At 43.1% G+C, this 121,896-nt stretch overlaps 2 protein-coding genes across 4 annotated transcripts; both read left to right on the forward strand.

The window, feature by feature from the left end:
• Positions 1 to 47,507: 47,507 nt before the first annotated feature.
• ATRIP (ATR interacting protein) lies at positions 47,508 to 106,615 on the forward strand. Of its 2 annotated transcripts, XM_030206319.1 has the most exons (16): positions 47,508 to 47,658; positions 48,739 to 48,908; positions 52,395 to 52,836; positions 56,279 to 56,377; positions 63,255 to 63,337; positions 63,510 to 63,680; positions 64,915 to 65,033; positions 69,228 to 69,391; positions 71,216 to 71,311; positions 74,804 to 74,930; positions 86,384 to 87,088; positions 96,235 to 96,377; positions 100,855 to 100,946; positions 101,279 to 101,365; positions 104,431 to 104,680; positions 106,276 to 106,615. In XM_030206319.1, the coding sequence occupies exons 3-16, from the start codon at positions 52,413 to 52,415 to the stop codon at positions 106,347 to 106,349; spliced, it is 2,634 nt and encodes an 877-aa protein (XP_030062179.1). In that variant the 5' UTR covers positions 47,508 to 47,658; positions 48,739 to 48,908; positions 52,395 to 52,412; the 3' UTR covers positions 106,350 to 106,615. The 2 variants fall into 2 exon arrangements, with proteins under 2 accessions (XP_030062179.1, XP_030062180.1); XM_030206320.1 differs by lacking the exon at positions 56,279 to 56,377.
• Positions 106,616 to 109,526: 2,911 nt separating this feature from the next.
• TREX1 (three prime repair exonuclease 1) lies at positions 109,527 to 114,390 on the forward strand. 2 transcript variants are annotated; one of them, XM_030206183.1, is made up of 2 exons: positions 109,527 to 109,778; positions 112,381 to 114,390. In XM_030206183.1, the coding sequence occupies exon 2, from the start codon at positions 112,392 to 112,394 to the stop codon at positions 113,391 to 113,393; it is 1,002 nt and encodes a 333-aa protein (XP_030062043.1). In that variant the 5' UTR covers positions 109,527 to 109,778; positions 112,381 to 112,391; the 3' UTR covers positions 113,394 to 114,390. The 2 variants fall into 2 exon arrangements, with proteins under 2 accessions (XP_030062043.1, XP_030062045.1); XM_030206185.1 differs by having other exon boundaries at positions 109,527 to 109,685.
• Positions 114,391 to 121,896: the final 7,506 nt, after the last annotated feature.

Here is a 121,896-nt window from a genome sequence, read left to right on the forward strand (position 1 = left end):
AAGGAAAGATATTCAACATAAAGGAATCTTTCACTTGCTCATCTTCCAATGTGGTATATATCACTCAGTGTAAAAAATGTAACGAAGGATGCTATATTGGAGAAACAGGCCAGATGCTTAAGACAAGATTCAATTTACATAGACATGAACAATACTGGTGCCAGTAGGGCTCCCACCCCTGTTGGTCAGCATTTTACAGAACCAGGACACTGTACCAGTGACTTCACAGTGAGAATCCTGAAAGGTAACTTTAAAACCATACAAGAACGTAAGACCTTTGAAGTCAGAATGATTGAATATTTTAACACCCAACAGAAAGGACTTAACAAGGATCTGGGGTTCCTAGCCTATTATAAACCATAAAGCTGTATTTCTCTGTTGATCACCCCACCCCTCACCTATCCACACCCATCCTGTTAGAATATCAATGATATGCTTTGATGTCCCCATGCATACCTCCTACTCACCCCCCACCCTGTCAGACTGTCATAGTAATGCTTGAATGTTTTCACTTATATATACTGTCAGCTAGCACATTTGCTTATTTCCGATCTGACGAAGAAGGGCAACCTTCAAAAGCTAATCAAGAAATGTATTAAGTTATGTACAATAAAAAAGGTATCGTCTTATTTTCTTTCCCATGCTTTATTTTGTTTGATTTCTATTGATAACACATGGAGTAGAACATCTTTTTCGTTGTGTTTTTCACGTGGGCATCAAGAGTGAGGTTTCGATCAATGGTGACTCCAAGAATTTTCAAGTTTTGTGAGACAGGAAGAGAACAGTATTGTGTGATTATTGTGGAGAAGTTTTTTGTGTTATTTTGTGAGGTGAGTACAAGACTGTGTTTTTTCTGCATTAAGTTTTAGTTGGAATGCATCTGCCCAGGTGTGCATTATTTGGAGGCTTTGGTTGATCTCGTTGGTGATTTCATTTAGATCGTGTTTGAACGGGATGTAAATTGTGACGTCATCTGCATATATGTAGGGGTTGAGGTTTTGATTGGCTACAATTTAGCCCACACCGGCCAGCAAAATAGGCTTCAAGAGAGTACAGTAGCTGCAGTGGCTCTAATTTATAAAGGTTTAACTTTATTAACAAGAGGAGTAACAGTTAGTTGTCCTTTTTCTTATTTTGTGAGGGTTAGGAAAAGATTGCTGCTGAGTTTGCTGTGGCTGTCCAGAGAACAGAACAAAGATTCTCTTTTGGTAGTAGAACATGGTACAATAATGAGTTGTGCTCTCATCTACAGCATGGGTTCTCAAGCAATCCTTGGGACACACCTAGTCAATCAGGTTTTCAGGATATCCACAATGAATACGAACAACATAAATTGCAGCACTTCAATTTTATACAAACCTATCTCATGCATATGCATTATAGGTTACCCTGAAAACCTGACTGGCTAGGTGTGGGACTGGGCTGAGAAGACATTGCTAAAAGGCACTGCAATACTGAGATAATGAAAGTGAATCCCAATGGTAAATTTAATTTGCTGTATGTTTTATTGTAATAGTAATATAGTAATTTTTGTATAATTTGTTGAGCAACGAAACAATTTTTATTGTTTTGTCCTTTTATATTTTGTATGTGGCTTGATCCCCACTTAGACTTGTATAGATATGGGTTATAAATAAAGCTTTATTATTATAGTTTTTAATGAAACCTTTACCCATCAAACAGAACAGATATGAATGACTGTACCTGCAGCAAAGATAAAAGTATGGGCTGGATTCAAGTAAATGGTGCTGAAAAATGGGCACAAAGGGCCTTCGAGAACAGGTAAGCGTTGAACTCTTGAAGGCTCTTTGTGCTTTTTTTCCACTAGTTAGTATGCTTTGTTGTGCTTTAACCTTCAAGTGCTTTAACCTATTGACCTTCAAGTGCACTCAATCTGCAGCCCCCCACTACCTCTCTGCCCTCCTCTCCCCGTATGTTCCCACTCGTAACCTCCGCTCTCGGGACAAATCACTCCTATCTGTACCCTTCTCTACCACCGCTAACTCCAGACTCCGCCCCTTCTGCCTCGCATCACCTTATGCCTGGAACAGACTTCCCGAGCCCATACGCCATGCGCCCTCCCTGCCCATCTTCAAGTCCTTACTCAAAGCCCATCTCTTCTCCCTTGCCTTTGGCACCTAACCACCTTCCCCATTCATATTACCTACACTGATTACATAGTTTGTAACCTCTAGATTGTAAGCTACTTAGTGTATAACCTTTAGATTGTAAGCTACCTACACTGACTACATAGTTTGTAACCTTTAGATTGTAAGCTCTCCTGAGCAGGGACTGTCCTTCTCCATGTTAAACTTGTACAGCGCTGCGTAACCCTGGCAGCGCTATAGAAATGCTAAGTAGTAGTAGTAGTAACTCCCTCTCTTTTGCTTGCTGAAAAATGGGTGCCAGGAAAAATCCCCCGGTAGACACTATTCTATAAGGGGACGCTCTGGGATAGTGCCTAAAAGGGATTTCTGCGCCCAACTTTGGGTGCGAGGACTTATGCAAACTGGTGTAAATCCTAAAGTGCAAGTTGGGTGTGGATCCCTGGAATTTTATATCACTGTGTGCATCTTTTGAGATGGTCTATGACCCACCCATGCCCCTTCCCCCCTTTGGGTTATACGCTATGGAATTTGGGCACCCAGACAGAATAGTGTGCGGCCAGATGCGCATGCAACCCTTAATTGGTGCCAATTAACATCAATAATTGATAGCATTCAATTACTGCTGGCTTGTTAATCAATTGGGCTGTGCATGCATCTCTGGATCATAACCAAAACTGGGTGCGGATATCTAGGCCCCCTTTATTGAAACTGGGGGTATATATGTATTTTTGCTTTGAGAATTGAAGCAAAGCCTATACATAAAAAGAACCTGCAATGTTTATCTCAATGTGGACAATGAACACTGATCTCAAAATTACTAATAAGGGCTAGGATTTATGAACCTACATTACAGTATTTAACGCAGGTCCCCTTATGGTCACTGAGGCCTATGTACTACTAATATATGTTAAAATGAAACAAAAGTGTATTAATGCATCAAACCCCAATGCCATCAAGCACACCCACACATATACTCATGCTGTGCAATATAGTTATCATTTACAGATTATGGAGGTCATTATATAGAAAGTTTTTTTTTCACAAGTAAAGCCTCACATTTATTTATTGCATTTATATCCCACATTATCCCACCTATTTGCAGGCTCAATGTGGCTTATAGAGACCTGTTATGGCGTCACCATTTCAGGATATCAAATACAATTGGTAATACAAAAAGATATAGGATGTGAAAAGAGAAATAAGCAGATAGTTATAGAGAGATGGTTATGTGTGGATAAGGGGCTTTTCTTAAACTGTGTGCTGATAAAGTATGCTGGGCATTGGATTTCCAGGGATGGAGTTGCAATCCACATGTTTGGTTTGTAAATATGGGTGTACATACACAGAGTTTGAAAACATGGACTTACAATCTGTCCAGGGGCAGATGTAAATTTATGTGCGTGCAAGTGCATGATTAAGGCTGCTTCTGGGTACTTATAAAAGGCACACAGGTGTCTATGTTGCATTTATAGAAGGAACGAAACAGTATGAATTCTATGGCTGTCGAGGAGAGTGAGAGAACGAGAAAATTCGTGTGATTTGAAGACGGATAAGCTTAAAAAAAGGAGAGAGAGAGAGCGAGATAATCTGTGGGATTTAAGATGGATAAGCTTATTTTCTTCGTATGTGGAGGCGCCTCCCGTTGATTTTTCTCTGGGATTTGAAGCTAAGTACTCCAATTATTATCGAAGTGACTTATTGCTACTGGCTTTTCCCGTTTTTGGTTTTTTGTTTTCTCCTTTCTGTTCTATAGTTGTCATTTCCATGTCTCTATATTGTTGACTATATTATGAATTTGGTCCAACATATGAATACTTTTTGAACACAATTTCTGTTTTTTACTACAGATTGTCTGTTGTATTTCATTCTGTAGGTTTTTCCAGAGAATTGTTGGCCTGTGATAAAAGCCATATCGGGTGTGTCCACTGAGTTGGTACCCTGGGCTATGCTCATTAAAAAAAAAAAAAGTTTTTAACCAAAACAAACCCACCCAATATGAGCTCCCACACTAAACAAAGTATACAAAACTTCTAACAGAAAAGAAGAAAAAGAACCGTAGATTCTATCAACGGTCAGTAGAGAGATGTAGTAGCTGTGTTAGTCCACTCTTACCTAACCCACTCTCATCCTGTTAGACTGTCACTGAAATACTTTGATGTTTCACTGATATATACTGTCATCTATCAACATTTGCTTATTTCCGATCTGATGAAGGGTTACCTCCGAAAGCTAATCAAAAAATGTATTAAGTTATGTCCAATTAAAAAGGTCCATGTTTTGTTCTATTTCTACTGATTATCATTGGTCAAAAAGCATTCTTACAATTCACATTTCTAAAATACACATTTTTATCTTTAATTTTCTTTCATACAAAACATTGAAACCTATTACTAATAATACTAATAATATTACTTTAAGCAGGGAACTTAATCTTACCAAGGGCTCAATGGAGCCGCCTGTTTTGCTATGTCAAGCTTTTTCAGGAACAAGTTTGCAACGTGTACTGCCTACTTAATGTGGAAGACATTTATTGCACAGAATTAAGAACAGAACAGCAGGGTGTAAATCTATATTCTATATAGCGCAACTTAAGTTGCATGTGCAAATCATTGTATTCTGAATTTGTGCATGTAACTTAATTAGTTAAGCAAATCAGTGCCAATAATTGCCACTTAAGCAATTACTGACACTAATTGGAATTAGAATTTATGCACAGAACTGTAAGTATATTTTGTAACGGGATGCGTGAAAATTCTAAGTCGAACAGTTGAAAAGGGGACGTGGAATGGGCGTTAATAAAATCTGTGTGTGTTGTAGAATACATCTAGCCTGCACATAATTTAGGGGTCGGCATTTACACCAAGTTTTACTTGGTGTAACTGCCCATGACTAAATTTAGTCACACTGATGGGCGCGCGTGACATATTCTATAAACCAAGCAGAAATTTAGGTTTATTTAGGACTCAAGATCAAAAATCCTTTGGCTACTACTTACAATTCTGACTATGTAAACTCTGCAAACGCACTAGTCATAAACTAAGAAATGAACTTATATATCGACTCTACAAAAAAAATGATAAGAACCCAAAAAGAAGAACTAAGGAACATGCAGGAGTTAAATTCCTACCATATTAGCCAACTGAAGAAGGACCTGTAAAAAATCCAAGAAAAAAACAATGCATTGCTATCCCTAAGAAAGAAAAAAAAGCCGACTTTTCTCTTGCAGAATCAGAGAGAACATCTCATTTCAGATCATCAGGGACACTATAACTGAGCAGACCCAAACAACTTGGATACACTCTCCAATCCACCCAAGGTATGTGAGAATCAGAATGCAAACAAATTAGGAGGTCATGAAAGTCAGCAGATGCCCTGCAGGCAAACCTCCACTGACCATACTGATGTAAGAGCAAATCAAATGGGGATAGTAAACTACCAATTATCACAGCATGAGATCTCTGTACTTTTCAAAGGACTCTCATTTTGTCCCTCTAACAAACTAGATGAAATTCAATTATACCCAAAACTGTCATATTATAAGTACATAAGTATTGCCACACTGAGACAGACCAAAGGTCCATCAAGCCCAGCATCCTGTTTCCAACAGTGGCCAATCCAGGTCACAAATACCTGGCAAGATACATTTCATGCTGCTTATCCCAGAAATAAGCAGCGGATTTTCCCAATTCACTTTAATAATGGTCTATGGACTTTTCCTTTAGAAAGCTGCCCAAACCTTTTTTAAACTCTGCTAAGCTAACCACCTTCGCCACATTCTCTGGCAATGAATTCCAGAGTTTAATTACACGTTGAGTGAAGAAATATTTTCTCCAATTTGTTTTAAATTTACTACTTTGTAGTTTAATTGCATGCCCCCTAGTCCTAGTATTTTTGCAAACAAAGTAAACAAACGATTCACGTCTACCCGTTCCACTCCACTCATTATTTTATAGACCTCTATCATATTGCCCCTCAGCTGTCTTTTCTCCAGCCTGAAGAGACCTAGCTCTTTTCTCATATTATTGATTACATTTTTAAAAGGTAATGTTAGTTTCTTCTCTCTCTTCTCCTTTTTAACCCTCTTTTTTGAGGCTTCCAAGCTCCCATCTGCCTTGACCAGCAGTCCAGTCTCATTAGACAACCACTAGCCCCAATACAGGCTGTATGTTAAAACCTATCAAGTTTTTGATACAGCACGAGTTTTAGGTCATTTTGGTCTCCAGACTGGCAGCCTGACTGGCTGGTTTTTGGCCGTTGTTTTTAAATTGTGTAATAAGTAGAACCAGTGTTAGACAGGCAGGAGCCCAGGGCAGAACCTGGGGAGAGGACCCAAAGTCCACATGCAGGCTATGCCCCCATACTGTCACCCCCTCCATCTGTCGCATCCTTAACCTCTCTCTCTCCTCTGCAACTGTCCCTGACACCTTCAAGCACGCCGTAGTCACACCTCTCCTAAAAAAACCATCACTTGACCCTACCTGCCCCTCCAACTACCGCCCCATCTCTCTGCTACCCTTCCTCTCCAAAATACTTGAGTGTGCCGTTCACAGTCGCTGTCTTAATTTTCTCTCCTCTCATGCCATCCTCGAGCCACTTCAATCCGGTTTTTGCCCTCTACACTCGACAGAAACAGCACTCTCTAAAGTCTGCAACGACCTGCTCCTCGCCAAATCCAGAGGCCGCTATTCCATCCTCATCCTCCTCGATCTATCCGCGGCGTTTGACACTGTCAATCATGATTTACTTCTTGCCACACTGTCCTCTTTTGGGTTCCAAGGTTCTGTCCTCTCCTGGTTCTCCTCTTATCTCTCCCACCGCACCTTCAGGGTACACTCTCATGGATCTTCCTCCACTCCCATCCCACTATCTGTTGGAGTTCCTCAGGGATCTGTCCTTGGACCCCTTCTCTTCTCCATCTACACCTCTTCCCTAGGCTCACTGATCTCATCTCATCGTTTTCAGTATCATCTTTATGCTGATGACACCCAGCTATATCTCTCCACACCAGACATCACCACGGAGACCCAGGCCAAGGTATCGGCCTGCTTATCCGACATTGCTGTCTGGATGTCCAACCGCCACCTGAAGCTGAACATGTCCAAAACCGAGCTCCTCGTCTTTCCACCTAAACCCACTTCTCCTCTTCCTCCACTCTCTATCTCAGTTGATAACACCCTCATCCTCCCTGTCCCATCTGCCCGCAACCTCGGAGTCATCTTCGACTCCTCCCTCTCCTTCTCTGCACATATCCAACAGACTGCCAAAACCTGTCGCTTCTTCCTCTTCAACATCAGCAAAATTCGCCCTTTCCTTTCTGAGCACACCACACAAACTCTCGTCCACGCTCTCATTACCTCTCGCCTTGACTACTGCAACTTACTCCTCACCGGCCTCCCACTTAGCCATATATCCCCCCTTCAATCCGTTCAGAACGCTGCCGCACGTCTTATATTCCGCCAGAACCGATACACTCACATCACCCCTCTCCTCAAGTCACTTCACTGGCTTCCGATCAGATACCGCATACAATTCAAGATTCTCCTCCTTACCTACAAATGCACCCGGTCTGCGGCTCCTCACTACCTCTCTAGCCTCATCTCCCCCTATGTTCCCGCCCGTAACCTCCGATCACAGGACAAATCACTCCTTTCAGTTCCCTTCTCCACCACTGCCAACTCCAGGCTCCGCTCATTCTGCCTTGCCTCGCCCTATGCCTGGAACAATCTTCCTCAACCCCTACGCCAAGCCCCCTCCCTACCCATCTTCAAATCTCTGCTTAAAACTCACCTCTTCAATGCTGCTTTCGGCACCTAACCTTTCGAGAAATATAGTATGCCCCATCAGATCGACTCTACACTTGTCTTTTAGATTGTACACTTGTCTCTAGATTTACACCTGTCTTTTAGATTGTACACTTGTCTTTAGATTGTACACCTGTCTTTTAGATTGTACGCTCCTTGAGCAGGGACTGTCCTTCCATGTTAAATTGTACAGTGCTGCGTAACCCTAGTAGCGCTTTAGAAATGTTAAGTAGTAGTAGTAGTAACTAGAGGCAGGCTTGGACCTCCTTGTGGCATGTGGGACCAGGATAATTGCCCTGATTGCTACTCTCTAACATTGTTCCTGGTAATATATACTGGAGTTGAATGGTTAGATGTGAAGCGTCTGTTTACGCTTTCCAAAAATACTAGGACTAGGGGGCATGCGATAAAGCTACAATGTAGTAAATTTAAAACGAAACGGAGAAAATTTTTTTTTCACTCAACGTGTTATTAAACTCTGGAATTCGTTGCCAGAGAATATGGTAAAGGCGGTTAGCTTAGCGGAGTTTAAAAAAGGTTTGGACGGCTTCCTAAAGGAAAAGCCCATAGATTGTTATTAAATGGACTTGGGGAAAATCCACTATTTCTGGGATAAGCAGTATAAAATGTTTTGTACTTTTTTGGGATCTTGCCAGGTATTAAACTTGAATTCTCAACCAGGTCACCTCCACCTCTCCTTCCCTTAGTCCATTCTCTCAACCTTCCAATCCCTGGCTCCTTTTCTGAAATCACTGAAGAGGAAACTACACACCTTATTTCCTCCTCGAAACCAACTACCTATTCCCACTCATCTACTTAACACTATTATAGGCATATTTTCAAAGCACTTAGCCTTCCAAAGTTCCATAGAAACCTATGGAACTTTGGAAGGCTAAGTGCTTTGAAAATATGCCTCATATCTCTCCTACTGTCATCCCTTTTATCTGTCATATCCTCAATCTTTCACTGTCCACTGCGACTGTTCCTGATGCCTTCAAACATGGCGTAGTCACACCACTCCTTAAAAAAAACCTTCATTGGACCCTACCTGTCCTTCCAACTATCGCCCCATCTCCCTCCTCCCTTTCCTATCCAAGATACTTGAACGTGCTGTTCACCGCCATTGCCTTGACTTTCTTTCATCTCAAGCTATTCTTGGTCCACTTCAATCTGGCTTTCGCTCCCTTCATTCAACTAAAACAGCGCTTGCTAAAGTCTCCAATGATCTGTTCCTGGCCAGATCCAAAGGTCTCTATTCTATACTCATCCTTCTCGATCTAACTGCTGCTTTTGACACTGTTGATCACAGCCTACTCCTTGATACTTTCCTCACTTGGATTTCAGGGCTCTGTTCTTTTCTGGTTTTCTTCTTATCTCTCCCAGCGTATCTTTAGTGTATACTCTAGTGGATTCTCCTCTACTTCTATCCCACTGTCAGTTGGTGTACCTCAGGGATCTGTCCTGGGACCTCTTCTTTTCTCAATCTATACTTCTTCCCTTGGTACTCTGATCTCATCCCATGGTTTTCAGTATCATCTTTACGCTGATGACTCCCAGATCTACCTCTCCACACCAGAAATCTCAGCAGGAATCTAGGCCCAAGTATCACCCTGCCTGTCTGACATTGCTGCCTGGATGTCTCAGCGCCATCTGAAACTAAACATGACCAAGACTGAGCTTCTCATCTTTCCCCCTAAACCAACCTCTCCTCCTCCCCCATTCTCTTTTTCTGTGGATAACACTCTCATCCTTCCCGTCTCATCAGCTCGTAACCTTGGGGTCATCTTCGACTCCTCCCTCTCCTCCGCACATATTCAGCAGACTGCTAAAACCTGTCGTTTCTTTCTCTATGATATCAGCAAAATTCACCCTTTCCTTTCTGAGCACACTACCAGAACCCTCATCCACACTCTTATCACCTCTCGGTTAGACTATTGCAACTTGCTTCTCACAGGTCTCTCACTTAGCCATCTCTCTCCTCTTCAATCTGTTCAAAATTCTGCTGCACAACTAATATTCCACCAGTGTCGTTATGCTCATATTAGCCCTCTCCTCAAGTCACTTCACTGGCTTCCTATCCGTTTCCACATACAGTTCAAATTCCTCTTATTGACCTATAAGTGCATCCACTCTGCAGCTCCTCAGTACCTCTCCACTCTCATCTCTCCCTACATTCCTCCCCGGGAACTCCGTTCACTGGGTAAATCTCTCTTTTCTGCACCCTTCTCCTCCACTGCTAACTCCAGACTCCGTTCCTTTTATCTTGCTGCACCATATGCCTGGAATAGACTTCCTGAGCCGGTACGTCAAGCTCCATCTCTGGCCGTCTTCAAATCAAAGCTAAAAGCCCACCTTTTTGATGCTGCTTTTAACTCCTAACTCTTATTCACTTTGTTCAGAACCCTATTTTATCATCCTCACTTTAATATTCCCTTATCCCTTATTTGTCCTGTTTGTCTGTCCTAATTAGATTGTAAGCTGTGTCGAGCAGGGACTGTCTCTTCATGTTCAAGTGTACAGTGCTGTGTACGTCTAGTAGCGCTTTAGAAATGATAAGTAGTAGTAGTAGTATTTGTGACTTGGATTGGCCACTGCTGGAAACAGGATGCTGGGCTTGATGGACCTTTGGTCTTTCCCAGTATGGCAATACTTATGTACTTATGAACTATGAAAATCTCCGGTAAACGGGATACATAGAGGAATTTCACCTACATAAATAAAAGGGCAACAGCCCATTTTGGAGAGTTTATAACCTAAGGTGTCTAGAAGAATATTAAACAGGATTGGCGATATTGGTGAATCTTGGGGAACTCCACAAGGACCCAGGAAAGAAAACAAACTTTATTCATTTTAACCTGATAAGAACGATTCATCAGGAAACCCTGGAACCACTCTCTTCCTAAATCATGTATACCATAATGACTTAAACTCAACAGGACTCGACATATCAAATTGCATTAAAAGAACCCTTTTACCATGACTAATCTCTCCTCTAAACTCTGATAGCAAGGTCCTCAGAACTGTTTCCATACTATAACCACGTCTAAATCTGGAATGAGATTAATGTAGGGTATTACAATGTTCCAAATATTCCTTCTGTCACCATAGTTAATAGAGGTATACATGTCACCTGACTGTATTTTCTTACATCATTGGTCTTTAAAGAAGAATTCTTACTGACAAGTGTTAGTATAATTTCAACTTGTCAACTAATATATCTCTACTATAATAAAAAGCACCTCCAACGTTCTGAAGCTGACTCCGTGGCTTCAATGAAGTAAAGGGTTCGTAAGGTTCGTCAGATTCGTCAGTCTGTTACTATCTCTCTCGGCCCCGCCCTCACGTCAAAACTTGATGACGTCGAGGGCGGCGCACCTATAAGAGGTGCGAGGGCGGGGCCGAGAGAGATAGTGACAGACTGATGAATCTTACGAACCCTTCACTTCAGTGAAGCCACGGTGTCAGATTCACAACGTTGCAGGTGCGTTTTATTACACTACACAGCTCCCTAATTTTGCAGTTAAACATCGCAGGGTGGCTGGAGGGGGGGGGGGGGGGGGGGGGGGGCAATGACTCTGGAACTGGGGGGGGGGGGGAGAGGACCCTGGAACTTGGAGGGGGGCTAACAGACCCAAGAACTGGGAGGGGGGGTGACCCTGAAACTGGGAGGGAGGGGGAGAGGGCCGACCCTGCAACTGGGAGGGAGGGGGGACCCCTGGCACACACTCTCATTCTCACACTCTCACACCCAGTCTCACTCTCTCTGTCACACACACACACTCTGTAAAACACACACACACCGAGGAAAACCTTGCTAGCGCCTGTTTCATTTGTGTCAGAAATGGGCCTTTTTTCCTAGTTATACTATAAGATGTAAATTGATAATACTTTCTGGTGTAGGGCAGATCATAGTTTAGAACAAGAAGTTGATTTGTTATTACCAAACTGGAATGATCTCAGCAGAAGAATCTTAGATGAAACAGCAACACTGGTTAAGAAGTGACCTGACAAAGTGAGGCAAAATTGGTTTAGCAAAGAGCTTTTGAAAATTAAGATTTTGTAGGAATTTGAAAGAAAATGGACAAAGGCTTAGACAAGAGAACACTGCAATGGAGGGCAGTAGTAAATAATTATAAATCTATGGTTAAGTAAGCTAAGTTATCTTACATATTATCTTTCATCAGGAGGTAAGGTTTTGATGTAAAAAATTATCACATTAAATAACTTAATCAACTCATCAAAGTTATTATCCACTGATAACTCTTCCCCCTCGGTTCACGATCGTGTCCTATTCTTTAAGGGTAAAACTGATAAAATTAAACAAGCCCTTATTCCTTGTCCATTTGATTTAACAGATTTAGATGATCTCTTCTGAAAATAATAAAGACAGAAGGGCATTTTCGAAACGGACGTCCAAGTTTTGATGAGGACGTCCTCGCAAAATGTCCCGATACAGGGGCGGGGAAACCCCTATTTTCGAAACAAGATGGACGTCCATCTTTCATTTCGATAATACGGTTGGGGACGTCCAAATCCTGAAATTTGGTCATCCCTAGACTTGGTCGTTTCTGATTTTCGGCGATAATCGAAACGAAGGACATCTATGTCAGAAACGACCAAATGCAAGCCATCTGGTCGTGGAAGGAGCCAACATTTGTAGTGCACTGGTCCCCCTGACATGCCAGGACACCAACCTGGTACCCTAGGAGGCACTGCAGTGGACTTCATAAATTGCTCCCAGGTACATAGCTCCCTTACCTTGTGTGCTTAGCCTCCAAAACCCACTACCCACAACTGTACACCACTACCATAGCTCTTACTGGTGAAGGGGGGGCACCTAGATGTGGGTACAGTGGGTTTGTGGTGGGTTTTGGAGGGCTCGCTGTTTTCTCCACAAACGTAACGGGGGGGGGGGGGGTGTGGGCCTGGGTCCGCCTGCGTGAAGTGCACTGCACCCACTAAAACTGCTCCAGGGACCTGCATATTAAGTACATAAGTATTGCCATACTGGGAAAGACCAAAGGTCCATCGAGCCCAGCATCCTGTTTCCAACAGTGGCCAATCCAGGTCACAAATACCTGGCAGAAACCTAAACAATAGCAACATTCCATGTAGAACCCCAAAGAGTAGCAACATTCCATTCAGAATCTCAAATAGTAGCATAAGTACTTAAGTACTGCCATACTGGGAAAGACCAAAGGTCCATCAAGCCCAGCATCCTGTTTCCAACAGTGGCCAATCCAGGTCACAAATACCTGGCAAGATCCCAAAAATGTAGAAAACATTTTATACTGCTTATCCCAAAAATAGTGGATTTCCCCCATGTTCATTTAATAATGGTCTATGGACTTTTCCTTTAGGAAGCCATCCAAACCTTTTTAAAACTCCGCCTTTACCACATTCTCTGGCCACAAATTCCAGAGTTTAATTACACGTTGAGGGAAGAAAAATGTTCTCCGATTCGTTTTAAATTTACTACATTGCTGTTATCAATGCTGATTAGCTTCTTAAGCCATTTAAGTTACGTGTGTTGTTATAGAATACGCCTGCGTTTCAGCATGGATCTCTAGGCGCACTATACAGAATCAGGGGATGAGGGATGAATTCTCTAAATGCTGCCAAAAATTAGGTGCTGATAAAAATCGTCACTCAACGTTATTCTATGAAGGTCACTATGGGATAAGCACGCTTTTAGAATAGCATTGAGCCTCGCTTGCAGCTGCTGTGCAATGCCATGCGGCAACCACTAAAGCTGCTTAGTAAACAGGGGGTAAGTGCTAATACATGTTTAATATGGGAAAAAGGAAGTATTTTACGGTAATTTGCCTGTCGACACGTGCCTATCGTGCACTATTTAAAAAAGAAATTTCAGGAGGAAATGTGCCATGGGTATGGAAGCTTTATCCGGCTAGTGTGATCACATTAGCACCTCCTTAATAAGAAACAGTATTAATTTATTTAGATTTTGCTCACAGCTTTTTCAGTGGTAGCTCAAGGTGAGTTACATTCAGGTACACGGGATATTTCTCTGTCCCAGGAGGAGGGCTCTCAATCTAAGTTTGTACCTGAGCTGAGTATGACATCTAAGGCTGGCACGACATATTTTTAAAGATGTTTTTTGAGGGTGGGAGGGGGTTAGTGACCACTGGGGGAGTAAAGGGAGGTCATCCCCGATTCTCTCCAGTGGCCATCTGGTCATTTTGGGCACCTTTTTGTGCCTTGGTCATAAGAAAAACATGACCAGGTAAAGTCGTCCAAGTGTTCGTCAGGGACATAAGTACATAATAAGTACATAAGTAATGCCATATTGGGAAAAGACCAAGGGTCCATCGAGCCCAGCATCCTGTCCACGACAGCAGCCAATCCAGGCCAAGGGCACCTGGCAAGCTTCCCAAACGTACAAACATTCTATACATGTTATTCCTGGAATTGTGGATTTTTCCCAAGTCCATTTAGTAACGGTTTATGGACTTGTCCTTTAGGAAACCGTCCAACCCCTTTTTAAACTCTGCTAAGCTAACCGCCTTCACCACTTTCTCCGGCAACGAATTCCAGAGTTTAATTACACGTTGGGTGAAGAAAACTTTTCTCCGATTTGTTTTAAATTTACTACACTGTAGTTTCATCGCATGCCCCCTAGTCCTAGTATTTTTGGAAAGCGTGAACAGACGCTTCACATCCACCTATTCCACTCCACTCATTATTTTATATACCTCTATCATGTCTCCCCTCAGCCGTCTCTTCTCCAAGCTGAACAGCCCTAGCCTCCTTAATCTTTCTTCATAGGGAAGTCGTCCCATCCCCGCTATCATTTTAGTCGCCCTTCTCTGCACCTTTTCCAATTCTACTATATCTTTCTTGAGATGCGGCGACCAGAATTGAACACAATACTCAAGGTGCGGTCGCACCATGGAGCGATACAACGGCATTATAACATCTTCACACCTGTTTTCCATACCTTTCCTAATAATACCCAAAATTCTATTCGCTTTCCTAGCCGCAGCAGCACACTGAGCAGAAGGTTTCAGTGTATTATCGACGACGACACCCAGATCCCTTTCTTGGTCCGTAACTCCTAACGTGGAACCTTGCACGTTAGGGACGTCCTTGTTTCTTTCGATTATGGGTTGAGGATATCCAAGTGTTAGGCATGCCTCCCACCTTCGTTACGCCTCCGATTCGCCCCCTTGAACTTTGGCCATCCCTGTGACGGAAAGTAGTTGGGGATATCCAAAATCGCTTTTGATTATACCAATTTGGACGACCCTGTGAGAAGGACGCCCATCTTCCGATTTATGTCGAAAAATGGACGTCCTTCTCTTTCGAAAATGAGCCCAAAGGTGTCAGAAACTGGATCCCTTTTATCCCTCCTTCCCAAACTTTAGTTACCATGTATTTAAAAAAAAAAATACTCCTCTACTGTTCCTTGGACAACTGCCCAGTACATCTAATGAGAAATGTCTCAGGAAATGTTATTAAACAGCTAACCCGCTGTCTGGTACACATGCTTAATACTGATTCTTTTCCTTGCAATATTCATCATATTTTCCTTCCGTTAACTTCTAAAATGTAGTCTATAATGATCAGACCAACTGACTGAGTCCCAATGTTGTCCTGATACCAAAAACTTATCAAGTGTTGGTTTTATATGCAAAGAGATCTAACTGATACCCCTTGAATGTGTGATAGTGGATAAAGGTAATATATTTAATCTCAGAAAGGAATTTACTTTGTTCTAAATATAGATTCAAGTCCCCTAGTAAGATAATATTGGCATATTCCATATTAACTGCTGATATAAAATCCATAAAGTTCTCATAAGTAATTTTCCATTTTACTGGTGGACAATACACTATGATACAGCACAATGAATCTTCTGAACAGCCATCCTGAATAGTACAGGATAACATCTCTAATGAAGATGACATAAAAGTGAGCTGCTTCTGAATATTGAAGAATAACTATAGATTAATGCTATGGCCCCTCCCTTCCTTATTTCCCTGGGTTGGTGATTCATATCCATTTGCAGGATCATCAGAAAGTTGTAGCCACGTTTCTGAAATTAACACCAGGCCTGGTTGTTCTTCTGCTATCCAGTTCTTAATTGTACTTGTTTTGTTTACTACGGATCTGGTGTAAATATAATAAACCAGTATAGGCACATAAGTTAGCACATAAGCACCGCCATACTGGGAGAAAACCAAGGGTCCATCAAGCCCAGCATCCTGTCTCCGACAGCAGCCAATCCAGGCTTCAAGACCCCAGCAACCCCCCCCCCCCCCCCCAAAAAAAAAAAAAATTAATAATGTTCAATGGACTTTTCCTTCAGGAATCTGACACCCCTTAAACTCCGTAAGGCCAGCTGCTGTCACTACATTAGATACCGACCTCCCATCCTTCTCTTCTCCATCTCTCCTTACCCCTTTTTCTCCCAATTCATACTATCCTATTCTGTCTACCCTCTCTTATCCTACTCATACATTGTCAAGCTCAACTTTACAATGTTTCACTACTGTTTTTGAAATTTCTATTATATAACTTTGTATTTTAAATTACTATGTAAGCCGCATTGAGCCTGCATTGTGTGGGAAAGCGCAGGGCACAAATGTAATAAATAAATAAATTGTCCGGCAACGAGTTCCAGAGTCCAACTACACGCTGAGTAAAGAAAAATTTTCTCCTGTTTTAAATCTACCATATTCTAGCTTCATCTTGTGTCCCTTGGTTCTATTATTGTTTGAAAGTGTAAACAAACGCTTCACATCTGTCCGCTCATTATCTTGTAGACTTCTATCGTATCACCCCTCAGCCGCCTTTTCTCCAAGCTGAAGAGCCCTAACCATCTTAGCCTTTCCTCATAGGGAAGTCGTTCCATCCCTTTTATCATTTTCGTCGCCATTCTCTGCACCTTCTCCAATTCCTTTATATCTTTTTTGAGATGCGGCGACCAGAATTGGACACAATATTTGAGGTGCAGTCGCACCATGGAGCGATACAACGGCATTATAACATCCTCGTGTTTGTTTTCCATCCCTTTCCTAATAATACTCAACATTCTGTGCACTTTCTTAGCCGCCGCAGCACACTGAGCAGAAGTTTTCAACGTCTTATCAACGATGACTCCCAGATCCCTTTCTAGGTCTGTGACTCCTAAAGCGGAACCTTGCATGACGTAGCTGTAATTTGGGTTCCTCTTACCCACATGCATCACTTTGCACTTGTCAACACTGAACTTCATCTGCCACTTGCAAGCCCAATCCCCCAGTCTTACGAGGTCCTTCTGTAATCTTTCACACTCTTCCTGCGACTTGACGACCCTGAATAACTTTGTGTCATCTGCGAATTTAATTACCTCACTAGTTAACTCCCATCTCTAGGTCATTTATAAATATGTTAAAAAGCAGCGGTCCCAGCACAGACCCCTGAGGGACCCCACTAACTACCCTTCTCCATTGAGAATACTGACCATTCAATCCTACTCTCTGCTTTCTATCCTTCAACCAGCTCTTAATCCACAGTAATACCCTCCCTCCAATCCCATGACTCTCCAGATTCCTTTGGAGTCTTTCATGAGGCACTTTGTCAAACGCCTTCTGAAAATCCAGATGTAGAATATCCACCGGCTCCCCATTGTCCACGTTTGTTCACCCCCTCAAAAAAATGCAGTAGATTGGTGAGGCAAGACTTCCCTTCACTAAATCCGTGCTTTGTCTCATCAGTCTATGTTTTTGTATGTGCTCTGTAATTTTATTCTCAACAATAGCTTCTACCATTTTGCCCGGTACTGACGTCAGACTCACCGGTCTATAATTTCCCGGATCTCCTCTGGAACCTTTTTTAAAAATCGGCGTAACATTGGCTACCCTCCAGTCTTCCGGTACCACACCTGATTTAAGGGATAGATTGCATATTACTAACAGTAGCTCTACAAGTTCATTTTTCAGTTCTATTAATACTCTGGGATGAATACCATCTGGTCCTGGTGATTTACTACTCTTCAGTTTGCAGAACTGACCCATTACATCCTCCAGGTTTACAGAGAATTTGTTTAGTTTCTCTGACTCGCCCACTTCAAATACCCTTTCCGGCACCGGTGTCCCTCCCAAATCCTCCTCAGTGAAGACCGAGGCAAAGAAGCCATTTAATTTCTCCGCTATGGCTTTGTCTTCCCTGATCGCCACTTTAACACTACTTTCGTCCAGCGGCTCAACTGATTCTTTAGCCGGCTTCCTGCTTTTAATGTATTAAAAAAAAGTTTTACTATGTATTTTCGCTTCTAATGCTAACTTTTTTTCAAAGTCCTTTTTGCCCTCCTTATCTCCGCTTTGCATTTGGCTTGGCATTCCTTATGTTTTATCTTATTATTATCAGCTGGTTCTCTTCTCCATTTTCTGAAGGATTGTTTTTTGGCTCTAATGGCTTCCTTTACCTTACTGTTTAGCCACGTCGGCTGACGTTTGGTCTTTTTTCCCTCGTTTTCTAATACGTGGAATATATTTGTCCTGTACCTCTAGGATGATGTTTTTGAACAGCATCCACACCGGATGCAAGTTTTTTACCCTGTGAGCTGCTCCTTTCAGTCTTTTTTTTCACCATTTTTCTCATCTTATCATAATCTCCTTTTCTAAAGTTAAATGCTAGTGTATCCGATTTCCTAAGTTCACTTACTTCAATGCCAATATCAAAACTGATCATATTATGATCACTGTTATGGCCCTCGCACCGTTACCCCCGCACCAGATCATGAGCTCCACTAAGGACTAAGTCTAGTATTTTTCCTTCTCTTGTTGGCTCCTGAACCAGCTGTTCCATGAAGCTGTCCTTGATTTCATCAAGACATTTTATCTCCTTGGCGTGTACCAATGGTTGAACTAACCTCTTGTATATGTCCTACTCTGGTCAACTGGTGTGCAAAAGAGCCAAGTTTCAAGTTTGTAAATCTGATGTGTTGATTCTTCTGTGTCAAATGGTGATATTACTTCAAGTCATAATTACTTCAAATAAAGCATTATGACTGAGATACATGATGTATTTTTGTTCGACGTGAGGTAAAAACAGTTAGTATATGCCAACCAAGACCATAGATGATATCACTGTTTCCCAGAAAACATGCCAACTATCTATGCTTCACGGCCATGATAAAGTCACAAAATTATCTCACTACAATAAAAAGGTAAAATAAAAGGACCTACTGGCCTGCATACTTCAGTGACGTGCCCACAATAAAACATCTGGTTAATACAGTCCTACATAACATTACTAAAACATATTCCAAAAGAAAAAGCAAACATAAAAATTGCACACAAAGTTTGGAAGCAGCTTCTAGAGTTGGATAGCGAGGCTTCTTTTAACAGGAAAGATTATCTTTCAACCAATTTGTTCCAATAAGGGGCCCAGTTTCTGAAAAAATGCTACCATCTGACAAAATTACCCCCAAACGGGCATGTAATGCCCTCGATGGCATGCCTGCTTCATTCTTGGCGTGCTTTTCAGTTTGAACAGGTAGGAAGTGATGAAACAGAGCGGGTGGGTCCAAGCTGCACTGCCGGAGATGCTGCCGTGCACAGTGAAAGATGTTTAGATAATAGAATTGCTGACATAAGATGTTACCAACAATCGGGATGAAAAGCACAGTTCAGAGGGATAGAAGACAGTAAAAAGCCTTCCTCAGTCTTGGCACACTTTTCAGCTTGAAGAAGCAGGAAGTGATAGAGTGGGTGGGGCCAAGCCACACTACTGGAAACGATACTGTGCACAGTGAAAGATGGTAAGATAAAAGCGCTGTTTTCTTCAAACATCTGAAGCTAGTAACTCCTGGGAACTGGTTTTCTTAGTGCAAAGCGCCACAAAGCTCTTAAATAATATAACATAAGAGTAGTCATACTGGGTCAGACCAATGGTCCATCTAGCTCAGTAACCTGTTTTCCAAACAGTGGCCAAGCCAGGTCACAAGTACCTGGCAGAAACCCAAATCGTGGCAACACTCCATACCACATATCCCAGGGCAAGCAGTTGCTTCCCATGTCTGTCTCAATAGCAGACTATGGACTTTTCCTCCAGGAATTTGTCCAAACCTTTTTAAAACCCAGATACACTAACCGCTGTTACCACATTCTCCGGAAAAAGAGTTCCAGAGCTTAACTATTCGTTGAGTGAAAAAATATTTCCTCCAATTTGTTTTAAAAGCATTTCCATGCAACTTCCTTGAGTGTCTCCTAGTCATTTTTTTTTTCACTTGTGCCAAAAAGTACAAAATCGATTGACTTCTACTCGTTCTACACCACTCAGGATTTTGTAGACCTCAATCATAGCTCCCCTCATCCGTCTCTTTTCCAAGCTGAAAAGCCCTAACCTCTTTAGCCTTTCCTCATACGAGAGGAGTTTCATCCTCTTTATCATTTTGGTTGCTCTTCTTTGAACCTTTTCTAATTCTACTGTATTTTTTTGAGATACGGCGACCAGAATTGAATGCAATACTCAAAGTGTGGACACACCATAGAGCGATACAAAGGCATTATAGTATTTTTGGTCTTATTCACCATCCCTTTCCTAATAATTCCTAGCATCCTGTTGGCTTTTTTGGCCGCCGCAGCACACTGAACAGAAGATTTCAGCATATTATCTACAACGACACCCAGATCTTTTTCTTGAGTGCTGATCCCCAAGGTGGACCCTAGCATCAGGTAACTATGATTTGGATTATTCTTTCCAATGTGCATCACCTTGCATTTGTCCACATTAAATTTCATCTGCTATTTGGAAGCCCAGTCTTCCAGTTTTCTAAGGTCTTCCTGCAATATTTCACAATCCGCATGTGTTTTGACAACCTTGAATACTTTTGTATCATCTGCAAATTTAATCACCTCACTCGTCGTTCCAATTTCCATATCATTTATAAATATGTTAAATAGTACCAGTCCCAGTACAGGTCACTGCGGCACGCCACAGAAAAAATAAGGTAGGTGGAGATGCCAGACTTTGCTTAAAGGAATGAGGGGTTCTGAACCAAAAAGATCCAAGTAAGGAATTTACAAACTTAAAATATCACATCCTGTCAGGCAGGCAGGTGCTCTGTCTCATTTCAGCTGGCTACACAGAGCCCGTGTTAGTTACATCAGCTACAGCAAACTGAGGCTAACTATAAAAGCTTTCTACAAGCCGGTAAAGCTGCATGGTGAGTGGCTTTAGCTGGAAAGCCAGCATGTCCTTGCTCAGTCTCCTTACTGTAGTGGTGACAGATGTACCATGTGAAACTGTAACTTGGTAGGAGATTTTGTACAAGTAAGGCTGAAACCTCTGTCAAGTGTATAGTCCAATATGGTTCTGTTAAATATATTTTTCAAACCTCTAGATAACTTTATTAATAGCAAGAGGGAACGTCAAGTGTAGACCTTGTTTAAGATTTGTATCTGTTGTAAATCTAAATGCTTCTGGAACACAGTACTTTTTTCCTGTTTGTTTTATTGCTGACTTATTTATTTCTTCTCAATTTTCTGTCCTAATCTTCCTCCTAGTGTGGGCTTGACAGATGCCATTGAGATTTTTTTATTATATGTAATTTCATTTATAATAGTTTGTAACTTTAGCATTTTCTGTACAAACATATGCTGTAATATGTAAATTGCATTTAAAAAAAAAAAAAAAAAAACATTGTCCACCTCTGACTGTGTTGGCATCTGTGGCAGGTATTCATGCATGTTCATCACTTTTATAATGTTGATCTTTTCACCGCATTTCTTCCCCACCTTTTGCCAGCATATCTGCTGTTGCTGCTCATCGGTCAAGTTCACATTGACCATGAGTGCATCACTTGGGTGGTGTGGACCATCATCTGAGAAAAGCCAATTTTTTTTTTTTTTTTGTAGAACTCCAGAGATATCTGTCCTAGTCCATCACTTCCATCTTCTATAGTGTACCCTAGAAAAGAAAGAAAAATGAATATTAAATTCAGACAGCAAAAACATAACAGAAATATATCAACAGTACTTATACATTTTTTTAAAAGATATCAACTTTATTGTTCATTACTTAGTCATCATATAAAACCTTCAACAACCAAACAACATCCTGAGGTTGCTCAAATAAAAAGAGTTTTAATCTTTTTCTGAAATACTAAATAGCTCATTGCTGGATTTCTAATTCATGGCTACTAAATACCCAATTCATCTTCCTTCTAAATGTGTGGCTAATGAATTTAAGCCAACCATTATAGCTTGTCTATATAAAGGCTGAAAATTGCTTCTGCTACATTATTATTATATTTTGATAAATGTTGAAGACATGTTGCATGAAAAAAAAACTCTTCAGTGCTTCTATGGCCCTTTCCAATTTCTATTAATTTACACTACTACGACTAGTACTACTAATGATTTCTATAGTGCTACTAGATGTACACAGCACTGTACACACATGCAGGCACTTTCTCTGTCCCTAGAGGGATCACAATCTAAGTTTTTATACCTGGGGCAACGGAGGGTTAAGTGACTTGCCCAAGGTCACAAGGAGCTGCAGTGGGAATCGAACCCAGGTTGCCAGGATCAAAGCCTGCTGCACTAACCATTAGACGACTACTCCACTCCATTCTGTTTTGGATTTACTTAGGGGGTCTTTCAGTAAGCTGTGCTAGTGTTTTTAGCGCGCACTAAATGCTAGAGACGCCCATAAGAATATATGGGCATCTCTGGCATTTAGATCACGCTTATTTTTAGCACATGCCAAAAATGCTAACATGGTTTAGTAAAAGACCCCCTTAGTAAGCATGTTTGCAGATGAAGTGTTATAATGGGTTCCATGACCTGTTTGCACAGATGGGAAACTCTACTTTACCTTCAAATCTCCCATAGCATTTCTTAGTGCTGTCAAGTCCATCAGATGACTCTCACATAAGTAAACTCAAAGTCAAAATCTATGTCTTGTGTTCCCACTGTTCCAATGGAATAGGTCCCTTCCTTCTTGTAATGTAATTTCCCAATGCTCTGGAAAAGGAGGATGGTGGGTAAAGCAAATTCAGCATTGATTCCTCAATCTGGTGAGCTTATACTGACACCTCCAGCACTTCTGATTGACAGTTCATCTTGATAACGTGTACTGTAGGAATCTACTTACACTCAGGGAACCTTCCCTTTTGACAAAACCTGTTCTGAAAATAAGAAAGAGTAAGAAACTGTATCTGAATTCAAGAAAGCTTGGGCCAGGTACATAGGATCTCCAAGGAAGAATTAATAGCAAGGATGGGCAGACTGGATAGGCCATATGGTCTTTATCTGCTTTCATTCTATTTTTTTCTATGTTAGTTAGATCCACTGCAATGAACTGAACAGCAGCAAATTTAAGAACACAACAATAAGGAGAAAAAGCCAAAAGAGATTTAAGACCCAACCGCTATCCTAAAATGAGAGAGAGAGAGAGAGAAAAAAAAAGCTTTAGTAAACCAAAACCACCGAAGAACCTAAGAGTAAAACAAATGGTGAAATTTACTGATACCTATTAATTTCATTTCCTTGAGTCCTACTAAAGCATCCATACCAATGGGTTAAGTCCCTTCCTGACTAGCAGGTGGAGGTTGAGAAATTTGAACCTTTCTAATAAGATCACTAGCGTTAATGTCTGGTGCCTCCTGGAACCCATCAGCATTTGCTTTGCTCAAACAGCATAGTATCCAGACCACAAAACTTTCCCTGTAGGGATAACCCCTGAAGAATATTATAATTAATAACCATAATTCTCTGCTTCATGCAAAGAAGGAACAGAATGAAAACCCTGAACAATTCCTAATACAGTAGTCTTCCAGGACAGGCCCCAGACTGTTTAATAGGACTCAAGGAAAGGAAATTAAAATGTCACCTTCCTTATTGTCCCATTAGACCAATTCACACCAAAGAAATGTAAAAGTGCAGTCCCTTAAGGGTTAAGACAAGGCCCCCTAACTGAGTGCCCTGCCAAAGGCCACAATCTCATTTGGCCAAGATGCTTTATGAAGGAATGCAGCAAGTTGTCGCTCAGCAGATATATTCTTGTAGAATGGCCTGAGTTTCTCTCCAGGATGCTGCCTGGGTTCAAGACAAGTGAGCCTGCAGCCCCACCGCAACTTTGCATCTTACTATGTAGGCTACTTCAATGACCTGTTTAATCCAGTATGCTATGGAGGCCTTGGATGCTGCCTCCCCCTGGTGCAGCCCCTGAAATAGAGCACAGAGCTTGTCTGACTTTTGAAAGGGATTAGTCACCTTCAAATAGCTTAACACCTCTGTCCACACATCCAGCCTATAGACCTTGTTGAAAGAGTCAACCATCGTTCTCCTTGAATGCTGGCAGAACCACCATCTGACAGATGAAAAGAAGAGATCAACTTGAAAGGATGGAATAGTCTGTATTGAAATAGTGTGCTCCAAAAAGACAGGTATGGATCCTTACAGAAGGCCAATCTGGCCGAACATAGTGCCTCTAGTAACACCATCTTCAGAGTAAGATCCTTCAGGGTAGAATGCTTGAAAAGCTCAAGGGGGGGGGGGGGGGCGGTGGGGGTTCCACCCAGAACACGGAGGATAAAATAGGTCCCACTGACGAGGGCTGAAATGTCTGATCCCCTGCAAGAACCTCACCACATCAGCCCTGGACTCTGACCTAGAAGCAAGAGATGTCTATGGCGTCAGGCGTCCCACAAGGCTCTTCATTATCTGCTCTTTTATTTACTTTGTCTATGGTTCCAGTATGTAAACTGTTGAGGGGGTTGGGTGTTAGTTATCTTTTATATGCTGATGACCTTCAGTTTTATTTTCTTGTTTCATCACAAATTGGGGAAGGGATCAAACTGATTGAATTTTATCTTAGACTGATATCGATCTGGATGAATTTGCTCTCTTTGAACACTGGCAAGACTCAAATTTTGTGGTTATCCCATTCTGGTGAAAAATGCCCGGTTTCCACTTTTCAGTTTGAAAACATATCCCTGCCTATATTAGGCTCGTGAAAACATATCCCTGCCTATATTAGGCTCAGTGAAAAGCTTAGGAGTGATTTTGGATACTGCTTTGTCATTTAAGCAACAAATTTCTGCTGTTATTAAAGTTGTGTTTTTTGAAATATGGTTGGTAGCGAGACAAAGGTTTGCTTTTTGTGGGAAATTTTCGGTCAATAATGCAGAATTATGTTCTGCCCCATTTGGCCTACTGCAATTTGGCCTACTGCAATGCCCCATTTGGACCTTCACAAAAATCTTTGAGGGCACTGCAGGTAGACCAAAACTCTGCTGCTCGGTTAATTGGGGTTATTAATGGGGTTGAACATGTGACTCTCCAATTGCAAAAGCTTCACTGGTTGCCTATTTTTTGGCACACCAATTTTAAAAATGTGTTGATGGTTTTTCAAGACCAACAGGATGAAGCTCCTTTAATCATGGCTCAGTGCCTTAAGGTTTATCAGCCTTCAAGGGAATTGAGATCAGAGATATCTTTTGGGTGTGCCTTCTGTTCATCAAATTCGTCTTGCTGAAAATCATGCTTGTATATTTTGGGTAGTAGGACTGGTTATGTGAAATATACAGTACTTCCATTAGAAATGTTTCAGATTTTTTTTTTAACATTGGTAATGAAACAGAGTAAAGATTTGCTGATTATGCAAGTAATTTTATACTGTATTTTGTTGTCAATTTTGGGGATGCTGTTTGTTCTCTGCTGTCTGTCTTATTGTATAGTATGTTTTAGATTTGATTTTTGCTTTATTTTTATGAGTATATATTTTTTATGTGTATGTTGTAACACACTTAGATGTATTGGATAGGCAGGATGTAAATTTGATAAATAAGAGAACTGCCACCTGGACAAGGAGTCATCATCCTTAATACCTGAAGATTGGATGGTGGCCAATATAACGTTAATTATTACAAAGGGTTCCAGGAGTGATGTCAGTGCTGGGCAGAATGATAGAAATTATAAAGAATAAAATTACTAAACACATGGAGGGGCATAATCGAACGCAAAAGCCCATCTCCATGGGCGCCTATCTCAGAGGACAAGTACGCGAAGGGGTGGGACAGACCGTATTTTTGAAAAAGATGGGCGTCCATCTTTTGTTTCGATAATACGGTTTGTGCTGGGCAAATGCATTGCTTGTTCCAGCCCGCCTTGTTCCAATCCATCTGTTCCAGCCTGCTCCAGCTTGTTCCAGCTTGCCCCAGTCCTGCTGCTCCGCTCTCTTCTGCTCCAAATTAATCCAGCTTGTTCTGGTCCTGCTGCTGAGCTCTCCACTCCAGTCACATCGCATCAGCCTCCACCGCACTCACCTGTTCCTGCCTGCCTGCCTGCTTGCCAATCAACCAACCTCTAAATTGTTCCAGCTTGTTCTAGTCCTGCTGCTGAGCTCTCCACCGCACTCACCTGTTCCTGCCTGCCTGCCTGCCAGCCAATCAACCAACCTGCCTGCTTGTCTGCCCATCAACAACCTGCCTGCCTCCTAGCCTGCACAACTACCTGCCTTCCCGCCTGCTGATTTGCCAGCCCATCACTCTCCTGACTGACTGCTCACCCTCAGTCACTACTTATGGCCCCCATAAACACTCTCTTCCTTGCCCTGTCCCTCCCTAATCTTTTCCCCCTCCCACCACTGCTGTATACTGCACAAACTCACTGCCCATGTCCTCTCCCGTCCTGCTCACTACTGCAACACCCACCACCTCACCATCTCTACTGTCCTCCTCCTCCTTCCTAGCTCTCAACCTTCAACACCTTCCTGCCATGAACCCTTCCCCGTTCCTCCTAAGCGCATCCCGTCTTCATCGCCCTACCTCCCCCACCCTCCTCCAAACTCTCTTGCCCCTTCTCCTGCTATCTGCGGGAGACATCAATCCCAACCCAGGTCCCCCACACCTGTCCTCGTCTCATCCATGCAAACGTTTCCGCAATGTCTCCAATCTCATCTCTATTCCCCTCCTCCCTCCCCTTCTCGTGTGCCCTGTGGAATGCCCGCTCGGTCTGCAACAAACTTTCCTTCACCCATGAACTCTTCATCTCCCGTTCCCTTCAACTGCTCGCCCCAACTGAAACCTGGCTCACCCCTGATGACTCTGCCTCAGTCGCAGCCCTATGCCATGGAGGTTATGTTATCTTTTCTCCCATTCTCCCCGCCCAGCTGGCAGCGGCGTTGGGTTACTACTCTCGCCCTCCTGCCGTTTTCAACCTCTCCTCCTACCACAGTCACACTGCTTCTCATCCTTTGAAGTTCACTCCATCCGTCTATTCTACCCGCTGCCACTCAGAGTTGCAGTCATTTACCGCCCCCCTGATAAGTCCCTCTCTTCCTTCCTTACCGACTTCGATGCCTGGCTCTCCGTTTTTCTTGAGCCCTCATCCCCATCCCTCATTCTTGGAGACTTTAACATACACACTGATAACCCATCCGACTCATACGCTTCTCAGTTCCTCACTCTAACCTCCTCCTTCAACCTCCAACTGAGCTCCACCACCCCCACTCACCAATCTGGCCACTGTCTTGACCTCGTCCTCTCCTCTACCTGCTCACCCTCCAATTTCTGCGCCTCAGCTCTTCCTCTCTCTGACCATCACCTGATCACCTTTACACTTCATCACCCTCCTCCTCAATCCCGCCCAACACTAACCACTACTTCCTGGAATCTCCAGGCTGTCGACCCTCCCACCTTATCCTCTAGTATCTCTAATCTCCTCCCTTCCATCATGTCCTCTGAGTCTGTTGACAAGGCTGTCTCCACTTACAATGCCACTCTCTCCTCTGCTCTGGACACCCTTGCACCATCTATCTCCCGTCCAACAAGGCATACTAATCCCCAGCCCTGGCTGACCCCTTCCACCCGATACCTTCGCTCCTGCGCCCAATCAGCTGAACGCCTCTGGAGGAAATCTCGCACCCATACTTCATTCATTACAAATTCATGCTATCCTACTTCCAGTCCTCCCTATTCCTCGCCAAACAGGACTATTACACCCAACTGACTAATTCCCTCAGCTCTAACCCTCGTCGTCTCTTCGCCACCCTCAACTCCCTCCTCAAAGTGCCCTCTGCTCCCACCCCCCCTTCACTCTCTCCTCAATCACTGGCTGACTACTTCTGCGACAAGGTGCAGAAGATCAACCTTGAATTCACCACCAAACCTTCTCCTCCTCTTCATCCTATAACCCACTCCCTCAACCAACCAACCCAGGTCTCCTTCTCCTCTTTTCCTGAGATCACCGAAGAGGAAACCGCCCATCTTCTTTCCTCCTCGAAATGCACCACCTGTTCCTCAGACCCCATCCCCACCAACTTATTTAACACCATCTCTCCTACTGTCACCCCCCCATCTGTCGTATCCTCAACCTCTCTCTCTCTCCACTGCAACTGTCCCTGACACCTTCAAGCAAGCTGTTGTCACACCACTCCTCAAAAAACCATCACTTGACCCTACTTGTCCCTCCAACTACCGCCCCATTTCCCTCCTACCCTTCCTCTCCAAGTTACTTGAACGCGCCGTTCACAGCCGTTGTCTCGATTTTCTCTCCTCTCATGCCATCTTCGATCCGCTTCAATCCGGCTTTCGCCCCTACACTCGACAGAAACGGCATTAACTAAAGTCTGCAATGACCTGTTCTTTGCCAAATCCAAAGGCCACTAACTCCATCCTCATCCTCCTCGACCTATCCGCCGCTTTTGACACTGTCAATCACAATTTACTTCTTGCCACACTGTTCTCATTTGGGTTCCAGGGCTCTGTCCTCTCCTGGTTCTCCTCTTATCTCTCTCACCGCACCTTCAGAGTACATTCTCATGGTTCTTCCTCCACCTCCATCCCGCTCTCTGTTGGAGTTCCTCAGGGATCTGTCCTTGGACCCCTTCTCTTTTCAATCTACACCTCTTCCCTGGGCTCCCTGATCTCATCTCATGGTTTCCAATATCATCTTTATGCTGACGACACCCAGCTTTATCTCTCCACACCAGACATCACTGCGGAAACCCAGGCCAAAGTATCGGCCTGCTTATCTGACATTGCTGCCTGGATGTCCAACCGCCACCTGAAACTGAACATGGCCAAGACAGAGCTTATTGTCTTCCCACCCAAACCCACTTCTCCTCTCCCTCCACTCTCTATCTCAGTTGATAACACCCTCATCGTCCCCGTCTCATCTGCCCTCTCCTTCTCTGTGCATATCCAGCAGATAGCAAAGACCTGCCGCTTCTTCCTATATAACATTAGCAAAATTCGCCCTTTCCTCTCTGAGCACACCACCCGAACTCTCATCCACTCTCTCATTACCTCTCGCCTTGACTACTGCAACCTTCTCCTCACTGGCCTCCCACTTAGCCATCTATCCCCCCTTCAGTCCATTCAGAACTCTGCTGCACGTCTTATCTTCCGCCTGGACCGATATACTCATATCACCCCTCTCCTCAAGTCACTTCACTGGCTTCCGATCAGGTACCGCATACAGTTCAAGCTTCTCCTACTAACCTACAAATGCACGCGATCTGAAGCCCCTCCTTACCTCTCTACCCTCATCTCCCCTTACGTTCCTACAAGGACCTCCGCTCTCAAGACAAATCCCTCCTTTCAGTACCCTTCTCCACCACCACCAACTCCAGGCTCCGCCCTTTCTGTCTCGCCTCACCCCATGCTTGGAATAAACTCCCTGAGCCCATACGCCAGGCCCCCTCCCTGCCCATCTTCAAATCCTTACTCAAAGCCCACCTCTTCAATGTCGCCTTCGGCACCTAACCACTTTATCTCTATTCAGGAAATCTAGACTGCCTCAACTTGACATTTCGTCCTTTAGATTGTAAGCTCCTTCGAGCAGGGACTGTCCTTCTTTGTTAAACTGTACAGCGCTGCGTAACCCTAGTAGCGCTCTAGAAATGTTAAGTAGTAGTAGTATTTGGGCGGATTTGAGCTGGGCGGGATCAGTTTTCAGCGATAATGGAAACTGAAGGCGCCCAGCTCAAAAATGAACAAATCCAAGGCATTTGGTCGTGGGAGGGGCCAGGATTCGTAGTGCACTGGTCCCCCTCACATGCCAGGACACCAACCAGGCACCCTAGAGGGCATTTGTAACAATTTAAAAATTAAAATAGCTCCCAAGTCCATAGCTCCCTTCCCTTGGGTGCTGAGCCCCCCAACCCCCCCCCCCCCAAACCCACTGTCCACATCTCTACACCATTACCATAGCACTTATGGCTGAAGGGGGGCACCTAGATGTGGGTACAGTGGGTTTTGGGGGCGGTTTGGAGCGCTCCCATTTAGCAGAACAAGTGTGACAGGTGGGTGGGTGGGGGGGTGGGCCTGGGTCCACTGCACCTACTAACAACTGCTCCAGGGACCTGCATACTGTTGTGATGGAGCTGGGTATGACATTTGAGGCTGGCATACAGGCTGGAAAAAAAAGTTTTGACAGTTCTTTTTTTTTGGTGGGAGGGTGTTAGTGACCACTGGGGGAGTCAGGGGAAGTCATCCCCGATTCCCTCCGGTGGTCATCTGGGCAGTTGGGGCACTTTTTTGGGAAAAAGGATCCAAAAAAGTGACCCAAATTCTGGCTTCTGGCACCCTTTTTTTTCCCATTATCGGCCAAGCGCGCCCATCTCTCCTCGGCCGATAAACACGCCCCAGTCCCACCTTCACCACGCCTCTGACACGCCCCCGTCAACTTTGTTCGTTTCCGCGACAGAGTGCAGTTGGAGGCGCCCAAAATCGGTTTTCGATTACCGTATTTTTCGGACTATAAGACGCACTTTTTCCCCCCAAAATTTGGGAGGAAAATGGGGGGTGCGTCTTATAGTCCGAAGGTAGCGAGTTCGGGATCGCCCTCCCGTACTTACGTCACGCGATGTTCCCTGGTGGTCTAGTGACGTCGGGGCAGGAAAGAGCCCCCTCTTTCCTGCCCAGCGCGCTGCTCTCCGTCCTCCTGACTGCTTCCTGACGGTCTCTGCGAGATTCAAAATGGCCGCCGAGAATCTCTGCGGCCATTTTTAATCTCGCCGAGACTGTCAGGAAGCAGTCAGGAGGACGGAGAGCAGCGCGCTGGGCAGGAAAGAGGGGGCTCTTTCCTGCCCCGACGTCACTAGACCACCAGGGAACATCGCGTGACGTAAGTACGGGAGGGCGATCCCGAACTCGGACAAGACGCACCGGAGCACCTAGGTTTTAGAGGAGGGAAAAAGGAACATTTTTTTTTCCTATTTCCCTCCTCTAAAACCTAGGTGCGTCTTATGGTCCGGTGCATCTTATAGTCCGAAAAATACGGTATACCGATTTGGGAGCCCATGAGAGAAAGGCGCCCATCTCCCGATTTGGGTCGAAATATGGGTGTCTTTCTCTTTCGAAAATAAGCTGGATAGACAATCATGGTTTAATGGGACAAAGTAAACATGGGTTGAGCAAAGGGAAATCTTGTCTCACCAATTTGCTACATTTTTTTGAAGGTGTGAACAAACATGTGGGTAACGGTGAGCAGGTTGATGTAGTGTATCTAGATTTTCAGAAAGCTTTTGACAAAGCTCCTCATGAGAGACTCCTGAGAAAATTAAAAAGTCATGGGATAGGAGGCAATTTTATGAAGTGGATTGGGAAGTGGTTAAAAGATAGAAAACAAAGGGTAGTGTTAAATAGCCAATGGAGGAAAGTGAACAGTAGAATACCCCAGGGATCTGTACTGGGACTGGTGCTTTTTAATATATTATAAATAGCCTGGAAATAGGAATAACGACTGAGGTGATCAAATTTACTGATGACACAGTTATTCATAGTTAAATCACCATAGTAACGTACTAAATGACGGGAGATAAAGACCTGTATGGTCCATCCAGTCTGCCCAACAAGCTAAACTCATTTTACATGGTATACAATACTTTATATGTATACCCAAGTTTTGATTTGTCCTTGCCATTCTCAGGGCAAGAACAGTAGAAGTCTGCCCAAAACTGTTCTTGTACTAAAAGTTCTGAAGCTAACATCAAAGCCCCTTAAAATTTACACTCCAGCTCATCATATCTCTTCAATCATGAGGGCACGGTAAAATGATGTCTTACCTGATAATTTTCTTTCCTTTAACACAGCAGATGAATCCAGGAACTGGTGGGTTAAGTCCGCTTACCAGCAGGTGGAGATAGAGATAAACAAACTAAAGGCAGTGATGCCAGAAGCCCAGCCCAGCCCCTTCCTCAGTTAGTATGTCATTCGTAAGCAGTAACCAAGGCCAAAAATATGAAACCGACAACAAGAAACCATCCTCACTATTAAAAACAGAGAACCAAATAAGAACCTTGAAATAACTGCAACTTGTTCCACAAACGGAATCCTTTTCGTGTTCCCATATCTGTCGGCAAAAGAGAACCCGGAAGGAAAAAACATTCACTCTGCGCGGAAAACGAAAAAGAGTAGGCTGAACTAGGGAGGGATCCTGGATTCATCTGCTGCATTAAAGGAAAGAAAATTATCAGGTAAGACATAAATTTACCTTCCTTGTCACCTGCAGCAGATGAATTCAGGAACTGGTGGGATGTACCAAAGCATTCCTTACGTAGAGTGGGAAGCCGACGCTGCCCACGCCAACACTCACATCCTCCCAAGCAGACACGTCTAGCCTGTAATGCTTCGCAAAAGTATGACGGGACGCCCAAATAGCTGCCCGACAAATCTCTTCCAGAGATAAGGCCTCCGCCCAAGAAGCCACCTGCGCCCAAGTAGAATGAGCCTTCAGAGCCACTGGAGACATCCGCCCTTGTAGCAGATATGCCGCCCCAATGGCCTCCTTAATTCAGTGAGCAATGGAAGCCTTAGAAGCCGCCTCACCTCTTTTCGATCCCGACAAGAGCACAAAGAGATGATCAGAGTGTCGAAACTCATTAGAGATCTGCAGGTACCAAAACAAAGCTGTCCGCACATCCAGGAAACGTAGCAACGCAAACTCCCCCGGATAATCCTCTCTTTGAAAAGAAGGAAGATAAACTGCCTGATTGACATGGAAAGCTGAAACCACTTTCGGTAGAAATGATGGCACCGTCCGAATCGACACACCTGCTTCAGAAAACTGCAAGAAAGAATCTCTGCAAGAGAAAGCCTGAATTTCAGAAATCCTCCTAGCCGAAGCGATGGCCACCAAAAACACTGTCTTAAGTGTAAGATCCTTCTCAGAAACCTTGTTCAATGGCTGAAAGGGTGGGCCCTGGAGGGCTCGCAGCACCACATTCAAAAGCCACAACGGGCACAGCTGTCGCAATGGAAGTCGAAGACGAAGAGCCCCGCGCAGGAACCGGAGCACATCAGAGTGAGCTGCTAAAGAGGAACCGTCCAGTTTGCCTCGAAAACAAGCTAGTGCAGCCATCTGAACTCTAAGGGAATTATATGCCAATCCCTTTTGAAGACTGTCCTGAAGGAACTCCAGAATAACTGGAATGTCTGCCCGAAAAGGTGACTCAGCACGCAGAGCACATCACGCTGAGAAAGCTTTCCACACTTACGCGTATGTTTCTGAAGTAGACTGCTTCCGTGCCCCCAAAAGAGTGGCAATGACTGGTCCTGAAAATCCCTTCTTCCTCAGCTGCCGCCTCTCAATAGCCAGGCCATAAGCAGGAGGGATTTTCCATCTGAACTGGCCCTTGATGCAGAAGATCCGGAGTCACCGGAAGTCGCAACGGTGGCTCTGAGAGCGCCCCGAATGAGATACGCATACCATGGACGCCGTGGCCAGTCTGGGGCCACTAGAACGACCGGCCCTTGATGCCACCCTATGCGGCAAAGAACTCTCCCTATCAGAGGCCATGGAGGAAAAACATATAGTAGCTGCTGTTCCGGTCAAGGCTGTAGAAGAGCGTCCAATCCTGCGGTTCTTGGCTGCCTTTTGCGGCTGAAGAACTGGGGAACTTTGGCATTACAAGTCATTGCCATGAGATCCATCACCAGCCTTCCCCAACGCTGACAGATCAGCCAAAACGCAGAGTCCGACAGCGTCCATTCAGCTTCATCCAACAGAGTCCTGCTGAGAAAATCCGCTTGAACATTGTCTTGACCCGCAATGTGCGCTGCCAACAGACACTGAACATGCGCTTCCGCCCACATTAGAAGACGAGATGCTTCTACTGCCAGGGGAAGACTGAGAGTACCCCCCTGCCGATTGATGTAGGCTACCGTCGTGGTGTTGACCGAGAATACACGAACTGCCTGCCCTTGCAGAAGGTCCTGAAAACTCCGCAGCGCATTCACGACTGCTTGCAACTCCAGATGATTTAATCGGCCAAGTCACTTCGAGTGGGGTTCACGATCCCTGGGCTACTCGATGTAGACAATGGGCCCCCCAGCCCGCAAGACTGGCATCCATCACGACTACCACCCAATTAGGAGACGCCAGGGGAACACCTTTCTGTAAATTGGCCGGCTGGAGTCACCACGCAAGACTGTCCCTGGCCTGGCTCGACCAAGGAAGGCGCCGTTGATAATCCAGCGACATTGGTGACCATTTGCGCAAAAGGAAGATCTGAAAAGGCCGCATGTGAGCCCTTGCCCACAGAATGACCTCCAAAGTCGCTGTCATGGAACCGAGGAGCTGAACATAGTCCCACACTCTGGAAGTGTGACGACTCAACAAAGTCCAGACTTGAGAAAGCAATTTGATCCTTCGCCCTTCGGGGAGAAACACCTTCCCCTGCTTCGTATCAAATTGCACTCCCAGATACTCCAGACTCTGAGTAGGAACCAGATGACTCTTGTCCATATTGACCACCCAACCTAAGGATTGCAAAACTGCAATCACTCGGTCGGTGACCACTCAACTCTCCTCGCCCAAATCAGCCAGTTGTCAAGATATGGATGCACCCGAATCCCCTCCTTCCGCAGGAACGCTGCCACCACCACCATGACCTTGGAAAAAGTGCGTGGGGCAGTGACCATTCCGAAAGGAAGGGCCCGAAACTGGAAGTGTTGACCCAGCACTGCAAATCGGAGAAAGCGCTGATGGGACTGCCAAATGGGAATGTATAGATAAGCTTCCCTGAAGTCGAGAGCAGTCAAAAACTCGCCTGGTTGAACAGCAGCAAAAACTGCCCTCAACGTCTCCATGCGAAAGTGACAAACCCGCAAAAACTGGTTTACTTTTCTGAGATCGAGAATAGGCCGAAAACCCCTCCTTTCTTTGGAACCACAAAGAAGATGGAGTACCGACCTGTGCGCCTTTCGAGAGGAGGAACAGGCACGATAGCCCCTATCCTTAGCAGGTCTCGCAAACACTGTAGAATCGCTGTCCTCTTGGCCCGCGAAATACAGTGGGACTCCAGAAAAAAGTCTGTGACGGGAGAGAAGAATTCTAGCTCGTAAACTTCTCGCACCACATCGAGGACCCACTGTTCCGAAGTAATTCTGGCCCACTCTGGAAAAAATAGAGAAAGCCGACCACCTTTCTGCTCTCCTCCTGAGTGGACCTGCGCCCCATCATTGGGAGGCTCAAGAAGGAGCCCCCTGATGAGAGGGGGGTCCAGCCGGACGCTACTCGTTGCGAAAGGAAGAACGCTGAGGATCAATGCCCAAAGCTGCAGTAGCAGTGTGGAGGAGGTAAGGCCCTCCTCAGCAAAAAAGCGTGATGGAGCAGCAAAATAAACTGAGGTGAAAACCCCTCCCCCAAAACGGAGGAGGTCGCAGCCACGGCCCCTGCACTACAGCTAACAGTGCCTGATGACCCCCCCCCCCCCGACTCCCCTACCAGCGGAGAAGAAACTTTACCTAAAACTGCTACCGGAGCCAACTCCACGGCCGATCGCAAAATGGCGTGAGAATCGCCAGGCTCTGAGCAGGAAAGCACGCTCTTGGGGGGGGGGGGCCACTGCTCCATCGAGTCCCGCCAAATCAGCGCACCCTGCGCTGCAAAGGCCCACCGCCGAACGCCATTTCCCGCATCGGGAACAGCATTTTACAGCCTCAGCTGCCATTGCCCGCCAAAGAAAAGGAACCCTGCAGCACTTACCCCGGACCGGGAAAGCACGGGAACTGTCAGCTGAGCCGAAGAAACAAAACTCTCCGACTCTAACCACAGGCAGGCTCAGACAAGCAGGCAACAGAAAGCAGGACTCAGACGGCAGGAACACAAGCCTGCTCTCAGAAGAACACACTTCCCCTCTGCTTCACTGTTTTTTTTGTTTTCAAATAAATCTTATGGTTCTCTTTTTTTTTTTTTAGTGAGGAGGCAGAAACAAACAGAGAAGGAAAAGAACAGCAAAAGCCTGTTCAGAGGGAATCTGAGGTGTAGCAGGGACCCAGCAGCTGAGTATGCTGCCAAAGGGGACACCACCAGTCCGCCACCCCCGGCTCAAACTGGCCACCAGCCCAGGAGCACCCTCAGAAGCCTTGGATCCAGGAGTTGGAGAAAAAGCCGTCCAACACCTGCTGGAGATAAGAGCCATACTAACTGAGGAAGGGGCTGGCCGTGTGGCATCACTGCCTTTAGTTTGTTTATCTCTATCTCCACCTGCTGGTAGGCGGACTTAACCCACCAGTTCCTGGATTCATCTGCTGCAGGTGACGAGGAAAGAAGAGATATGGATGGGCTGGAGTGTGAATTTTAAGGGGCTTTGAAGTTAGCTTCAGAACTTTTAGTACAAGAAAAGTGCTGGGCAGACTTCTACTGTCTGTGCCTTGAGAATGGCAAGAACAAATCAAACTTGGGTACATCACATACCATGTAAAATGAGTTTATCTTGTTGGGCAGACTGGATCATCTCAGTCATTATTCTTATTTCCAGACCATTTATAAATATGTTAAAAAGCACCAGTCCCAGTACAGATCCCTGGGGTATTCCACTGTTTACCTTCCTCCATTGAGAGAAATGGCCATTTAACACTACTCTGTTTTCTATCTTTTAACCAGTTCCCAAACCACAACAGAAAATTGCCTCCTATCCCATGACTTTTTAATTTTCTCAGGAGTCTCTCATGAGGGGCTTTGTCAAAAGCTTTCTGAAGATCTAGATACACTACATCAACCTGCTCACCAAACTGCAAGACCTTATAAAACTGGGCATTCAAATGGCAGATGAAATTTAATGTGGACAACTGCAAAGCGATGCACATTGGGAAGAATAATCCAAATCATAGTTACTTGATGCTAGGGTCCACCTTAGGAATTACCACCCAAGAAAGAGATCTAGGTGTCCTTGTGCACAATATATTGAAATCTCCTGCTCAATGTGCGGCGGTGGCCAGGAAAAGAAATGCTAGGAATTTTTTTAGGAAAGGGGATAGAAAACAAGAAAAGAAATATTATAATGCCTTTGTATTGCTCCATGGTGCAGTACTGTGAGCAATTCTAGTCACCCTATCTCAAAAAAGACATAGCGGAATTAGAAAAGGTTCAAAGGACAACCAAAATTATTAAGGGGGCTAGAACTCATCTCATATGAGAAATGCTCTTCAACTTGGAGCGGAGATAGCTGAAGGGAGGATATGATAAGAGGTCCACAAAATCCTTAGTGGAGCAGAACAAGTAAACATGAATCAATTGTTTACTCTTTCAAAAAGTTAAGACAACAAGAAGACACTCCATGAAGTTACATGGTTAATAGTTTTAAACAAATAGGAGAAGATATTTTTTACACTCAATGAACAGTTAAGCTCTGGAACTTGTTACTGGATGATGTGGTAGAAGTAATTAGCATATCTGCATTAAAAAAAAGTTTTGGACAAGTTCTTGGAGGAAAGGTCCATACACTGCTATTAAGGTAGTCATGGGGAAAACTACTATTTATCCTTGGGGTTGGTAGCATAGAAACTTGCTACTCTAAGATTCTGTCAGATACTTGTGACAAAGTTGGCCACTACTGGAAGCAGGCTAGTGGGCTAGATGGACTATCAGTCTGACCTAGAATGGCAATTCTTATGTTCTTAAGGACTAAACAATGCTCCAAACCCTGCTGCAGGAAGGCCAACTAGCAGGCACAGTGCTTTCCATGGTGAAAAACACGCCACTCAGAGCACCAGCTCTCAAACAGTCTCCACATGTGAGCATAAGCCACAGAGGTGGAAGAGGAACTGTAACAAGGTCTCAACAACCAATGCCAAATAACCTTTATTCTTCAGTTGATGCCACTGAAGGGCAAAAAGGGAGATAAAAGGGACCCTGCCAGAGGATTTCCGAGGTCCTTGTTAAAGGAAGAAGGGGGACCTCCAGAAGGCACTGGATGTCCATGTACCATGGGCATTGCGGCCAATCTGATGCCACTAAATCACCAACAAGGGATACCTTACCACCCTCCACAGCACTCTGATCAGATGCCAATGGGGGGGGGGGGGGACAGAAGTGGGATCCCTGTGGGGCCACAGTTGTACCAGCGTGTCTATGCCTGCGACTACAGCCTCCTTCAAGACCATCAGATCTCAACAAGGGAACACCCAATGAGCCACAATGAGACCAAAAATTCTTCTAGAAGCAGCTAACACTCCCCTGGATCTTGATGCGCGTTCTCTGATCCATGTGAGTTGCTGAGAGGGCTAACAACTTGCTCTCCACTCAATGACACAGCAACACCCTCCAGAGTGTGTTGGTCCCTCCCTGCTTGCTGATTTAAGCCACCATGGTGGCATGGTCTGACAGCACCCAGAGAGCCTCCCCTGCTAGGCTTCTGCAGAAAAATCTGGAGAGTCAAGAGGATGGCTCGGGTCTCCAGAAGACTGATAGGCCAAAGTACCTTCCTCAAAGACCACTTGCCCTACACTACCTTGTAGGCAACCATGCTGGCATCTGTTGTGACCACTATCCTGTGGTCCAACAGAACTCTCTCCTCCCCCTCCCCCGCCAAATAAGCCGAATTGTTCCACTAGGCTAACACTTCCAGAAAGGTAGGGGAAAGTGGCAGGCGGACTTTGAAATCCTAGGAACAGGAAGCCCACCTGGACAGCAAGGCTCTCTGGCCCTAGGCACCATTTCTATAGTCCCTACCATCAATCTCAGAAGCTGCAGTCAATCCCATGCTGTGGCAGCCACTTGCGCACAGAAATTCATGTTCTGGGCCTGAAGCTTGCAGATCTTCTCTGGGAGGAAGACGAGGCCTTTGTATGTGTCAATGTAAACCCTCAAGTACTCCATCACCTTGGAAGGATTCAACTGGCTCCTGGCATAATTTACCATCCATCCGTTCCAGCAGTGCAATGACCAAAGCTGTCATTTCCTTGGAATCCTGTTCTGAACTTTCTTATATGAGCTAGTTGTACAGAAAGGGGTGAATCCAAACCTACTGACTGCAAAGAAAGGCTGACATCATCACCATAACCTTAGAGATGATCCAAAGTATTGTGACCAGCCCAAAGGGCAACGCTCTGAATAGAAAGCAGCTACCCAATATGCAGAACCAGAGAAAATGCTTGTGTGATTCTGGAATGGGAATATGAGGCAAGGCTCTGCAAGGTCCAAGGAGGTAAGAATTTGCCTTAACTGTGATGACAGATTGCATAGATTCCATGTGAAAATAAGGGACCTGTGGGACAACAGTGACTCCCTTGAAGTCTAGAATAGGGCAGGAACAGCACCTGGACTATGAAGTAAACGGATCAGCCCAGCCCCTTCCCCAGGAGGTAAACTAGCTCCACAGCACCTTGGTCCAATAAGCATGAAAGTGTGGCCTGGACTACCTCCATCTTTGAAGGCATTGAGAAGAAGTCTTGCAAATCCTCAGAAGCTTAACCGAGATTGGGTGGCAGAGCCGGTGGTGGGAGGCGGGGCTGGTGGTGGGCAGACTTCTACGGTCTATGCCCTGAAAATGGCAGATACAAATCAAGGTAAGGTATACACAAAAAGTAGCACATATGAGTTTATCTTGTTGGGCAGACTGGATGGACCGTGCAGGTCTTTTTCTGCCGTCATCTACTATGTTACTAAGGTATAATCCTGACTTAACATCTCTAGGTGTCCTCTTGTGTTTGAAGAGACACAGCCTGCCACCCCCCCCCCCCCCCCCAACATCAACACTGAGGGGCTGGCTTAAACAATGCTGGGAACATGCTGCCTTTTTGTAGACAATACTAAGATTTGTAACAGAGTGGACACCCGGGAGGGAGCAGAAAACATGAAAAATGATCTGCGGAAGCTAGAGGAATGGTCTAAGGTTTGGCAATTAAAATTCAATGAGAAGAAATGCAAAGTGATGCACTTAGGGAGTAGAAATCCATGGGAGACGTATGTGTTAGGCGATGAGAGTCTGATATGAACGGACGGGGAGAGGGATCTTGGGGTGATAGTAGCTGAGGATCTGAAGGTGACGAAACAGTGCGACAAGGCGGTGGCCGTAGCTAGAAGGTTGCTAGGCTGTATAGAGAGCGGTGTGACCAGCAGAAGAAAGGATGCCCCTGTATAAGTCGCTGGTGAGGCCCCACCTGGAGTATTGTGTTCAGTTTTGGAGGCCGTATCTTGCTATGGATGTAAAAAGAATTAAAGCGGTGCAAAGAAAAGCTACGAGAATGGTATGGGATTTGCGTTACAAGACGTATGAGGAGAGACTTGCTGACCTGAACATGTATACCCTGGAGGAAAAGGAGAAACAGGGTTGATATGATATTAATCCGCAAACGAACCTTTTCCGGAGATGGGAAGACGGTAGAACTAGAGGACATGAAATGAGATTGAAGGGGGGCAGACTCAAGAAAAATGTCAGGAAGTACTTTTTCACGGAGAGAGTGGTGGATGCTTGGAACGCCCTCGCGGGAGGTGGTGGAGATGAAAACTGTAATGGAATTAAAAAATGCGTGGCATAAACGTAAGTACATAAGTAATGCCACACTGGGAAAAGACCAAGGATCCATCAAGCCCAGTATCCTGTCCACGACAGCGGCCAATCCAGGCCAAGGGCACCTGGCAAGCTTCCCAAATGTACAAACATTCTATACATGTTATTCCTGGAATTGTGGATTTTTCCCAAGTCCATTTAATAGTGGTTTATGGACTTGTCCTTTAGGAAACCGTCTAACCCCTTTTTAAACTCTGCCAAGCTAACTGCCTTCACCACGTTCTCCGGCAACGAATTCCAGAGTTTAATTATGTGTTGGGTGAAGAAACATTTTCTCCAATTTGTTTTAAATTTACTACACTGTAGTTTCATCGCATGCCCCCTAGTCCTAGTATTTTTGGAAAGCGTGAACAGACGCTTCACATCCACCTCTTCCACTCCACTCATCATTTTATATACCTCTATCAGGTCTCCCCTCAGCCGTCTCTTCTCCAAGCTGAAAAGCCCTAGCCTCCTTAGTCTTTCTTCATAGGGAAGTCGTCCCATCCCCGCTATCATTTTAGTTGCCCTTTGCTGCACCTTTTCCAATTCTACTATATCTTTCTTGAGATGTGGCGACCAGAATTGAATACAATACTAAAGGTGCGGTCGCACCATGGAGCGATACAACAGCATTATAACATCCTCACACCTGTTTTCCATACCTTTCCTAATAATACCCAACATTCTATTCATTTTCCTAACTGCAGCAGCACACTGAGCAGAAGGTTTCAGTGTATTATCGACGACGACACCCAGATCCCTTTCTTGGTCCGTAACTCCTAACGTGGAACCTTGCATGACGTAGCTATAATTCGGGTTCTTTTTCCCCCACATGCATCACCTCGCACTTGCTCACATTAAACGTCATCTGCCATTTAGCCGCCCAGTCTCCCAGTCTCGTAAGGTCCTTCTATAATTTTTCACAATCCTGTCGTGAGTTAACGACTTTGAATAACTTTGTGTCATCGGCAAATTTAATTACCTCGCTAGTTACTCCCATCTCTAAATCATTTATAAATATATTAAAAAGCAGCGGTCCTAGCACAGACCTCTGAGGAACCCCACTAACTACCCTTCTCCATTGTGAATACTGCCCATTTAACCCCACTCTCTGTTTCCTATCCTTCAACCAGTTTTTAATCCACAATAGGACATTTCCTGCTATCCCATGACCCTCCAATTTCCTCCGTAGCCTTTCATGAGGTACCTTGTCAAACACCTTTTGAAAATCCAGATACACAATATCAACCGGCTCCCCCTTGTCCACATGTTTGTTTACTCCTTCAAAGAATTGAAGTAAATTGGTCAGGCAAGATTTCCCCACAGAAAAGCAGTGCTAACTTGGCCTCAGTCATCCATATCCTTGGATGTGCTCTGTAATTTTGTTTTTAATAATAGCCTCTACCATTTTCCCCGGCACCGACGTCAGACTCACCGGTCTATAATTTGCCGGATCTCCCCTGGAACCTTTTTTTAAAATCGGCGTTACATTGGCCACCCTCCAATCTTCCGGTACCACGCTCGATTTTAAGGATAAAGGAATCCTGTTCAGAAGGAAGGGATCCTCAGAAGTTTAGCAGAGATTGGTTGGCAGAGCTGATGGTTGGGGGCGGGGCTAGTGCTGGGCAGACTTCTACGGTCTGTGCCGTGAGGATGGCAGATACTAATCAGATCAGGTATACACAAAAGTAGCACATATGAGTTTATCTTGTTGGGCAGACTGGATGGACCGTGCAGGTATTTCTCTGCCGTCATCTACTATGTTACTATTGAGCTTATTTTCGAAAGAGATCGCCAGTCATCTTTCGACACAAATCGGGAGATGGCCGGCGATCTCCTGATCCTGGCCAAATCGCTATAATCGAAAGCCAATTTTGGCCGGCACCAACTGCTTTTCATCGCGGAGCCGGCCAACCTTCAAGGGAGGGTACAGAAGGTGGGACGGAGGGCGGGGTGGGACGGGGGCGTGGTTACGAGATGGCCGGCTTCGCCCAATAATGGAAAAAAGATGGCCGGCTCGGACGATCATTTCACCGGCTGGACTTGGTCCATTTATTTTTAGGACCAAGTCACAAAAAAGTGCCCCAATTGACCAGATGACCACCGGAGGGAATCGGGGATCACCTCCCCTTACTCCCCCAGTGGTCACCAACCCCCTCCCACCCCTCCAAAAAATAAAACTTTTTTGCCAGCCTCTATGCCAGCCTGAAATGTCATACCCAGTTCCCTGACAGCAGTATGCAGGTCCCTGGAGCAGTATTTAGTGGATGCAGTGCACTTCAGGCAGGTGGACCCAGGCCCACCCCCCCTACCTGTTCCATTTGTGGTGGTTAATGTTGAGCCCTCCAACCCCCCCCCCCAAACACACTGTACCCACATGTAGGTGCCCCCCTTCACCCCTTAGGGCTATGGTAATGGTGTAGAGTTGTGGGGAGTGGGTTTTGGGGGGGATTTGGGGGCTCAGCACCCCAGGTAAGGGAGCTATGCACCTGGCAGCTATTTTTGTTTATTTGTTTAATTTTTAGAAGTGCCTTCTAGGGTGCCCGGTTGATGTCCTGGCATGTCAGGGGGGGCCAGTGCACTACAAATGCTGGCTCCTCCCACGACCAAATGCCTTGCATTTCGCCGGGTTTGAGATGGCCGGGCCCGTTTCCATTATGGCTGAAAACCGAAGCCGGCCATCTGCTCTAAACCCGGCAATCGATTTAGCCGGCCCCAACCATATTTCGAAAATACGGTTGGCTCCGCCCCTTTGCAGAGCCGGCCCCGAAGATGGCCGGCCATCTATTTGGCCGGCGCCGTTCTATTATGCCCCTCCATGTTACTATGAACACCTGAAGAGTGTAGTCCCTGAATCCTTGGGTCTTCTCGCACCTGGAAAAGGACTGCCCCTTAACACCCTTGGGGATAGCAGAGCCACAGCCCAGCTACTACCCAGATGAAATCTCTCCCAGTCTCAAGGTCATGACTTGCCAGCCCAGGATAAGCCAATACCTTCTGCTGGTCCTCTGGTAGCTTAGGCTTCACCTTGCCCAGACCCTTCACCAGCACCTCCAAGCCTTCCTCGAAGAAAAGGCATCCCCAAAAGGAAATTTTACTACAGAGGCTATATGCCCCACCAAGTTACGAAGGCACAGCCTCCTCTGGAATACTATCACCAATGCAACCAACTTGATGAATCCCTATTCCACACTGGCCAAGACCCTGCAGGGACCCTCGCCAGCTATCCCAGCAAGCTGGAGCCTGTGGGCTGAAGCGAGGGGCAGGGGACTGAGCCGCACTCTTGGTTCTGCTGGGCTAAGGGCCTTGAAACGAAACTCTAGGAGCAAAAGGCCAACAGACCATTACCAGGGGGTCAGGCCTACCTCACCTACCTACAGCAACAACCCAACCTTACCATCTGCTGGAGGTAGAGAAATACTAAAGGATTCCAGCAAGCATCAGCTCTCATACTGGTGATGTCACTTAGATTAGTCTAACCAGATGATGAGAAATGCTTGTTTACAAAACAAAAATGTTTCATTAAAATATATCTCTGTGTTCAGTTATTTAAGGCTCAGAGACATTTCACCTAGATTTATTAAATAAATGCAGAACTTTCCATTTCAAAGACTTTGCCTAGTTCACCATGACACTTCACCCACTAGACTAGGTCACCTGTTAATACAGTCATGGAGTTCCTCTCTCATTAAGGTGGGAAGAGCATCCTTTACAGATCCAGATAACTTTTACTGGCCTAATATGTGTTGCCAAATTCATACATGTGGGAAGGAATTTTACAACAAAGGGTTAATTAAAAAAAAAAAGAAAATCAACCTACACTTGTATTTTATAACGATAAGTTACGCATTTAACTGCCTTTAACCAAAAGGCTCCTACAATAATCCCCAAAAGTGCATAAATGCTCTCAAAGTTCAAGAAAAGCGCAACTATGTGTGTGAACTCTAATGCGGGCACATACCTATTTTATAAAATACAATAGCTCCACCTCGGAACACCTACAGGCAAACCTCTTAAAAGTATACATGCTCCTGCTGGCATGTGTACCAATGTCCCCTCTAAGGACTGAGTTGACATGAGCAAAACTTTTCTGTTACAGAATAGTAACTGTTATATTCTGGAAATATATGCAGGTCCTTTAACACTTGGCTGTCAGTCAGCACTGGCTCCCCAGTCCAGAATCTTCCTGCTGGCCATGTGAGCAGTGATTTTCACCAGCACTGTAACAAAAATCCTGAGGTCAGTGGCATCCATAAAATAACGCAAAGAAACCGAGGAGGAAAAAAACTCACGAAAACCTCAGTGTTTGTATGCCATCAAGATCCCATTTACCAAGACCCCTGAGGCAGGCCTTCGGGCCTAAACACGGCCGTGTCGGGTCAGTTTTTAAGTATCTCAATAAAGACTTCTTTGTTATCCTCCTTGGATTTCCCTCACTGTTTCTTTCTTATATCCATAAAATAAGAACATACTGGGACAAATGAGGCCCATATTATCTATCAATGTTTTTGTTTGTCAAAGGGCCACCAGGCTTCAGCTCTGCTAGCCTGAGTTACCAAACATTAGGCACAGAATATGTATTTCATGGTTAGAGCAGCAAGCTGAAAACCACGAAAGCCAGAATTCAAACCCCACTGCTGCTCTTTGAGATCTTTGACAAATCACTTAATCCTCCATTGCCTCAGGTACAAAACTTAAATTGTAAGCCCTCCAAAGGATAGGAAAATAGCTACTATAACTACGTATAACTTGTTTTGAGCTATTATTGAGAAAGGTGTGATCCAAATCCAGGCATATTGTGAAGTAACAGGAAAACAAGTGGGCAAACAGTGTGCAAAATCCAAAATGGACAGCAAAACAGCAGATTGATGAAAATCAAAGTCCAACTTTATTCCCCACATAAAATCATAAATCCATTTAGGGCTAATGCGGGGTATAAATGTCATGGATAAATAAATATTTAAAAGCCCGAAACCATCCTTTCCTTTCAGCATCTGTGCCCTCTCCCCCTTTCCTTCCAGAATCTGTCCCTTCTCTCTGACCTTTCCTTCTAGCGTCTGAGCTCACCCTACCACTGCTACTGCTCCAGACCAGCAACACCAAAACAAAGAACAGATACTGCAAGGCCACACTGCGCACATTTGCAGCTGCGGGATCTGCCCCAGAGCAGGAAGCGATGTCGGAGGGGCAAGGACCAGCAACCATGAACAGTGCGGCCCAGCGGAGACTGTCCTTTGTTTTGCTGTAGTCTGTAGCAGCAGCAACAGCAGCCAAAGTAACAGCAGGAGGGAGGTGGGGCAGGTTCCAGTGCAACTGCTGTGCAGCAGGCCAGGAATAGTACATGGCTTCTACAGAGAAGGTGCACAGCTTAGAAAAAACATTGATATGTACTTACACATACATATATATCCACATACATATATATCCACAATTTTTTTTTTATAAATGCCATTTCCATGTGTAGACTCACACACATAAAAAGCTTTAAGAAATTACATAAGTACATAAGTATTGCCATACTGGGACAGCCTGTTGGTCCATCAAGCCCAGTATCCTGTTTCCAACAGTTGCCAATCCAGGTCATAAGTACCTGGCAAGATCCCAAAAAAGTGCAATACTGCTTAATGCTTTATGCTGCTTAAATAAGCCGTGCATTTTCCCCCCCGAGTCCATTTTAATAATGGTCTATGCAAAATGGAAGAAAAATTAAGTCATTGCATAATACAACTGCTTAAGAACATACCTGTACCACAATGAACCACCAGAAAACTAAGGGGGGAAATTCAAGAAGCTGTATGGCCTTAAACACATTATGGGGTTTTAGTGTGCATCTTGCGATTGGCGGTCTCCTGGAGGGGGACACCAGGCGCTAACAGTGCAGAGTAAGCACCGGTTCTGATTCCTCTAATGTCTGGCAGTTGGGAAAGAAATAACCGGGTGAGTGTTTTAGCGTACAATTAAACAACTGGGCTTATTTTTGAACTGATATCACTTGATTTGGGTTTGCGTCCCTTGGTCATAAGTCTCTTTACTACTACTTATCACTTCTATAGCGCTACAAGGCATACGCAGCGCTATACACCATACACATAAAGACAGTACCTGCTCTAAGAGCTCACAATCTAAATAAGACAGGTAACAGACAGAACTACTAAGAGGTAAGGGGAATTAAAGAGGAGGGGGTAAAAGGTACAGGCAAGTGAGCAGTGGTTAGGACTCAAAAGCAGCGTCAAAGAGGTGGGCTTTTAGCTTGGACTTGAAAACGGCCAAAGACGGGGCTAGACGTACATGCTCGGGAAGTCTCTTTAGTATAAGCCTCGCTGCATCAGACCCGGCAGAAAGCAAGTTCGACAGATCACATGGAAAAAGCTCTGTTTGATTACAATCACATCAGCATGCCGTATTGGTGAGATTGTAGCTCTGTAACATTATGAGCCATATAGTCAAATATTGCATTAAGGTACTCCTTCGCCCACACACAAAATTTCTTCCTAAGGCAATGTCTCCATTTCATTTAAAATCAATAATACTTGCATACTTTAGATTGTGCGCGAGCACTTACCACTTATTTAACTCTCACAGCATCCTCAGGCCGCTCATCTCAGGTTATTTCTTTCTGTATGGGAGCGGCATCAACCTCAATCACAAAACGTTCTATGTGGCAATGGATAGCAGCTTTTATCGGCTATGGCTAGTACAAAAGCGCATCTTCACAGAATTTCCCCCAAAGAGATTTGTAAAGCAGCTACACACTGGCATGATCCTTGCATGCTTTTACGAAGCACTACTACTTCCATGCTCTCCCTGTCTGCCTACTACTAGTCAGCTCAGCCGGCCGGCGCAGCACGGACCCACCTGGTGCTCTGCGTTCGCCTGTGACGCAACTTCCTGTTTCCGGCAAGCCAAGGAAGGCGGGAGGAGGAAGGATGCTTGAGAGGGAGAAAAGATGTGACTTCGAGGAGGACGGGGTACCGGGGAAGGAACGCTGTGGGATTGCTAGTGGGCAACTTCAGGTATGAGCTTGCCCCCCCCCCCCCCCGGGGGGAGAGGGAAGTGTGTGTTTGAGGCAGAGAGCGGAAGATAGATAGATGGCAGATCGTGGGGAGGAAGACTGGTCCTGCGTTTGAGGAAAGGTGCTCGGTGTGTGAGAGTGTGAGCACAGTCGAATGGCAGATCTGCGGGATCCCCGGGACTAATCTCCTCAGCTTTAACTACATCAGCTGTCTTCTTCTAAAAACATTTATTTTGGAAGATATATGTAAAATGTTAAACGTCTGGGCAAAGAAAAAAAATGAACTTTTAAAGGTTTTTAAATCGAATCCGGGAGGATCCCGCTGTATCCGTTTTTTTTTTACCTTTTGCCCAGTCGAATTGCGTGTGACTTGGTATCTTTGCACTTTATCCAAGGAGTGGTAATTTATGATGACCTTAACACCCCCCAACCATTCTGAAAAGTTAGCTCCTATGGGTTGCGGCTCATCTGTGGCGTGGAGGGAGCGGGCGAAATTCTGTGTTGGTTAAAGGCCTTTTATTCTCTCAGCTACAAAAGCAATATATCACAGCACCCGGAGTGGGAGAGACATTCCTCTTACCTAGTGCCCTTCAGAACGGTGCTTGAAAGGAACTAGTTACCTATTGTCTGTACAATAACGTAAGCACTGTACAGTTATAATATTATTACAAATTTGACCAGAGGGAGAAACTCTTGTGGATTTAATCGAGTTTAATTCCTGGCAGGTGTTTGATGCGAGTTTTTGTACTGAGCATTTTAGTGCTGCGTTCTCATTATAGCGGTGGTATCATATTTTTCTTTGTCACTGAAATTCTTAGCTTGCAAACATTGGGAGACATGCAGGACTATGGTGAAAATGATTTTGTCTAAATTTAGTAATGTTTTCATTTATTTTTTGTAATTCTCGAGTATTTTGAGTATTAAAAATGAAATATGCACTCTACATTTCCACCCTCTGTTTTTAAGCTTTATACATTTCTCTATAGAAGCAAATTTACTCTTAGCTAGGTTTTTCTGAGTTGTACTTTGTAGATGCAGTCCTGAATATATTCCATTCTATTTGACCTGTCTTTCTTTTCAGAAACTTCAGGAACATCACTGAAGCTGTCCTGCAAATCGTTAACAAATCTTCTAAGATGTTCCACTTTCATCCACAGCCTTTTACCAATTCAGATCTTAGTTTTGTGGACATATTGATGAGCTTAATCGCTATGTTTGTTGGTTTCAGAGGAGGCTGTGCACTGTAAGAGGGTAAGTCTTTTTGGCTGTATCACTGTCATCATCCTGTTAAAATACCAGAAGTCTCATATCAGTGTATGAGCAGTGTAGAAAGTTCATCAGTTCTTCATTACATCTCAGTGGCATCACACAAATTTTCATAGCTTACTATCTGGCATCAATACATTTTTCTTTTGTGAAGCAAGGTGCTACCCATAAAGTCAAGCAAGAGAGAGCATTTGTTTAGTCTCAAAAAGAAGTGTATGTAGAGTTTTTTTGAGACTAATGATTAAAGAGGTCCCCTCTCTATCTAAGGCGTGTCCTTTAAACAGAGGTGTGTCTGGTTTCACTGAGGTCTTTTTTTTCTCCACCAACTTTCATGTTTACAAATTTATTATCACCCTTGAAACACTAGCAGATTGTAGAATTTTTGAAAACAGTATTGATTGTATTCTTCATATTCCGCACATTGCAGTTATACTGGTAATTGAAATCACCCATTATTACAGTGTTGCCTAAAACAACCAACTTTCTAACTACTGGTCTCCTAACTGTGGGGTCCCACAGGGATCTCCCCTCTCGTCTATCCTGTTCAACCTCTTTATGTCATCCCATGCCTCAGTACACCTGGGTCTTAATGAACTACTATTATCCTACGTGGATGACATCCTGCTTCTCTTACCAGTGACAGCATCAAACAAGGGTACAACTCAGTCTGTAGCGAATGGCATGACTGCTGTTAGCACCTGAGCTCTGACCAATAAGTTGAAATTGAATGCGCAAAAAAACAAGGTCCTGTGATTCCAAAATCAGGGAGTTGAGGTCCCATCATCAATAACTTCCATCAATATCCTTGTCCAATGGTCAAAGCTTTGCAGTTGAGTCTGAAACCAGAGTACTAGAGGTCTTGCTTGATTTTTCACGCACCATCTCTTCCCATATTAACCAGCTATGGAAGAAAACACTATTCAAAATTAGACAGCTCCGTCTAGTCAGATCATTTTTCAACCAAAAAGCCTTTGGACTACTAGTCCAAATGTTAGTCCTACCTCACTTGTATTACTGTAACGTTCTATTTCTTGGTATTAAGTGTCAATATCAGAAAAAGCTACAAATCATACAGAATACAGCTACTAGACTAATATACAGAGTGAATAGATTATACTAGTGTTTCAACTCATCTTAATAAACTGCACTCGCTGGCTTCCCATAGCAGAAAGACTCAGGTTCAAAGCTACTTGTTTAGTTTTTCAAATCTTACAGGGTTTCACCTCTGAACTGCTGACTAAGACTGCTTCATTACATTTGATCCAGTCTAACAGACTGAAAGAACAGCTGGTGCTAGCATCACCATTTCAAAAGACAGTTGGAAATCAGAAGATTTTCAGCTGTCTATTCCCTGTACTTGGAGTTAAAATATGGAACTCTCTACCTATTGCCATCAGAACAGAAAACAGCTACCTTTAGCTTCAGGAAGAGGCTAAAACCTTTCTCTTTCCAAAGACTTCTTCATAACAATCCATTGACTTCTACCTCCTAGTATCATCCATTAACCTTTCCTATAATGTTTTTGGTCTCATGCATTACACCAGTGGTCTCTAATTGTGCCCATACCTCACACTAACATCTGATTTTGTCACACTTAGAATGTAAACCACAGTGAACTCTGGAAAGGGGATATTAGCAGTATACAAGAATTGATTTGATGAGAAAACTTTGACCACTGTAGTTCAGTCCCTCTTAATGAGCCCTTTTGACTATTGTAATATACACTATGTTGGCCTGCCAGTCAAAAATAGTAAGAAAGTATAGGTTATACAGAATACAATTACATGTAAGAGTATGTGAATGTCTGAAGAGAGTGTGAGTTTGTGTGCACATGTGTCTGGTAAGGACAGTGCCATATAGTTTTACTATATGAGCTGGAGTGGATAAGTCCACTGGTACAAATATACACATTCACATACTAAGTGAAGGGAAATTTTCAGTGTGGAGAATTTACCCAGCTATTAAATTACCTGGCAAATTCCTTTGAATACTGTCCTAATACTGTCTGTACTCCATTTATATCCCTTCAGAAGCATCAAAGAGCTAAATATTATTTTCTTTTGCTTCTTACATTTGTGAAGCTTTTTTTCACACATAAAACTTTGTAAATTTATACCTCAGACACATTGTCCATAAATCTCTCTTTGGGGCAATCCACTGGTGGCACCTCTGGTTTGTACCAGAGGCTTTGAAGGGTAAAAATGACTTTTTGGCAGTTCGGGAGCAGTGGGCTGAGAACCAGAGAAACTGGGCAAGTTACCCAGTTCCAGGAAGGAGACTTCTTGGTCAGTCCTGGTTTTGAGTTTACATCCCAATTCAGTGTGCTATTTGTAGTCTCTGATTCTACCCATTGAAATAGGTACTGCAGGTCCCATAATGATGTAATCCAAGACTGGCTTAAAATCTCTGTCCTGGAACTGAGTAACTTGACAGTTCTCCAGTTATATTCATTAAGCCACTCCATTCGGGTTCGAATTCAATTCAGGTATTTTCTGCTCCTTGGTCCTGCTGGAGATGCTACAAAAGAAAGCACAGCAATCCCTGGATGGGTGGAGGAAGTACCATATAATGGCAAAATCAAGTGACTGGATTTAAGTTCCATGGTTGCTGCTTGTCTGGAAGGATCCCCAGTGCATGTTCCATTGCTAGGATATTTTATATGTAATTAGTGGGCTAAATGAGTTGCTAGGGGTAGATCAATTAAATATATTGGCCATTCTGGAAGCTTCACTATCTGAGGAGTCTGAAAGGGTTACCTTGATAGTATTGTTTGCATTTGAACAGGATTTATACAGGATTATTCTTTTGGAATTTGGATACATCCAGATGTAACTAAACAGACACAAGATTGGAGGAAAGCTGTTCTTGCATTGAGAAAAGAAACTCTGAACTTGGGAGCATCTTTTTTATTGGGTTATCCATGTAACTGTATGATTAAATAGGGTGGGACAAAATGTTTTGGGGTTTTGTTTTCCTACCAGAACAGTTGAAAGCCTTTTTGAATTTGAAGATGATCTCCACCAGAAGCATCTAAGAGTTGTGGATGGATGGGAATAATTTCACTCCATAGCCTTTCCTCTGTATTTTTTCTTCTGTTAGATCTCCTTATCATGCACCATCCTCCTTCCTATTGTGGCCTAAGAAGGAGGATTTTTTTTTTTTTTTTTTGCTTTTTTGTAATTTTTCTTTAATTATTGCTTTTATATTAATATGCTCTGTTTGTGTTTAGCAAGTTTGTACTGTGATATTGTCATAAAAATAAGTGAAAAATTCCCTACATAGTTACAAATGAAAGCTTATGTTGCTGGATCTCAGTCTTGGTGCTGAGTAAGCTAAAGCCACAGGCGAGGATACTGCTGGGTACAAAACAAAAAAATATGTAAACACTTTTTTTTTCTTTAACAGTTCTTTTTTTTTTATCTCAAAGAGCTGTATGATTAATATTTCTGAATTGTTCTCTTTTTATGCTAGTGCTAATACTTGTACAGAATGTTTGGGAACAAGAAGAGAAGCAGTTTCATATTATATGATGGCCATCAGGGCCAAGGGGCCATGCCATCTCCTGCTTTTCGGGGCTCTTGCAGTCGAGGAATTAGTGGAGGCCGTGGAGATAATTTTCCACCAAATAAGCGCTACCGGAGTATTGAAGTAACTGAACTGAAATCAGTAGAAGATCCCTTTGGGGACAATCAAGATTTTACAGCTGATGACCTAGAGGAAATAGATATTCTTGCATCACAGGCATTAACACAGATTACAGATATTGCGATGGACTGTAGTGGAAATGAACAGAATAAAATTCTACAGAGTACTCAACATCCCCTCTCACCGAGCTATGCTAGTTGGAAGACTGTGGATACCAATTCTGGGACTGATGCCTGCAGTGCAGCAAAGACAGCAAAAAAGTCTTTAGGTAAGTGAAGTGTATGCTTGTGTATGATAAGATTGATGTAGGAATAGGTTTAAAACAAACCACTTATCTCAGTCTGACTACTAAAAAAGGTTTTTGTATTTCTGATCCTAATGGTTCTATATTGAATTATATTTCTTTCATGTTTTTGTGAGAAGTCAAACTTTTGTTGTTAGGCTTGAGGTTAACAGCAAGCAATTCTTCAAATTCTAATTTGGATTCAAAATGATTTTTGGTGTATAGTTTGACACAATCAGAGAAACTAATAATTCAGTATAACCATGTTTTAAAATAGTGCTTTATTACATGTGTTTATGAGCTTTCCTTTTAAGTTATATAGGGCCGTTTAATAGTGATATATACCATTAAAATATAAAAATAACTTTGAAAAAACTATTTCCTCTTCATAATGGAGGAGGGATAGTGTAGGGCAGAAATTCTTTTTGTCTGGTTTACAGGAAAGGTTGTAAATTATAATTTGAAAAAGTTACTAGTCAAATGACAAACTGCCCCAAGGGGCACACATATTTACAGTAGGACAGACCCCGTAGCTCCAACCACCACTGCAAGCTAGTGACGTACCCGGTGGCAAGGGGCAGATAGTCTCGCAACCTACTGTGGGGGTGGAACATCCCTGAAAACTCCCCAGCACTTGCTTCACCTCAGTCCAACATTTACTCAAGGCATCCAAAAAAGTATGCGAAACAAGTGGATACCTCCCCACCCTAACTCTGCTTACTGCCTTCTCCACACATACTCATGAATGGAGTAGGGGGCTGTGTTGTCCTGTTCAAGGGAGACCCACAGCTTTTCTGCTGGACAATCCTGGTGATCCTTTAGAGCTTGGAGAACTGCAGCTTTATAGTAGAGCCATAAATTTGGGAAGCTTAAAACCTCCAGTCTCCCGTGTACGAGTCAGTCTGGGTAAGCTGATCTTAGACCTCCTTCCACCCCAAACAAAACAACGTAGCATGCTCTCCCATTTCCGAAATAAGACGGTAGGCAATAACAAGGGAAGGTGGTAGAACAAAAATAAAAATCTAGGAGAGGAAGTGACAACCCTGGAGATGGCTGCTTAATCTGTAAGCTCTGCTAACTCTGGAGCAATTTTGAATCTTACCTCACGTCAAATTGTAGACTTTACTCCCTAAATTACAAGAATCTGAGAGGCTACAATGGCAGCAAAGAAAAAAACTTGCTAAATTTAAATTTGTGACGGAAACAGCGAGTGCATGCAAAGGAGCGGGTCTTCGGCCACGCGGGATAAAGATGGCTGCCGCTGAAAGTGATTCGGACCCGGACCCCGAGGAGCAATTGGAGAGTGAGTCTGAGCTCAGTAAACGGGACTTCGCCCGCTGGTTTAAAGAACTCAAAACCGAAATGGTGTCTACTCGACGCAGCATACAAACTGCTATAGCGGAGTTGCATGAGGAAATTAAAGAGATCGGTAATCGGCTAGCGGAGAATGAGGAAAAGACAGAGGTTCTAACAACAGAGCTGCGGGAAATCCGGGGGGGGGGTCCCTTAAAACTGAGCAACAATCTCGGGCGGACTTGGAATTAATGCTGGAAGATCTGGAGAACCGTACACGACGGTGCAATTTAAGATTCCGAGGCATACCGGAGGAGGAGAAATATAAAAACCCTGAGCAGGTGGTGAAAGAGATATGTGACTTTTTACTCCAACAAGACATTTCTGTGGGGGATGGCCAGCGGAAAGATTCTGTAGAGTTGGACCGGGCGCATAGAAGTCTCGGGTCGCCAAGGGGCGGATTGCCCAGAGATATAGTGGCCTGTTTTCATCAGTTTACAGTCAAAGAGTGTGGAAGAGAGCACGAGAACTGGGCGAGATCACTTGGAAATCACTTAAAATCAAGATTTTTCAAGATCTAGCGCGGAAAAATAAAAATCTAGAGACTATCATTATTTTTACTGTTTCAACAATTTTTATTGATGAACCAACATAGTATACAGACCCAATCCATTCAATATACAACAAAGTGAGTCAGTATATTTAAATGAATATGAAATAATAAATGCCATCATCAAAACCAAAAATTTTTTAAAACAATTTTCTCCCCATCCTTCCCCCCCCCCTCCCTCGGAATTTTGCATACTCTTTGATTATGAACACAAAAACAGGATGCGATGATAAACATGTTATTGTTTCAGTCTGTACTAAAATAGCCCAAACCTGTATTCCAACCTCCCCCCAACCCATCAGACCACAACAATTGGCTCATAGAAGCAACTTTGCAGATGAGAAGGAGACGTTGCTGTTGTGACTCCCTCTCTGATGATCAACTGTCCAAACCCCCGCACATCCCCCCCCATCCCCCACTCCCCTCTCCATGGTTTGGTATCCAAAAACTGTGTGTATGATATGAGAGTTCCAGGCCCCCTCTCTGATCAGAGACCGAGTCAATAGCATGAGCCTGAGATAACACTAAGTTGGTTGAGGATTTGGCTACGCACTCGATGTGCTAAACTATGAATGTACTGTCCCCGAGTTAAGTAAAGGTGACATTGTTTGTTTTTTTGTGACAATATCTTTATTGAATCAAGGGATCAATAACATCAGGTACATAAAATATCGTTCCAATGGCATTGCAATGCAATATTCAGGATTACACAAATAAACTAAACAATGGAGCGAAACTATAGGAACTTATTCCTGACCCAAAACTTTATTTTTTTAAGACAGTACTAGAACCATATAACCCCCCTACCCACCCCGTCCCTCTATTTTCGACCTAGAATGAACAGTCACATGGAAGCATTCTTAGTAGGATCCACTGTTGTGTACAAAGAAACACATCTTGTCCATAGACCTCGGTATTGACGTCCTGGGGAGGCTGAAAATTTGAGGAAGGCTAATAACCAGTCTGCCATTTCACGCAGAAGATTATGCCAAGTAACTAAAGATGGAAGTACAGAGTCAACCCAAGATTGTAAAATGCATTTTTTTTAGCAAGGAGGGTGGCTAACAAGGTGAAAATGCATTTCATATCCCCCAGCCCCTCCTGCCGCAGTGGGGCTGTGCTCCCCAGCAGCACCACTGAGTAAGAACAGTCGAAGGAGGACTGCAGAGTAGATTTGATGACCCTCAGGGCCCTAGACCAAAAAGTAGATAGGGTAGAGCATTCCATGAAGGAATGTAGAAAGGTTCCCGGGAATGCATTGCACTTCACACAGGTTTCATCCTCCCATAAACCCATAACTTTCCCCTTTTGTCTAGTGATCTGTACCCTGTGCAAAATCTTATACTGAATGTCCTGCAAGGCTGCGTTAGGAGTCATTGTGTAAAGGTCTTCAAACGCAGCCCCCAGTTGAGCCTCTGAAATGTCCTCTACGATGTCTGAACTCCAATCCTTTGCCAATTGTACTAAATGAGGGGCTTTCCTAGTATCCCTGATTAACTGACACCACTGGGATAATTTATTTAGGGTGGCTGGAAGGCACAAAAAAATCTGATCAGACTGTGAAAAGACCACCTGGGCTCCCTGTCGGCGTTCTGCAACCAAAACATAATCCCGTGCTTGAAGGTAAGCAAAAAATTGGGAATTAGGTATGGTCCATGCATGTTGAACCTGATTGAAAGATGGAAAATTCTCCCCCCCCCCCCCCCCCCAAGAAGACGCACCAGCTGACCCAAAAATCAGTAGGGGCAAAGAAATTGGCCTTTGAATGCATCTCGTGGATCCAGCAGAGCAGCACAGCAACATTCTAGGCTCTCAGATCGGGCAAGCAAACCCTTCCCCCCTCGAACCCTGTTATGAGTAAGCTTCCTAAAAGCAATTCTTGGTCACTTGGTGTGCCAAATGAAAGAACCAACAATACTGCAAAACAAATTGTCATCTCGCCTATGCACCCACAACCGGAGCATCTGCATGGGATACAACAATTTGGGCAAAATAACCATCTTGATCAGAGCCACTTGTCCCAGAAAGTTAATTGGCAGATCCTTCCAGCGGGTGCATAACTGTTTTATGGCATTCAATCTTTCAGTAATATTTTTCTTATAGACCCAAGCCTGATCTGCACTTTGATATACCCCCAGGTATTAAATGCCCATTCCAGCCCAAGATAATGGAAAATTTGATAGAGTAGCGCAAGGCCTCCTATTTCCCAAAGTTGATACTAAAAGAGAGCCCCAAAATCCCGAATGATAGTCATTACCTTCGCTAGGCCAGAGGACACCTTATCTAGCAACTAAAGCATGTCATCTGCAAACAGATTTATGCAGTACTCTTGCGCCCCCACAAAAACCCCACTCAGAGACGGGTCCTGTCGTACCCGTGCAGCAAGAGGTTCTAGCGTAAGAACAAATAAAAGGGGGAATAAAGGGCAGCCCTGTCTGGTCCCTCCCCTCAGGGACAGCTCTGTGGTAAGAGTACCATTAATAAGAATTTGAGCCGTGGGGTTGCTATACAATGTCCATACCCAATCTAGGAACTCACCTTGGATGCCAAAACGCGGTAAAACCCAAAACAAGTATTCCCATACAACTTTATCAAAAGCTTTCTTTGCATCCAGATAAGCCAGAATAGCATCCCCTGGGTGCTGACTCCCCTCAAGCAAAATGCGGCTCACCTTTAAGATATTAGGTGAAACGAATCTGCCCGGGACAAAGCCCACCTGATCTCGGTGGACCAGGTGAGGAAGGTACCCATTCAACCTGGCTGCCAGTACTTCCACCAGTATCTTGACATCTTGGTTAAGAAGTGAAATAGGTCTATACAAACCCACCAATTCCCCATCCTTCCCTGGCTTAGGAAGGACTGTGATATGTACATTGTTTAGAGATGATCCCATCTCCTGGGACTCCCTCAATTCATCGCACATAGTCACGAAAGAGGGAACCAGCAAGTCATGTAAAAGTTTATAAAACTCAAGGCCCAGCCTGTCCGGCCTCGGCGCTTTGGCCAATTTTAGTTGTTTGATAACGTGCTGAACTTCCTGTCCCTGCAAGGGCTCGTTAAGGTACGTCAGCTGGTCTGATGACAAAGAGGGCAGTTTTAAGTAAGCAAAAAACCGCTCACACTCCTCCCTGGAAAAAGATCCCTTACTATAAAGGGCCGAGTAAAAATGAATGAACTCCCGTTGCATGGCTTCCAGTTTAGTGTGGGAGACCCCGGACACATCGTTAATTCTGCTGATGTAACTTTTTGTGGACTTTTGTTTCACCAAGGAGGCTAGTAACTTCCCAGTTTTATTACCTCACTGAAGTCTGATAAACAGCCAGGCATAAACCTAAAGGGTTATACAAAGTGAACATACAACAATGAAAAAGTAGGAAATACCCTCAGAAACCAAGGTATTTACCAAGGTCTGACCAACGGGGCATTAGTATCTATGTGAGATTTATATATCTGTGATCTAGTCTCTTTCATAGGGTTGATTTCTCCCACCTTCTCTTAGTCGAAAATGCCCATAATAAAGCTTAAAGAAAGAAAAAGAGCAGTTGAAATGTGGGGTTACCAAGCCAACTATGTTACAAGCTAAGTCATTCTATGCTTTGTTATGGCTTGTGATAAGTCTGTCTACTACTCAGTATTGATTTGAAAATTAAGCTTTATTATGGGCATTTTCGACTAAGAGAAGGTAGGAGAAATCAACCCTATGAAAGAGACTAGATCACGGACATATAAATCTCACATAGATACTAATGTCCTGTTGGTCAGACCTTGGTAAATACCTTGGTTTCTGAGGGTATTTCCCACTTTTTCATTGTTGTATGTTCACTTTGTATAACCCTTTATGTTTATGCTTGGCTGTTTATCAGTCTGTTTAGTATTAGGTTACGCAATTGGGATTAACAGCCCATACTGTTCAGTTTGATATTATTTATTTATTTATTTTTGTTACATTTGTACCCCGCGCTTTCCCACTCATGGCAGGCTCAATGCAGCAGGCAATGGAGGGTTAAGTGACTTGCCCAGAGTCACAAGGAGCTGCCTGTGCTGGGAATCGAACTCAGTTCCTCAGTTCCCCAGGACCAAAGTCCACCACCCTAACTACTAGGCCACTCCTCCACTAAGTCACCAAACGGGCTGCTAGAAGGGTAAAAAATTTATGCGTGTAGATATTGGGTGCATAAATACTACATAGGGCTACCTTAACTCCCTGCAAGAGCCCCACTGCAATCACAAATCGGCCCTCTGGGTCTTGATATAATTTGTGCATATCAAACAAAATATTTTTCTTTATTAATATGGCTACTCCCCGCTGCCTACCATTGTACGCAGCGTAGTAGAGGTCACCCACCCAATCCCTTCATCTATCCTCCCATGTTTCAAACCTCCTCTCTACTGTGGCACCATCCACGTCTGTCAATGAGGCTGTTTCTTCTTACAACAATACTCTATCCTCTGCCTTAGACACTCTTGCACCTTTGATGACCCGCCCTGTAAGGCGTACAAAACCCCAACCTTGGCTGACTTCTAATATCCGCTACCTACGTTCCTGTACCCGCTCCGCCGAACGCCTCTGGCGGAAATCTTGGGCCCTTGCTGATTTCTTACACTTTAAGTTCATGCTGACCTCCTTCTAATCTGCTCTTTTACGTGCCAAACAGGATTATTATATCCAACTGACCAACTCTCTTGGCTCTAATCCTCGACTTCTCTTCACCACATTGAACTCTCTCCTCAAGGTGCCCCCTCCCCCAACTCCCCCTTCATTATCTCCTCAGACCCTTGCTGAATTCTTTCACAGTAAGGTTCAAAAGATAAACCTTGCTTTCTCTACCTCACCACCTCTCCCTCCACTAGTCCGTTCCCCTCTCTCTCCTTCCCCTCATTCCCTTTCCTCCTTTCCTGAAGCTACTATTGAGGAAACTACACTTCTCCTTTCTTCCTCAAAATGTACCACCTGTTCCTCTGATCCCATTCCCACCCACCTTCTTAATGCCATCTCTCCTGCTCTTATTCCTTTTATCTGTCACATTCTCAACCTCTCACTTTCCACTGCGACTGTCCCTGCTGCCTTTAAACATGCTGTGGTCACACCTCTCCTTAAGAAGCCTTCACTCGACCCTACTTGTCCCTCTAATTACCGACCCATCTCCCTCCTTCCTTTTCTCTCCAAATTACTTGAGCGTGCTGTTCACCGCCGCTGCCTTGATTTTCTTTCCTCACATGCTATTCTTGACCCACTACAATCTGGTTTTCGCCCTCTCCACTCAACCGAAACTGCGCTTACTAAAGTCTCCAATGACCTATTACTGGCTAAATCCAGAGGTCAATATTCCATCCTCATTCTTCTTGATCTTTCCGCTGCTTTTGACACTGTCGATCACAGCATACTTCTCGATACCCTGTCCTCACTTGGATTCCAGGGCTCTGTCCTTTCCTGGTTCTCTTCCTACCTCTCCCTCCGCACCTTTAGTGTTCACTCTGGTGGATCCTCTTCTACTTCTATCCCTCTGCCTGTCGGCGTACCTCAGGGTTCTGTTCTTGGTCCCCTCCTCTTTTCTATCTACACTTCTTCCCTTGGTTCATTAATCTCATCCCATGGCTTTTCCTACCATCTCTATGCTGATGACTCCCAAATCTACCTTTCTACCCCTGATATCTCACCTTGCATCCAAACCAAAGTTTCAGCGTGCTTGTCTGACATTGCTGTCTGGATGTCTCAACGCCACCTGAAATTAAATATGACCAAAACCGAGCTTCTCATTTTCCCCCCCAAACCCACCTCCCCGCTCCCCCCGTTTTCTATTTCTGTTGATGGCTCTATCATTCTCCCTGTCTCCTCAGCTCGAAACCTTGGGGTCATCTTTGACTCTTCTCTCTCCTTCTCTGCTCATATCCAGCAGATTGCCAAGTCCTGTCGTTTCTTTCTTTACAACATCCGTAAAATCCGCCCCTTTCTTTCCGAGCACTCTACCAAAACCCTCATCCACACCCTTGTCACCTCTCGTTTAGACTACTGCAATCTGCTTTTTGCTGGCCTCCCACTTAGTCACCTCTCCCCTCTCCAGTCGGTTCAAAATTCTGCTGCCCGTCTCATCTTCCGCCAGGGTCGCTTTACTCATACTACCCCTCTCCTCAAGACCCTTCACTGGCTCCCTATCCGTTTTCGCATCCTGTTCAAACTTCTTCTACTAACCTATAAATGTACTCACTCTGCTGCTCCCCAGTATCTCTCCACACTCGTCCTTCCCTACACCCCTTCCCGTGCACTCCGCTCCATGGATAAATCCTTCTTATCTGTTCCCTTCTCCACTACTGCCAACTCCAGACTTCGCGCCTTCTGTCTCGCTGCACCCTACGCCTGGAATAAACTTCCTGAGCCCCTACGTCTTGCCCCATCCTTGGCCACCTTTAAATCTAGACTGAAAGCCCACCTCTTCAACATTGCTTTTGACTCGTAACCACTTGTAACCATTCGACTCCACCTACCCTCCTCTCTTCCTTCCCATCCACATTAATTGATTTGATTTGCTTACATTATTTATTTTTTTGTCTATTAGATTGTAAGCTCTTTGAGCAGGGACTGTCTTTCTTCTATGTTTGTGCAGTGCTGCGTATGGCTTGTAGCGCTATAGAAATGCTAAATAGTAGTAGTAGTAAGATGCTCAGATTTCCCTAGGTGAGTTTGCTGCAAGAGAGCTACATCAGCACACTGCCTTTTGAGCGTTTGTAGGATCTTAGTGCACTTTATCGGTGAGTGGATACCATCCATGTGGTCTTTTGGGACCTTGGCAGCTTTCTCTGCATACTAGTCTTTTTAATCAAGGTAGGCACTTTAGACTTAAATTGTTTTGGCATATCGTTAACTGTTGGTTATCCCGATCTTCCACTCTGACCTTGAGGAATATTACAGGACTCTATATTCCAGATCTCTGAGGGGAATTTAAGACGGGTGTAGTGGAGCTCCCTCAAGCATGTTTGATCCCCATGCGTGCCAACCGGAAGTCCCTGTGTACTGGTTTTTCACTTTGAGGAAGGTGGTGTCAGGGTGTCCATTCTACTAGCTTTGGTAATCTATGTTCAGCTGCCATCTGGGTTTTTTTTTTCCATCTTAGAAACCTTTAGAAGCATTTCATCAATGTTGTTCTTGTTGTCACAGATTTTTCTTAGCCTTGCCACCTACTTTCACACTGAACTGGGTCCTTACTATGGACCAGGATATCCTTCTGGAAGTAGTAACAATGATGACGAATACAATGGCACAATTATTCCAAGACATCCTTCTGCTATTAGCAGCTTTGGTGCCTTTTGAAAGAAATGAAATGGTTCGACCAAAGTCCCTACCTTTTTCCTTCAGCTGCCCTGCATGTAACAATCAGCTCGCTTATTTTCTGTGAAATCAGACACCTCTTCACTATGATGTTGTTTGTGTATGGCGTATAGAAAGGAATTTCGGATTGGGCTTTTTTTTTTATTGAGAGGGTGGTAGAAACCTGAAGCAAATTTAAATTGTATGGTATGAATTAGAATAGTGGCAGAATTCAAATATGCATAGGAAAAACACAAAGGTCTTTAGCTGTGGTAGGAGGAAGGGAGAAGACTACAGATTTGTTAAAACAAATGATAACAGTAAGCCAACATAGACGAACAGACAGGGTGGACAAAACAGTTCTTATCTGTAATATATGCTGTTTTGCAACATATGAAAACAAATTTTGGCCAATCCTAGCTTATTTAGCTTTTTAAGTGGTGCTTTTAAGCTAGTTTTCCTGAAATTGTTAAATGTTTGTCCCTGGTTTTGGGAATACCCATTCACAAATTCTGGTAAAAGTACCATAAAAGTTGCCAAAAACTGTGTGTGCAAATTTGGGTGCATACCCAAGCTGAATGTGCAATTTAGTTGAATAACGAGCCATTTCGTGCCAGTTGGCTTTTTAACAATCAATGATTTGCACTAATTGAAAACAATGTGCGCACGCAAATTTAGGCATGTGATTCACACCTAGATTTTACATGCATCCTGGAAAAGGGGATGTGGAAATTGGAGGGTTTGGGGTGTTTTAAGGTGGAGCATGGTTCTGGATTTGAGTTACATGTGCAATTATAGAATATAGGGCTTATGCGCATAAATTTAGGTGGGGCATTTGCACTATGTTTTCGTTAGTGCAAATGGACATGCCTAGGTTTACACACAACCCCTGTGCCCCAAGCACTATTCTATAAACTGTGACTTAACTTTAGATTTCTAGAATAGTGCTTAAGCAAGTTTTTTTTTTCATGCTGATTTTTTTAGGTGCAATTTATAGAATTCACACCCCTCTGTGTATACTTTAGCCATGTACAGAGTGGGCATTTTTCAAATGGCTAATTTACATTGGTAAAATACTTTGCAGACTCTGAGGGCAATTTTCAGATAAATTGAGCCGTCTTATAGTTTATTGATGATCAGTGTCATTCATAAGGATACACGAGTATCCTTATTCACTATTTGTATTTCTCTGGGCAGGAAACAGCACAGAAAATGTGAATGAGAAAGATGTTTTGGGGTTTGAAGTACTCCAAACTCAGTGTGAAAAACTGAATCAAAAGGTGTGTATGTATCACTTTTTTTTTTTTCAGAATTGTTTTTCTGCCAACTTACAGACTTCAGAGTTCTTTTTTCTCCTTGTTTCAGATATAGTAATGTACTAACAGTAGTACCAGTCTCTTTTTTATGCAGGTATAATTTTCTTTCTTTGTGATGTATGTCCTTGGTTTGCAGTTGAATGAATTACAGAAGGAGATAATGATTAAAAATGGAGAAATTAAAGTTTTGCGAGACTGTTTACGACAAAATGAATCCAACCTAGATCAAGAGAAAAAATCTTATTTATTGCTTGAAAAGGAGAGAGCCCAAGTCCAAGGAGAAAAGGAGAAAGAACTCTCAAAAAAGGTATTTTTAAAAAATGTACACTGTTTTGCCAAAATAACTTTCTCTGGCATAATGTTAGTCTTTTGACCAAAATAATGCAGTCATTTACATTGTGTTCTCCTAGATTGTATTCTCTATTCAAGCATCAAAAAACAGGAGTAGGCTATAAAGTCTTCAAGCCAAATTGCAAAATATAAGAACATAAGAATAGCCATACTGGGTCAGACTAATGGTCCATCTAACCCAGTATCCTGCTTCCAAAAGTGGCCAATCCAGGTCACAAGTACCTGGCAGAATCCCATAGTAACAACATTCTATGCTACCAATCCCAGGGCAAGCAGTGGCTTCCCCCATGTCCATCTCAATAACAGACTATGGACTTTTCCTCCAGATATTTTTTAAACCTAGATATGCTAACTTCTGTTGCCACATCCTCCTGCAGTGAGTTCCAGAGCTTAATTATTCTTTGAATGAAGAAAAAAAATATTTCCTCCTATTTGTTTTAAAAGTATTTCCATATAATTTCATTGAGTGTCCCCTGGTCTTTGTACTTTTTGAAAGAGTGAAAAATCTATTCACTTTTATCTGTTCTACTCCACTCAGGATTTTGTAGATCTCAATCATATTCCTCCTCAGCCATCTCTTTTCCAAGCTGAAGAGTCCTAACCTCTTTAGACTTTCCTCATATGAGAGGAGTTTCATCCCCGTTATCATTATGGTTGCTCTTCTTTGAACCTTTTATTATTATTATTTGTTGCATTTGTATCCCACATTTTCCCACCTGTTTGCAGGCTCAATGTGGCTTACATAGTACTCCATTATATGTTTTTTTGAGATACGATGACCAGTATGTTAGTGACCAGTGTACCCAGGCTGGAAAAATATTGCCAGCTCTGAGCTGGTGTGTTGTCCTGGAATAGCACAGCTTGCAAAGTTTAATGAAAAGCTAGATTATTTGATTTACATAATAAGGTGTTTTGCATGCTTTGCATCTCATTATTTTGTAGTCCACAGTACCTTAAACTAATGTGTGTTATGGTAAAATGATGCATGATTTTGCTATTTACTTGCAGTAAAGGGCAAAACTCATGCATTCTTCTACTTCCCTTCCCCCCTTTAGTTTTCATTTATATATATTTTTTGCCAATATCTTAATAAATATGAGTTTTGTATGTGACAAACCATGATTCTATTAAATGTATTCCTGCTTCTGATGTATCGAATGATTGATTATTCCACTTGGTTTTCCTTTAAGTTGAAATCACTGCAATCTGAGCTGCATTTTAAAGATGCTGAGATGAATGAGTTAAGGACAAAACTCCAAAACTGTGAAAGAATGAACAAGCTAGTTCCAGCACTTGTTCCATACGTCAGGTATATGCCGGAAATATAGTAATTGAATAGATAATGCCTTAAAATAAGCAGCAGTGCTACGTTATTTTGAAACAATCTAGAGAGGGGTTTGGTTTTGGGGGTGAAAGAGGGAAATGAGGAGATGCTATTGTAGTCGTATTGGTTATTCGATTGTACTGTTTATCAATGTAAAAATTTAATTAAAATGTTTAAACATAAGTAATCCAGAGGAAATTTTAGATGCAGTATTTACACAAGTTTCCTGAGGTGAGGTGAAATAGCTGTTCTAAGTTCTTGGAAATTTCTAGGGAAGTGCAGAGTTTGTCCCTAGCCTAGCTCCAGCCTAGGAGTACTAGGTAGGCAGTGGTTACTCAAATATTTCTGTAGTTTAAATAAAACTAGCTCTGCTACGAATGCATTACACATACCAGTGGTTGAATATGTGGGATGTTTATGAAGGTCATTGTAAAAGTCTGAGTTTCTGGCAATTGTTCTTTGTTCACTCTGAGTATTAAGTGCAGGGCCTGTGCCTAAATACAGCAGTACATTATCTCTTTATCTTCTGAGGGTAGTGTCTTCACGTACCATAACAGGAGTGAACTTGGCTCATAACGGGGTATGTTGGTTAAAACCTGTCACTTAGATTTATTGCTAACACTGTTCTTAATACTTGAATTCCAAGTAGAGCTTCCTTCTGGAGTGCATGTGGTGTAATATGTTCAAGCCACATTTCAAGGTGTGCTTGATAGTAGGGCAGTATTAACCCTTTTGCTGGGCCCTAGGCAAACAAATGCATTGCCCCCCCCCAATCATTAAATACATCTTATAACTCCCATAAACAGGGCCCTGCAGGGTTCTGACTGCAGAAGAAGCAGCAGCAGGTGGGCAACACTGCTCACCAGTTCTTGTCAATGGGAGGATAATACACAGAGGATGGGTTGAAATATATCCTGTGGGCCAGTAGCTGATTTACCACATCTGAGAAGGCACTTCTTAAATGACTGGTCCCTAGGCATATGCCTCGTTTGCCTATGCTTTAATCCTGCTCTACTTGGGAGCTCTTTTTGTCCAGCTGAGATTGGGTTTTGTTCTTACTATGTGTATGGATTGTTTATACAGGATGTAAGGCTTGCCATGAATAAACATTTCAAAACAATACATTTCAAATAATACATTTGAAAGTACTGTATTTCATAAAAAATACATTTCATAAAACAAAATTATAATCACTGAAATACCATATTGTACAGCTGGGACTTGACATACACAGGCCATCAGTGTACATACGAAAAGCAGAGCTCCTGGTCTTCTGCAATGCCACAGGAAGAGCTACAAAATCTGCCCCATTCTGCATGTTTTGCTGCCTCTCTGAACTTCTGTGGCAGACTAGAAGGCTAAATCAGGTCTTGAGGCGCAAGTTGTCCATGGTGACAGTACATTCCCATTCTTCCCTCTCAGGAGGAGGAGAATTGCTGCATGTTGGATGTGTTATGCAGATAGCCATGATAACATACCAGACATTTCTGAAGTTTAAAAAAGATCTGAACCCCCCCCCCCCCGTACCCCAAAACTAGAAATCATGTATTTAGGATTAGTAATAAGCAGGGGAAGGAGTTAGAGGAGTGGGAACATTAGGGACAAGTTTGTAGAAGTTTTTACAAAGAGCTGTCTAGAATAAAAGAATTAAAACAAAGTTTAAAGCAAATGCCCTTAATATGTAATACTGTTGGCAATAATGAAACAGTGATGGAATATTCACATAGCAAACAGCTTGAGCCAACAGATTTATTTTCCAATGAACATAATTAACTTTGTATGAACCTACAGTGTGCTGAACTGGAAAATGTTGCCACATTTAGACTGCCTCTCTGAACTTCTGCATAAAGGAAGCCCTTCCCTCATTATTTCTCTGTGAAATAGTAGAAATAAAAAAAGGCAAGTGCATTTTTACAATATACCACTACATTGCACAAAACAAAAAGAGCAAGTTCCCACATGCCATCTTTTTCTTTTGATGTAGGAACAGGAAAAGATGTTAAATACTCCCAGGTCTCAACCTAATTAATGATTTTTTTTAAAAAATTATAAATAGTAAGTCTGATTGTTGATCACCTGATACTCATAATATTATGTCTGTATTGGTGGCCCTTTTACTAGGTGAAAACACCTCTGCAAGAATACAGGGAGTCTCTATTACCAGCCCCTCCAAATAAACTAATTACTACTCTAACTGATGAAACCAATAATACTTCCTATGTGTACATCCATATGCTGCACAAGCTGGCATGCTGGGGGGTGGGCACCGTACTGTGGTCTTCCCAATGTCTGATAGTGTACCATGTTCCTCCTGGACTCGCGCACGCTAACTCTTCGCTGAGTCCTCCTGCCTGAGTGAGTCCTCTCCTCTACTGCTGTGATTCCCGTGGTCTCTATTCTCTCTCTTTAGTCTTAGTAGTAAGTACGACGATGCCACTACCACCACCACCACCACACTGAAAAATACCTTGCAAAATGGTGTGCTGTGATGGCATGCTGTTTAACAGTGTAGTGATAGAAGTGCGAAATGAAAGTTGAAGAGGCAAGTAGGGTTCTCTTTTCAGGTAATGTCATGCATGATGGGTAGGGAGGGGACTACTGACGTGCCGCCGTTCAGGAAGGACTACTGTGTGCATACAATCCTGCACACATGCACTACTGCAGGCAGGGAGGAGCAGAACGGAGAGGAGGAGGCCAGATTACGGAAGTCACTCTCTCGCAGTAAAACAGTGGTAAAAAGTAGGCATCCATTTTACCGCAGATACAGGGATTACTCCTCCTGTGGGGAAATAATTGCAGTTTGCATCCGCAGTAAAACATGGAAAAACTTTTGCCCTTCCTGCGGATTACCATGGTTTACTGCTGCTACCCACTCCCATGGCATTCTCTACTAATATACACTTGAAGAACCCTCTACTGAGGAAGAGAGAGCATTTTCTCCAAGGGGTAGCTTTTCCTGGCCGCACATAGGAGGATTGGGCACAAATTGATAGTCCCATCTGGCCTGGAAAAAGCCTCAGGACAGTCAAAGATCTTAAAGTGAGGAAAGCTCCAGGAGTGCATAGCTTCATGGCAAAGTTCTATAAAAAATTTAAGGAATATTTGTTTAACTCTGGACCTGAAGGGGGGGGGGGTTTCCAGGGTCCTTAAGACTAGGTGGGATCATGATTATCCCAAATGAGGGTGCTACTGACCTATTTCCCTTCTAGCAATAGACTTTAAGCTCTTTAGAAATGTATTTGGATAGTATTAGAGTAGAACTGAACGATCTTTGTTTTTGTTAGAAGATGTAGCATAGGGTATGTTTCTGGTTGGGTTTTTGGCAGAGTTAAGCAGTGTTTACTGAAAAGGGAAATGGGACTTGATATACCGCCTTTCTGAGGTTTTTGCAACTACATCAAAGCGGTTTACATATATTCAGGTACTTATTTTGTACCAGGGGCAATGGAGGGTTAAGTGACTTGCCCAGAGTCACAAGGAGAAAGGGAAGGTATAAGTGTTTTTATGAGTATTATTGACTTCTAGTGATTCAGCAGGAGGGAGAAGGCTGATGATTTGCTTGGTAGTATTGAGAGATTGGGCTTGTTAATTTGTGGTGGTGGTTGTGTTTTACTGCTGGCTGTGCTGTGTGCACTGCTTTGGGCAGTTGATGGTTCACTGGCAAAGGAGTCAAGTAAAAAAAAAAAAAAAAAAGAGTAATACCATCCCACTGGCACTGACAGTTTCTTAGAGTGCTGGAAAAGCCATTCTGGGTTTTTCTGAGCATGCCTGGAATTTGCTGCACACACACTATCACATCTTGCTGTGTCAGGGCAATTGGATTCTTCAGAGATTTTTATGCTTTAGGCCTGCTCTGAAAAATTTTCTTCCTTCTCCTACATCTGATATTTAATGTTTGGTCTTTTTGACATGATTTGTTACTTGACTTGAGTTTTTCTTTATCCATGTGGACTTTGTCACAGTGAGGAGAATTTGCATATTGTTAATGATCCCATTGTTTATCATATTGTTGCTTGTGACTAATGACAAAATATCTTTACCATTTAATATAATTGTGCCCAGAAATGTTGAATTCAAAAGTGTATAAGTGCATGAATTTACAGTCATTTTATCTATAGATATTTTGAAATGTGTGCAGAAGAACTATTACTTTGTCCAAACATATCAATTTTTGTTTAGTCCTAAGAAGAGCCCTTTAGGAATTGTAAAAACAGAAGGCTGTTCTTCCCCTCAGACTGAAAAAACCTGTTTTCCTACTAAGGAGTCCTTCATCGGTGATGTGTCTCCCAAGGCAACTGTTTCAACAATACAACTGCTCAATCAAACTCCTTTAAAAAAGGAAGGTAAGAGGTTATTGCACCTGCTTCAGTATTCAGAGTATTGAACACTGAAAGCTGTAAAATTTTCTATTTGTTGCTCTTTCTTTTCTTATCTAAGTTTAGAGCATTTTAAATTACAGGTTGCAAAGTTTGACTATAACTTGTCTTTGACCTGTATGCCAGATGAGGGGGTATATCAGATTTTTTTTTTTTTTGAGGGATGTGCAGACAGAAAATTTATTTCATTTCATCTTGATGTTGTGTTTGTATCATTCCATTTTGTTTGGTAATTGTACACAATGCTTATAGTGCACTAATTGAGATAACCATGAACTATCCTATATAATAATTCTCACCTCCAACGTTCTGTGCCTGGGACCGTGGCTCCCTAGGCTGGAGGTGGTCTGCTAGGCAGACACGCACTGACGTCACTGACGTCATGACAGCTGATTCCAAGGCAAGGGGCGCGTGTTTCCCTACTCCTCCCCCTGCCTCGGAATCAGCTGCCCCCCCCCCCCTCCGCGAACCCATCGCCCCCCCCCCGGACCACCGAAAACGCCCCCCGTCTGACGTCAGACGCACACAGAGGAACTTCCAGAGAAGATGAGGAAGGAATGCGAAGGGTACAACAACACTTCGGCTGTCGGGGGTTTGGGTCCCCCGTCAGCACAGGTAGTACACAACGGCGGCGGGGGGGGGGGGGGGGGGGGGGGGGGGGCGGTTTTCGGCGGTCTGGGGGGGCGACAGGTTCGCGGAAGGGGGGGCCAGGGGGCCGTAGCGCGGGGGGGGGGGGGGGAATTGCCTGCCTAGGGCCCGTTTCCTTGCCTACAGAAACGGGCCTTTTTTACTAGTTACAAAATATAATACAAAAAATGCATATCCTGGTATTTTCTAACTCCTCTTACTCTTACCTATCTATATGTTAACCATTTCTCTGACCTCATGAGCAACCTTCTTTAAATGAATCACTATTTTCTAACTCCTCTTACCCTCTTAGGTACCTATACGTTCCATCTTTGCTTATACCCTACACTTTCAATTGAAATATTCTATTATGTATTGTGTTGACATTGTAAGTAGTATACTATGCTATACTTTGTATTGTTGTTTGAATATTTTTAGTGCTCATGTTTGATTTATTCTTATTGTACACCACCTTCAGTGAATTCCTTCAAAAAGGTGGTAAATAAATCCTAATAAATAAATATATTTTAAAATAAAATATTTTGCCCTTGCTTGGTGACTGTGGCAAGACCATGTGCTCTTCTGTAGAAAATTTGCTTAAAACTCAGATGTTGGGAGAAGAGCCAAAGATGACCAGCCACTAGCAATGCTCAGTCAAACTCATGAGTTTTTCATTTTCTTTTAAAATTTTTCCTATGGGAAACACAAGGCAAAAAAACATGGGTTTGCCTGTAGGCATCATTGCTTGCTTTTCCCCGTTACTGGTCTTATGGCAGTGCTTTGGAAGAGTCCCAGACTGGTTCAGGTGGGGGGCAGGAGGAGGTGAGCTACTTTCACCCTTTGAAGCTTGATATCTCATTGAACCCCAAGCAGTGTGTCCCTCCCTCGGAGACCACTGTGCAAAGACATGGCAAGGCGGTTTGGTGCAAGTGGTGGCTCCGATTGATCAGATCAGCAGGAGTGCAGCTGGAGAGGTTAGAGTCTCACTAGCTGAGGCCTGGCAACAGCAGTGGCCGTTCTACTTAGTCCATTGGCACAAGCTCCATGTTAAAGCTGATACAGGTCATTCAGGCATTTATGATACCCATTTAACTGTACTTACAATATTATTGGATCTGGGTTGACTATATGTATAAATTAAGTTTCTTTGTGCTGTGTTTGTAGATGGCAAAGTTCAGTGCCTTGAAACTAAACAGGTAAAATTAGAGATGATACAGACAGACATTTCTTACAGTCCATTTCGACGGCAAAATACTCAAGGTAAATAAAATAAAATGTTTTTTATTTTATTTTTGCCACACAACAATATATAACCTTTTATTACACCCAACTCATACGTGTTTACTGTTTTAGGTAATGAAAAAGTGTAATTTCAGATTCACAGTATATTCTCCTGTTGGTTTATGTGCTTGTAGGTCTTTCATAAGTACTTGTTTAAATATCAACAAGCTGACTTACCTACCAAAACCAAGAAAGTTCTGATTTAGATACTTTTTGTCATTCATAGGTTATAGTCCTGTGTTCCTGGGACCTCTGACCAAATGCATGACATTGTGTAATATGGAATGCATGATACTTAGCTGCTACAGAACTTGTTTTGCTTTTTTTTTTTAAGAGGGCGGGAGTAATTATTAAGGTGTAATAAGTCAGATTTTTACCATACCTTAATTTACCACAGGAGTGACTAACTTGCAGTAGCTCAGTACTGCAGGTTAGTACGTTTATGAGTGACACTGCTTACAATCAAACTCGCAAGCAGCGTCACTCTACCATCCCAGGAATACTGAGTGGCACCATCAAATCCTGTTGGTAGTTTTGCAGTACTGCCGCCAGGGGTCAAGCTTGCCTGTATAAGGGCAAGACACTACAATAGCTTGACCCCTAGCAATAGTAGTGTGAGACTACTGCTAGGTGACACCAGTGCCATTTTTAACCTGGTGTTGGCTGGACCCCACTAAACCCCAGGGATTTTTCAGGGTAGGCCTGCTGTCTGAGGTGAGGGATGAGATGGTGGAAGCAGAATGCTAGGGGCGCCAACTCCCTCCTCAGAGCTACAATCAGGGAGTAAGGTGGTTGGGAGTGATTAGAAAACTACAACTAACAGAAGCCAAGCAATTAAGTTTATTACAAAATCATGAAAATACGTGAAACGTATGTATTTATATGTTATACATAAACCACAGACAAAAGAAAAATCTCGCTCATTCCACCAGGGCTGAGCCCTCTGGTGCTGGCAGCCGCCGTGACCTAGCTGCACACCTCTGAGGCCTGGGTTGAAGAGCACAAAGTACTCACAGAGAATATTATAGAGTATAAGTATTAATTCACGTAGCATTCCCAGATCAATAAAACTCTCCCAACAAGAGATACAGAACAGAAGTAGAATGTTTCACTTTACAACTCAACACACAAACTCTAGTGTCAGATCAGTGATAGCAACACAAACTCCCTCCACTATCAGACATCTCCCACCTACCCCCTTGTTAGCCCCCAGCTCCCTTTATCCAGCCCCAGCATCACAATGGTCTCCTCAGTTCCCTTTGTCCTATCTGTCCAGCACCACTAAATCCACTGCAGAGAAGGGAACACCTTTCTTAGCTCAAGCCACTCTAACCGCTGGCACCATGCAGAGAACAAATACTTACTGTACCACAGATGAAACAGAAAGAAAGAAAATTCTCTTAGATGTTAGTAGCTGTGCGGTGCCAGCAGGCAGAGCAGCTAGAGGAGTTCCCCCCTCTATGGCTGATTTATAGGGCCAGACCAAGCAAGTAGTAGAAATGGAGAGCTGGCACAAGTTTTTGGTGGAACCAAAAGAGGCTGGTGCACCACAACAATATGAAAAGAGTGGACCATCCCAAAGAGTGACATTCACCACCACATGACTATTTACCATATTTTTCGGACTATAAGACGCACTTTTTCCCCACAAATTTGGGAGGAAATTGGGGGGTGCGTCTTATAGTCCGAAGGTAGATTTGGCTGGCTGGCAGGCCGCCCGCCCTCCGAGTTCCGGATCGCCGTCAGGGTTACCTCCCCCCCCCCCCCTTCCCCCCGGCCCTGTCACCACTTCTCCCTACTCACGCAATCTTCCCTGGTGGTCTAGTTACGTCGGAGCAGGAAAGAGCCCCCTCTTTCCTGCCCAGCGCGCTGCTCTCCATCCTCCTGTATGCAGCCTGATGGTCTCGGCGAGATTCAAAATGGCCACCGAGACTTCAATTCTCGGCGGCCATTTTGAATCTCGCCGAAACCGTCAGGCAGCAATGCATACAGGAGGATGGAGAGCAGCGCGCTGGGCAGGAAAGAGGGGGCTCTTTCCTGCCCCGACGTCACTAGACCACCAGGGAAGATCGCGTGAGTAGGGAGAAGTGGTGACAGGGCCGGGGGGAGGGCGATCCCGAACTCTGAGGGAGGGATTCGGACAAGACGCACCAGAGCACCTAGGTTTTAGAGGAGGGAAAAAGGAAAAAAAATTTTTTCCTATTTCCCTCCTCTAAAACCTAGGTGCGTCTTATGGTCCGGTGCGTCTTATAGTCCGAAAAATACGGTAAGTGAGATTTTATACTGATGCATCTGGGGTATAAGTTTGGAAAGATCTGCATGTTTTGCTTTCTAAATGCTGCAGAGACTCTGGCAATGATTCTCAACCTTTTTTTTCAGTTAGGACACACCAGGTAGATGCTTCTCCCATTTGTGACACAACTGCATATATGACCTTCATGGACCTGTGGTCTGACACAATATAGCTGTTCTTATGCGTTAAATGTTACCATGTTCTGCATCCATAAAAGTCTGACCTCCTTCCTCCAGCAAATGCAGATCATAACTACGACATTTCTCTATGGAAGTCACTATACAATTATTCTGATTCTTATATCTTTGGAGTAATAGCAACATAAGTCTCTCTACCAGGCACATTGTGAAATGCAAAACCTAAATAAAATTCAAACTCGAGATACATTTAGCAAACATGTCATGTAACAATACACTAATGCTATGATTTAAACAGCAAGAACCCTACCTATTACTCCTGGGGGAATCTAGCACAAAATGAAAAATTTGCATCTTTATTTGTAATGTTTGAGTGCAGAATTTCTCTAGTCATAAGGCCTAACTAGTCCCCTAGCGCCTTCCTTCACCAGTAATATCGCTTTCCAGGTTCTAGCTTGCCCAGCTCTCACTGCAGTTGAGCTTCAGGTTACACTTGCCCCATCCTGATTTAGCTTGAACCCTTCCCTACCCCCTGGTTTCTTTTTTCACCTCTTAGCCCTTGAAATAATGTGGCTTGTGGTGTTCACTGTAAGCTGTGTTAAATTTACATACTAATGAGCTGTTTTACATACATTTGCATGTTTTGTACCACATTAGTTTGTATCCTGCAGTATCTTAAATCGGAGTTTCTCAACCCAGTTCTCGGGGAACTCCCAGCCAGAGATTTGCATACCATGGAGACAGTGCATGGAAATCTGTCTCATGCTTATTCATTGTGGATATCCTGTAAGCCTGACTGGTTGAGTGTACCCCAAGGACTCGGTTGATTTAAATTACCTTTTGCACTGACTTAAATTACCTTTTGTGTTACAGTAATATAACTTTCATTGGTGCCCTTTCAAATGTCTTAATTAGCAAATAACATGTGTTGTAGCTGTAATGCAGCTTAATAATTACTCCCCCCTTTAATGTCATATTTTCACCTAGAATTTGTAAATTGGAGTTGGCACATCTTTTATCATTAATTCTATGCCTCCACAGGTTCCATTTTATTGAATGCTTTGATGAAACCACCGAAAGCTCCAGGGTCATTAGGTCTATACCATCTTCTTAGTAGCAGTCCTGCCCATTTACCTGGTTTCATGTTGCGACAAACTGTTTTTAATTCGTAAGTATACAAGTAGATTAATGAATGGTACTATACTTACTTTATTTGACCATGATTCACCATGAAGCCATCACATGTATCTTTCATATCATACTAAGAAGTGAATAGCATCAGTACCTCTTAGAAGACTCTATCAGCAATATTGATGTGTTCTGTTATCGCCAAAAGTGTTTGTGTTTTCTTTGAACATCTTTACCATTTAGAACTAGTGAAATAGAAAAAAAATCCCAAAGTAGTCCCCCCTATAATTAACTTGATTTCTCTGTTGCTGTTTGCTGTTTTATATATGTGTCAGTATTTAATTGTAGAGCAGTTGTCCAAATCTAAGCTTTGCATGGGTCTTTGAAACTTGAAGCTGCGTGGTATTCTTAATCATATGCTGTTCTTGTTTCCCAGTCAGCAGCTGAGCTTATTTTTCCCACAACTATGCATGATCGTGACCTTCTGTTGTGCAAAACAGGAATGTATTGATAACACTTTCTAACTTTTTAATGGGCGCAGATATTTAAAATGCCAATAGAGAATATCACAATCCATGGCATCATCCTTTGGAGAATTGTCAGTTAATAATGAATCTCAGACATTGCAATAAGCTTGATCCAAAAATTTTTATTTGAAAACTAATAATTGTAATACAAAGTCTTACCTTGAAGAACAAATACGCTACAATCTAAAAGAAACTATGGATGAAAACAGTCATTCTTCAAAGGAATAATGAGCTGATTGGCTGGTGTTTTTATGAAGAAGATAGCTACCATCTTTAATACCAAGAAAATGGGGTTATTGCAAGGTTTATCAGTTTGATGATATATCAGCCTAGAGCAGGACGTTTATAAAACAGCTGTTAAAAAATAGAGAATAGAAATAAGAGTGAGCAGAAATAGGATGCAGAGAGAAAGATAGGAACTACATTTGGTATAGGACAGAAAAGAGCAGTATTTCCTTTCCTCTCCTCGGCTGAGAGGTGCCCAGCTCTACCACCGGCTGCCTTTCAGTTGCTGAGGAGGACTTGCAGCTCATCTGCATATCCTTTACAGCCTTCTCCGGGGTGACTCCCAGGTCCACTCCGATCCACTCAGGGCCTCCGCTGTAGGTGCGGCGCGTGGGGCATTTTTCTCTTTACATTTATTTTTCTCCCAGTTACTACTTATGGCTCCAGTACACTTTTTCTTCTTGGTACTGTCCCTTCCTAATCTGTTTCTCCATCTGAAACCACTGTACACTGCAGGAACACATTGTCCACCCTCTATTTTTTTTTTTTGTTACATTTGTACCCCGCGCTTTTCCACTCATGGCAGGCTCAATGCGGCTTACATGTATTCATCATCTCACCATCTCTTTTTTCCTCTTCCTTTTTCTCAGCCCTCAACCTTCAACATTTCCTTCCTTCCATTCATCCATCTCCTTTCTATCTGAATACATTTCGCCTTCATCGCTGTCGTAATACCTCTCCTACTCTTCTCCATACTATCTTGCTCCTTCTCCTGCTCTCCACTGGGGACATTAATCCCAATCCTGGTCCTCCACATCAGCTCTCATCTTATTTGTGCAGGTCACACCGTGTTATCTCCAATCTAATTTCTGTTCCTCTCCTCCCCCCTTCTTCCCTGCCTTTCTCTTGCGCTCTGTGGAATGCCCCCTCTGTCTGTAACAAACTTTCCCACATCCATGACCTTTATCTCTCGTACTCTCCATCTGCTTGCCCTAATTGAAACTTGGCTTTACCCTGAAGACTCTGCTTCAGTCGCAGCCCTATGCCATGGAGGTTATCTTTTCTCCCATACTCCTCGCCCGGTTGGCCACGGAGGTGGTGTCGGGCTACTACTTTCACCTTCTTGTAGATTTCGACCCTTTTTCCACCTCAGTCTCACTGTTTTTCTTCCTTCAAAGTCCACTCCATCTGTTTATTTGCTCCTCTGCCTCTCTGAGTAGCAGTCATTTATCGACCCCCCCCCCCACTGGGCTCAAGTGTTTCGGTTTAAACTAAACAAGGATAAAACTCAGTGTCTCATACTCTCGTCCCTCCATAACAAAATCACCAATACAACGCTTCCCTTTAAGGATTATGTTCTTCCAATCTCCAACAATCTGCGACTTTTAAGAGTGAATCTGGACATGCACCTACAGTTAGATAACCATGTGCAATTGGTCTCTAAAAGAATGTTTAATGCTATGTGGAGGCTCCTTCGCATAAGATATTTCCTTACCAGAGAGCTGTTCCATACCCTTGTGCATTGGTTAGTCCTATCCCACCTAGATTATTGCAGCGGGATTTATGCGGGCTGCAAGGTCTCTTTATTGAGAAAGTTCCAGACAGTCCAGAATACAGCCGCGAGACTGTTTCTGGGTAAACACCGATTTGCACATGCTCAGCCTCTGCGCTACAACTTGCATTGGCTACCTGTAAAGGAGCATATTATTTTTAAAATCTGCTCTTTAACCTACAAAATCATCTATGGCCATGCTCCAGACTATATGCTCAACCTGATTGATCTTCCGCCAAGGAATGCCACGCCTGCAGCACGGTTATATCTCCAACTACACTTCCCGAACTGCAGGGGTGTCAAATATAAGCTGATTTTCACCTCTTCTTTTCGCTACTGGAGCCCCAAATACTGGAATGCTCTTCCGCAGCACCTCAAAATGCAAATGGACCTCATCCTCTTCAAACAATTGCTAGATACTTCTTTGTTAAAATGTACGCCCCTAGTTACTCTGCTGATTAATATACCCTTCATACTCCCCTACCCTGCTTAGTTCCCCATTGTTAGCTGCTGCTTCCCTGGTCTTTCCTTTGTCAACTTTAACTATATTTTCTTAATTTGTGATTTTCCTAATTTTCTGTAAGCCACATTGTGCCTGCATGTGTGGGAAAATGTGGGATACAAATGAACCATAAATAAATAAGTCCCTTTCTTCCTTTCTCACTGACTTTGATGCCTGGCTTTCCTTCTTTCTTGAACCTTCATCTCCTTCCCTCATTCTTGGGGATTTTAACATTCATGCTAATGATCCCTCTGACTCTTATGCTTCTCAGTTTCTTGCTTTAACATCCTCTTTCAGTCTTCAACTGTGCTCCACTGCCCCCACTAACCAGAATGGCCACTGTCTTGATCTTATCCTCTTCTCAAACTGCTCGCTCTCCAGTTTCTGTGCCTCAACTCTTCCCCTCTCTGACCATCATCTGATAACTTTCACACTTAAACACCCTCCTCCCCAGTCCCGTCCAATCTTAACCAATACATTTAGTAGAGAGGTGTGGTAGCTGTGTTAGTCCACTCTTAAAGGTTATCAATAGAAATCAAACAAAATAAAACATGGAAAAGAAAATAAGATGATACCTTTTTTTATTGGACATAACTTAATACAAGAAATGTATTAATCAAGAAATGTATTAAGAAATGTATTAAGTTATGTCCAATAAAAAAGGTATCATCTTATTTTCTTTTCCATGTTTTATTTTGTTTGATTTCTATTGATAACCAATACATTTAGGAATCTTAAGGCTATTGACCCTTCTACTTTGTCCTCCAGTTTTTCAAATCTCTTCTCTACCACTATGTTATCCAAGTCTGTCAATGAGGCTGTCTCTTCCTATAATACTATTCTCTCCTCTGCCCTGGATACTCTCGCTCCTCCCATTCCCCGTTCTGTAAAACGTACCAAACCCCAGCCTTGGCTGACCTCTGGAATCCGCTACCTACGTTCCTGTGCCCGCTCTGCCGAACGCCTTTGGCTGAAATCGCGTGCCCATGCTGACTTCATACATTTCAAATTCTTGCTGACCTTCTTCCAGTCTGCTCTTTTACTTGCCAAACAGGACTATTACATCCAGTTGACAAATTCTCTTGGCTCAAACCCTCGACGTCTCTTTGCAACACTGAACTCTCTCCTCAAAGTGCCTTCACCTCCAACCCCCCCACCTTCACTTTCCCTCTAGACTCTGGCTGAGTTCTTTCATGATAAGGTTCACAAGATTAAACTTGAATTCTCAACCAGGACACCGCCACCTCTCCTTCCCTTAGTCCATTCTTTCAACCCTCCAACCCCTGCCTCCTTTTCTTCCTTTTCTGAAATCACTGAAGAGGAAACTACACATTTTATTTCCTCCTCGAAACTAACTACCTGTTCCTCTGATCCTATTCCCACCCATCTACTTAACACTCTGTCTCCTACTGTCATCCCTTTTATTTGTCATATCCTCAATCTTTCATTTTCCACTGCGACTGTTCCTGATGCCTTCAAACATGCCGTAGTCACACCACTCCTTAAAAAACCTTCATTGGACCCTACCTGTCCTTCCAACTATCGCCCCATCTCCCTTCTCCCTTTCCTATCCAAGATACTTGAACGTGCTGTTCACCGCCGTTGCCTTGAATTTCTTTTATCTCAAGCTATTCTTGATCCACTTCAATCTGGCTTTCGCCCCCTTCATTCAACTGAAACCGCGCTTACTAAAGTCTCCAATGATCTGTTCCTGGCCAGATCCAAAGGTCTCTATTCTATCCTTATCCTTCTCTATCTGCTGCTTTTGACACTGTTGATCACAGCCTACTCCTTGATACTTTCCTCACTTGGATTTCGGGGCTCTGTTCTTTCCTGGTTTTCTTCTTATCTCTCCCAGGGTACCTTTAGTGTATACTCTAGTGGATCCTTCTCTACTTCTATCCCACTGTCAGTTGGTGTACCTCAGGGATCTGTCCTGGGACCTCTTTTTTTCTCCATCTATACTTCTTCCCTTGGTACTCTGATCTCATCCCAAGGTTTTCAGTATCATCTTTACGCTGATGACTCCTAACCCTTATTCACTTGTTCAATACCCTTATTTTATCATCCTCACTTTAATATTCCCTTATCTCTTGTTTGTCCTGTTTGTCTTAATTAGATTGTAAGCTCTGTCAAGCAGGGACTGTTTCTTCATGTTCAAGTGTACAGCGCTGCGTACGTCTAGTAGCGCTTTAGAAATGATAAGTAGTAGTAGTAAGTACTATTAACAGAGTGCCGATATATTAAGTCTTGCAGTATACAATGGCTGACATCCTATGTTCCTCAAGGCTCGTAGCTAAGAGTAGACTATGAGAGTTAAGCATTATAGGCATCTCTGAAGAGGAAAGTTTTAAGGGGAGAGTAGAAGTCAGTGTGAGAAGTCATTAATCTTAACTGGAGAAGTAGGGCATTCGAAAGAGTAGGGCCTATACCAATAAAAGCTTTAGTGGTTATGAAATCATAACATATTTTCCAAAGAAAGGGGACATGTAATGAATTAGATTGAGATAATCATAAAGTCCTAGAGGGAATATAAGAAATTGGATATCAAGAAATGTATTAAGTTATGTCCAATAAAAAAGGTGTGCCTGAGTAGTGAATTTTTATGAATCAAGATAATGGTTTTGAAAGTAATTCGCTGTGAAACAGAAGCCAGTGCTCCTCTTTGAGTAGGGGCGTAACATGGTCATATTTGTTTGAGCCTGTCAGTAGTTTTATAGCCGTATTCTATACTAATTAGAGTCTGCGTTGTTCAGAGAGATTTATCCCATGTAAAAAGACTATTGAACTAATCAAAGGTTTGTGATAACAAGGGAATGATACTTAAAGTGCTTGTTTCGTGAAAGATGGCATATGGAAGAAATCATTTTCAGTTTATAGAAAATAGCCTTGTACTATAGTTCAAATAGGAGTATAATAGGAAAGAGTCTAATGCAATGCCTAGACTTTTTAGAGTGGGTTGAAATAGTACTAGGGATCCTGCTAAGTTAATAGAAAGATTTAAGTTAGGAGAGCCTGTGTTTTTTTCAGGACTGAGTTTTAGTTTTGCAGAAGAGAGCGAATTAGCTATTGTAAGTAGTTTTTGCATTCAAGGCAGTAGTAGAGGAGTAATCTAAATTGTTTAAGGTTGCAATTATTTGTATATCGTCAGCATATATGTAAGCAGTTAAGCCAAGAGTTTGAATGATGCTTAAGAGTGGAGCCATAAAAATGTTGAAAAAATTAGGGGCTGGAAGTGAGCCTTGAGGGATTCTACAAGTTATCTTAAGTGAATCTGAGGAGGAGTTTTTCCATTGAATATAGTAGTGTCTGTTGTAGAGAGAGTCTTGAAACCAATGAAGAACTGTTCCAGTGATACCGAGATCAGAGAGATGCTGAAGAAGAATGAAGTAACATAGTAGATGACGGCAGAAAAAGACCTGCACGGTCCATCTAGTCTGCCCACGATAAACTCATATGTGTATACCTTACCTTGATTTGTACCTGTCTTTTTCAGGGCACAGACCGTATAAGTCTGTCCAGCAGTATTTCCCGCCTCCCAACCACCAGTCCCGCCTCCCATCACTGGCTCCGGCACAGACCCCGTATAAGTCTGCCCTCCCCCATCCTAGCCTCTCAACCACCAACCCCTCTTCCCCCCGCCACCCAATTTCAGCTAAGCTTCTGTGGATCCATTCCTTCTGCACAGGATTCCTTTATGCCTGTCCCACGCATGTTTGAATTCCGTTACTGTTTTCATCTCCACCACCTCCCGCGGGAGGGCATTCCAAGCGTTCACCACCCTCTCTGTGAAGAAATACTTCCTGACATCTTTCCTGAGTCTGCCCCCCTTCAATCTCATTTCATGTCCTCTCGTTCTACCGCCTTCCCATCTCCAGAAAAGATTCGTTTGCGGATTAATACCTTTCAAATATTTGAACGTCTGTATCATATCACCCCTGTTCCTCCTTTCCTCCAGAGTATACATGTTCAGGTCAGCAAGTCTCTCTTCATATGTCTTGGAACGCAACTCCCATACCATCCTCGTAGCTTTTCTTTGCACCGCTTCCATTTTTTTAACATCCTTCGCAAGGTACGGCCTCCAAAACTGAACATAATACTCCAGGTGGGGCCTCACCAACGTCTTATACAGGGGCATTAAAACCTCCTTTCTTCTGCTGGTCACACCTCTCTCTATACAGCCTAGCAGCCTTCTCGCTACAGCCACCGCCTTGTCGCACTCTTTCATCGCCTTCAGGTCCTCAGATACTATCACCCCAAGATCCCTCTCCCCGTCCGTGTCTATCAGGCTCTCCCCACCTAACACATACGCCTCCCTTGGATTTCTACTCCCTAAGTGCATCACTTTGCATTTCTTCGCATTGAATTTTAATTGCCAAACGTTAGACCATTTTTTCAGCTTCTTCAGATCTTTTTTCATGTTTTCCACTCCCTCCGGGGTGTCCACTCTGTTGCAAATCTTGGTGTCATCCGCAAAAAGGCAAACTTTACCTTGTAACCCTTCGGCAATGTCACAAATATATTGAACAGAATGGGCCCCAGCACCGATCCCTGAGGCACTCCACTACTCACCTTTCCCTCCGAGCGAACTCCATTCACTACCACCCTCTGGCGTCTGCCCGTCAACCAGTTCCTAATCCAGTTCACCACTTCGGGTCCTATCTTCAGCCCTTCTGGTTTATTCAAGAGCCTCCTGTGGGGAACCGTGTCAAAAGCCTTGCTGAAATCTAAGTAGATGACATCCATAGCACGTCCTTGATTTAATTCTCCTGTCACCCAGTCAAAGAATTCAATGAGATTCGTTTGGCACGATTTCCCTTTGGTGAAACCATGTTGTCTCGGATCTTGCAACTTATTGGCTTCCAGGAAATTCACTATCTTTTCCTTCAGCATGGCTTCCATTACTTTTCCAATAACCGAAGTGAGGCTTACCGGCCTGTAGTTTCCAGCTTCTTCCCTATCCCCACTTTTGTGAAGAGGGACCACCTCCGCCATTCTCCAATCCCTCGGAACCTCTCCCATCTCCAAGGATTTATTAAACAAATCTTTAAGAGGACCCGCCAGAACCTCTCTGAGTTCCCTCAGTATTCTGGGGTGGATCCCGTCCGGCCCCATGGCTTTGTCCACCTTTAGCTTTCCAAGTTGTTCATACACACTCTGTTCCGTGAACGGTGCTCTATCCACTTCATTTTCAGGTGTACTTTTGCCAGTCCCTCTCGGTCCTTCCCCAGGATTTTCTTCAATAAAAACAGAACAAAAGTATCTACCAGATTGAAAGCAGCAGACAGGTCTAGTGTTAGAATAGTAATTTTACCTTGATCTAAATAATGAAAAAAAATAGTTGTTAAATCATGAAGAGTAGATGGTGGTGTGGTGGGGGATGTAAGGCATTGGTTTTCTCTAGGTAGTCGCTGAGTTGTTGAAGGACTATGTATTCTGTTATCTTTGAAATAAAAGGTAATTGTATATTATTAGATGATAGTTTAGGACATAACATTGTTGATCTTTTTGCTTTGGAAAGATACGAATGGTTTTCCACATTGCAGGGACAGAGCCATATTTAAGACTTTTGTGACTCAAGAGTGGAGAGGTAGAGATAGGGAATTAGTGAATTTTTAAACCAAATGAGAAGGAAGTGGATCCATGGGAGAGGTAGCTGTCTTGACTTTCTGGAGTGTTGCTCTAATATCAGCCAATGACAGGAGATTAAAGGATGTCAAGCCTACAGTTAAAGCTTGAAGGGGAGTGTAGAAGGGGATGGGGAAAGGGAAGGAAACATAGATCTGAGCATATTAATCTTATTGTAGAAATATGTGGCAAGATTTGAGGCAGAAGGGTAGCTGGAAGAAATTTGCCATTGGAGCTGACGCATCATCAGACTGCTGTGCCATCTTAAGAGCTGGACTGGAGCGGCTGTTAAATCAGGCTTTCCTTTTCGCCCTGCCATGCGTTCCTTGCAATCAGCTGCACTTCCCACTTACACAGATCGTTGATGACACAGAATCAACCTGTTAAAGATAGCTGATGGCGGTGGGGTTCAGCAGCCATCTCTAATGGTGACATCACTTCCTCTCTGCAATCTTTTCTCTATAACGTGCGTAAATTTAATCATAACATCTGGTCTTATATCCTGCTTACACCTTGCAGTTCAAAGTAGGTAACAATAGCATCAGGAGCCAGAAAAATCCTCTGGAAGGACAGTTTAAAAAGGGTGACAATTAAGCTTAAATTATGGTTAATCTTTCTGTAGCACAAATTTCTGAAAGAACAAGGTCTTAATATTCTTCCTAAATGACAGACAGGAATGAGGTAACCGAAATGCCACAGCACAATCCTTTATTAAAGCTAGAGCACTGGTTGCCTGTTTCGGCATGTATACAATACAAGCTCCTGATTTTTTTTTTTTTTAACAGTTTGCAAAAAAGCAATAACACAAACCAATAAAAAAAACAATATCACAACTGTTATACTGTTATTGTTCCTTACAATGCACATTACCATCAAACAAGTTCCTGACTTTAGTCCATAGGGGTTTACAATCTTCAGCTCCTGATATTTATCATTAATGTATTTCTACTATATCGGCCTTCTCACTCTCTGGGAACCCCCAGCAATTCAGATTTTCTGGATATTCATAATAATAATGTTTGAGAGATTTGTATGCACTGCCTCCATTATGTGCAAATTTAGTTCATCTACATTTGTTGTGGATGTCCTGTAAGTTTATCTGGCTGGGGTCTCTCAGAATGTGTTTTGGAACTCTTACTGTAGCATATTGTTTACTATCGGATATTGTGGGTGTGGGGAATATGTTATTTTCCATCAGCAAGCAGGCTGTAATCAGGCAAACAAGTGGGTGATGTCATTGCATAGCACCACAGCTGTCCCAGAGCTCAAAACTAGTGTAAAAGCTCTGAGATGTGTGGCACTTCAGTCCCTTTAGTTATGTTTTTTTTTTGTAATCTGCTAAATTGATGAAAAATCTCTTGTATCATCTAGTTTTTGGACACATTTCCAAAATTAAAAAAAAAAAAAAAAAAAGAGGCAAAGTGAAATGTATGCTTATTTTAAATTTGTCTTATCGTCTTAAGTGTTCACAAAAAGGCCCAGACTATGTTGGGCTTCACACACATCAATACAGGGTGTGTTTACAAAAAAAATCCAGGATTTCAACACACATAACAGATGCCTAATATATTTGACCTCTGTGCTCAACCAGGCCAAATGAAACCACTGCACAAGAGGAGAGGTGTCTGCTTGCACAGAAAGACTAAATGTCTTCTATTCAGAATCTGGTGACTTCTAATTATTCAAGGAAAAGCTGAAAGGGAATAAGGGACATTGATGATGTCTGGAAGCACAGATATTTGCTGCAGCTAGGATAAATTGGAATGTCTGTATAATCATCTCAGAGGTCCTTCAAGCATTGTATATTGACTTTAAAAGTTCAGCACAGTTTCATATGGATTCTTCTTAACCTAAAATGCATTCATCTTGGACACATTCATGCAGTTCTGAGCATAAATCACCTTCTAAGCCTCCCTCTAAACTGCCTGAGAAACACCATTACCTGAGTGCTGAGACGTTATGTACAAGCCACAGCGCTCTGCTTTTGTGCGTCTGGACCCAGTAAGAAACATTTCCCTACATACAGTTCTGAGGTCTGTCCATCCTTGTTCTCCCGTATCAAGTACTACTGTACACATAACTGCAGACTACATTCAGCCTCTCTTTGTGCACTGAGCTCTCTCCAGAGCAGAGCCTTCACAAATGTCATTCTGCTCACCTATTCAACTTTGAGAATTGGTGTTCCCACCTGCGCAGTAACAGTTTGAGGTTGTAGACTCAAGTCAGTTTTATTCTAATACTTGTGATGGTGGCTGATTCTTCCCTCCCAGCTTCATGCCCTCTGCCTCAACACCTCTGTTCCTTTTTGCAAAAGCTGCATAATGACTTTATTGCAAGAGCCTGCCAAGAATTCAATACCAATAAACGTATACAGCTCAGACCTCTCAATCCACAGGGGTTATGTCTGAGCAGAGAGATACATGCACCTCACAAGATCTAATAGGTACCTGGCTCTCTTCTGATTCAATACTGCAAGGAGGGCATTTTTACCTCCTTTCCCAGTTTGGAGGCTTCCTAAAGTGCTTTTGAGGAATTTCCAGACCCAGATCTGGATTTCATTCTAGATTCTGAAGAGGAAGAATTTTCAACAAGAACTCCATCTAACCCTTCACCTCCTCCACCTAGCAATGACTCCTTTGTGAGAACATTTCATACCCCAGCTTTGTTCAACACATGTCCCAAAATGTTCCCTTTCCTCTGCAACAGGAGATAGAACCTTGATCTCTCAAATTTTATAGATGTGCCCAAAGCACTATCTATGACTTTTTGCATGAGCAACATTTCACTTGTAGGTGTCAGCTAGTTTCAAAAAAATTGGATATGAAGAACTGGGCCAATGGGCTAAGCTACAGATATGCTGGAAGAGCCACACATACTCAGAACTTTTTATACTAGTTATAAGTTCTCAGAGCTGTTGTGTGCCTAATTAATTTTGCTGTCTACGGAAAGCAACAGCTACTATTACAGGTAGGCAGTTTATCTGTTTAAAGTATAATAATGCAGATCATTGCAGTTTTTTAATATGTGTTTTGTTTTTTTTTTATTGTTTTTGCAACTAGTGAATCTAAAGGAACATCCTGCCTCAGGGCAAAATTTTCCAAGAGTGAAACTCCTCTTTCATCCCTGAGAGAAGCTCAGAAGCTTGCAATAACTGGACTAAACCTGATTGCGATGGACGAAGGATTGTCACAAAAGAATGTGGCAGAAGACTGCAGAAGCTTATTCCGAATGAGCAAACTCTGTAAACTGCCGGGTGCTGTACACTTGTTGCCTCTGGTGGAGCACCACATCAGTATATACTGTCATGCTTTGCAGGCTGTGGAGAAGTCCAGGACTAGTCCTGAAAACCAGTCCCTGTCATCTTTGAGAAGCATAGCTTCCAGTACAGATGATCTTTTGTCTAGTTTGGAAAAAACTGCCCTTGCTTCACTAAGTGTCCTTTATTATTTAGTGTCTTACAGTCAAGACGTTGTTTGTACATTGCTTTCTTCTGATATAAGAAGGGACAACATTGCTGGGGATATTTTGACTCTGAAAAGGGAAAAGTCCTATGCATACAGTAATCGATGTGTTAATGAACCAAGTACTTCCAGACCACAAGAAGCAACTGAAGCCCAAACTCAGCATCCTTTGTTTAAAAGAATACTTCAACTATTGGATTTCTCCGTTGCTGTCGTGGGTTGCCAGCGAATACATACTGTGAACCAAAGTCTTAGAGTCTTGGTGGAACTGGCTGGAAATGCTACTGACAAATTATTATTCAGGTAAAATACACAGGCTTTTCAGTGATGGTTCAGTATTTCTAACATGATTTCATTTATAATTGCTATACTGGTCCTAGGAAAAACTGGGTTTTTATTGGATATTTAAAATATATCACAGTTTTGTTTTTTAGTGCATAAGTTTTCAGGATCACTCAGGTCTTGTGTTACATGTTGGTTTCAGCATGTATTTGTATACAGAAACCTCCCAGCAATGTAACAGAATGACATTATGCAGAAATACAATGTTAGGCATTGATTTCTCTAAATCATAATTTTATGCATATTTTAAAATGAGTTTTGATGCAGTTAGCTCATTCTGTAGAATCTGTGGTACCATCATATTGTTTCCTTTCATACAGTATCACATCTCATGATACATGAAAAATGAAATATGCAATGATACCCTGACAGAACCTTGTTTAGGAATCAGTTGGAAGAGGCAACACAATGGGCCTTATACAAATTGTAATGGAAAAGACGAGTAATAACAACATAAGGGAAGACATAAGTGATAAATGGAAACAAACGTTAGATTTTGGGGAAGTGAAAAGGTGAAAGTAAACATAAGAAGTAAATATTGCAGATTGGTCATGATTGATCCTAGATAAGACTGGGAAGGAAAAAAGGAGGAAGAACCTTTTACTGGAACACATGACAGCAGACAAAGTGCGTTTGGTCCATCCAGTTTGCCTAGTTAATCTGGTATATAATTCTAATGATATATGCCAGCTTCTGGCTGTAGAAGTGTGATTGCTTATTCCTTATCTAGGTCAGTTTTATTGTCTTCCTCTTTATTTCTGTACCATCCTGAGGAAATGAGCATACAGATCACCGTAGTTAAGTGCAAGACCCAGCAACCTACCCAAACTGGTCACCCATAGGAACCAACTTTTCAAAATGATTGAGGGTGCTAAAATTTTTTTTTTTACAGGTGGTGCATTCCCCCTTCGAGTTCCAGGCCTCCCTCCCTCTGAGTTCCAGGCTCTCCTCCCTCCCTCCGAGTTTCAGGCCCTCCCTCCCGAGTTCCGAATTTTAAAAGTCATCATACCTCTGGGTCCTGGCGGCAGCTGCAGCGGTGAAAGGTGTGCAGGCTCGGCGCTTCAGCCTTCCCTTCTCTCCTCTCTCAGCTCTGGTCCCGCCCTCATTTCCTGTTTCCGCAAGGGCGGGACCAGAGCTGAGAGAGAGAGAAGGGAAGGCTGAAGCGCTGAGCCTGCATGCCTTTCACTGCTGCTGCTGAGACCCCGAGGTAAGATGACTTTTAAAATTCTGGGCGGCATGCAGGAAGGCGAGGGCAGGCACCGGGCAGGTCGGGCTGGCGAAGGGAACTTGCGGTTCCGGTGGGTGAAATATTGGGGGTGCTCAAGCACCCACAGCATCGGCGCCTATGTCTTGCCCTGCCCTTTCCTTCCAGTCTTATCACTAAGCTTTAATTGTCTGAACAGCTATGAAAACTAGTTAGGCTTTTGCCTTGCTAAATGGTTCTGGCCACCACCAATCTACCAGTGTTAGTCCAGTTGATTTCTGAAGAATTTTAGCCTGTTGGTGCCAGCTTTTCACCCTGTGTCCTACAGTGCTGCTTGATCATGCTCCCTTTATCTGCACCTTGTTATCTTACCACTTTGCTGGATGGTACTCAGATATTGCCAGCATTGACCAGTTTGGTTTATAGGAACCTGTAACCTCCTGATCCCAGGCTGAAACTTTGCAGGTACATATTTTTGTTATCTCCTGCTTATTTTCCATTGTCACTGCTCTTAAGTGAATGAAGAGTGGATTGTTTGTAGCACTGTAACAATTCAACCCTGTTTTTAAGTACATAAGTAATGCCACACTGGGAAAAGACCAAGGGTCCATATAGCCCAGCAGGCCAAGGGCACCTGGCAAGCTTCCCAAACGTACAAACATTCTATACATGTTATTCCTGGAATTGTGGATTTTTCCCAAAGTCCATTTAGTAGCGGTTTATGGATTTGTCCTTTAGGAAACCGTCGAACCCCCTTTTTAAACTCTGCCAAGTTAACCGCCTTCACCATGTTCTCCGGCAACGAATTCCAGAGTTTAATTACGCGTTGGGTGAAGAAACATTTTCTCCGATTTGTTTTAAATCTACTACACTGTAGTTTCATCGCGTGCCCCCTAGTCCTAGTATTTTTGGAAAGCTTCACATCCACCTGTTCCACTCCACTCATTATTTTATATACCTCTATCATGTCTCCCCTCAGCCATCTCTTCTCCAAGCTGAAAAGCCCTAGCCTACTTAATCTTTCTTCATAGGGAAGTCGTCCCATCCCCGCTATCATTTTCGTCGCCCTTCGCTGTACCTTTTCCAATTCCACTATATCTTTCTTGAGATGCGGCGACCAGAATTGAACACAATACTCAAGGTGCGGTCAAACCATGGAGTGATATAATGGCATTATAACATCCTCACACTTGTTTTCCATACCTTTCCTAATAATACCCAACATTCTGTTCGCTCTCCGAGCCGCAGCAGCACACTGAGCAGAAGGTTTCAGTGCATTATCGACGACATCCAGATCCCTTTCTTGGTCCGTAACTCCTAACGTGGAACCTTGCATGACGTAGCTATAATTCGGGTTCTTTTTTCCCATATGCATCACCTTGCACTTGCTCACATTAAATGTCATCTGCCATCTAGCCGCCCAGTCTCCCAGTCTCGTAAGGTCCTTCTGTAATTTTTCACAATCCTGTCGAGAGTTAACGACTTTAAATTTGCTGATGACACAAAGAGGCTCATTTTCAAAGCACTTAGCCTCCCAAAGTTCCATAGAAACCTATGGAACTTAGCCTCCCAAAGTGCTTTGAAAATATGCCTCATAGTTATTCAATTACCTTGCTAGTTACTCCCATCTGTAAATCATTTATAAATATATTAAAAAGCAGCGGTCCTAGCACAGACCCCTGAGGAACCCCACTAACTACCCTTCTCCATTGTGAATACTGCCCATTTAACCCCATTCTCTGTTTCCTATCCTTCAACCAGTTTTTAATCCACAATAGGACTTTTCTTCCTATCCCATGACCCTCCAATTTCCTCTGTATCCTTTCATGAGGTACCTTGTCAAACGCCTTTTGAAAATCCAGATATACAATATCAACCAGTTCCCTTTGTCCACATGTTTGTTTACTCCTTCAAAGAATTGAAGTAAATTGGTCAGGCAAGATTTCCCCACACAAAAGCCGTGCTGACTCAGTCTCAGTAATCCATGTCCTTGGATGTGCTCTGTAATTTTGTTTTTAATAATAGCCTCTACCATTTTCCCCGGCACCGACGTCAGACTCACCGGTCTATAATTTCCCGGATCTCCCCTGGAACCTTTTTTAAAAATCAGCGTTACATTGGCCACCCTCCAATATTCTGGTACCACACTCGATTTTAAGGATAAATTGCATATCACTAACAGTAGCTCTGCAAGCTCATTTTTCAGTTCTATCAGTACTCTAGGATGAATACCATCTGGTCCAGGATGTTCTTTATATGTCTTTAATATGTTTGAATTATGTCACATGAGGTCAGAAAAGTCTAGGGTGCCTAAAAATTTTGGCTTTTTTTTTTCTTTTTAAAGCTCTTACCCTGGCTTCTTGAAACTTTTTTCTGTTGCCTAAAATTTGTTAAATATTTGTATATCCCTGCTGTCACACTGATTTTTGCCACTTCTAATAGTAGGCTATTCCAATCATCTATCATTCTCTCAGAACTATTTTCTCATGTTTTAATGAACCTTCTCCGAGGACAAGCAGGCTGCTTGTTCTCACATATGGGTGCTCGAGCTGTTTTCATTTTCTTTAAAAAAAAAAAAAAAAAAAGTTTTTTTCCCTTAGTTTTGTTAGTTTTTGCCCTCACGTTTCCTTTCGTCGTTGTGTGCGGCCATTTTGCCCGCCCGTACGGGTTTTCTTTCTTTTTTGTGTCCTTCCTTTGGCACCATCGCGAATTTTGATTTCGCCGCCGCTATTTTTCCGTCAATGACATCGAGGCTCACCAGCGGCTTCAAGAAGTGCACTTGGTGCAACTGGGCAATCTCAGGCACTGCCCCTCACTCGTGGTGTATCCAGTGCCTGGGGTCCGACCATCGCCCAGACGCATGTAAGTTGTGTCTTAGCCTTAAAAAGCGGACACAAGGGTCGAAACAAGGTCAACGGGAACGCCTGTTTGGAGCTTTGCCCGGTACTTCGACGTCGACAGCGGTACCGAGGTCAGCAGCGACGGTGTCGATGTTGGCACCGGAGAGTGCATCGACCTCGGGAGCGCAGGTAATGGCTGTCCAGAGACAATCACATGCTGGCAGCAGTGAACCATCGAGTGGATCTCCACCTGCCTCGAGGGTTCCTGCGATACAGGCCCATCGGGACCGACCCCTTTCGGACCCGACCCTGAGGAGGCGTGTGGATTCCATGTCCTCCTCGTCAGTACCGAGGGGTACCGGTGACATGCCTCAAGCAAAGGCAAAGAAGCACCGTCATCGGTCCCCTTCTCGTCATGGTACCAAGAGCTCCGGGGCGTCGAGGGAATTGGCACCCGTGAAGCATCGACGCCGGGAGGACCGCTCACTCTCCATACAAGAGGTGTTGATGCACCAGTCTCCGGACAGCCCGGTACTGCCTCCTCCTCCTTGGCAGATTCTGGCCTTGACTCCTGTACCGATGCCACAGCTTTTCTCGACAGACACTCTTGACGAGCGCCTCCATGCCATTCTTCCAGGGATCCTGGAAAGGCTGCTGCGACCGTCTGTTCCGGTACCGGAGGTGCTTGTGCCGACGGTACCATCGATAGATGCGGCGACTGGCTCCCCGCCTGCGGTGAGGCCCTCGACATCGGTGCCGCCTGCGGCATCAGCTGCTCCCCGAGTTAACTCCCTGTCAACGTCGATGGAGGGAGCTTCATTGCCGCCAGCACGGGAGTCAACTTCTCGGCATCGCCATTGAGGACATAGCTCCTTGGCGTCGAGATGGGCTCGGCTTCGGACTGCATTCAGAGAACTCCTGTCCGATACCGAAGGAGAGGCCTCGTGGGAAGCAGAGGAAGACCCAAGATATTTCTCTTCTGAGGAGTCTTGTGGCCTTCCCTCTGATCCGACTCCTTCGCCAGAGAGAAAGCTTTCTCCCCCGGAGAGTTTGTCTTTCTCGTCCTTTGTCCGGGAGATGTCTACGGCCATTCCCTTCCCGGTGGTAACTGAGGATGAGCCCAGGGCTGAGATGTTCGAGGTTTTGGACTATCCTTCCCCACTTAAGAAGTCATCCACTGTTCCTCTACATAATGTCCTTAAGCAGACACTGTTGAGGAACTGGATGAAACCACTATCTAACCCCACCATTCCTAAGAAGGTTGAGTCCCAGTATAGGATTCACGGGGACCCTCAGTTGGTGAAGGCCCAGTTGCCTCATGACTCGGAGGTTGTGGATTCTGCTCTCAAGAGAGCCAAAAGTACGAGAGATTTCGCCTCGGCGCCCCCAGGGTGGGAGGCTCGGACTTTGGACTCTTTTGGGAGGAAGGCCTACCAGTCAGCTATGCTCATCTCTAAATTCCAGTCCTACCAGCGGCTAAGGTGGTATTGCGAGGAGAGATAATGGCCTATTATTCTTTTAAGCATAAGGCGAGAGATAGAGAAATACTGCGCCTAAGAAAACAATTGGTGCAGGTGCGGCATCAGTATGCAGAAACATCGACTAAGGGGTTAAAAAATTCGCTCATCACGCTTCAATCCTCTCTCCAGGAGCTCCTTCATGAAAGGAAAACTTATGTCACATCTGATTAAGCAGTCTTGGGGGTTCACGACCCATAGTTCAGATAGGGGAGATGGTACTAAAGTACGAACAGATCGAGAAATCGCTGAAGTGTTTCAGAGGTACTATCAGAAGTTATATGCCCAACCGGAAGATACAGTGTTAGATGGGGAGATATATTGGAATAGCTTGGCTCTACCTCGATGGGGAGCGCGGGTGTTAGCTTGGCTTAATGCTCCAATTGGAGAGGATGAAGTTGCCTTGGTGGTCCAGCAGAGTGTCTTAGCAAAGACACCAGGACCTGATGGGTTCCGAGCTGAATTCTATAAACTATTATCTCCTTCAATTGTCCGAACCTTACAGTTTTTTTTTCTCAGTTTGTGTCTTCAGGGGAACTCCCACAGTCCCTGCAATTGGCTCAAATTATTTTGTTGCTGAAACCAGGTCAGGACCCTGCACCAACCTTCCTCTTACAGACGGATATCCTTGTTGAACACGGAAACAAAATTTTTTGCAAAAATACTGGCAAATAGATTAACACAGGTATTGCCGGAAGTAATTGCGGGGCCGCAAGTGGGCTTTGTCTGTGGCAGGACTATAACTCAAAATATGCGAAAGCTTCTCTCAATGGAATGTGTAGAATGGACGGGCCAGCCTTCTCTGCTAGTTAGTTTCGATGCAGAGAAGGCATTTGATCGTGTGATCTGGGGATTTCTTTTTGCGGTACTGCAATGTTATGGGATAACAGGGTTTTTTTTGGAAGCGATTCAAGTTCTCTATAAGTCACCTAAGGCACGACTCCAAGTTATTGCAGTGTTTTCCTCTGAATTTAAGATTTGTCGGGGCACGCGTCAAGGCTGCCCATTCTCTCCCCTGCTCTTTGCTTTATTGTTGGATCTGTTGATTAAAGAAATTGGTAATAATCCGGGTATTAAAGGGGTTAGTATAGGTGCTCAGGAGTTTAAGCTTTCTGCATTTGCTGGTACATATTGTGGATTCGCAGATGTCCCTGGAGGCGCTGATGTAGAGCTTCAGTGAATATGGTGATTTTGCGGGTTTTAAATTGAATTTAGACAAATCGTTGGCGATGCCCACTAAGTTGGAAACTAAGGATGAATGGGTGGGAGCCTTTCCCTTGCAGTGGGAGGTTGCTTCTTTCCGATACCTGGGTATTCACTTACCAAAAACTACGGCGTCGCTATACAAGATTAATATTTCCGTGCTATTGGACTATACACGCTTGATGCTGACTAAATGGGCCCATTTTCCTTTGATGATTCATGGTAGGATCCAACTTTTTAATATGGTATTGTTTCCCAAGTGGCTATATGTTCTCCAGCTCTTGCCGCTTAAGTTACTGCAATGAGATTTGGGGGTCTTACAGAGAATCTAGGTGGGGAAAAAAACGAACTTGTCTTTTAAATATTTAATTGGACCTTGGAGACATGGCAGAATGGGCCTCCCAAATTTACATTTTTATAATTATGCGTGTTTGCTCTGACACTTGGGAGATTGGATTTTGGAAGAGCAGCATTACACACCGCGTACTTATGAGGCAGCCTATTATTCTCCATGGCATGTTAATTCCCTTCTGCACTATGCGACAAGCCTTCTACTGCCAGAGGTTCGCTGCAGTGTAATACTTAGATCGTTGCGGCAGGTGTGGCGCTACTTGGTTCCAATCTTGTGTGGTCGTCCTGAATCTTTGGATCAGTTACCAATTATAGGTAATTTACAATTCTCCCTAGGACAGGATAACGGGAGCTTTAAGCATTGGGCAGGGAAGGGTTATTCTTTGTTGCAGCATGTGCTGGATGACCAAGGTAGTATGCTTTCCTGGAACATTTTGTGTGGGCGAGGGGTGGCAGAGAGTAAGGACTTTCTGGCCTATGGCCAACTGCAACATTATGTTCGCTCCTTGGACAGGCTTGCTTTATCCTCTTCTCTAGGGGGCAGTCCAGTCGTTTTTTGATAAGTTCAGAGAGGGGGGAATGTCTATATCAGCTTTATGTAAGGCAGTGCAGGCTATTTTACCTGCTCTGAGTTATGGAGACCTTACTGCCAAATGGAGTCAAGACTTGGGGGGGGGGGGGGGGGTTGGGGGCCTTAGAGGATCCACATACTCTTGTTAAACGTTTCCCAGAGATTTCAGTAAGTGTGGAATTGAGGGAGTGTCAATATCTTTCCTTACATACGACATACCTCACGCAAGAACAACTTTTTAAGGTGGGTGCGATAGAGTCCCCAACTTGCCAGAAGTGTAATCAAGGTCAGAACTCATTCTTTCATGCATTTTGGAGTTGTCGGAGGATAAAGAGGTTCTGGCTTGATGTCGCTAGCTATTTGACTAAGTTGTTGGGCCGAGCAGTGCCATGTGGTCCAGTTGGATTCTTGTTGGATAAATATGAAGCTCTCCATATTTCAAATCGCTCTCAGGTTTTGTTTGTTCGTAGGAGCTATAGGTAAGAGAATAATCCTGGTGGTCTGGGTGGGGGAGGAGGCTCCTTTCTGGGCTTGGAGGAATCGTATGCATGCATTAATGCTTTTGGAGCGTCAGTACACCAGGTGCTCCCCTAAATGCCTGAGGGTGTTTCGTGCAGTGTGGGATGTGTACATTTGGTCTTTGCCACATAGAGCCATGAGTCTGATTCTTAATCCAAATTGATTTTTTGGGCCTTAGTGGTGGTATGAGGAGACTCTTTTCAGAAAATGTGGGCTGATTTTGAGGACTCGGATTGTATGTAGTGAATATGGTGAGCAGCACACACTTCTTCCCCCCCCCCCCCTTTTTTTCCCCTAGAATATGATTTATGAGTGTTGTTTTATTGTGGGTGAGAAGGGAGGGAGAGGGTTGGCGGTGGGGGGGGGGGGGGGAGAGTGGGGGGATGGGAAGCACTTCTGTAAATGTCTTTGACTACCCAATAATTTGTTTGTAATTCCTTATGGGAAATCAAAGCTGTTGTTTCTTATGTTGTGTCATCATTACAATTGTTGAAACATAATAATGGAACACTAGGGCTGGATGGGGGAAGGCCATCAGAGTCCAGGCCTCCCCTTCTTCTACGTAATGGCTATATTGTTGGCCTAGTGACTGGTTTTTCTTTACTGTTTCCATTGGAACATACACGATTATGACTGTTCATAGGGGGGTGGATGGGGGGGGGGGGGGAATGACATGCATTGAAATGATGAACAACTCACGACTGATATTTGGATTGTTGTTTTATTGTTTGTTCAATAAAAATTGTTTAAACATAAAATCATAATATAAGGTATGATACATATACTTGGTCTTGATTTGTCCTTACCATTTTCAGGGCACAGACCATAGAAGTCACTGGCCTTGTTTTCCAGTTATAGAGAACATGGTACCATTTCTAATGTGGTGATCTTTCATATTTAAGCTTCCAGAATCTTCTCAGTGGCACTGTACCGTTACGCTGTCTCTCTACTGATTCACCTTTGTCTACTGTCCATCTGACTGTGCAGCTGCTGGCTATTTGTACTGACGATCCCAAGCTAACAGCTCAACTGTTTTCTCACTCAGGTAGGCACAAGTTTGATAACTGGTAAATACTTCTCATGAAACATCTCTGAATTTGTGCTGAAGTTGACATTAACTAGTGATGTCAAATAGCTAGTTGCGTGTGTATGTTTATTTTAAAGGTTGTACAGGCTGCCCATCTACGGTTTTAAGATGCAGCCAAATCTATTACATTTTTGAGCAAGGAATTCCAAAGATTTGGACCTGCTATAGATCAATTGTAGTTTTCAAAGTAGTAACTTACAAAGTACAGAATGTTGATTGATATGTGTATTTTGTAATTTTAATTGTGAATATTTTGTTGTTACCTGCTTAGGTAAGCTGTCTACAAATGAGAACTAAAAATAAAAGTAGTGCTGGTATCCTAAGAAGGTTGTTCACATGGAAAACAACTGGCTCAGTTTTTCTTACTCTTCTAAGCACACCCTTGTAATGAATAGTATCAGTACAGCACTGTAGAACATCACTACTACAGAAAGTGTAGCACAAGTTGCTCTTGCTTATTTCTTGTTGTAAGGAAGCCTCACTGCTTATTTTCTGTTTCTGTAAACAATTGACAATAGAAGGAAGCTACAGATATGACTCTCCATTGTCTGAGCAAGTTCAGAATCTATATATACACTTACATACATACAGATTTAACTATACAATTTTCAAACAAAGACCACGCATACTTTATACTCTGACTATGCACCAGTTCTCCAAGGAAAAGTATGCATATACTTTTTTTTCTTTTTGAGAACTGCTGCAAACAGGGTAACTTGCACCTGCTTGTAGTGGGGCTAGAATTGTACATTCTGAAAATGCAGTCTACACATGTATTGATTACGTATGTTTGCTTGTAATCTGCCCTGGATAAGGGCAGAATATAAATTTTAATAAATGAGAAAATGAAATGAAATGTTTTCATCCCAGTCCCAGAACAGATCCCTGTGGGAGGGTGAACAGTGTTATTTAACGTATTTATAAATTATATGGAAATCGGAACGATGAGTGAGGTGATCAAAGTTGCAGATAATATAAAATTATTCTAGGTTATTAAAACACATTCGGGCTGTGAAATATTGCAGCAAGACTTTAGGAAATTGGAAGACTGGGCATCCAAATGGCACATGAAATTTAATGTGGACAAATGCAAGGTGATGCACATTGGAAAGAATAATCCAAATCATAGTTACCTGGTGCTGGTCAGCACTCAAGAAAAAGATCTGGGTGTTATTCTAGATAATATGCTTTAATCTTCTTCTTGGGGTGCGGTGACGGCCAAAAAAGCAAACAGGATGCTAAGAATTATTAGGAAAGGGATGGGGAAGACTGAAAATAATATAATGCCTTTGTATCGCTTCATGGTGCGTCCGCACCTTGAGTATTGCGTTCAGTTCTGCTTGCCGTTTCTCAAAAAAGATATAGCAGAAAAAGGTTCAAAGAAGAGCGACCAGAATGATAAAGGGGATGGAACTCCTCTCATATGAGGAAAAGCTCAAGAGGCTAGGGCTCTAAAGCTTGGAAAAGAGACGGATGAGGGGAGATATGATTGAGGTCTACAAAATCCTGAGTGTTGTAGAACGAGTAAAAGTACATCGTTTTTGTTTGTTTTTTTAACTCGTTCCAAAAGTACAAAGACTAGGGGACACTCGAAGTTACATGGAAATACTTTTAAAACAAATAGGAGGAAATATTTTTACACTCAACAAATAGTTAAGCTCTGGAACTTTTTGCTGGAGGATGTGGTAACAGCAGTTAGTGTATCTGGGTTTAAAAAAGGTTTGAATAGATTCCTGGAGGAAAAGTCCATAGTCTGCTATTGAGACAGACATTGGAAGCAGCTGCTTGCTCTGGGATTTGTGGTATGGAGTGTTGCCACAATTTTGGTTTCTACCAGGTACTTGTGATCTGGCTCTGACCCAGTATGGCTACTCTTATGTTCTTAATCACATTCCTGGGAGCACAGCCTCGGGTGTCTAAAAGTATATGCATACTTTCAGCTTCATTGAGGGTGGGCTATTTTCAGGTAACCAGTTCATACAGGTAAAATCCTTTTTATATATAGAAATCACATTGAAAATTGTCCCCTATATGATGAATTCTGGGCCAGCATGCAAAAGATCCTTGGTTTTATCCCCAAGTCCAATCTTAAGCTCTTTGATTGTAAGCTCTTTGAGCAGGAACTGTCTTCTGTGAATGGTGTACAGCGCTGCGAATGCCTTGTAGCGCTATAGAAATGATAAGTAGATAAATAGATAGATCTTTGTTCCCTGGGGCAACTAAGAATGCTGTAGTGGGGATTCATGGCAACAAAATACTTCTTCTGCAGTTCGACCTGTCTAGTGCATTTGACATGGTGGACCACAATATTCTTACAAAACTTCTGGATAAACTAGGGATCGGCGGCAACATCATCAAGTGGATAAAAAGATTCATCACCACCAGATCTTATCAAGTCAAATCAACCTCATCAATATCATCTGCTTGGTCATCAAAATGCGGAGTCCCCCAAGGATCACCACTGTCCCCGATCCTCTTCAATCTTATGATGATTCCTCTAGCTAAATCCTTATCCAGATCTGGTTTAAATCCCTTCATCTATGCAGATGACGTCACCATATTCATCCCTTTCCAATCCAACCTTGCAGACATCTCTGATAAAATAATCACTGGCATGAACATCCTAGCCTCCTGGGCTAACGCTTTCAAGATGAAATTGAACAAAGAAAAAACTCAATGCCTAATTCTCTCATCACAACACGCCACTTCACTCCCAACCACCCTGATCACCCCCGACGTTACAATTCCAATATCCGATAAACTAAAAATCCTAGGAGTAACGCTAGACAGCCACCTAACTCTAGAAACTCATGCAGAAGGCATGACGAAGAAGATGTTCAATATGATGTGGGTACTGAAAAGAGTAAAACTATTCCTCCCCCAAAAAACTTTCCGCAATCTGGTACAATCCACAGTACTCACCCATGCTGACTACTGCAACAGCATCTTTATCGGTTGCAAAACTCAAATCCTGAAAAAAATCCAAACCGCCCAAAACACGGCAGCCAGACTCATTTTTGGTAAATCACGATTTGAAAGCGCAACACCACTCCGTGAAAAACTCCACTGGCTCCCTATCAAAGAACGAATAAACTTCAGAATCCACACACTGATCCACAAGATCCTCCATGGAGAATCTCCAGGTTATATGACCAATTTGATCGACCTTCCAACCAGGAACGGAGCCAAATCTTCTCAAACATATTTCAATCTTCACCTTCCCAGTTGCAAAGGTCTCAAATACAAAACTTACTACGCATCCAACTTCTCCGTTATAGGCAGCCAACTCTGGAACGCCATACCAAGATACATCCGAACAACCAACGAACACCTACCCTTCTGTAAGCTGCTGAAAACTTACCTCTTCAAACAAGCCTACCCAAACGAACCAACATAATTTACTAACCTAATCCAAACTACATATACCTCAACTCTTCCCCCACATCTCTTCCTCTTGTCCTACTCTATACAATTGTGTTATCTCTGTGCTACTTTGTACTCTACATTGTAAGCCGCACTGAACCTGCTACCGAGCGGGAAAGAGCGGGGTATAAATACTACAAATAAATAAATAAATAAATAAATGGTCATTGCTTGGGTGTGCCACCAAGTGGCAATTTTCAGGCTACATGATTGTAGAGTTTTAGGGAGGCGCTGTGGTGCAGCCAAAAACTGCTATTGCAATGATCAGACAAACTACATTGGGCCAAGGTTAGGTAGGAGGTTAAAATACCCAGGTGGTTATGAATGAATGCTTATAGCACCGGGATCCCAGCTCTGGTTCTGACTGAGCTGGAAATCCAATGAAGCAGGAAGAAGCTACTAAATTAAAATCAATCATGGGGGCTAAATGTGCAGCACATGACTCATGGAATTCTTTCCAACCCTACTACATGTGTGTGTGTTGGGGCAGGTATGGGGAGTAGTTCTTGGAGGTGAGGTAGATTTTGTGTTGTACGGTCAGTTTGGGTGTGATGGTCCAGTTGTGGGGGGGGGGGGTACTTTTGGAGTTAGATGGATTTTGATGGGGTGACCAAGTTGCAAGGGTAGTTTTGGACAGTTTGGGAGAATAGATAACACTGAGAGGCAGTTTGAAAGGAGGAATTCCTTAACTGCTATGTTTCACTGTATTTAAGTTTCTATGCTTCCAAAGCTGGAACAACTTCTCCCATAGTAGTGCATTGGGCTATTTTGGGGTGGAGATTGCTTTTCTCTGGCACTCCTGATTCAGTTTGGCCTGTGTTCAAACTCATTGTGTCTTTTTACCGGTTTTTCCAATATGCCTACTGTCTTAACCCATTTTGTTAAATTTACAGGGTTATTTTGGCTGCATACAGACATTCTTGACCTCTCCTGTATAATTTTTTCTGACATCAGATGGGCTGGAAAGAATAAAAATAAATTCTGGAATAAAATACTTTTTTTCTTCTTTCAGAAACCTGTGTGTTCCTTGCTCTGTACATGTATATCACTTCAAGATCAGATAAATTGGCCTCTGAAATGCTTTGGCTTGTGCTAGAACAAGAGGTAAATTAATTAAATCAGATTCTTTAACATTATTAGATGTATTATTTAGTGACTTTGTTAGTGCAGGCCAGTTCTACATATATGAGCCATTGTATGTAAATCTCCCTCATATTCATTGTGTGTAGCCTGAAAATGTGACTGTTTTGTGTGTCCCAAGGACTGGATTGAGAACCCTGCTCTAGAATGTTCTAATATGCTGCTTTACTTTGGCTTCCAGTTAATCATGTTAGTTTCACTAACAACATATAGTATCTGGATTCATGGCTCTCACAATGTTAAAATGAAGGTGAAGTATGGTTTCATTTTATGAAGTTCAGTGTTATGTTTTGTAGGTTGTTCGATTCCTGACAAAGCTTTGTGAGATATGTCCTAAGTCATATGCTACGCTTGTTGATTCACCTTGCAAGTGCAGCCGTGAGGTATGTACAGTATGTCCGTATGAATGTTAGGGGCGCTCTGACTACTGACCCTGATTAACTGATTTGCTTTCTTATATCATACTTCTACTGTGGTACTGTTAGTCACACTAGCACATCAAATTTATTGGCAATTTTATGTATTGATAGTAAAAAAAAAGAAAAAGCACTTCCAGCCCTAGTAATATAGTAAGTGACAGCAGATAAAGACCTGAACAGTCCATCCAGTCTGTCTAACAGTCACATTCATTATCAGTTCATGATTAAATCAACAATGAACACATTATATACTTCATCATGGTCTTTCTTTGGTGTTTCTGGGACATAGACTCTAGAAGTCCGCCCTGCTGTGTCCTTATGTAGATAAAACCTCAAATCCTGAAATTTGTGGAGTTAATTTGTTAATAACAAATGATGTAAGGGTACATAATGCACTCATTGCCAAACCAATGGACAGCAGTTCTCTTTATAACTTGAGGCCAATTAAGTTTCATTCAACAAAGTGTAGTATACAATGAAAGCCCTCTATCAGCTAGTGTAAGAGGAAAATACAACAGTGGTTAACTCTTTAACCTCATATACCCCCCCTCCCCTTCCCACCCCTCACCTCCCTAGGCCTTTACTCTGTATGGCTGAACAGAAACATGAAATTCCATCAAGCAAAACTAACTCAGTTACTGTCAACAATAGGATCAGCAGAAGGAGGGGAAAAAAGGGGGGTTGGGGGCAGAAGCGAGGAAAGGAACTTCTCTAATAGAAAGAGCCCATCCTCAAATCCAAACTTTCTGTGTTTCAAGGTACTAAGAGCCAAACTACATGCTCTCCGGGACAAGGACTATAAGTAGGTTTCCCAAATACACAAAATTTGTTTTTCCTTCTCAAGGAGGACTCTGCTGAACTTGAGGCCAGTTAGATCAAGTGCTCTGGCAAAGGTATAAAAATAAGGAGTGATGTGAGAAAAGAATGCCCTTATAAAGGAATTCATTCTTAGCCTTCATTCCAATAGATACCTAGGAATAGGAAACATCTGAGGTACTAGACAGCTTAGTGGTTGAACTTTAGATTATCAGGATAGGGATGCAAAATTAAATATTGTTTCTTCACATGAAGACCAGTTCTATTACTGGGTACCCATCTGCAGGAGAAGTTGTTCTTGCACCGATAATATAATTATACATCTATATATTTTCCCCAAGAAGGCATATTAGCTAAAATTACAGTCTAATACTGATTGCTCTAAATTTGGATGTTCAGAGGTAACATTTGGGCTACATGTTCTGGACTTGTCCAGTCATTATAACTTTTTGGAAGGGTGTGTTAATGCTTTATTACTAGTATTTGGAATGTTTCGATTTTCTTAACTCCTAGTTTGCTTTTTTGGGATTCTTCCTCAACCTCGACCATTGCAAAGAGGGTTTTTTCCCTTTTCATATGGTCTGTTTTGCTAATCTTAAAAGTGATCATGTTACACTAGCTCTCTTCTGTTGCACCCTTGAAACACATATGGCATGCCCAAATGATTGGGATTTGTTCTTTGGAATGATGTAAGGATTCAAGATCTAACTTCAGTGGAAGTTACATTTCAAGCTTTTTGGAAACGTTTTTGGAACACACACCCCGCCCTTCCCAACAGCACAAAAGTTGGGTTTTAAATGGCTGACTTTTCTTGAAGATAGCCCAACTTGGAGATTCTTATGGAACTGTAGATTTAGATGGTTTAATGGGTGGGGGGTGATAGGTCGCCTGTTTTTTGGTTGTGTGTGTGTGGTTTTTTTTTAACTATATATACAAACTTTTCTGCTGTGGTTTTTCTTGTGTTCTACTTGATACTTTCTGTTGTGGCATCATTGTATCCATATCCTGTTTTATCTTCCATGTTGCTCAATAAAAATTGTTTTAAACATAACTGAGCCCCCTCATTTATGTGTCACTTGCGCATGTTGATTATAGAATACCGGCACTTTGACAGGTAAGTATACACTAACTGCGTAAATGGCAGCAAAGTGACTAAGCATTATTCTGTAAGGGCGTGCATAAGTGGCAGAGCGTGTAAATGCAAAGGGGCATTCACATGGCCAGGACACCAGCATGTTGCCACTTGCACAATACAGTAAGTTACACATGCCTTTGTCAGGTCTAGGCACTTGCATTTACAAAGGTTTATGGCTGGTGTAACAGCTGGCACAGGAATGTAAGGTGCACTGATGCCAGGTTACCCTAGTTTTTTTACAACAGAATCCAGGGTACCCATATGCCATTATAGAATAAGCTGTCACCATGCAGCAGTGAGGAGCCCCCTTAGAGTTGCCCTCTTAATGGTTTAAATTAAATGCATTGGAACAGGAATGCAGGAGCAGGCATAAGTCAGTCCAAGATTCCCTTTTCCCACTATGCTGCATAGCTGTTGGCACAACACAGCCACTGCCCATAGCATATACTCTGGCATTAACAACCTCTGTGTCTTTGTAAAATAAGCTTTCAAAACCATCTCTAATGGTGCACAAATTCACACCTACTCCAAGGAAGGTATAAATGCATCTCCACCCTTATTTTATAAAATTCATGGTATCTCTACTCTCACTGTGCCCCAGGAACACTTGTGCAAGGGTCGCCTAACCTTACAGTGTGCCTACTTTTTATGTGTGCATACATCACATGCAATTTTATAGCATAAGTACATAAGTAATGCCATACTGGGAAAAGACCAAAGGTCCATCGAGCCCAGCATCCTGTCCCTGACAGCGGCCAGTCCAGGTCAAGGGCACCTGGTAAGCTACCCAAACGTACAAACATAGCAACCATTCCTCATGCTTTACACACAGAAAAAGTATTAGAATGACCCCATTACATATATGTTTTTCCCAGATATTGAGAGACAATTTTATAAAGCACTGTTTTACAGTTAACAGCTTAAGTTTCAGTAGTTTAAACAGTTACCTGATATAAGGATGTTATCTCCTCTACCACTTTCATGACTTTGAATAGGTCCTTTAAAGTTTTGTGTACTGTAATGGGAAAAAAATTAGCCTGCATACTTGATAAGTTTATTTTTCATAAATTTCTCATAGGTTGTTAAGGCACTTATTGTAATGCTACATCGACAGTGGGTGAATATAAGACGACGGGACATCCATCCTCACGTATTGAGCAAGAAAACTATTCAGTTTTTACGGGACTTAGTTTTGCTTCTACACAGACTATGTCAGGGGGGTAAAGTCTACCATGAGCACTGTCTAGAAGTTCTTCATCAGTATGATCAAGCTCTGCCTGGTATACGGACTATCTTCAAACACATCCCAGACTTGAAGGAAATTGAGGGTAAATTAATTTTCTGTATAAATTAAAATGTTACCATGGAGACTTTTTTTTTTTTTAATGTAGGGCCCTGTTTACTAAGCTTTGCTGTAGGCGCAAACCTTTTAGCATGCGCTAATGCTAGAGACACCCAAAGGAATAGAATGGGTGTCTCTATCGTTAGCGCGTGCTAATTTTTAGCAAGCCTACAGCAGCTTAGTAAACAGGGCCCTTAAACTGTTAAGCAGTGATCTCTGTAGAAAGTAGAATTAGGTGGATGCCAATGTCAGAACAAAAGAACTGCTCTAGAGCATTTTACTAGTTACACGGTTCTTCAATTCCGCAATAACCAAAAATAGTTCTGTGTGGATCACTTAGTCAAGACAACTGGACCAATCATCCAGGAATTGCAGTAAAATTTATTTATAAACTTATATTAAAAATATTCTCCAAATAAGTAGGTCTTGAGATTCTTATGAAAAATTAAATAATTTGATAGAACTCAAATCGACAGTGGTAACGAGTTCTACACATAAGCAGCTTGATAATACAAAGAAGAGTCGAGCATTTTAAATCTTTTAACTTGTTTAGGCAAAGGAAAACAAAGTAGCATTTGACTGGGCAATTCTTTCTAATGGTGTTTGTAAGGACTCGCAAGCATCTAGATACAACGGAGCACCACCGTACAAAATGCAAAAAACTAAAGTGCAAAGTTTAAATTGTACTCTGGCATGTACAGGCAGCCAATGTAATTTGTAGTAAAGAAACAGAATCAGATTTTTTAACAGAATATCAACGTAGCAGGCCACATATCAAAGTTTCAGAACAACTCGTGGATGCCACTGACTGAATTTCCCCCGAAGTTAGGCACCAGGAAAATCCATGCTAAACTAGTATTCTGTAAAGGGTGTCCTGCGCAAAGTGCCCTTTGCAGAATATTAGCTTAGCGTAGATCTCACATCTAACTTTGTGAGCACTTACACCTGCTGAAACCTGGTGTAAATGCTGGCGTGCAACTAACGGTGGTTGGGCACGTAAACAACATTGTTTTATAACATGCCTAAATTCCGGGATTGCCCCTGACCTGCCCATATTACACTCCATAAAATGTAGGTGCACATATTATAGAATAGGGTGCAGGGTAGATCTGCACATAACTCCAAATTACTGCCAGTTATGACATTTCTACCCCGCATTTTCCCAAGAAAGCTCAGGTTCAATGCGGCTTAAATAAATTAAGAAGAAGCATTAACAAGACAATATTAATACAACTGTTTAGCTAATATTAAAAGATTATTTTTAAACACAGATCTAAAGAAGTTTAAAAAATAATCTAATTATTGTTTAACAGCTCATTAACTAATTAGTTTGTGCATGGATCTGCGCCCAAATTTGTACAACTTTTATAAAATCTGGGGGTTAAAGCGCAGGACACAGAGGGAACTTCTCTAGTGCCCATCAATATAGAAAGAAGATCTGTTGAGACTGAGGAAAAGGTTGAATACCAGCTTTCAGCCTCCACCCCAGAGTTCTACGTCTCTCCTGGAAAGTTTCTAATAGAATTAATTGATTGCTTTACTTGTAAAATAATTCAAATCTCTAATTATTGTGTGTTTCAGAAATGGTTGTGGATGAATTATGTCCCCCTGATCCTGAAATGGATGAACAAGACATGGATTGTGATGAACAGTAGCAGGGTAATTCAGGGAACCCTTCCCATACTGTTCTCTGCATTTTACCAGTAGATTCTTTCATAACTGTCTTGGAGATTTTTTAACAAAATAAACTTTTTATACAATTTCAAAAACATTTATAAATAACGACGATTCGTTTGCTTTGAGCCTAATTTCAATGTACTATATTATTACTCTTTCTGCATAAATTTCAGGAAACATTGTATACTGAACAAATATCTTAAAAAGAAAAGTTCACATATATAATGCACCTAATGTTTTCTATTAAAATGGTTCATGAATTAATAAATTTAAACTTCTTAAAAAAAAACAACATAGGTCGTCTTTGTGTACTTCTTCCTCAAGACAAAAAAAAAAAAAAAAAAAGTTTGGAGCTGAGAAGATGACATTCCCCTGGAGAAAGGGCATCTCGATCACTGCACAACAGCAACAACTGATGGTTGGACTGATGGCAGATGCATGGTTTCCACAGACAGCCTAGAACTTTATTTTCTTTTCTCTGCCCCTCATTCTTATTAAAGGTTGTGAAGGGGTAAAAGAGGGGAAATAGAGGTTGGGGAAGAAGAGATGAGATTATGAGGGCGAAATGGGGGTGAGGGTGGAAAATGGAAGATTGGTAGATAGGTAAGAGGGAGGGTAACAGAATGAGAAAAAGAGGAGTGAAATTTAGTTAATATTGGATAGAGAGGTGGAGAAGAGAGAAATTAGGTGAAGAGGAAAGGCCAGTATCTACAGAGGTATTGGGAAGAAGATAACATGAGGGAGAAAAATTAGAAAGTGAAAAGGAAACCCTAGAAAAAAAAATTTAAGACCAAAAGAAGAAATCGGGACTACCACATTAAAAAAAAAAAAAAAGTTTTGGTTTCTAATATGTGGTCCCTTATTCCGCATTAGGTAAGAGTCGGTCTGAGTTCTGCTTGTCTGAACAAAGTGAGGGATTCTGCTAGTTTCAGTGCCTATATAAAGATCTAACAATCTGGCTTCTTCTGATTTACCAGTAGGAGGTCTATTGGTTTACAAGGCCTTTAGTAATACATTTTTCAATTTTTTTTTTAAATCTACTTTCAAGATTACATCGCAAAAAAGATTCTCAGTTGGGTTATACAAATGGATGGATCCCAAAATCTTAACTGTCACAGTAAGGTATGGTCCTATGCTCAAAACATCACCATGGACATGTGGGGTAATTCTATAAGGAAGTGCTCAGAATGTGCATCAATAACCTGAATACTGGCATTTGTATGTGTGTACACACTTACACAAAAACCTGTATTCCAGTTATGAGCTAGTCTCTAAAATGGGCCTAAAGGCAATGGCATGTAATTTGCAGGTGGAGCATAAGCAGGTCCCATATTTACACACACAGATTATAAGAATCTTATAATGTAAGCACATTCTTTAGCAATCTAGACATCATTTGCAACAGATCTGACTACTGTGATTGTGCTTAGAATATGGGCATGTTCTAGACATGTTATGCTGGTATTCTATAAAGTAGGCACCTACAGTAGTTGTTGGCAAGTTAGGACTAGTGTTGGATGGGTTAAGACAGGTCTGGACCAGTCAAGTCCAGTTTGCAATGGTTGGAACCAATTGGGATGGTTACAGTGGACCACCTCTCTCTCCTTCCACTGCAGGTTCCACCATCTCTTCCTCTCTCCTCCCCCTCCTGGTGGCCTGCCAGACTTGAATTTGCAGTACAGAAGATATGCTGTGTTCCCTCAGCTGAATCCCACCTGTGGAAACAGGAACTTGCATCAGCAAATGTGGCAGAGGGAAGGCCCTGTGCCAGCTGGAGACGATGGGGGCTCATTTTCAAAGCACTTAGACTTACAAAGGACCATAGATTACTATGTAGCTTTGTAAGTCTAAGTGCTTTGAAAATTAGCCCCATTAAATGTGTCTTAAGCATTGCTCCCCACAAAAGTAAAGTTGGTGGGCTGCAGGTGGGGAGGAGAGAGAGAGAGTGCCAGATCACATGGGCAGAGAGAAAGGTGTGAGTCGGAGAAGGGTCCAAATATGTCACATGCCTAATGTGCTGTGAAAGACCCTGCCCTATCCTGAATGGCAAAAGGAAATAAATAGGTACAAGATATGCCTCTCTCACACAAAACAGGCAAACTAGGTCAATGAACGCGGTAGTTTTTTACAAGCAGGCAGATGCTGCCGTCTAGAGTAAAGCATTTGAACACACCAGAAGGAAGGTGGTTTTGGCCTTCAAAAATGTATCTTATTTTCCTTGTTTGTTTTGTTTATATTATGGTTATAGATTATTAATCGTGTTATACCACTGTTATTTCCTGGCATCTATTTGCATGTAATGAAAACAGTAAATGCAAATAGATCTCACACATAGTCATTGTGGAAATCCTGAAAATCAGGCTGTGTTTTGGACCTTGAGGACCATCAATTTGTCATATATTACCTTTAAATTGGACTAACACGGCTACCACACTACTTTGCACAAATGCTAAGGAAAGATCTCAATTATCCCTTTCCTTCGTTAGTATTCCGATGATTGATAACTGCAACAGAATTGAATTATTTATTACTTTCGTTAACATCTATGCAAGGATAGTGTTGCATCCAGGGCAGGCAGAGTGGAATAAAGTGAGGAGGAGGCACTGCAGGCCGGCCGGCAGCGGTTGCGTTGCTGATGCTTTGCAACTCCCCCTGGCGCTGATAGGAACGTCGTTCGGTTTCGTTTCTGAGATGTGATGTCAAAGAGGTTTAACTACAGGAGGCGGTGTCAGGCGCGACGTTTTATGGCACGAAGCTAGTGGGCGGAGCTTGTCGCCATCTTAGGTTGTGCAAAACAAACAATACCAAACACTAATGCCCAAAACTAAGAACGTTTTATTAAAGTACACAAAAAGAGTATGTTCACAGTACAAATTATACCAAAATTCACTGGCTTTTCTGTTCTGCATAACAGCGATTATTGTCATCATAGCAACTCTCTTCTCCCCTCCCCCCACCCCCCAATCACTCTTAGCGTTAGCAGAGAGAATGCAAAATATAGTTTGCTATTGCTTTAGGCAAATCAAGATGGCGGCTGTTGGGAAAACCGGCTTCAGCTTTTTTGACAACACGCCGCCTCCTGTCATTAAACGTCCTTGGGTGCTGTCAGCAGCTGAGGAGGAATCAGTTCCAATGTGGCCATATTTCAGGCCGGATGTAAACAGGAAAACCTGAAAGCTGGGGCAGGGTTTACGTTGCATGGGGTAGGATGCCCAGACATGTTCCCAGGAAACGAGAGCAATACAGTAATTTAGTAAAGACTCCCCAGAGCTCTGACTCGTCTGCTTTTTTTTAACAATTGAGGCTGGGTCCAGGTCAGTTTTGTTGCTGCTGCTATTTTACATGCTTCTTTACTTTTTTTTTCGGGGAAATATTCGTTTAAGGAACTGCAGGTACTCTATAGCCGGGTAAGTTTGGCAGGCTACAGCAGGGGGGCCTAGGAGGGCTGTTTTGGGAATGAGAACACCTTAAGTTTGATGGCTGCTTCGATTATTGCTAAGAACTATTTGGCCATGTAAAGATACAGGGGCTAAGAAGATGAGAACTTTGATGCGTTTTCTTTTAAGTTAAAGGTGCAATGTAACTTATGTAAGGTAGTGAAAATAACTCTCATTTGGTCAGTGCGTTTTTTTTCTAGCAAAAAGGTGCCAGTACTCAAATGCTAGGTCACCCTTCAGGGAGGTCCTACCCAGGGGTGTGCTGGTAAATTTTTAACAACAGGCTCTTTCTCCGGACATAGCCAGCTCTGCAGTTGGAAGGGCCAGGGGTGGCCGGGGAGGGGGGGGGGGGGAAGCCTCCTTCCCTCCCTCCAGGGTTGCCAGGTAGAAATTTTTTTTCCAGCCCAATCCGGGCCAGAAACCAGCCCAAAACCCGCCCAAACACAAACCCCGCCCCTGACACCCCCACCCCCGCGTCACCGGCCCCGCCCCCGCCGTCACCGGCCCCGCCTCCCACGTCATCGGGCCCGCCTCCCCGTCATCAGCCCCGCCTCCCACGTCATCGGGCCCGCCTCCCCGTCATCAGCCCCGCCTCCCCGTCATCGGCCCCGCCTCCCACATCATCGGGCCCGCCCAAAACGTCACTAACCCCGCCCAAAAACATCACTAACCCCGCCCCCCGTGGCCGAAAAAAATAAAAAAGCCGCCCAAAAAGCCGCCCGGAAGCCTAAAAAACCGCCCAAAAAACCGCAACCCGCCGCGGGCAAAAATTTCCCGCGGCGGGGCGCGGAAAACCGCCCAATTGGGCGGTAAAACCGCCCACCTGGCAACACTGCCTCCCTCCCTTTGTGCAGGCACGCTAGGCATACCTTTGCTGGCAGCCAATAAATGGACTGCCACCACTCTCAACGTCTTGCTCTGAGCAGCATGCTGGAACTTCTCTCACATGCTCGAGAAGTCCCAGCCTGCTGTCCAGAGCTGGAAACAAGGAGCGGGGAGCAGCAGTAGTCTATTTACTTGGCTGGCAGGGCTCAGCATCCCCACCAGCAAAGTAAAAGATAATTCAGCAGGGGGCCCAAGCCCACATTTTGGGAGCCAGTTGTTAAAGTAGCCATGGAGGGCCCTACTTTAACAACCGGCTCCCAAAATTCTTAAAATCTTAACAACCGGCTCTTGCGAACCTGTGGGAGCCTGCTCCAGCACACCACTGGTCCTACCCCACAATATCCAGCCCCCCTGCAACCAGTCACAGAATCTATGACATGGCAGAATTGATGTGTAGAGCCTGAGCTCTTTCATGAAACCTTGGGGTCCATGGGTCAATTGTAGCAGACAATGGAAAAAGGTGCCGGTACTCAGTAACCCCTTCAAAAGAAGCCCTACATTTGCTTGTTGTCTCTTAATTCTAGACTATTGCATAGCTTTGTGGTTAGATTTGGGAAGAGCTGGAGGCTGAATCTTATGTGTTCTTCTATCCAAGATCGTGGTGTTCAAAGGAGGCTGAAGTTTTGCCTATGATGCTTCTCTTGGATAGAAGACCACATAAGACCCTGACCGCCTGCCCTTCAGCCCCCTTTCCCAAGTCTAACCACAAAGCTATATAATGATCAAGAACTATGGGTCAACAAACACATGCTAGATATTAACATGAAAGTTAATAATGATTACCTCAGTATCATCCCTCCCAGAATAATCCTTTAAATATTAAATTGTTAAATGCATAGGTTGATGGATCCTGTGGCTGCTAGAATCAATTCTGTTTTGTCTGCAGCCACTCTGTTACCCTGTCAGAAGGCACAGCCCTAGGCTTCTGCCTACTTTGTCTAATGGTAAAACTGGCCCTAGGATGACAAAGAAAGACTGCCCTCCTGGATAAGGTAACATCTGGTCATACTAAAAGATTTAACTCCTAAGCTAGTTGAGATAGGTGTTATTAGTCCAATATAATTTATTTTATAATATAATAATTTCCTGTTAATTAGTATTAACCTGTAAGCTGTTTTCTTCTGCCCCTACTACTTCTACTACTATTTAACATTTCTAAAGCGCTACTAGGGTTACGCAGCGCTGTACAATTTAACATAGAAAGACAGTCCCTGCTCAATGAGCTTACAATCTAAAGGACAAATATACAGTTAAGTAGGGGTCATTAAATTGGGGTAGTCTAGGTTACTGCCCCCCACAGTCCTGTATGCATGTTCTGGATTTATTTGTCATAGTGTAGTTCTAAGGTGTGTTCAGTGCTGTTGTCACATCCTTAAAACTTGTGAAGTACTGAGGATACTTTTTCCACCCCAATCTTGGACAGAATAAATGGAACTGTAAAGCATTTTGGCATACATTTGTATAAGTGCATCGCATAAAATCTTTTCTAGTAATAGTTTTTATTGAAAATTAACAGACCATGCTGGCAGGCTTAAATTCATAGAAGCTCCTTAAATCCAGCCCAGCATTAGAATAATAAACTTACGTAAATCCGCTCCCTTTCCAATCTGAAGTATAAGCAATAGTTAACATTATGTTGGGTGCAAACACTGCTTGTGAATTGAAAATGTTTCTTTTTCATCCATAGCAGCATTAGTGATGTATTCAAAACACAATCTCCCACGGAAACCCTTTCAAACGTATGTGTTCATGGACTTGGAAGCAACTGGTCTTCCATTCTCAAGGCCCCGAATTGCAGAGCTTTGTCTCATTGCAGTGAGCAGACATGCATTGGAGAACACCGAATACAGCAACACCTTTCGATCAGTTCCAGTTTTTCCTCGTGTTGTGGACAAACTCAGCCTTTGTGTGAACCCACAAAAGCCTTTCACACCAGTGGCAAGCACGATCACAGGGTTGAGCAATGACCTACTGAATACCAACAGCAGACAGTGTTTCAACATCCACATCATTCACATGCTTGAAGCCTTCCTCAAACGGCAACCAGCACCCATGTGTTTTGTCGCCCACAACGGATATAACTATGACTTTCCACTGTTGAAAGCTGAGCTGAATGGAATAGGTTTCTCAGTATTGAATGATGTTTACTGTGCGGATAGTTTGGCTGCAATGAAGGCCTTAGACAAAGCCAACAACCACTTTTATCAGTTCGCAGGCCAACAGAGCATCTCAGGTAGAAAGACGTACAGTCTTGAGGGCTTGTATTTAAAGTTCTTTAAAGAGAACCCAGCAGATTCTCACACTGCAGAAGGAGATACCATCGCTCTGATAGCCATCTTCCAGTGGAGAGCCAAAGACCTCATTAGTTGGATGGATTTAAACGCAAAGCAGTTTGATGAAATTAAAACCATGTTTAAGGATCCATTAAAGGAGCAAACAAAACTGGTTTCTCCAGCAAAAGCACTTTGGAAAATTAAACCAACACAGTCTCACTTCTTACCTGAGGATAGGGTGCTTACATCCAGAACTTACAGATTTTATGATGAAAATAGTAGGAGTTTGAAGAACAAAGGCTTGGATGCAGAGGAGCAGTATTCCTTACCTTTGTTTAATTGGTTAACAAATAATCACTTTACTGTTACACATTTCATGATTACTGTTGTCATTGTTCTAATAGTTCTAATTTGTATAAGTCTGTAAGTACTAAGATGCCACATTTTGAGAGTACTAACATTAAGTAGGACAGTACACCTCCTGGACTATTCAGCAGGACAGAACAGGAACAATACCAAAATGTGCTACAGTGTAGAGTCTCATCTGTAAGGCGAGAGGCGTGGGGAGCGGCAGCCACTTTTCCCCTCTCCCTGCCAATAAAAGGGTCAGCCCTCTCTTAACCTCCCTCTCTTTTTCAATTCACACGCCAAGTACTATTGACATCTGTCTATCTCCCTACTATGGCCAACTAGTTTCTTTCTCAGCCCCTGCCCATCTGCAGCATTTTGTCTTTTTCAAATCCCACTAACTTGCCCTTCCCCAGCAGGCTCTCTTTCTCAGTTCCCTTCTTCTAGTCCAGTACTTAACTCTATCCTACAGCCACACATTTTTCAGATTACCACAATAATATGCATGAGATCAGTTTGCAGAGATGTACATACACTGGGTCGCTCATGCACATTCAATGTAGTAATCCTGAACATCTGACTGGGGGTGGCTCAAGACTGGGCAGAGAAGCACCATTCTAATCTATCCTACCCTGGAGTTATAACACTGCCATATCTATTCTCTATGCTGCTCCTTTTTTTCCACTTGGTCTGGAGGTCTGCTAATGCGTTTCTTCCCCCACCCACTCTTGTGTGGCTGTTAATGCTTCCTCACCTCCTTCTCCTCCTCACCTTTGGCTGCATGGCTGTTAATGAAAGAAGATGCAGCAACATTAGCTTGCTTGGCTACTGAAGCTGCCTTTCCTACTTTTCGCCCTCTTGCTCATTCAGGTTCTGATGCACCTTGACTACTGATAGTATTGAAAGAGTGGTTGATTATGTCAGTTGGCCACATCAACATAGTTCATTCATGATGGCTATTGCAGGTTAAAAGTCAGACCTGCAGTGGAAAGCTCAGATTCTAAATTCACATTTCCTTAGCATCCCTCCGGACTGGCCCAGGATTGGACTGATGGGTTGTGTACTCCTTCCAGCAGGTGGAGACTGAGATCGTCTGACTCTAGAGAACCAATAAGAGCCCTGGCCATGTGACCCTAGACTCAGTAATCTCAGTCTCCAGCAGGTGGAAGGAGGTGAGCCCTTTCTTCTACCTTGCTGTGCTCTAAAGGCTTAGGGTGTTGGCGTGTATCAGCCTCTGGGGTGCTACACGTTCCCTGAGTCCCTTCTCCCTTTGTGCAGGGAAGAGCTCACCCTTTCTATGGAAAGGTGTCCAGCTTTTTGGAGAGGCAGCCACGTTTAGCTTGATTCTAAATTCACACTTACAACTGCAGTAATGATTACATACTCTCAGTACACAAGCTAGGCAAAATCTACTCAAGGCCCATGGCATGTACCAAATGGCCAGAATTGGTTCATGGCAGTTTAGGCTATGAGTTATATGCAGATATGGTTGGAAGGGTATTTTTGAGATGGGGGGGGGGGGGGGGGTAGGGGAATGGGGGATTATGTCAGAAAAGGTGGAAGGCTTCGGGTAGCTCTAACACAGACTGAAAGACAAGCAGAGTCTTTGGACCAGAGGATTAGCACATTACTTTAAGCTAATCCTTCCCACTAAATCAGGGGTTCTCAACCCAGTACTCAGGCTTTCAGGATATCCACAATGATTAGACCTATCCCACATGGTCATGGAAGATATCCTGAAACCTCACTGGTTGGATGTGTCCCAAAGACAGGATTAAGAACCTCTACACTAAAGGAAGGTCAGGAGCCTGTCTGACAGCCAATCTATGCTGTTATCACCTAGTACTTACAATTCCTTGTCAGATATTTTTCAGACATCTGCAGTGGATTTTTCTTTTTAGGAAATATAATTATTAATCAAGCCAAACTTTGTGATACTGTACATGTAGAATACATGTTAATAACAGGCTTACTAGAGATAGTAGGCAAAGTTCCTCAGCCACTGTAGTTTCCTTTTATGTGACTACCCCATGGTCTTTGGGTGGAGGTTATTGATCCATAAAATCCCACATCACCCCCCACTGTCTGTAAGTACCACATACCTCCTAGAGGCAAAGCTGGATGGAGGTGGCCTGAAGGAGATCATTCAGTAGGAACCACCCCACCACCAACTGCAAAGCATCTGAATAATAAAAATGAAATAGCAGTACATCATGAATCAAATATATCACCCATTAAGGCAGACAGAGACATCAATTGTAAAAAAAATTAGGAATACTTCTGACGATGATCTCTTCACCTCAACTCCTACGTTGAATTATAAAAGTACTCTAGTCTTTGCTTGTAGAATCTGCCATTTCTAGTTGTACCAAATGCCTAATTCTGGTTATAAGTTACCACTGCTTGAAATCTTTACCATAACTTACTTAAGACCACCACCACTGTAAATGAAATTTCTTAGGTAATTGCACCATTACCAAAGCAAGGAGGAAATGAACCTGTTAAAAGCATTTAGGTACCAACATTACAGAGCTGCTTTCTGCAGGTACTAAAATACAAAAATAGCTTTCATGTAGAAAACCTTAGAGCTATTACCTAGGGGGGTAATGGGTAATCCAACCCTAGCCAGTCAGGTTTCCAGGGTATCCACAGTGAATGTGCATGAGATTGATTTACATATACTGTTCCTTTGGTATGCAAATCAATCTCCTGCATATTCATTGTGGATATCCTGGAAACCTGACTGGCTGGGGTTGCCCCAAGACAGGTTTGGGAATCACTGCAGTAGTCTATCTGCATTTTATTTCTATGGCTTGTTTTCTCATAGCATAAGATGGGAATGTTCCCAGGTATAGAAGGTTCCATGTGTTGTGTAGTTTCCATCATTCAGAGTCACATTTTCAGAACTGCTTCATTTTTTTTACAGTAATGGAACTTACCACATGATATGAAATACATTTTTATTGCTTATTTAACTAACCAGCAGTACAAAGTTTATTCAGATATTAACTACACTAAAATGTCAGCCTAAAAAATTATTTCCAGTTCTACTTTTATACCTTTGTAAAAGTGCATAAAAGTTTTCATGTTTAGAAAACAGAAAACCAAGGGTTCCACTCTCTGAAAAGAAAATGTCTATCTTAATCACCCAAGTCTGCTTTATCCAACGGGGGAAAGCATAGTTTTTTGGGGTTTTTTTGGATCCCAACATGGAATCATGCAGGAGAACCTAACTACAACTACTGATAAGATGAAATTTTGACTTAACTGTTAATTTCCTTTCCTTGAGTCCTGCTAGACCAGTCCAGATGAGTGTGTAAATGTCTATCTGCTTAAGGTGCACATTGGGAATCAATGAATATAGAACCAGTTACTGACTTCAATGTTTTACGTCTGGTATTTTCACACAAGAGTTTATATGCCCGAAGCAGGCACATGTTATGCCAAAATATAGCTGAGTTGGGGTTCCCTTGTTTTCAACCTGGTTCCTATCTTCATTGTTTGACTCCACTTTTTTCATTGATTTTTTAGTTTGCTCCATAGGTGGAGGTTTTCTCCTTATTTTCTTTTTTTGCTACTTGTCTTAGAGTGGTGGTGGGGGTGCAGTTATGAATGCCTAGACCAAGGGGGGTCTAATGCTGGTAATGTTTAAAGAAAAACCATAATCTAGAAACAGTGAAGTGTGGAGACATTTTTTTTCTTCTGTGGATTACAAAACGAACAAGGCCATTTGGTGCCCAGCAAGCACTCCCCCCCACTTCCTCCCTCTTGTGGCCAAGTAATTGAAAGACAATGAGTCATGCAAGTCACTGTTTTTGATGGATGTGTTCAAAGAGGCCATTTAGAGACTACTTGGATGCAGCATGTTTCCATCTGTTGAGAACTAAATACCACTTGAAGGGAGCAAGGAAATGGGCGTGGGGGGGGGGGGGGGAGGCAACAGGATTCCTGTAGCCTTAAGCCAAGGGAAGGAAAGACATTGTGAGGGTGGAGACTCTGGGGGAATTGGATCTTGACCCTTTGAAGTGAGATAAGGGTTTGTATACTGAGGATGTGTTAATTAACAAAATGACTGAAAAGTAGCATTTAAGGAACTGTAATTTTTTTATGCACCTTTTGGCAATTATGACAAACGGATGACATATCCTAGATATATTCTTGAAAAAAAAAAACAGGTCTTTGTGCTTTGGGATGAGAAACTCTATATAAAAGTGCCTGGTCTGAAAGGCAATGAGGCATTGACAGTCCCGGGTCTCTGAGGAGCCAGAGGCTTTGTAAGAGCTTCACTGACTGGTTTTTCCCTTTTGCTTATGTATCCAATTTGCCCCGCTTATTCTTGCTAAGAAACTAGTTTCTGCTCTGCTGCTAATTTTGTAAGAATAAACAGTTGCTAATGTGATAAGATGGTTTGGGTTTTTGTTATCTTTTTGTGGTTGCCTGGGCTGGTGTCCAAGAAAAATACAGCCGAGGGTATTTGGTTTGGGTAGGGGCGTTCTGGTTCTGTGATCCAGCCAGCCCCAACAAGAGCCACCTAGAAAGAGCCACCTAGAAAGAGAGACACTAAAGACATAAGATATCACCGTGATCATCCCAACCATGGTCTGACACAATAGCTGCCATCAGAACCTGTGTCAGCACGATAGAAAACTGGACCACACTCCACAAGCTTAAACAAGAGTAAAATCAAATTCCTATGGCTGGGCTCTAAATCAGACCCCAGATACGTCAAATCTCTAACACTGCATGGAAATAAATTCTCCCTGGACCTCCATTCAAGAATCTTGGGAGTAGAGTTGGATCATCTACTAACCATGCAGAATCACACCCAGTCAGCTATTAAACAATCCTTCATTACTCTGAGAAAATTGCAGACCCTCAAAAAATGCTTCACTTTAGAAACATTCCAACTTATGATCCAATCCCTAATCCTCTCCAAACTGGACTACTGCAACCTACCAGTAGCTGTCTGTTCCAATTCAGTGATTTAGCGTCTACAGCAAGTACAGAACTCTGCAGTCGGATTACCCCGATTTAATCACTTCAACCTTATCTTTCTAAACCCCACTGGCTACCAATTAGAGAAAGAATTCAGTTCAAAATGGGTATCACCACCTTCAAAACACTCAATGGGGAAGCTCCAGAGTAAATATTGAACTTCGTATCTCTGTTAAGAAACCCCTCTTCAATTCATAATAGTTGCAACTTTCTCCTCAAATTTCCAAAGTATAAGGACCTAAGGTCAACCAAACACCTAAATCTATCCATCCCAACTAGCCAATCTATGGAACCAACTCCATGAACCCCTGAGATTGTGCTCACAGTACCTGCAATTCTAGTGTATCGGAATGTAACTCAGCTACCACTGAAAAGATGTAAGCAAAAACAAAAATCCAAATAAAAAATATTCAGAAAGCTCCTAAAAACCTTCTTATTCAGTAAAGCAGGTCTCACTAATACCTAATCACATGACCTCCATGAGGACATACTTGAAATCACAAACATGTCATTAGTTGCTCTTTCTCCCTCTAATTCCTGGACTGATTAGCTTTTCGTCCTCGAACTGTATAGACACAGGTGGAATACATGAACTGGAATAATAATAAAATTATGTAAACAGAGAAATCTTTCTACCATGGGAGTATCTGAATATGGTGCTTTCCTTCAATTGTGGTTTTACAAGAGACCAAACCCTTAGATGACTGAACCACCTTCCTCTTCTTCATCAGGAAGTGAATCGAAAACCGTTTGCCAAAAAGGTACATTGGGCTCTGCCTTCTCTCGTGCACTCAAAGCACAAAGGCAGCAGCAGTGCAACACTAGTAGCAGGCATCACAGAACTGTTATGTCAGTATGTGCTCAACCCCAGTACTCTGCATGGGTTTCCAGGCTAACAAGAAGTCCACAGGAGAGGGCAGAACTTATGAACCCTGACTGAGGGACCAATACAGAAAGCTTAACTGTGCATTTACCACAGGTTGTACATCCATATTAGTTTCTGAACACTGCAGAGTGGCCGCAAAATCCATGCTTAATGAGGCCACTAAGTACTCTGCTGCAATGCGTGGAAGGTAACAATGCTGGAAATTAGCCACAAGGTCCAGGGCTGTGTATGGGAGTTAAAAGCGTCTAGTGGTGCCCTTCCTAACCCCAGCCCAAAATGAAAAATAAACTCACAGTGGTCGTGACCCCCCCTCCTAACCCAACCCCCTTCCCCCAACTTACAAGAATCCCGTGGTATCTAGTGCCCCCTTTCTGCATCAGCTCCTAAATCATAGTCCCCCATGCTGACTGCCCATCCAATGACTGTGACCCCATTTGAGGTCCCAAGCTACAGTTTGGTAACCACTGTTTTAAATACTGAGTAATAGAGACTTACTTCCATTTACTAAGCTGCATGCTAATGGCAACACAGCCCATCCACTTTGTGTTGGCATTGCTATGCGACTTACTAAACCGGGGGGGGGGGGGGGGGGGGGGGGATGGTTCATTACTATAAATTCCAAGGAGGTACCATACAATTTCATATATATTTTATTAACATTCTTGAAAATATTTTAGCTAGTGGAGCAAACAAGATAGATTTACAAAATAGATGAGAAAACAGGCACAACGAAGACTGCATATACTGAAGAACAGAATGTTCTATTACACAGTAAAATGTTCGAGTATAATAAAGGCACTTCCACAATTTAGAAGTAATTACAGCTTAAGATAATACAGTGAAAACTCAGATTCTCCCCTGAGGAGTTTTCTTTTGAGTATGAAATCTGACAACCACATACAAGACCTAATTTGGGTTGTCATAGCCAGAGCCCCCAGTTTCCTCTGGTAGCTCAACGGTAGATCCTACCACAAGTGTGAGATTCTGTGGCAGTTTCTGAAATGCTTTGGCACATTTGTGTAAATTTGCATAGTTTCACCTATTGAAATGGGGTACATTCTATGTTTATAAAGCTATTTTTGACATTTTTTTTTCTCAGACACTTCATCTTGTTATTTGGTGGAAAGGGATCTGAGAAATTAGTGTTGGAAAATGCCCAGGAGATCCCTTTATTTACTTCCACCTGTCCTTTAATCTCTTCACTTACAAATATTAACCCCGCCCCCTCAATTTGATCCAGGCTTGGTAGTTGAAGGATGGTGCTTGCCTTAAGCCATTTCGTCTTCTGGCCCTGACTTGAGTGTTGCAGTTTTATCTCCGTGGTCAAAATACTCCAGGACCAAGCAGCAGACAAAGAGTAAGCATCTCCAGGTTTACTACTGTCTTACAACTACCAAGCACAAACAGGAAATAACAGGATGGGCCAGATGCTTGGACTGCTGGCTCCAGCATAACCTAGCCCAATATCAGTGGCTATTTTTGAAGGAAATAGGGAATTCCACAGCAAAGATGGAAATTTGCGTCCTTTCCCATGGCATCACTAGAAACCAGAAACACTGCTCAAGGTGAAATTTAGGGCCTCATTCATGATACTCTATTTTTGTTCCAAAAATGCAGGTCCTAGATGTTTTAAACTATTTTTTTTCTTTACTTTGCACTACACAAGAAGAGTTTCCTATAATCTGCATGCTATATAAATGTATTTAAAACTAGCTCTGAAGACTGCATCATTATGTGGTACATATGGCATGCCCAAAATTTGTTTTAAAATGCTCACATTTATAGTCTATGCCATTAGAACATAAGAATAGCCATACTGTGTTGATCAAAGGTACATCCAGCCCACTACCCTACTTCCAACAGTGGTCAATCCAGGTCACAAGTACCTGTCAGAAACCCAAATAGTAGCAACATAATCCCAGGGCATGCAATGGCTTCCCGTATGTCTATCTCAATAGCAGACTATGATAGCCTTTTTCTCCAGGAACTTGTCCATTTTTTTTAACCCAGATACACCAACCACAGTTACCACATCCTCTGGCAACAAGTTCCAGAGCACTATTTGTTGAGTGAAAAAATATTTCCATATAACTAGTGTCCCCTAGTCTTTGTACTGTTTGAAAGAGTTAAAACAAATAAATAAAAAATCAATTCACTTTCACCCGTTCTACAGCATTCAGGATTTTACAGAACTCTATCATAGCCCCCAGCTGTCACTTTTCCAAGACCTCAAGTGCATCACTCTGCATTTCACATGACATTTTTACTGCCAGACCTTTGACCATTCTTCTAATTGTTGGAGATCTTTTCTCATAGTTCCTACTCCTTCTGAGGTCTCCACTCTATTAGCTATCTTTGTATCATCCAAAAAGAGGCGAACTTTTCCTTCTAACCCTTCAGCAATCTCTCACAAAAATTTTAAACAGAATTGGCCCCAGTACTGGCATCTGAGGCACTCCACCACTCACCTTCCTTTCCGCCACATGAATTCCATTTACCACCACCCTCTGTCACCTGTCAACCAGTTTCCAATCCAGTTTATGACTTTGGGTCTTAAGTTCAGCCCTCTCAGCTTATTCACGAGTCTACTGTGAGGGACCATATCAAAGACTTTGCTGAAATACAAGAGGATTATATCTAGTGCATGCCCTCTGGTCACCCAGTCAAAGAAAATCAATCATATTTATTTGGCAGGGTTATC

Source organism: Microcaecilia unicolor, chromosome 6, assembly GCF_901765095.1.
Source record: "Microcaecilia unicolor chromosome 6, aMicUni1.1, whole genome shotgun sequence".
Classification (NCBI taxonomy): Eukaryota; Metazoa; Chordata; class Amphibia; order Gymnophiona; family Siphonopidae; genus Microcaecilia; species Microcaecilia unicolor.

Excerpts from the sequence above, each read along its gene's own strand:
- ATRIP (XM_030206319.1), top strand. The coding sequence starts at position 52,413 with ATGTTTGGGAACAAGAAGAGAAGCAGTTTCATATTATATGATGGCCAT. Across the intron at positions 71,312-74,803 it reads TCGACGGCAAAATACTCAAG|GTTCCATTTTATTGAATGCT; the intron begins GTAAATAAAATA and ends ATGCCTCCACAG. Across the intron at positions 87,089-96,234 it reads ACTGACAAATTATTATTCAG|CTTCCAGAATCTTCTCAGTG; the intron begins GTAAAATACACA and ends TTCATATTTAAG.
- TREX1 (XM_030206183.1), top strand. The coding sequence starts at position 112,392 with ATGTATTCAAAACACAATCTCCCACGGAAACCCTTTCAAACGTATGTG.